The sequence below is a fragment of the Notolabrus celidotus genome, chromosome 10 (assembly GCF_009762535.1).
Source record: "Notolabrus celidotus isolate fNotCel1 chromosome 10, fNotCel1.pri, whole genome shotgun sequence".
Classification (NCBI taxonomy): domain Eukaryota; kingdom Metazoa; phylum Chordata; class Actinopteri; order Labriformes; family Labridae; genus Notolabrus; species Notolabrus celidotus.
In genome coordinates, this window is record NC_048281.1 from 24324644 (window position 1) to 24435779 (window position 111136).

Genomic DNA, 111136 nt, shown 5'->3' on the forward strand with positions numbered 1-111136 from the left:
ATTCCATGGTATAGTTCTTAGAAATTTCAAGTAATGTTTTCTAGATAAACATGATGTAACAGAATGTACTCCTATGTATTCTTGACTGCACTTATGTTTTGTGAAAATACAACGTTTTGAGATTTTTAAAAAAGTACTTTGAATACTTAAGTATTTTTAAAAGCAAGTACTTCAGTACTTTAACTCAAGTAATAATCTGACAGAGCAACCTTCACTTGTATTGGAGTAATATTTGACATGGAGTATCTACACTTTCACTTAAGTAATGAAGGTGTGTACTTTGTCCACCACTGCCTTTATATGACACCGTTGAGGCCTAATGATGCATCAATGTTTAATGAGCATTTACAGCTATAAAGTTGCTTAAAATTAAGCTAGCTTTATCTGACATGGTCAGAAGTTAAAATGGAGGGGTTGTGAAAATATTCATGTACTTTTTTTAAACGAAATAATGGTAGTGCAGCAAATACTTTTTATCTTCCTCTGAAATTGTATGTAATAGTCTGGTTTGGAATAAAAGATACTCTAGAAAAATTAAGCTGTTAAAGTTAAAGAAGTGTAGCCCTGTCTCAATAAACTGGGTGAATCAGAAGCAGGTCAGAGATACTGGCAAGACTGTTTTCCTGAACTCTACTGAGTATAAAGTTCACTTTCACTATGAGTCATATCAGTTGGGTGTTGAGGCTCTTTGTGCAGGGATGTTTACATCTCTTATCCTGGACATGGACCCCAATGATCTTTACTGCTGACACAAAACAAACCCGCCTAAGCTCAGTTTAAGTGCTGCTCTCAGTTCTCTGAAGTGCTCTACTTAATCCTGTGAAAAACACTGCAGGAAGAAAAGCTTCACCATCTCATCTGTGTCTGGCTCCACTCTGAAACTTAAGACATGTAGATTTTTAAATTCCGTCTTTCACAGTATAAAGGGAAAGCACACCTGGCATCTCTCAGTACCTGAAGTTAGTATCCAACATAAAGTCTATGATAAGGCTTTAATTTGGGGGTTGTGTTATAAAACTACCAAATAATCAGCTTTGTCTTTTTAAGACACAAAGATAATACTTAAAGTCCCTACCTGAGAAAAGTCTTAAGACTGCAAATTAGTTCAAAGTATCATAAAATGACCACAAAGAGACACAAAACAACAATGTACTGTAAAAACACCAAAGAGTTATGATACTACTACAAAGAATCTTCTCAAGGCTTGCACAAAAAGTTACAAACATAAAACAAAGGTGATTTCAAAGAGACCCAAATATATCAAAAGATGACACAAAATCTTCAAAGAGATGTAAAACCCCAAAAGAAGCAAATTGACCGAATAGGTTAAAAAAGGTCACAACCTTTTCTTTTCTTTTCTCTTGTTGTCATGTTATAATAAACTAAATATCTTTGGGTCCGGACTGCCTAACACTTAAAGGTACAATGTGTAGAATTTAGCAGTGTTGAGCAGAACAGACAGACATGTAATATCATATTCTTAAGTATATTTCAATGAGTGTATAATCAACTTATTTAAAAAGGATTTTGTATTTTGTCAACTTAGAATGAGTCTTTTATATTTACATAAGGAGAGGGACCCCTTCCATGGAGGCCGCCATCTTGCTCTGCAACATTTCTACAGTAGCACAGAATGAACAAACTTTATACCATGCACATCTTTTTAACAAAGATTACTTTATAAAGGAAGGATCATACTTATCATGCATCACAGGACCTCAGCAATACATATTCCCCTTTCTACAAACTATACCTTTAACCCTCCTGTTATGTTGCGGGTCAAATTGACCCTTTTAAAAGTCTATTTCAGGCAATATATGCCTTCCAAACAAGCTAAATACAGCATAAAAATCAGGGCAGCATGTGACAGAAGCGGAGTCATGTCAATTTATCAACATCACTTCAAAAAAAAAAAAAATGTAAAATGAAATAAACAAAAATCTATGTCATGTAAAACTATTGTACTTATGTTTAGGGCTTTCCTATGTACATTAAAAAAAGTTTTAACATAAATTTTAATGAAAAACAAATAAGTTATCCCCATTGAACCATGATCTGTGAGAATTACAGAACACCAATGGACTAAATATTGATTTAAATGGTTAGTAATGAAGTTAAAAATTAGATTAAAAAAGTGTATTGGGATTTTTTGGGGTTCTGACACTTTTGGATAATTGAATATGTCAAATTGACCCAGGAGCATTATTGCTGTTCCAGAGAAACGAACATAACAGGAGGATTAAAATATCATCTTGGGCTTTTGTTATTCTATGCAGGTCCATATCAATATTTATTTACAGATCGAAAAACAAAAGATTTATTGATTGATTGAAGCCTGGTTCCTTTTTTCTCTATTCTGTGTAGAAAAAACAACCTCTACGTACGACAGTGAAGACTTCATGGAGTTTTTATTATTCAAAAAATATTTAAGCAGTGCAATTGAAACAAAGTCAAGGTACAGTTTGAACATGAAGAATGGTATCAAAAGCACAAAAATACAAAGTAAACCTGAGTTGCAGTAAACTGAGTGAGACATTAAGACTGTATGTCCTGTTAGATGTTACAAAATAAACAGTAAATTATGGCACTGGTTTAAGTAAGTTCAGTCACTCTGAAACTGACTCAGCATACACAACATCAGCAGACTACATATAAATACACAGATAATATGAATCATGCAAATGAGCAAAACATCCTGTACTAGCAGATAAGATTGCACATGCTTTCTGTGCACATTATTTCAGCATATTCAGCTGCAGATCTGTCAGCCAGACGTTTCAGACTTCATGTGGCTGATGGCAGAACAGTTAGCCTCTCCTGTGTAGCAACAGGACGGTGTGTGTGTGAGCAGATTGGCAGTGCTGAATGGGTGGAGGCTGGCAAACCTTGTCACACTATGAGAGTGTCTCTGCTCAGTGCAGTGCTCTGTTAAAGAAATACACCGTTAGAGACTTTGAATTCATGCAGGTGGTTAGGTTAGTCCAGCCGGGTGTTTTAGAGGAAATTATGCAGCTCAAGCACAGTGTTAGTATTCGTGACTGTTAAAGTGATTCCAGAGAGATTAACATATTTAGAGTGAGTAAGCACTTGTGATACTGAGCGCTAGAAGCATATGCAGAGATTATACAGCGTGGGTTGGGGTTATAGAAAATGCAATTTATCACAAATTATACAGAAAATCATTGCAGATTAAGTCGAACTAGCACATAATTATGATGATCCAGTGTTGAGACCACAAATTTTGTACATTACACAAGAAACGGTCAGATTATGTTCAAAATACTGTTAAACATTTTCAACATCAAAGCACAAAGCTGGCATTATTCTATTTTTTATCGCCATCAGATCTCATTAAAAGACCAAAACCAAAAACTTCTCTCAGTACTTACTTGCTTTGAGATTACTCCTTAAGATTTTAATAAGTGAAATGTGTTTTCTGTTTGTGGTTTTTTACAGTAATTTCTAGGGATGTCCCGATACGATCACGTGGTTTCTGACTCAATCGGAAGTTGAGCTTGAGAAGTTTAAGTTGAGCTGCTGTTCGTAATTACATTAGACATTTTTATTTAATATATACTGTTGCACTAAACTACAATGTGAAGAATTTTATTTTTACTATTATATTTGTATTTGTTATTACTTGATTGTTCAAGCTACCGCACAGAAGTGCCCTGTTTATAAGTGTTAAATGATAAAATAAGCTGAAATAAAAAAAAATAAGGGACATCCTGGATCTGTTTCTTCTCTCTTCTTCATTTTTTAATGTATTATAGAACTATCGGATTGGGACTCGGTATCGGCAGATACTCACAATCAAATGACTCGGACTCAGACTTGGGGGCAAAAAACCCTGATCGGGACATCCCTAGTAATTTCACTGTAACATTAGGGGATGATAACAAAACTCTATAGCACAGAGGAATCAGCTATGTCTGGCTTCGGTTACACAAACATCACTCAAGTTTGTTCTTATTTTGGACTTTTCATGGGATTTGTCGACAATAAGCAACATTTAGAAGAAGGACTCATCCTGTTACTATTCACAGAATGAAGAGGCTCTTTCCTGAAGAGCTGCAGAGGGAGGAAGTCTTTTTTCCTGCTACAAGTAACTCACCATGTTTCGACTCCTCTCTCTCTCCTCTCTCACCCCTTGTAGAGTTTGGGACACCCCCTGGGTGGGGCGAGTGTAACAGAACGGCCTCATGGCTGGTTCAACGGTCCTGTATCGCTCTGAGCGTGGAGGTTCTACTGTACGGTACCGGTCTGTGTTCTGTTCGGCCCTTCGGTACCGCTCGGCCTCCCACTCAGAGTACGGAGGCAAACCGTCCTCCTCCTCTGGACGGTTGCTCGGCGAACGGCTGTAGTAACTATCACTGCCTTTTCCTCTGGAGCTGCCTTTAGAGGGAGTGTCACTGTCCTCGTCCGGTCTAGCGCCACCTCTGTCCCCTGCTCGCCCCCTCGCCTTGCTCTCCAGCACGTTGTTGAGGTAGGCGTTGTCATATCCTTTGCTTTGGGGCGGTCGAGAGGGCCGGTCACTGTCCCATGTGTCCCTTCTCTTTTGCGGAGGTGACGGGCTGCGACGGCGCCATCCATTATCTTCCTCTCTGTAGAAGCGCCTGGGAGGGCTGTAATCCCGCTCATAGAGCCGGTCTGGAGGGTCAACCTTACGACCACGTGAGCCGTAAGACTGGGCAAATTCCTCCAGCTCATCTAGAGAGCCGGTGCGCCCCCGTCTGCCCAAAGTCTTTCTCTGAAGGTGCTCTGAACGAGTGTTCCACCTACAGCAAGGAGAAAAAGTTAGAAAGGAAGGTGTTTTGAAGTTGCCATGTCCAGGACTGAAAAATGAAAGCTAGCCGGGGGGAGTACCAAAACCTGCAGTTCCTGAAGTGGCCACTTGGTGGTGACTCCAAAAGTGATCCAACCCCCCATTTGGCCCATGTTAAAATGCCCAACTTTACAGCATAGTTAAACAAAATAAGGTTTTCTGCTGGATTGCTCATTTCCTTGGACATGACAACTGGAAGGGGGATAAAACTTCTGTAACTCTACGTTTAAATCAAATTAATACTTAAAGTTATACCTAGTAGAGGAGCAGTAACCCTGAGTGACAGGTGGGAGCTCCAAGCTGTCTGTCAGGTGTCCTCTCATTTCATTCAGTCACTTAATGGGACATTTTAGCTTGGTCTATGGTGTGTATTTTTTCCTGCATGAAATTCTGTCTGTATCATCTGTCTGTGGCCTTAGTTTGAGGTTGATAAGATTTTCGAGATCACGTTATAGGCACTTGGATTTGCTGCTGAACAACACACTCCATCCTCTCTTGTGGTTGCACTGAATGGGTCAAAGAGTTCCTCATAATCACCACTAACACATACACCCTCTGAATGACACCATGATCACACCTTCTGTCCAGCTCATCGTCTGAGTGGTTGCATCTGTCCCGTCTGGGCCTTCGACTCTGTGCAGGTGGAGCTGCTCTCATCACTGTCTGGTCATCGAGGTCTGCGATGGGTGGGAGCGCCTTCATCTGGACTGTCTGATAGGTGTGCCTGAAGTCAGTTGTCCCTCCATCGTGCAGAGAGCTTAGCTCTGAGAGGCTACTGGCTGTTTGGACAGACACATTAGTAAAGCACATTTGATATTTCCCTCATTGAATGAATTTGGAGTACATTTGGGTAAATCATTTAGAGTGTATCGAAGGACGTTTCGTACTGGAGAACACTGAGATATGGTCTGCTAGAAGTTCTTTATAGGTGTTAAGGATAAGAAGATGATAACAGTAAATCACCTTCTTTCTGGTTGAGGTCGAGTGTGAGTGTGTAACCAAGAGCACTGATTACAGCTGACTAAAAATTACTGAAGGTGTTTTAAAATGTCTCATGTCCTAAAAGGATAAATCTTGAGAATCTTCTTGACATACTGCCCCCAATTTCAAAGAAAGGAGTAAAACCAACGACGTATTGATCCTACAATCAACATCAAAGCCCTTTGACAATCACTTTGTAAGTGTTTTCAAATCCTTAAACACCTAATTTTGTCATGATTTTCTTTCATTTCAATTTGAATCCTTCATGTTTTTGTTTTCCCAGCATAACTCAGTTGTCTTTTCTTGTGTTGTATTGTCTTCTTGTACTCTTGTGTATGTAGTGTTTACTGTTTTATTTTGTAGTATGTTACTTGTGTGTCTGGTTTAGTTGTACTTCCTGCCCTTGTGTGCTTCCCTCATGCTTGATTGCACTGATTAGTTTCACCTGTGTCTTGTGTCACATGTGTTAATTACTCTGTGGCCCAATCTCAATGTCCACCCTCAAGCACTCACTGACTTTGAGGCGCGTTCCCGCTAAGTCCGTGAGGGCTTAGGGCTGTCCCACTGTCAAATCATCAAGTGTGTGAGGGATCCCTCACTGACTTTTTGAACCCTTTATGCCCCCTTTCCGTAAATGGGCATTTGTGCAGACTTAGCGTAAGGGAATTACTCATAGTTCATAGCATTGTGACGTGAAACACGGGAGTCCCAGGAAGCATGGAAAGGTAAACGAACACCATAACAGGAAATACAAAAAAGTGTGACAGTAAAAAAGAAGCATGAAAGTTGCAATGAAATTTACAGGCAAAAAAGTTTGCCTGTAAGTACAAATATAGAAAACAGCCTTAATCTATTGATCTTCACATATCTGTGTATACAGTATAATCTATATATTTATAGTTATATAGCCTATTAATATATTTATGGTTATATTGCCTTTTTATCTATTTTAAATGTTGTGGTTAAGCAGTCTGTGCAGTAAGAGCCTGGATCACACAGCAGTCAGTTGTCCCTTAAGCACCTTGAATTTGAGGAAAGTAAAAATTGTGCAATAAAAAATCCTAATATCGCTTAGGTGAGTTTCATGACGTCATGCAGGTCACGTGAGAAGTCTCAAAGTGCTGTCCCATTCCAGTTCTACAGTTTGAGCCCTTACAGCCTACTGCCCTCAATCACTTTACAGCTGATGTCAATTAAGTCAAGAAGGGCTCAGGGCTTAGGGAAGACATTGAGATTGGGCCCCTTGTTCACCTCTCTTCATCAGTTCATTGAGTCTTACATGAGTTTCATCCCCTGCATTCACCAGTGTTCTTTCTGGTGCTCTCGCCTTGTGGATTTTTTCAGTTGAATTCTGGACTTCGATTAAAAGTTGTTTTTTTGTTTATCAAGCCCTTTTATTTAGGTCTACATTTTGGGTCCTCCATCCATGTTTTTTAACACGATGTGACATGTTTCTCTTATTCCATATAGCTGTTAATCCACTGCTGAAAATCACCCCTAACAAATGTTTTGTTGACTTCACTTTGAGTAATATTTACTTAAACTTCAGTGTCATGTATTGAAAGAAATGTACTTTTTCCATATAAGAACCAAAAGGCAAGAAGCCCCTTATTTCTACCGAGAACTGAGTAACCTTTTACTCTGTGATGTGTTAGTAGTTATGAATGGATGCAGGGGTTAGATGGAAACTAACACTTGTTAATTTACAAAAAAACATGCATGCATATAAAAAAACAAACACATGAACGAACAGACAGCCACACAGATCACAATATCTAACTGCCCTAATCTGCACAGGCTTACGTTGGAGAGCAGCCATCTTGACAGAGGGAAGCTGAGCCAGCTCCTTCTCTATGTAGTACAGAACTTTCATTGAGGGCTGGCTGGGACTGGCTTTGAGACGATAACCACTGCGCACTGTGGATGTGGACACACACACACATAAAAGCACAAATGGACACAAAGACAAACAAGGACATGACCATGCAAGCAGGAAGTGTGTCCAGACTTTCATGAGTGGCCCAACTGGAGCACTGTTTTTTGCAGAGGTGGCATGAAAGTATGTGTGAACACACACAGTGATTAGCATTAATTTACTCTTTCTGCCTACACTCATGTATACTTTAAAGCCCCAGTGAGTAGTTTCTAACTGGTTGTGAAGCAGATTCAAATTGATACTGATGCCTCTTTTTTTTTACTTTCAAAAGTAACCTAAAAGAATGGCAACATTTACATTTGACATGATCAAGTCCTTATAGATCCTTGAAGAAGATGTTTATCAAAAGTCACCATTTAAAGTGGTAACAAAAGAAAATGTGCAACACTGAAATACAACTAAGCTAAAAGCAGCCTGTTGCAACATACCCCGAAAAGCTGAATTCAACATAATTCCTGCTTCCGACATGGCAAAAAGCCAATCATAGTTCAGAATTTTTGGATGGCAACAAAGGTGGCCAATCAAATTTCCAGGGTGGTCCCTGCCAACCCTTGGTCACCTTTGAACCCTGAACCCACCCCTGCATGCAGGACAAACACATAAGAAATCCTTTACAAGGCAAACACTAACAACCAGACCCCAAAACAGTTAAGATTAGTATCAGATGATAAACATGCATGATGCTAATACTCTGAGATGTGAGCATGAGGGATGATAAATGGAATGAGCGTTAGTCAAGTCAGTTTCTGTGATGTTGTACTGATCTTTGGACAAGAAAGTAAGTTTGAGTTTGATTAAAATGTTCTCTCCTGTGTAAGAAAAAAGGTGAAAACACAAGTTTTTGCAACAGAAAAATAGTAAAATTATCATTTTTAACTGTGTTTGGCTGCGAAGAGTGGTTTTTTAATCCATGAAAACAGGTGAAAATAAAAGTCTTCCTCAGGATCATTCTCAAAGTAGTTCTGTTGTAACACTTTGACTAAAGAGTTTGAAACTGGTGGAGAAAAAATGGCATGTGAGATATTTTTTTCAGGGTAGGAGTCATGATACTAACAAGCTGAAGTGTCGCCATACTCCTATTCTAAAGAGGATTAATGACAATACTAAGTAGCAGTGAACATACATTTTTAGGCCTAATTAGGACAAGGGGTAATGTATTAGTGCACTTCAGCTTCTATAGATCAAAGAAAGTGTACACAAGCACTAAAAATATGTGGGAGTGCCAAAAATCTTCTTCTTTCTTTCTGCTTTTAGTCCTTTTCAGTACATGAGGAATCTGTGTACTTCAGCCCCCTGTGGCTGAAATGAGTATTACAACACAAACCTGCCAAAACTTTTTTTCTCCACCTTTTCTCAGGAGGAAAAATATTTTTTTCACCTGTTTCATTTTAGTCACCCTTTTTACAGATAAAAAAAAAACTTTAGCAGCCTGTTTTTTGAATACAAAAACATAAGAGAAAAGGGCTTAGAAAATGTACTGCCATGTTTTTCCTCACTTGTCTCCCAGGGCCTGTACATAGAATAAAATAAGCTGCTAAAAAAATCTTGAGTATCTCTTTAACTGTTACGTGGGATCTCACCTCCAGCCAGGTTATTCTCCACTGAGGGTAAAGAAGCAACTTTTGTCTCCACATGGGACGAGGGAGCAAGAGGAACCACGGACGGGACACCAGGAATGTAGTACGGATACACAGGAACTGGAGCAGGCAGTCCTCTCTTTGCCATCTTCCCTGCCTCATATACTGTGCATAAGAACAAGAAAAACAAAAAAAAATACCTCATACAGTGTGATACTGAGAGACACATGGAGTTTATATTAAACAAACAGATTTGTTCATGTTGTTGTTGTGTTGTATTTCTCACAGTGTCGGGGACAGCAGCAGGTTTCGGGACAGCAGCAGCAGCTGACGTAGCAGCAGCAGGAGTGAGGACAACACTGGCACCAGCAGATCCCTAACAGCAGCAGGAGCAGCACACTGCCGAGGACTACAGATCCAACAAACGCCCACTCTGCATGTACATACGAACACACACACACACACACATATACATTATATTCTCCATTTGTCTTGAGAGCATGGTATTATTCACTTTGAGGCTACAAGTGATTAAGTATTGGAAGATCCATCAGTGATACTTTTATTTCTTGGATGTTACATTAGATTTCTTAATGTCACATGTTTGGTCCTTAAATCTGCTTCATGTATAATGTATCATACATCAAAAGACTACAAGAAAATAACTAATCACATTAACCCCCTTTAGTTAAAATGTGCAGACTACAGTTGACTTTATCTAACAGCTGTATATAAAAAATTGAATGCAACAATTAAAGCTGCTGTTGGTAGGAATGGTGTAAAAAACGTAACTTTTTTTCAGCTGGGTTTGGAGAAAAGGTCATAATACACATCGGTACTCATCTGTAAGTGAGGTAATTTGAGATTATAGTGTGATATCTGTGTTTTCCAATGCCTTTGTATCAAGCAACGTTATTATTCCAATCTTTCCCGTTATCACGGACCAATCAGAGCTACTCCCCGACCCTCTGTCGCCCTGATTGGCTGGGAAGCCACTTCTTCCTAGAAACGTGCACAACAATCTTTTGTGGGTGGGGTTACGGGAGCAGAGAGGGGAGGGAAAGGTGAGTGAGAGGAAATCTGGTGGGGAGGGGTAGTGTTGACATTTAAAATCTCTCTCCAAACTTGTGTTTATATCACAACTACCAACAGCAGCTTTAATCATCAAATATTGTTCAAAATCGGAGGGATGCCACCCCGCCTACCCACAGTCAGTGGCTGAGGGACATCATGTCATGCTTAGACCTTGAAATAATCTGCTATTCAGTCACAGGCTGCAGTAAAAAGTGTATTCAAGTGTGGGGACCTTTTATTGAACACTTTCAGCAACTTCAGTCAGTTTAATAAACAACCTCCTACACTGTTTAACTTAACAGTGTTTCTGTTTATAATTTCAGGCATAACGTTTATTGGTTCTTACTGATCTTTATTGTCACCATGGATACCTCTATCACTATTGTCTTTGTAAATATATATATTTTTTAAATGTTATGGTTTCCCACCTATTTAGTAGTAATGCAAGTTTTTTTTTTTCTAGTACCACTGTGATCCTTGAGAATAAAAGATAACCTGACTTCAAGCACTTGAACGTTGCTTACTGCATGACTAAACTCATGCAGTATGGAGCTCTTATCTGGACATTGGGAATGTTGGGTTCCAAGGAATGGGTTAATGATAGATCCAGCTTATCTTATTGTGCAGTTTTCTGTGTACAAGTTTTATATTTGTGAAAATCAATAAAAATAATTTTGAGGAAAAAAATGTTGTTCAAATCAGAATTATTCTATACGGCTCCAAAAAGAACTGGGGGAAAAACGATGGGAGAAATGGTGTATTTATTTAGCCAGGGAAAATAATTAATTGTAAATATGTTTGACCAAGTATGCTTTTTGTGTTGTATCACATCAAAATGTATGATTTCTAGTACAGACCAAGCCATGACCTCATGTGTTTGTGTTCTTGTGTGTATGTAAGTATATGTGTAAGTGTGTACGTATGTATGTAACCATGTATGTTCTGAAAAAAAAACCCTCAGAAAAAAAAAGTAAAAAATAAATAAAATCAGAATTATTTATCACATAGGGTAACGAGGTTATAATATCACTGTCTGTTTGTTGGCACAATTAGGAAACACTGCCGGCCCTATTTTAATGATCATGTATGAAAGGTGTTGAATGTGCCAAGGAAGAGCCATGAAGCCGTGAAGCTTTCTAAGATCACTATTATTAACAATTATATTGACAAATGTTAAGTGTTTGTAGCATGTGCAGGTGTAGAAATCATAAAAGACTAAACTATTGGTACTTTTTCATCTTACATCTCACATGGCAATGCTCTGTTTCTATGAGAACAAAACAGATAGATATTTAAATTTAGCATGTCGCAGATTTATGAATGATAAATGGAAACCAGAAATATGCACCAAGAAAAACAAACACAAAAAGTAAATAAATAAAAACTCTCTTCTACAACTGTTAAAAAGATTATAAGAAAATTACAAGTTACAGGTAAGCTCAGCAGGTAAGGCTGCACTTACCGCAAACTCTCCAACCATTTATGGGATACTCAAAGGATGAATCAGGGATTTTACTGCCGGAATTCTTTCTAATGTTCATCATCACTCAAACAGTAAAGCTTCTTTGAGATAACGACTGAGGGGTGAAACTCAGAGACATCCAAAAAAGAATGTGATATCATGTCTAAAAAAAGCTTATCTAGATAAGCAGTTTTAGCTGGTCATCTTTTGTATTTCTTGGCTGCTGTGTTCTCATATCCCAGCAGCTACCTTAGTGATCGCAGTGTTGTAATAATTGTTGAAAACGAAGGCTAAATTAAGGAAAGGAAAGACTCATATCATTGTAAAACTATTGGTGTGTTCCTATTTTTCTCTAAATGATGCCTCCAAAGAACAGAGGTCTAAAAAACGGACACTTCAGACAAACTCTTGGGAACCAAAGAGACTCTTATCCCTCATCACATCTCTAAAGCAACCAAACCCTAATGACAAACTTCCTCAGGGTGTGCCAAAGACGAAAATCCACTCAAAACTATTTACTGTAGCAACATACAGTACTTTATATCCCTGGGAGAATTGAAATAGAGCAGAGGGAAGAACTAAAAGTGGGTTTTTTTGTTTTCTTAGAAGCTTCAGTATCTTTATGTTGTTTTATGTTTTTGTCAAACACCAGCTTGTATGCATAGAGGATGATTGTTAGTAGAAGAGAGGTTTGATTGGTTTGTGAGAATAAAATGTGAAGAAGCCAGAAGATGCCAGGCAGTGAGACAGAGTGCAGGTGAGGAGCCATACCTGGCATTATCTCCACATCAAACTCAGGTAGGATATCGTCCGGCTGACCTGTCCGGCCTGCAGAGAGAGGGAGAGCACAGGTGAAGGCCGGCAGAGGAAGCAAGAAGCGAGAGCCCAAAGGTCAAAGGTCAAAGGTCAGGCAAATTAGAGAACCTGGTAGCAGAGTGAATATTTAATAGTCATGCACTGATTGAGCAGCTGAAAGGAAGAACATTTTACTCAGTCATAATTAGAGTTTAAGCTGCATGTTTTTAGATATAGAAATCTATCATCTCACATGATGTCATAATGATAAAGGAGGATCCAAGGATGGATCTGCCATAAATAGTTTAATAATAGCCTTATTTGGTGACATTAATGTTCCTCAGAGGATGAATCTTAATGATTTAAAGACTGTCCACTAACCCCCTTTTTTAGCACTGGCAGCACCTACTTTCTGTTCCAACCCAATGCACTTCAGTGTTTTTGGTGCTCAGGATACTCAGCGCAAACATGCCCTCAGTGTCGGCTGACTTTGGTCACTTCTTTATCACCAACCAGTCAGAATCGAGAAGGGGCGGGACTTCTAATATTAACAAAAACAACAATGCCGGACGGTCCATATGGAGAAAAAACTAACCATAATTTAAGTTGTTCTCATAAGTTTACATACCCTGGTAGGATTTGTGATTTTTTTGGCAATTGGAATGATAAGAGAAAAACTTTTTTTTCACTCATGGTTAGTGGTTGGGTGAAGCCATTTATTGTCAAACAACTGTGTTTACTCTTTATATATCATAATGACAAAAGAAACTGCCCAAGAAATCATAAATTCTGCCAGGGTATGTAAACTAATAAGCACAACTGTAAATGCCATTGAATGAAAGCAAATATGAAGGATACAGAGCATTTTCAAAACAAGCTTTACAGTCACTATTGAGGAGTGGAAGTGCTAACAGTAGCAACAACAAGCACCATTAATTATCAAAAAATGTCAGAACCCCAAAAAATCCCAATAAACATTTTTTCATTATTAACTCCTTTACTAACCGTTTAAATCAATATTTGGTGCAATGGTGTTCATTCATTCTCACAGATCATGGTTCAATAAGGATATCTCACTTGTTTTGAATGAAAATTCACATTAAAACATTTTTAAATGTACATGGGAAAGACTTAAATATAAATACAATAGTTTTACATGACATGGATTTTTTTTTTTTTTGATTTTGATTTTTATAAATTGTGATGTTTATAAATTAACATGAGACACCTCTTCTGTCACATGCTGCCCAGATTTCTATGATGCTTTTAGCTGGTTTGGAAGGCATGTAATGCCTAAAATGTGAAATGAACCATTTTAATTTTATATGTTGATTTCACCTATTAAGCCAAGTAAAGACGTTTCATACCAAAAGAATACTTTTAACATAACATAACATAACAGGAGGGTTAAAGAGCTGCCAGCTTGTGTGTAGACTTTTGTTCACACATGAATCACACTGATACGTTTTGATGTTCAGAGTTCGTGCTGCTTAAAAATGATCTCATCGAGTTTCAAAGAAGTGCAAACAAAAATACTCATTCATGAACATGGACATAAGTCATCTTAGGGGGTCAAAGTTCATAACACTCTTTGCTTTGAATCTAATTTTAGCAGGAGGCCAACTGTACCACATTTCAAGTCTGTTACAACTGACAACTACTGACCCCATGTCCCCAACCAGGCAACATGTATAAGGAAAAGAGGGGGGCTTTTTGGAAACTGGGGCACATAACAATTCTGGGGCAAATATTTACCATGGGAACTCATGATGAAAAGGTCATTCACACTGCATGGTGGTGAAACAGTGAGTCTTTTGTGCTTTATGTACAACAGTTCAAAAAGAGAGAGACTAAATATCCTGGTTGTTTGCAACTTCACTGTAAAATACTGAAGGCCAATATGACTGTGACAGGTGTGATATGACTAAGAAACCACTGCAGGTGGTCATGTTTTCGTCAGACTTTGAGTGAGGTGTAAGGACTATAATTACAGTAAAGAGTCACTGATCTGTCTGCAGGGATAGACTAAACACCCACCGGCTCCACAGACTGCTGAGTAGACTGTTACTGTGGAGGGGGAAAAAACACACACACAGTGTAGCCTCCCCACCTGATAAAAAGTAATCTTGGTTCCCTGACCTGGCACACTCATCTACATACCATGAAGCTCAGTAACACTGAGTAACCTGAGAGAGCCAAGGAGTTATGCAGCCCTGAGAGGGTGGGAGGCAGTGAGAGATGCAGGAAAAGTGCTGGAGGAGTGCATGAGAAGATTTTGCAATACAAAAGGGAGCTGGAAGGGAAGGGAGTGAACGTGCAACAGAAAAATTTACCAAAAAGAAAAATGACATCAGAGATAAGGAGGATGGTGAGAAAAGAAACATTATAGCTTACTGTGTAAGAAACACTCAAAAATTTAAAGGAATGGCATTCTTGTGGGTGTTAGTGAGAAGAGTCCTCTTTTCTGTACAGTCCATATAAAGCTGTAGGCATGATGTGAAGATTGTTTATGAAAGGTTATAAGATTCAAATCATTTTTTTCTCTAGAGGTTATGTGCAGACTATTTAGGGTAGAAAACTGCTATAAAATGTTCAACCGTAGGCTTTAAGCTGCTGTTGGTAGGAATGGTGTAAAAAATGTGACTTTTTTTCTGCTGGGTTTGGAGAAAAGCTCATAATACCCATTGGTACCCATCGGCAAGTGGAGTAATTTGAGATTATTACGAAATCTCTGCGTTTTCCAATGCCTTTGTATCAAGCAATCTTGTTATTCCCCTCGTCCCGTTATGACTGACCAATCAGTTTATCTCCAATCCTCTGTCCTGATTGGTTAAGGGGCGGCCCCTTCTACGTCCCTCCGATTGGTTATGAGTCCGGCACTATCATGACTGCACACGCCGATCTGTGTTGGGGGGCTAAGAGGAAATCTGTTTGAGAGGGATAGTGGTGACATTCGAACTCCCTCTCTCTGAACAGATGTTTACTCTGTGACTACCAACAGCAGCATTAAGAAAAGAAAATCTACCTTTTTTCAGTCCCAATTGCCATGCTAAGCTAAGCTAATCAACTGCTGTCAGTAGCTTGATACTCAACCACAAAATTGGAGAGTTTTAAAAATGTTTTAACCCTTAAAGACCTAGACCATCTTTTGGGGTGCCAGACTCTCCTGAATTTATTTTGAATATGCTGAATTGGACAAATGTGGTATCAATGGGAAGCTGAGAATGTCCGCTTTAAAGCTTGTTGATAGGATGAGCGGTTCAGAAAGTTATCAAACATTTAAGAACAAGTAGCCACCGGTGGCTGTCTTGGTCTTTGAGGGTTAAACTAGTTTTTGGCCAGAAATGAAGGAAGTTAACGATCCAAAATGCAAATTTTTAACAAATTTGTTGAGTGAAACTGGAAGCATATGAAGGCAAGAGACGAATCTGGCACTAAACACATTAAAAACACAAACCTGGCACTAAATACATAAACCAGATCCCAATTTCTTCATTGTAAATAATCTAGCTCTAAAACTCAGCTCAGCCTTGTTTTTCTGATAGGTTTAAGCCCCCCTCCTCTGTCCTGTGAGCTGACTATAATCAGATTAGCGCTCAACAGAGGAGGGCTGAGTGAGCAGACTTTGACACTACAATTAGATCGGGGTTTTATCCAAACTTAAAGGAAGAAACCATTTTGGGTTGACATTCGGATCATGTTGTTGTGCAACTTCAGCCTTGATCTTGTCTTTCTACTTTTTTTTAACTATCCTCTTTTCTTGTCTACACCAGCAGCAACCCTTAACATACCCTGGCCTCCTCTGGGTTGCCATGCTAACGGCTCAAGGAGCTGTAACAAAAGCTTCCACAGCTCCTCGTGCCAAATGAAAATAATGTTTCCTGTACAGGAGATGGAGACACCAAATAAAACAAACAAAACCTGTGCAGCTGAACATGTCATCACTTTTTAATCTACTCCAATCACAGTCCAGCTAAATGAATGTTAATAAAAAGTCAGCTGTTAGTTTTGTAGTCAAAGAGGCAAACACCATATGGCTGTTTCCATGGAAGCTGTCTTAAAAACACCTAAGGGGGCTGAGACAAAGAGCCTCTTTCTGAAACTTTTACATCATATAGAAAGATGCTTCATTGAGCCCCAACAAAGGTTTTTTTTTTACATCATGTTGTGAGAAATATGAAGTGAAGGCATACCGAGTACCAGTAACTCCAGCTGGGCTTCATTCTTCCCCTCCAGATCATCAGCAATGACGACTTTGCAGAAATACACTCCACTGTCGCCCCACTGAAGCTCCCCGATGCGCAGGTCTGCTTCTGCACAGAGAGAGGAAACAAGGCTGTTTGTGCTGCAAGAGGTGAGAGGTCAAATGAAACATGATGCTCACAAAGACGAGTATATGAATTTAGATTGATCGATCCTGACAAAAAAAACTCACTTTAATGATGCTGTTTCTGACTTTATATAGGAGCCCTTGTTTGTGTGGAGTTTTTCATACAGTTATCCCTGAAGTAATAGAGCATGTCCCAGAACCCTTTCCAGTACTTATTTCAATAGGAAACATAATATATGACATGCTGGCTGTTTTCGAAACGACCTGCTACATACTACCTACTAATACTAATGTAGTAGGCAGTAGGTACTGCCTACTACATACTGCGTTTGAATTTAGTATGTAGTGTGACTGTTCTGTTCGATCTGTGTTGCAGTATTCTGGGCCAGACGTCACTGAATTTCCGGTTTCGGAGAGTGGAAGTAAACAACGGCCAAGCTGATAGAGAAACTGCTTCTTTAGCATCCACTAATGATCTAAAAAGTTAAGAAGTGGTTTATATGGAATTTTATAATTTTCACAGCACCTAAAAACTGAGTTCCCCCGTCAAAATAAGAAGGAAAAAGAAAAAGCAGAAGGAGCGCTGTGCATTATGGGAAACAGTACGCGAGGCAGACTGGTCCGATGCATACTGTGAAATTTTCCCGAATCAGTAGATCAGTTTTGGCATACTGCAGATTTTGCCCTTGTTCACATACTACATACTACATACTGAATATTGCCCAAATCAGTACGTACTGCTAGAATAAACAGCCATTGTTTTGATGTGACTGAAGCATTCACTTCAGTAAAATACCGCCACTTGCAAACTTCTCCTCCTATAACATGATTTTTGCAGTAACACAGTTTTATAAATAGTTGAAATCATTCCAAAATGTGTAGAGAAAAAAAATATTGGGCAATGTCAGTTTAAAAACACTGGTTGAATTCACCACGTACTGTCTGGGTTGCAGCTGCTGTGGTAGTATGCAAAAAAAAACCATGATACACCAAATCCAAGGGTGCTTGCAGTAGTTGGCTGCAAGCAAAACCATTCAAATGATCATTTATGGCTGGGTCAAAAAAAAAGACCCTAAAAGATCCCAGAACTCTGTGTTGAAATGCACCCAATGAGACTCATTAAAGTGAGTGAGTGACACTTCTGTGCTAACCAAGCGGCGACCTCCAGCTGTGAGAAATCATGCCAATGCGGAAGTGCTAAAAACTGCAGTTCCTCTAGTGTCCACATGAGGCTGGCTCCAAAAGTACCAGAAACCACATACACACCAATTAAAAAAAGATGATCTTTACAGCCTGGTACAAAGAACAATTTTGTTCTGATTAGCTAATTTCTCTATCGGCACACACTGTACAGAGAGGGATTTTTTTTTATAACTCAGCAGTTTCAAAGATGTTAAGATTATGAGTTTTGTATAATTAGGGTCACAGCTAACTTGATTGAAAGGACAACCTCATTTCTAACTCTTTGCCTCATACTAGGTCAACCAAAGTTAGGTTGAGTCAGCATTTTCAATATGGCAGACGCTGATGCTAGGTTTCAAAACTCCACTTCAGAAACAGAAGGTATGACATCACAGAGACTACGTCCAACTACACTTAAATAAAAAGCAACGATCCCCATAACGTTATTTTTAATTTGCAAACAGAGGCTGCCATGTGTGTCACATATCAAAAGTTTGTTGAAATGTAATGTTGCAATGTTACAATGTCATTTAGCAGACACTTTTATCCAAAGCGACGTACATACGAGAACAAGAACAACACAAGCAAAGATCTAGACAAGAGGAAACAAGATCAGTAAGAGTAACAAAGTGCTTCAAGTCAATTTGGGTGCAGGTACTGCCAAGCAGTGTAAAGGCAATGCACAAAAGTAAGTACGGAATTTTTTTTATTTTTTTTTAACAACTGTTAAAAGAACTACCCATAAAAATCCTTTCATTTTCAAAACTTCAAATCAAAAGTTTTGATTCACAGAGCTAATAAAAACACTGGGAACCACAGAAGTTACAGAAACGTATATAATTCAGCTTTTAACTGTACGTGTATCATCGGCACAGTTTTTATTAAGCCAGAAATACTAAATACTCGGTACTTTTCTGTTATTGATGACGTCAGGGAAACATTGTTGTCTGTGGTGTGTTCGACTGACGCATTTGGAATAGAGGACTGCTGTTTTGTCCTGATAAGACTTGAGGTTTTTACAGGGAGTCATACATGAATAGGAGGGGGAGCAGGGACCTGGATCATGTGTGAGTGTGTGTGTGTGTGTGTTTCTCTCTTCTATTGTAAGATAAAGACAAAGGAGGTGTACTTAGAGAACAGGAAACACAAAGCAGCAGCGGTGCAGTGGTTAAACAGTTGCAGTGACTCTTCCTCCTTCACAGTAAAAAAAACATGACCTTACTGTTTATGATGGCGATGTCTCTGCCTTTGTAGTGCTCAGCCAGCGTCATGGAGGCTCCCTGCGCTGATGCTACAACCCGGACGGTGCGCCCGCTGTCCGAGCACTCCAGGTGGGATGAGGCTCCCAACTCCGAGGCCTGGACGGCGAGACTCTCCGGCAGGGTGAAGGACTCTCGGGTACGGTCTCGACAGTAGGACTTGTACCACCACTGGACCACCGGGGTCTGAGAGGAGGCCGTCTGGTACTGACAGGGGAGGACAACAGACTGGAAGAGCATCCCCATGCGCTGCTTCTCCCGCACTGTGACATGCACGCCATCAGACACACACACTGATGTACAAAATGAACAGAGACAAGAAACAAGAATGAGATTTAGGATTGGAAAAAACATTGACACATTTTTCAGACTCTTAATTGAGACAAATATGTGGGACAAACTTTCAGAGGAGTGTTGCTAATACCTACATTAGTTTCAGCTGACTAAACCAAACACAATGTCTCCTGGATGCAGTTAAAAGCAGTGAAATAACAGGAAAAGGATGCAGATCTTGATCACTGAAGGAACAGCTGTGCCTCCTCTTTGTCTTTACCGAGGAGGACTACACCTGGGAGACATTCAGCATCATATTGGAAAAAGGAACAGAGAAATGTTGTGTGTAGGGGGCTCCTCTGCTACTCTGTGCCAGGGTCAGGGAGGTCAAATTCCTGTGTGTGTAAGTGTAATGCGGTGTGTATGTGGGGGAGGCCTGTGGAGAGGCAGGGGGTTGTCATCACACAGGGAGGGGATGGAGTCTGCAGATATAGTCGTGGGTGCTTTCTGCGAGTCATATTAAGTCGAGGTGGGGCAGGAACTCCCTCTAAACATTTCCCAGAAGACAGGAAATCAAAACAAAAGCCTGCAGCGTGGTTTTCCCGAGCAGCGTTTATAATTTTTATCTAAGATATTTCCTTGTTTCCTTCTGTGAGCACCAGTGTACTTGTTTCTAGGCCACCTTTAGGACTACAGCGTTTATTCATTTATAATAAACATTAAAGTTCCTGTGAAGAACTTTTAGTGTGTGTCAATTCTGGAGCCCAAAAATAGACAAAATAGTACTTCATATGTCTTTGCTGATCTTATTCTGTACATATCTAGGTAGCGTGTTCTGACAAAAAAAGCATCATATGTTTTAAGCTAGTGCCATAGATCATCTGGTCTGACTCCTACCCCCTTGCAGCAGTTTCAGGCATTAAAGTTGACAGTACAGACATTGTCAATTTTATTGTTAATGGTCTTATTTACTTTTGTAGGTCATTAAGACACAGTACTGTTAATTTCGGTCAGTTTCATATCGATGTTAAAACTCCTCACAGGAGCTTTAAGTAGTGGGACTGCACTTTCAGTTCAATTTTATTTTTTGATCAATCTGACAGTCTTATTCCTGATTATTTTGGGGTCTATAAATCATTCAAAAAATACTTTTTTACTTAATACAGAGCTTCAAAATAAAATAAGTTAAATCTGCCATGAAAATGACAACCAAGAAAGCAAAATCTACAAATCGTACAGCCTTAAACCAAGGAATCTTTCATATATGTGCTAGAATTCTTACTAAAATTATCTAATTAATAATTATATGAAGGTACTAGACATTATTTTAAATAATATAACACAAAAAAGCAGTAAATTGTAATATCTGAAATGATGAATCCTGAGAAAAAATTTCATTTTTGCTTTAAAAAACAAATGTTTGTGCTTAATTATGCAACAATTTCAATGACAGGGTTGCTTAAGTCAGATTAGCATCATCAGTTTCTTCCTAATCCTCTGATAAGTTACGCATCTGAAACATTTTAAGTGTAATGATTGTGGTGTTTATATCCACTGACTTTTACAGGACAAACAAAAGAGGAGGGGCGATAGAGCTCCTGAATTCCTCCCACGATGGAGCCCTGGTTATCCCTTTGTTTCCTTTTTTTCATGGACCAGTCCATTGTAGGGCTGTGCCAAAGCCCCCCTCCTCTGTCCAACTTGAGGAGCTGAGCAGGGGGGGAGGAGGTCACAAACCCCCTAACCAATGAGCGCATCTGCCTTCATCCAGCTGGTTGGAAACAGACCAATCGATTTAAACCAAACGGTTCCCCCATGAATGTCCTCAGTTTGGGGTGAGGACAAACAAACAAACTAAAGAAACTATCAGCATGTTGAAAGTGACTGTTACTATTGTTCATATGGAGTCTGCATCAGGTGTGACTCACTGTATTTTAATGAACAAGTTGCACAGAGGACACAGTCACCTCCTCCACCTGCATACAGGCCTCACTGTTAGATTACTCTGTCTTGTATTAAAATAATGTGTGGTCACTGCTGTTGTCCAGGTCAAAGCTCAGCTGCAGGACGCTGCATGTTTCCTGACGCAGCCTCACTTCTTTTCCTCTCCAGAGCTGTCACATTTCCTGCTTTTACTGTGCCCTACATTCCTTCACATTGACTCAACAGTGGCCCAACAAAAATGTAACTCTGATAGGACTGAATATGGTGTCTGTTTCTGATAAAGATTTCAATGCAATTTTAAAAAGCACACACACTTTGAGATAGGAGGGGGGACTTTTCTGTTGGGAGTGCATCGCTCAAAGACCACAGGTATTTTACCAACACCCTGGAGTCCTGATGTGCACTGTTTAGTCACAAAATGTTGTTGTTAATGCATAACTGGTAGTGTTGCTATTATTGAATACTGTGACAGCCATTTACTTTCAGTTTTGATAAATCTCAGAGTTATAATCCTGACTAAATGAACATTTTGACTATAAAGTGCTAGTGAAAATGGCCTTTTGTTATTTCCTTTACCATCAGTGAGATCATGTATTTAAATAGGTTTTATTTCCTGTCTTAATTTGGACATATTAAATGTATCAGGCCTATAACTGCTTCAATCTTAAACCAGAGAATGTACAAGATGTGTTCTTGGAAAATTAAAACTAAAGTCTTGATTGAATATCAAGCCAGTTATTTTTGTTGTTGTCCCTTGATGAAAAGATTAGTCTCGTCAGCTTTATGCTATTGGTTTTATTGTAGCTACCCCTGAAGTACTGCTCTCATGATAATTATTGTTTTGCAAAACGCACAGTTGTACTTTTGTGAACTACACTTGCCGAATGAAAGAAAGATAGGTCTTAGTAAAGCTATTAAGCGACACATGAAGCCTGTTTTGTGAAGAATAAACCCAAAATGGAATACCACGCACCTATAAGTTCATTCTTTTGTAATAAGTGTCTTAAAAATGTGTAGAAACCCTATTTTTGCTCGATGTGAAGGCTCAAACAGAAGTATGTCTCAGCTGCGTTTTCTATACGCTGCCTGTATAATCACTGGGATCAACCTGTTGCGCCATTGTCGTAAATATAACACATTTAAGCAAAACATACACGTTCAAGTGAAGAGAATTAGACTCACCAAATGCTCCCAGCAAAATAGCCAGCAGGTAAAAGTTCATTATACAGTCCGTTTTCACAATAAAGTGCACTTTATCCGCATGTTGCCTCTCTCGTCGTCTGCTCACAGGGCTCCGGACTGCTGCGACTAACGGGACTGTACCACTTCACACAGAGGTGAGCCCGGCCCCAAAACACTGCTCTGACATAATTACTACTTTAAAATAATTATTCCTTTAGAAAAGCTCAAGTTTAGCGCAGGTTATCCTTCAATCTCTCTCCTGAGCACCAGTGGTTGTTGGGTTTTTTTTTCACCGGGTGCAGCAGCAGAGTCTGCCGGGCAGAGAGAGAGGTCCGCCCGGTGGATGTGGAGGGAGAAGGAGGGGGGCAGCTCCATAATGAAACCAGGTCAGAGTTTTTCAGGAATTTTACTGACCACGGCCAACGGTGGGCAAAGTGTTCTGTACTCAGGGGCGTCGCCAGGAATTCTGGGCCTCCTGAAAATATATATCAGTAGGCCCCTTCATGACAACCAACCCTACAAAATATAAAATTGCTGCTATAATATTGGTTTATTTGCATTATACAAAAATATTTGCTTAAAACTATCTTGGTTAACTGACTCAAATCTAAGCTACATATCAATTTTATTATTTTTTTCACAATTTCTCCAAATGTAACTGCACAATATTGACCTTCAGACTGCCCATCTCTTTAAACAAGATTATTTGAAGCCAATTGACTTGTTGAATAACAACAAGGGGGCATTATTTGGTATAAATTAACCTCATGGAGTCAAATACAACTCTAAAAACCAACAGTTTTCTTTTCAATCAGATTCAGCCACTATGACTCTGATTGAGAGAGACTCCCCTTTTTCCAGAAAGGAATTCTGAATGTTTGTTTATTTATTCAAAAAAATTTAGTTATCTTTTTGCATTTATAACAAAAGAAAAGAAAAGCGTAGTAGAAAACACGTTTTATTTTAGGCCCATGAAGGGCCTCCCTCCCCACTTGGGCCCTATAGGTAGTCAGTCCACACTCATTTGTGTAGGGGTGAAATTAAAATTTTTAAGAGCCCTAACCTAGGAGTGATTTCTCACATTAAAAACAATAAACAAAAGGTACAAAGATTTTATTGATGATAAATTCAAGCAGGATTTGTTACAGTTACAAAAATGACTATAACCTCTAAAACTGGTTTTCATATTAAAAAAAATACAATAAGAAATTAGTTAAAGATGATTTGCATAGTTTTTTACGAAAGAATTGTTGAATATTTCTTTTTTTTATTGTCTGAAAATTATTTGAATAATAATGGCAAAACCACAACAGTAGATTAATTGCATTATATGTAAGGTGTAAATGTGTTGTTCTAGAAACAATAGAAGTGCTAAGAGTATTTCGAAACATTATTCTCTGTCCTTTACATAATAAGATTTTCACTGTAGGAATTACTGGAACAGGCTTAGAAGATTTCATTTCGAGTTTCCCACATCCCCTGTAATAATATTTGAATACCTGTGTTAACTCTAAAATCAATGGGATTTTGTACATGCTCCTGTAGATTTTGCTCTGTGTGCCACTAAAAATTCAAGGTAAAAAACTGTATGGAAAAAGAAAAGTTTTGAGAGCATTTAAATGACTTTCAGTAACACAAGCTAATCATAACCATTTCTCTCTCTATCATCAATGTAAGCAATGTGATCACGACTGCCACCGCGTCCATCATCAAGGCGATCACGACTGCCACGGTAATGATCACGTGGTTCGTCAAGGCGTTCGCGACTGCCTCGGTACTGATCACGTGGTTCATCAAGGCGATCACGACTGCCCCGGTACTGATCACGTGGTTCATCAAGGCGATCACGACTGCCTCTGTAATGATCACGTGGTTCATCAAGGCGATCGCGACTGCCTCTGTACTGATCATGTGGTTCATCAAGGCGATCGCGACTGCCTCTGTACTGATCACGTGGTTCATCAAGGCGATCGCGACTGCCTCTGTAATGATCACGTTGATCATCAAGACGATCACGACTGCCACTGTATTGGTTACGTTTTTCATCGAGCCGATCGCGACTGCCTTGATTCTGATCGTGCCGGTCATCCTGATAACGCTGAGAGTCGACATCACCGCCCTTGCCGTCATTTCTTCCTTTACCACTATAACTGCTGTGTTGATCGTCCTCAGGCTTCTGTCCAGCTGCTCCTACGCTGCGATTGCTTTTAGGTACAACATCTTTGTCTTCATCCTTGTACTGCTTGGTGTTGGATTTGTCATCCAAGTACTGCTCAGCGCCAGGAGCATCTTTGTCGAAATGCGCCATTTCTTCGGGGGAACTAAGACAAACAACATTCAAACAAAAAAGGAAGATGTTGAGAATTGGTGGTCAGATGAAAGACCAACTAGAAGTCAAAATTATTGAATCATTCTTGGTGGTGGTTTACACTGACAGAAGCATTCCGGACACATCGTACATACCCTTCAGCAAGCTCATCCTTTTTTCCCTTTTTCCGGCAGAAACAGAAAATGACTATACCCAGTAACACAACGCCTGCTAGGACTCCTCCAATTATAACTGCAGTGGATCCAATCTTCATGCTGGCTAAAGTGGAGAGATAGCATTTTCAACTTCACTTGCCATTTTTGAATGTATTATTTAAGCCACCGTTCTCATTCTTCATTAGAAAAATATGTTATTGGTGAGACAAATTACATTGAATAATATCAGTAGGTCTTCTCAGTAATAAGATAAAGAAAAAAGCCATAACCACACACTGGAGGTCAACAGAACTACAGCAGAAATTGTTTTGTAGGAAACATTTGAATGATTTTTAAAGCCTCCCCCAGTTGTATATGACATTTTCATTTACAGGCAGGTTTAAAAAGTCAAAATTGTTGTTTATTTACTTGATTCAAAGAGAGTTAAAAATAATGTTTTAATCAGGTCCACAACATGAAGTGATAGCTATAACTAGTAGCTACTTTGTTGTTAGCTCCATGAGATCTTGGAAGAACAATGTTAAGTAAAGTAGATTATACATTATGTTTGATATTCTTAAACTATATATTACATGAACTATCGTGAGAATAATCGTTTTATAACTAGGAAAACCAAATGCCTCGTCAAGCATTTGGCTCTCTTTGGTTAGCTAGCTTCTTGGGGCGACAACTCTTCTAAATAGGAACACACCAGCATCTATAACTGTCTTTCACCTAGCGGTTAAGACCTTATTACTGATGTTATATTTCTAAAAGAGGCTTTTTTAAAACCCAATTTGTTACATAAAACTTTATAGTAAGCTAATGTCAGGCTGTTTGGCTTTAGCGGTCACACTGTTAGCCCCACAACTGTAGGTTGTAAGCTAGTTAGCTGGACGCTCAAACTGTAAAAGTCAGCAGTTGATGAAATAAAATCATCTCACACTGAATTCTTTGACATCTGATAATCACACAATGAAAAAAATCTCATGATTGAGTTGCTGATGTGTCCTGTTATAGATCATCTCAGACAGTACTTGCTCATGAGAGTTTAACAAGCTCATGTTTGACTTATAACAAGCAAGCAGACAGAAAGCCATTTAAGAAGTGTGTTCTGACCACCTTATGAAAACAAATCCAACCCCACATGCATTTTAGCTCTGTTTGGATTAACTAAGAATTTGAAAACTGAATTTGAAAAGCAGAAATTATAATTCACTGAGGGTTTTTCACAAACACCTGAGCAAGTAAATTATCTGAAACACTCACCTGGCACCACACTTAAGGTAAGGTTGCAGCTGGCAGAGCCCACTCGATTTGTTGATGAGCAAATGTAGAACCCAGACATTTCTCTTGAAACGTTAAAGAGGGATAAAGTTCCATCCTCTGTGACACAATGACAGACATTAGAGGAAACACAGCCAATGTAATGAGCCACTTTAGGATTTTTACATCAGCGCTGATGATGCAAAACAACATATCTGGAGGCATGCTTTAAAGTTAAACATGAATGATTGAGATGCGTACTTTCAGTTGTCTTTGGAGGAAATTGTCTGGGAATGTTTTCAACACTGTGGCTCTTCCATTTATAGGAAGGTTGTGGGGATCCCTCCTCCGACAGGCAGGTAAGGCTGATGTTATGCCCATACTCTGCTGTTCCCTGAATCCTACAGATTGGTGGAGAAGGACGTACTGAAAGAAAACAAGAATTTCATATTAAAAAATCTACTTTGTCGCAGCAGCACTGTTAAACCATTTGGAAATGATTTCACACACATTCATTTGTGTGTTTAAGTCTCACCAAGGACCAAAAGGAAAGTTATGGCGGCAGTTATTCCCTCATCGTCATTGGGGATCTTGACGCTGCACTGGAATTGGCGGCTGTCCTGCATGGTCACCTTTGTTAAGCGCAGAGTGCTCACTCTGCGGTCAATGTCGACTTCCATAAAGGCTCTGCCTTCATAAGCAGGTGCAATGTCAACTGGATGGTTTGGAAAGAAGGTTGCCACAGATTTCTAAAGAGTAAAGACAAATATATTTTATTAAATAAATATGTGGTCAATACAACTAAATCATAAAACTTCCAACACATTATTCTAAAGACGAATTATAACAATTAATACAATAACACAGTTCTCCATTACCATGACATCACTTATTTTAGGAACAGCAACTTTGTTGTAATAAGCTAACACCTGCCATTAACACTTTCTCTTCACTTGGGTGCTGAAAAATACAACAAACTCATGACCGTAGCTATAGATTACAGGATAGGCAGGTAGCATGTGGTGACTATTTTTCTCTTTGACTTTGAGCTGGGTGTTCTCAAAAAACTGACAATGGGTGTAGGTTTAACTCATTAGAGCTAAAAATGTCTTGCTTTGTTTTGTCATTTAGCAAAAGAAAAATGTCTCTGCCTTAATCTTCTCATTTTGAAGGAGTTTAACTAATCCGATGTGATAGTAAACTGGATATCTTAGAGACAAAACAAACCAAAAGGTTGCTACTTTAGACTTGTATTAGCTTATCACAGTCATTATCTCTAGGCTCTTTCCTTACTATGTGGACTAGAAGATAAATGAGAAAATAATTTAAAGATGAATTGTGAAAATTATCTGTTGCAGCCCTATGACTTTATTTTAGATTATAAAACCCATTCTTTGGTTTCAGTTTCTTTTGATATGTGCAACGGTTGGTTATTTGCAGAAGGCACTATTCATTCAAATTACTATCAATTGGACAAAGGTCACTGAGCACAGCGTACAGCAGGAAGGAGCTCTATGTCTGAAGCTTCAGTGCCACATTCAGTCAAAGCACAGGACCCCCTCCTTATGGATACTTCATTCATGACAGGGAATCCTTCTTTCTAAGTTGAAAAATGCCCACATTTAGACTGGGTATGCGTACCTAAAACTACGAACCTAATACAAAAAGCAACTGGTTTAAAACTACAATCCCTGTGGGTCGATAAAAAGCACACACTAGTTGGTTAACTTCATGTTACTATGGTTCATGGTTCAAAGAAATCCTGTTACTCAGTGAGTTTAGTGTTATAATGTCTAAGACTAATGTGACCGAATGTTAAGACATTGAAAGGTACATAACATGATTATAGAATTGGTTTGTAACAGATTAAATATTTTGACTGACAGAATATTTCAGCAGTTAGTATCCAGGTGTTGGGGGACTTCCAACAGACAGTTAAAACAAATAACAGCATCAGAAAACTCCCGAAAATTCTGTTTCCTACACTTCCCATAATGCAGTTCTCAAATTTGACACTCAGCAGCTACATTTTAGTTATAATTTTTCAAAAAATACAGACATTTTTCAGTGAGTACAGAAATCACAGACGACATGAAACAGCTGCTTCTTGCAGGTTTGGTAGCCCCCCTTATGATAAGTATACCAACTTATATACGTAGATTCAGTAGAAGTTATTTTATGTAGTTTGTTCCACTTTTTTTGTATCAAATTAATTTAACTTCAGATTTGTGCGCATGCGATTTAACTTCTCACCATTGGATCACCAGCTTCATCGGGGAAACCTCCCCACGTGAGGACGAGTGCATTGAATGGTCTGGCTGGGACGAATGAACATGTGAAGGTAATATCACCATCTTTTGCAACCTCATATTCTTCCTTTTCAATTGTAACCTGGAGGCCACTGCAGCAGGAAAGCGCTGAAAGAAAAAGAGAAATAAAAAAATCCTTTTTGGGTCAAAGTTGCATATATCCTGTAAAAAATAGCATTGTATTTAAACTTTACTATGCTTTTGCTAATGCAATCTTTTGTGCAACTAAAAAAAATTTAACCTGTTTGAAATCCTGCTTCCAGTTAGGCAGCAAGAACTTGGATTGATGATTAACCCAGGTGATAATGCCATAAAGGTGTGGTAGCTGAAAAAGAAAGAATAAAAGCGTAACTCCTACCTGTAAGGATCAGAAATAACTCCCTCCATCCGAGCTGCATCTTCGTCGATGTTACTTGAAGACGAGTAAAAACTCCAGGAATTAGAATATCTGAAATTGATGCTCCACAAAGTCTAAGAGCGAGAGCCCGCCTTAACCATCAGGGTGAACTCCCAGGTATGGAGAAGTTGACACTTCCAGGTAATAAGTCAACAGTTTGAGGTCACATGTCAGCAGAGGGCCAATCATTGACCTGTTTCACTTTGATTTAACATGAGCATTTAAGATGCATGTGAGAAGGCGGTCCATGACAGAAAGGTCTAAATATTATTATTTAAAAAAAAGAAGTAGACAGAAGAAAAAAGAAGAATTGGACAGTCAATGATCCTACTGTATCATAAGGACATTAGTTCAAGGATAAATATATAGATAGATAAATACCTAATTCATAAGACAGTTCAATGGATTTGTAACTGCCTTCAAAGCTTTATTGTGCAGCCATCTCTGGTGTTGTACTCAGCTTGACCTGCAGGCTGCAGTATTGCACTGACATTGATGCTGTATGTGTTTGATGCAAATTTGTAAATCTACAAACTAACTATGCGACAGACATTATTTACCTAAACCTTTGCCCCTGTGAATCTGAAAGGAAAAATGTATGAGCTGCAACCACACCACTAGTTGTTCAAGCGACTTCACAGAGAGTGTTCTCTTTCATTGGCTTTGGTGGCATGAGGTTGCAGAAACATGCTTGACTCTGGTTAATGATGCATCCCTACGTGGCCCAACAAGTCAGTTGTGGGGAAGTGTTTAGCCTGTTATGAGCTCTATGTTGAGCCATATGATGGACATGCTGCAGTTTAACCGTTTGTTGTCTCTTCATGAGATATGGGACACATCAGCAACTGAAACGTAGAGGCTGAGTGATATATTTCTCCGTGACACACTCACACACTTATTCCTAACAGTTATGAAAGAAAGTATTTGTATTGCAGACAAAGATGTTCTTCTGTGACTCTCATCTTGATATTTGATGTGATCTCATTGTGGATTCTAAGGCCACAATCTATATTACATCAATCAAGAGTTTGATGTTTGGTAGTAATATGCTGTTGTTGTAAAGGGTTGGGGGCCCCTTCCTTATAGTACGTCAGATTTGAGGGGCCATGAGATGATGAATGATGTTGAACAGAAATCTGAAACATTTTAAAACTTAGCTCTTCTCCTGGAATAGTCATACTTTTAACTCAGAGTCTTATTTCAATTAAACCTTTCGCTATTTTTCCAGAGCAATAAAAGGGAGGGGACCACTGCTTGAAAATCTCTATGCAAACACTATACTTTATGTAAACTCTAACAGTTTAATAATTAAATAACAAGCTGGTGTAGTATTGCCGTCCCATGATACATTCATATTTTTTTTACAAACTGTTTAAAGGCAGGCTCAAAATGTTAATTTGAAGTGCTCAACTTGACTTTTGTTGTCAGATTTACACACCTCTATGTGCTTTTTTTTTCTATAGCTTGGAATGGCAGTAGTGGAAAAAGTTCATGGCTTAATTATTTGGGTCAAAGTATCCTCCTTGTACTCCAATACAAGTGAAAGTTGTCCAGTCAAATTATTACTTGAGTTAAGTAACTGGAGTACTTGCTTTTAAGTATTCAAAGAACTTTTAAAAAGATCCTAAAAAGCTGTATTTTCACAAAGCATGACTGCAGTCAAGAATACACAAATGTACATTCTGCTCTGTTATGTTTATTTAGAAAATATTATTAAATATATATAGATATAAAATAAAGCATCTTGATTGAATTTTAAACACCACATTATACCACTGGTCTGTTTTTAGTTCTTTACTTTCCTTGTTGTTTTTCCACTTTTTGTGGTGATCTTTATGGACTTCATAGCCTTTTGTCTGGCTCCTCCCTGTCTCATCCTTCTTCTGTCCCTTCCACAATGCTGCATCATTTTCAGGCACCAAAGGCTTATAATACCTTTATTATTCCTGTCTTAGGTGTATGAGTCATATGATGGGAATATGACTGCATTATTTCCACTATATGAATGTTGTTCATATGTTGTTGTTGTTGTTCATGTTCTCTGTCCTACAGAGTGCAGATATTTGTACTTTTTGTTTCATGAACAGCCTACATTCTAACTTGACCATAGGCAGCGAGAAGTTATTCGGTCACATGTTAAGTATGTTTATTTTTTTTATTATTACTACATTGTTGTTGTTTTTGGGCCACATTTTAAGTATGAGAAAAGCTTGAAGATAATTGTCATAAGTTATTAAAAACAACAATCTGCATACACTCATTACTCTGCACCCAGTGTGTATTAGCGCAGGGGTTCACAAACTTGGGAACCCCTGCCAAAGGTGCCAAAGACTTGCCACCCCCCTCTGTCCCTCAAAGTGATTTAATGTGGCTTCATTTAGCTGGTCTGCAGAAAAGTAGCCTACCTATATGAGCATGTGGCTGTGTTTCCTGTGCTGTTATGAATTAACCTACTGCTACTGATGCTTTTGCTATTTAACTGTTAATTTATCCAAAACTTAGGAGTCATCTGACAAAAAGAAAGGCATTACATTTTCTATTTTCAAGGTTTTATTTCAAGTTTAGCTACTACTTCTGTCAATATTTTTTTTTTACTATAAATGGATAAAATGTATTACTTTTAGATAACTTTTGTCATTCAACTTTTTTATTGCATTTTTTTCAGTATTCCTTTGTTCACCACAAGTTAACGAATTATATAAGTAATACAAAACCAACAAAGAGAAAAAATACAATAAAAATGAATACAAAATAAATAAATAAATAATGATAATTATAAACAAATAATAATAATTAACAGTACAAACAAAAAAGGAAGATAAACATACGAAAACAAGGTAAATAAACAAAAATAAAACATAATAAAAATAATACATATTTTTTAGACAACTTTTTAAAAAAACATTCTGGAAGACCTCTCACGACCCCCCCAGGGTGTCCCGACTCACCCTTTGGGAACCCCTGTATTAACGTACCTGCCTGTGCATGCATGCATGTGTGGGTGTGTGTTTGTAGGTGTGTGTTTGTAGGTGTGTGTGTGTGTGTGAGTAGCACTGGTAGGCTCAGGGCTGGGATTTCGGGTTAAATATTCAAAATGGCGGACGGAGGAGCAGCGAGTCAAGATGAGAGTTCAGGACCAGGTAATGATTACAGCATTTTACATATTCATACTCATATTCAAACTGTGTTGCTCACAATTTATGATAAACGGAAAACAGAGGAAACGCAGACTGACTCGCAGATGAGAATGGAAATGGATGCTGCTTTAGTTTTACACACAGAAAGCCAACTGTAATTTGACAGAGGAGGAAACGAGCTATTGCAGTGCGACGGCAAATTACATGGAAACATGCCTCCCCCCTTTGTGTGATTAGACGGCTGTACGCCGCTACATATTCATACCTCTGTCGACAAATACAGTTTAGCATATTTTATTAGTAATCGCCGACGTGACTCCAATTCTTAGATGACATATTTAGATATTTCGCTAACGCAGTTTGATTGAAATGATGATGCTACCAAGCTAGTTAGCTCAACTGCTAACGCTTGGCTTTGTGTTGATGCACACAGTGAAGGCGTGAAGCAGCCTTTGGAAGAGGTTTGCATATTCATTTATATGGAAGCAGGGAAGTGGCTGTGCTCATTTCTTTTGAGAAAACACATATAAATGTAGCAAATGTGGATTTAGTAAAATAACATATCTGTTTCTGTGGGCTCGATGTGGTTTTTATAGCCCTCGGTCTTTTGTGCTCGGCGCAGTGGAGCCACAGCAGCAGCAGCCTGTTGTGTTATTCATGCGGGCCTGCTTCAACCAGAGTGCGGAGTTCAGCATATTCCAGCAACCGAAGCTGGAGCTCATCCTACGAGGCACAATAACTGTAAACACAACTGTTTGTGACCGAAGAGCGTTCACTACATCTCGTGTTTTCACATTTCAGACGTGTGTTTTTCGAGCGGCTAACTAGCTAACGTCACCTTTCTCCAACTTGTCGTGGAGCTAATGTTTATTTACTGAAACTGAACCCAGCTGGAACAAATACAGCTGCAGATAACCTTTAAAGATGTTGTTTTCTGTGGTGGACAAAGTACACAGCGTCATTACTTAAGTCAAAGTATAGATACTCCTGGTCAAATAGTACTCTAATACAAGTGAAAGTTGATCCATCAGATTATTACTTGAGTTAAAGTACTGGAGTACTTACTTTTAAAAATACTTAAGTATTCAATTTACTTTTTAAAAATATCTCAAAACCTATTTTCACAAAGCATGAGTGCAGTCAAGAATGCATGGGTGTACATTCTGCTCCGTTATGTTTATCTAGAAAAGTTCTAGTGAAGTTACTACAAGCACAGATAAGTTTAAAATGTTCATCTGGAATAAAACAAGTGTGTTAGCTACAGACCTCCACACGCTTTCTCAGGTTAGATGTCAATGTTTGTAGGCTGGGATGAAGTTTAAGTGGTAAACAGATCAGAGATTTGCAACAATACAAATCTTTCTTTATTTCAAAAACATCAAACGTGGGCTTAAAATATGGTCGTGGTGCTCAGGTAGAGAATCATTATCCTTCTCAGTCATAGCCATCATTACCAAGACCGAATGAACGGACTGATCTGAATAATGTTTGATCTGCATTGCTCTACGCTCAACCAACGTACGGCTACACCAAATGGACAAACTACATGGAAGTACCTGAACAGTTTACTGTCTTAGGGATCCGATTTCAGAAAAGAAAAGGAAATTCATGAGCTGACTACAAACCAAACGTATTGAGTAACTAGAGCACTGATAGAAATGTAGTGGAGTCAAAAGTACAATAATTGTCTTCTAAATGTAGTGGAGTAAAAGTAATAAGTTCCCCCAAAAAATAATACTCAAGTAAAGTACTGATACTCAAAAACTGTACTTAAGTACAGTACTCAAGTAAATCTACTCTGTTACTGTCCGCCACTGCCAGTGGTTGCACTCAAACTACAGTTTCATTGAAGTTGGGCCGAGCACTTTCCTGCTCTTTAAGTGGGAGAATCTGTGAAAGGCGAGCTGTAAATCCACCTTATTGGAATATATTTTTATAAACACAACTTTTTATTGCTCCTGAATGAGCAGGTATTGCATCTTGTTTTCCATCCGCTGTCCCTTCGTTGTTGTAGGAGTTTTGACTGAGTGCGTCTGTGCTGAATACAAAGATTGTACCTGTGTATCCCCCCGGGCACAGGGAGGGGTGGTGAGGCCCACTTCCTGAAGGCCACAATAATAACAGGCAGGACATTCTTACTATTCACTCCACCGGTTTCATGGCCGGGCAAGACACAGCATGATGGCACTTTTTTTCCCCCCTCAGAGTAGATCTGTTTAGTTGGTGTAAAGGAATGCAAAGTGTGTAGTGTTACTGTATCACTGTACTGTACTGTCATGTATATACCATTACAGATGATAGGGCTGTATTATATGGATGCTTTACTTCAGAAGTTGTCTTGAGTCCCAGAGTCACTAACTTTAAACAATGAATGAAAAAAAGAACTAAGAGTTCATTGATATGTTTACAACTTGTGATTGATTTTAAATTATTTTGCTAATAAATTCACCATACAGTGCTATAGTATGAGAAGAAAAGGTAACAAATCTGTTATTCCCACTTCTTAAATGAGAACATTTTGTGCGGCCTTCATTCCTCTATGTCAGTTAACTTATAAATCTTAAACTTGTGAGCAAAACAGACACTTGACGACCCCTCGGGCTTTTGAAAACAAAGAGTTCATTTGCAAAAACAGTTAACCCACTTTTGAAAAATTTAAAAAATGTTTCCAAAAACACATTTTTTCTAACACTAGCTTTTGGTATGAACAATCAACTGAGGTTGGGTGGCTTTGACTAAGTCAAAATGACTTTACTAATCAGAGATATCTTGAAAATGCAACTTTATTAGCAATCTATATAAAAAAATATGTTTTTTGAAAATGTATAAAAACGGAGTTATCTGTTTTTGCAAATGAACTCCTCAAACACACATCAACATTTTTTTACTCTTTTCTGACATCATATTGATTAAGTAATTGATAGATTATGAAACAATCAACAGGTCAATCACCAGTGAAAACATCTGCTTCAGCCCTGTGAGACAATGCATCACGCTGCGACCATGTTGTCATGTATTGAAGTCTTTGGAGTGATAACACAGTTGTGATAGACATACCTACCGATATCAATCAATCAGTCAATCTTTATTTGTATAGCGCCAAATCACAACAAACGTTATCTCAAGACGCTTTTACAAACATAGGAGGTCTAGACCGCTCTATGTCAATATATATCTAATCTATCAGAATATATATCTAAAAAAAAAAAAAGAAATGTTCATCAAAGACGACAGATTGGCCATAATCCTCCTGTCAGCCACCACCTCCACAGGGTCCAGGACTGAGCTGGCCTTCTTCACCATACAGTGTGTTCAGTCTTGCTCTCCTGTATCCTGTCCGCCCACAGCAGGTTTAATCCTTCCAATGTGGCGTTTGTGTCCGGTGTTAGCTCTGTTAGCATGATGCTACTCTGCCAGTATTCCCTCTGGTGCTGGGTTAGCTCGTCCACCTTATCGTAGATAGATCTTACATTCCCCATAACGGTGGGTGGAAGGACGGGTCGATGTCGTCTTTTCTTAGCTTGCACCTCAATACCAGCATGTTGTCCTGGCCTCCTTCTCCTCAGCTCGCAGTGAACATCGGGTCTAGTATCGTTTAGCATCAACATGCTACGGGCAGCTCACAGCTGATCTCGTATGTAAACAACGTTACCATGGATACACGCAGGATCACTGGACACAGACAGGAACAAAAATAACAAAAACACCACTGCAAACGTAGCCAGTTTGGTGTCTATGGCTAACAAAATACAACATGCTCGAAATACAAAGATAAGTAAACAGATATGAAAAAAGGTCAAAAGAAGAACAACGAAGAGAGAGCTGCTGCAACAAGCAGCCACTCGAGTGGCACATGTGCATCATCTTTCATTCAATATATTCAGACTTATACAAGTTATAAGGATAAAAGTGATACCTTGATGAAAACGGCAGGGTGGTGTTTCTTTGCTAGTTTTTCTATTTTATAGAATGAATTTCAGCCTCTTCATGTGATTTAGATATTGTTCTTTGTTAACACATCATAGAAAATGTATAGCATACCTGCAATCACACCTGGGGGTTACTTAGCCCGTGATAAAGATATCATATTAGAGGCTTGGACTTTTTGCTAGGGCGGGGCAATAATTCAATAACCATAATTATCGTGATATAATTTTTTGTCAATATAAATATAACAAATGTTCGATTTAAAAATCAATATATTTAAACACACGTAATCCATAGTAACCTTAAACTGGAGTGCACTACTCACAACAATACTCTATAAATTGATACACAGCACACAATGTGATGTGTCTTTGTTGTAAATAACCTCAATCTGAGAAAAATAAGAATCTACAAACTAAAACTTCACAAAAATCTCATCTTTCACAAAAGACCTGCTCCCTGTCAGCACCATCAGAAATGATGGAAGCTTTTCAGAGAACTAAATCCAGATACAAGCTAACAAAGCATCTGATGTCTAAAACTTTCAAAAATCTGCCTTTAAATGTAAAAGAAATAATAATTTGATATTTATCGTGATAATGATCGATTTCGACTGATATGAAAAACTTTATCGTGATAACTTCTTTTACAATCTCGCCCAGCTCTACTTCTTGCTTGTGGTTTCTTTCACAAAGAAGTCATCAAAAAGGTGTCTGTGTGTAAAAACTTGTGGTACTATTGTTGCTGTGGGACAAGCTGTCCCATGATTATCCTCGTAAAAGTGCAGGCATATAAGGCATGCATTTGCATCCGAAAAATGACAATGTGATACACAACGAGACATACCAAGCTTAGAGAGTAGACTGTTTGTTAAGTTGCATTTTGTAAAAATTAAAGCCCTGTCTGAATTCTGGAAATAGCCGTGCATACTTAAAAATATATAATTAAGGTATTAAACAGGGCAACTTAAATGACAGATGAGAAGTACTTCTGTCATCCTCATACTTAGGCTACTTTTCTGGTTTAATTAGTTTTAGAGTTCCACCCTCATTCCAGCCTTGTAGTTCCATCATGAATATTCATTGGTGTAAACACAGTTGTTATGAATAATGCATCATTTGCAGTAATAAATTCAGGACATGCCATCTCAAAGCACTGAGCGGGCCTCCATGAAGGCTGCAGTCAGACAAGCTTTTTTCTTTTTTTATGACTGTGGAGGAGGAAAATCATAACTAACTAAGAGCTGTATGCTGTGCTCCAAACAGATAAATACTTGTTTCAGTTGATCTGTAGCATGACTAAACAATGCAAAGCAGAACATGTCTGAGTATGATTAAAGCAACAGAGAGCAAGCATTCTGCTGAAGTTTTACTTCACAGTGTTCAACAAGGTTTCTTACAACAAATTGAGACCAGGTTGACAGACAGATATGGAAAATCTGTTTTTGACCATACAGACAGGATCAAAGATTAAGTAGCACAGGTGTACAGTTAGTACAGGAGACGGCAACTCGAAGGCAAGGTAGCGTATGATTGGTGGTTGATCCACAAGTTGTTACATTTACAAAGCAACAATTGGCTTGTTTTTGCGGGAGAACGCTCAATCGCATGCCGATTTTATGATCTGTAAAAATTTGCCTGAATGTCATTCAAGATTTAAATTTCAGAGACAGTTTATTCAACATTAAACTGTAGAAAAGAAGTCAGTCTAATCAAATCATGTGCCTTCTCTCTGCTCAGCTCTGCATGGGAGCTGAGAGATGTGCCTAAAAACTCCACACAAAATCACACAGCTAAATTAATCACTCTTGGTTTGTTAACATGAGTTTAAACAGTGTTTTGACAATAACAGAGGCTTAAAGAAGCAGAACTTTATCAACATTCCTTTAAGTTGTCTGTCCCAGAATTTAAACATGCTACCTTTTTTGGGCTCCAAAGTCAGTTAAATAGTTGCAGATATTAAGCAATATCTGGCAGTTAGATTCTAGATTACAATGCTCCATTGCTCAATCCTCTCATTGGTGAAGTTCAACAAGTGACGGTGGCCTTCAAGGACAAGAAGCTCCTGTTGTGCAGTCTAGTTTTTACAATCAAAAACTTCTATCAGTACGAAAAAAATGTACGCTCAACTACAACCACTAAAAGAAACATGAACATGACTGTTAGTAGTTTGCCTGTTATGTGCTACTGTAGAAACATTGTGGTGCAAGATGGCAGCCATTGTGAAAGGGTACCCTTTTCTTATGTGCACATGTGTTCAGTCTAAGCTAACAACAGATGTTTATATGCAGGTGATTATACACTCATTTAAACATATGTGTCAATACAATTTCTGCCAAGTTTGTTCAGCTAAATGCTGCTAAACATTACATACTGTGCCATTAGAACAAGTTAAAAAAAACCTGGGTGAAGCACTTTGATGGTGAAAAATTGTTTGGTGGATGCAGCGAAATTACACATTTACATAACTGCATCTTATCTGACTTTCTGCTGCTGCTGAACAGGTTTTTTGATCTGTTTTGAAATGTGTCCAAATTTAAATCCCAGGGTTTTCCCCTATTCTTTTTAAAATTACTTTATTAAGATGGAAACAATTTCATCTTTTACAGACCACTGTTCTTTCAAGTACATTGCATTTTCCCCCATATTTTTTGAGTACATTAAATGAAAAAAGACATAGTTACAGTAAAATGATTCAAACTCAAACCAACCAAAACAAAATAAAACCATACAAAACAGAAGAAGGATCATTCAAATATTTATATATATGACAAAAAGTAGTGTTGTCCACCATTCAAGATACAAGGGTGCCTGATTTTAAGGGCTTTATAAGTTAGAAGAAGGATTTTAAATTCTATTCTACATTTTATTGGGAGCCAGTGTAGAGAAGCTAACACTGGAGAAATGTGCTCTCTCTTCCTAGTTCTAGTCAATACTCGAGCTGCGGCGTTTTGAACTAGCTGAAGAGTCTTTAGAGACTTATTGGGGCAGCCTGATAAGAGGGAGTTACAGTAATCTAACCTGAAGGTAACAAATGCATGGACTAGATAAAGTTCTACTTACAAATAAATCTGTTTAATTGTATTATTTTGGACGGATGTCTGCTTATAACAAAACATATTTATGCTTGGATATACCTTTCCATTAAATTACCCTCAATTCCCAGTTAATTCTCATAAATTCCCATGGCAAGTTTCCAATTTGAAATATTTCCAAAATTCCCCAGCTTAACTTTTCCACCGCTTTGCAACCCTAGATAGAAACAATTTTATCTTTACAGACCACTGTACCATGGGAATTAATGGGATTACACCAGGAATTTACTAAAAGCTCTTAATAGGGAACTTAAATATAGTTGGGAAAAATCTATTTAAGTATAATTAAATGTAGTTGGGGAAAGTATATTTATATATTCAGGTACGTTGCATTTTTCCCAATTTTTTTTTTTTTTTACATACGTTTAATGAAAAATGACATAACAATAAAATAACCCAAACTCAAAACAACCCAGTCAAAATAAAACCATACAAAAGGGAGAAGGAATTTTAAAAAGTATTGTTGTCCCCTATTGAGATGATTTCATTCCCCAGCCCTCCTTTGCACAGCACATCCAGGAGCCATGGTAATATCTGCAGTATGCTTCCTTCATTATGAGAGTGAAGACACACCTCATAGATAACCTACAGTTATGGCTTAGTGCAGCTTTCTAGCCAGTGGATTCACACTCCCACTCTTCATCCGGCAGCCCTCCTTGCCACCCTCTGGAAACTTCACTTTAATTTCCCTGGATTGAGTTTCCCCACTTAGCCTATAGACAGCTTGCTAATGACCACCCAAGAGATACCGACCACAGCAGCTCAGAGTGGTGTTAGCCTCATTACCGCTCATCAAGTTACACTGCCTCATGGATTTAGTTTGTTTGGTGGTTTGAGTTTGTACTATATGTTGTCAGGTTGTGACGGTTTTTATTCAAGAATTAATAGCTGTTTGGACATTCACGTTGAACTCACTTTAAAGCTTTCGCTTGTTGGCTAATTATTTCCCCTTTTAAATAGAAAGATTATCCGTCGTGACCATACATCCAATCCGTTCTAAAAATCGTCTTTGTGCTCCGGCTAGTCCAGAGGAGGAAAAGTGGTCCTGATGTATTCTGTGTTTATGACGGAGGATATAGATAGCAGGGCAGAATGTGGATGTGCTAATTAAGTTTAGCTCTGTCTCATGTTGAATCTCTCCGCTCACATTAACGACTCTGCTGTATTCAGCCAGCCTTCCCATAATACAGTGCTAATGAGACACCTATTTAAAATTCTCTATGCAGGGTATTTGTATAATGCAATGTTCCGCAGCAGAGTTTTGCAAACCGTTCATCCAAGTAACCATACATGTGTCGAAGTGCACGGCTGATAACCACCCTTTGTGCTCACTTCTGTCTTGTTTTCTCACTCGGCTGCATGATTTGTTTGCAGATAGAGGTCGAGAACACAGACTGGTGCCAGATTTCTTACAGTAGAGTGACATCTGTAGATCTCACGGTGGGCCCTCTCAGTAAACAGAAGGCTAGAGTGGGATCAAACACGGCTTTATTTGAGGAGATCAGCTGGGGAGTTGGCATGAAATGTAATACAGTGTCTTTATATCATGTAGGGCAGAGTACCTCTTCAGTTTACTCACAGCTTCTTAAATAGCAAGAGAAAGCTGCTTCGGTTATTTTTAACATTTTTGAATATTACATGTCAATGGACAAAAATAGGATTACAGATTGTTTTGAAGCTAATATATGCTAGTGATGCAACTTTTTCAACCCCTTTACAGATACTAGGCCAATACCAAACACCAATCTAATAATGGTGTTTTATTCATTAACTCTGTGACAAACTTACAAACGCTGCTGATGCTGCAAGTTAGTTCAAACTTTATTTGCATGGCGAGAAAAACCTCAAACAGCCCAAACTTTCTGTAGACAGGGGAGCACTCCTCTATTTGCTATAAGCACATTTTCTGTCTGATGCTTCAGAGTCATGACTTGGTATTGAATATCCACATGTAGACAGAAGCATTCAACTGAATAAGTCAAGTGTCTGCTCCATTTTCACTGAATCTAGCTGTTTGTATATCTTTGAGTCTGATATCGGTGAAGCTTCACCCCCCCATGTTTTTATATGTTTATCATTAAAATAATCAAAATGGAGTGCCGTTGGCCTAGTGGTATAAGCGGGCGTCATATATACAGAGGCTATAGTCCTTCTCACAGAGGTCCCAGGTTTGATTCCAACCTCAACCATGTACTGCATGTCCTCCCCCACTCTCTACTCCCCACATTTACTCTCTCTCATCAGCTATCCTATCCATTAAAGGCAAAAATGCCACAAAATATAACTTTAAAATAATCAAAATACGTAGCTATGAAAGGCCCTGTGCATAGGTTGTACCCATAGACTGTATAAATGATAGATGTAGTATCCGTGACGTCACCCATCTGTTTCTGAAGCGCTGTTTTGAAGCCAGTTGCGGGCAGGAGCCATATTAGAAATGCTGAACTCAACCTAACTACTCTGGAGCTAGTGTGAGGTAAAGAGGCGAGCTTTGAACCTCCTCGCCAACAGCTACAGTGATCTCGCCTGTCAATCAAGTCAGCTGTGCCTCTCATAATGGAAAGTCGTTATGTCAATATCTTCAAAATTGTCACATTAATAAAGAATGTACTCCCCATACAGTGTGTGCCAATTGAGAAATGAGCAATCCAGACTACACTTGTCTTTTGTACCAGGCTGTAAACATGTTTATTTCTGCTGTAAAGATCGGCTTTTATGAATTGGTGTGTATGTGGTTTTTGCGGTACTTCCGGAGCCTCAAGTGGACACTTGAAAAACTGCAGTTTTTACCACTTGTGCAATGGCTTCAATTCTCGCGGCCGAAGGTTGCTGCTTGGTTGCACCTCACTCCATAAAAGTGGCCTTCTGATGAGACGTTAAATAAAATGAGGCATTGAAGAAAAGTTGAAGCAGACATCCAAAAGTAAAGAAAAGCTGTCTTCTTCACTCCAAATGGTTTGTTATGATTTTTATTTTTAACAGTCAAACACATGAATTGGTGACTGATGTTCCCTTGCTGGTTTTCCATTTCATACTACAGTTACAGCATTGTGCTCCCTCTTGTTTTTTGGTCGGCATCAATGTAAATACTCCCATCAGGCACCAGCCGAGATGAAGCCGTTGATTGGAGCTTTATCCTGCTTTGCAGTTGTTTTTTTCTCACTCTAAGCCCATTCCCCTTAAGATCCACATTAAAGCCACACATTCCAGTCCAGTCTGTCAGACTCAGCGGACACCTGTGCAGAAACGTAGCAGGACTTTTTCCCTCCCCTGCGGTATAAAAATCTGTCACCCTGCTGGAAATGAATTTAAAAAAAGCTCCGGAATGAAATACTAATGGAATGTAAAGCTAATCTAAATATGCTAATCCCTAAACACTTCATAAACATAGACAGCAACAGCCCGCCCGCCACCCACTCTCTGTGCTCGCTCGCTGTGGAATGCTGTAGCCACAGGGGGTCCCGCTGTAATGACGGCTTGTGGTGGATTAATGTGGAGTTATTTATTTCCGATTGAGCGAGTCCCCCCCCCCTTTCCATTCCCTCTCACACCCAAGACCCCCCCCCCCCTCTTTCTCCTCGCCTCTCCTCCCTTCTCCTTTTTAGCAGTAAGGCCAGGTCCCCATGACTCCTGGAGAAACTCAGAATGAGCAGTCTTAGACGTCCTATTAATGCAGTCCGCCTTGCTTACAAGCCCAGACCACCGCCGACAGGCCTCACATTGCATTCTGGGATATCTTCAGCCCTTTACCTGCTCTTAGCTAATTACTTTTTTAGCCGTGCACTGGCACAATAATTGGTCTTGTGCTGCTGCCTCCCCTCCCTCTGCTGCACCAAGTGCTAGTTTGAGCCCCCCCCCCCCCCCCTGTTCTCTGTGTCGTCCTTATTCCCCTGTTTTTTATCGTCCTCCAAAAGCCATCCAATTAATATGCTAATGAGCTGATAAATATTTATAGGGGTTTAAATTATGCAGAAAGCTTTCAGAGCCCGGTGTGAAATGCGTCGCTCGCAGGACTTCAAAGCCTTGCATTGCTAACGAGGCAGGGGCAGATTTGCATACGGCTTTAATCAGCTGAATACTGATTACGCTTCATTATAGAGTTGCAGGGAGGGGAGCCGAGTTAGAGGAGGCCGCCAGCTGCACTTGTCGTTTGTTTCATTCCAGCAAGAGAGGGAGAGGTCGAACTTTTTCAGAAGTACAGACAATCTTGGCACACGGAAAAGAGAGAGAGAGAGTGAGCGAGAGAGAGAGGGTGCAAAGTAGGCACCGTAAGAGAGAGAGAGAGAGAGAGAGAGAGAGAGAGAGAGAGAGAGTGCAGCGCTATAAGAAAAGAAAAGAGTGCAGGGAGAAAGAGAAGGAGAGCTGTTTGTCTAAACCCTGTTGGCTTTCCCAGTGTGCGTTTCACAGCGTTGCTCAGCGAACCGTGCGCCGGACAGTGCCGCTGTGTCTGCGTGTGTGTGTGTGTGTGTGTAGCTCGGCTTGTATTGAACTCTGCCTTCGCTGCTGACCAGTGGAGAGTGAAGAGAGGGAGGAGCAGGCAGGGAAGAGGAAAGGGGGGGGGGGAGTGCCGGACACCCTGTCGGAGGGGTTTGCCCCGGCAGAGGCAGGTTTCCCTATGATAGGCTCTGCAGCCATGCTGGAAAACACAGGTGGAGCAGGAGCGGGTGAGTTTTTGAACGATGGAGCTGATGTTGACGCTGCTTGGGGGGGGGGGGGGCGCTTGTTTTGTGGATGAAGCGCGCTCAGAAGAGTTTGAACGTGTCAACAGTTGTGTGTCTCCTTGTGTTGTAGCATGTTTCTGTAAAGGCAGTTTGTGTCAGTGATTCATTCAGCCCAGTTCTGCTGCTTTGAATGGTGAATGTGACCGAATGTTGTTGCAGAGCATCTTTTTAACTATGCAAAACACTCAGTGACAAAAGTGTGCCGTCCACTCTTCCTCCTCCTCCTCCTCCTCATTGTCATCATTGTGACAGGGTTGTTGTCTGCAAAGACAGTGGGTGTGAGTTTGTCTCACTTTCTCTCTCTGTCTGGCTCTTCCAGATGCTAAAGTGAATAATCAGTCAGAAACTACTAAATGTGCAATGGAAAGTGGTGACGAGAACACCGGTGAGTGACCTCCAGCTCCTTTTTTTTAATTCCTTCTTTTTTGTTTTTAAACTGGAATAAACTGATGATGTGCTGAGTTTCACCTCCTCACTCAACAGGTTTCAAACTCACAGCCAGAGATAGAGCTTACACTCCAGTCCTGTGACTGTGACTGTCCACCTTTTTGGAGTATTGATTAAAAAAAAAAAAAGCATGGCACTTTTCCAAATCCTTGTGAGCGCTCCTCTTTGTCAAATGAAGTGTTTACCTTGAAGAGCCGCTCTTCTGATTGAATCTCACAGTAATTCGCTCCGTGTCGGCGCTCCAGTGATTCTGTGATACCAATTATCAAACGTGGAGCGAACATTGTAGATTGGATGCTCAGCTTTATCTTCCTGTTGTGTAATGATGAACTGAGTAAATATTAATGTCTGCTTCCAATTTTTTTGTGCATAGTCCATATTGTTAATAATTAATTCTGTGATGATTCACCGGCCTGCACTCAAACACATTCATGCAGCAGTGTTGAAACCAGCACAGTATATACTGTTATCTATATGAACATGTTGTCCTTGCAGCTTATGAGAGTTATATCTCATAAGTGTCCTTCTGCAGGTTAATTTAACCCACTAATATCATTTTTTTCTAGGGCTGCATGATATTGTTTTTTTTGTCGATATGCCGATATTTTACAACTCATGTAGCTGATACCGATATTTTTTTCCCGCACACCTAATTGCAGAGATCATCAATTCTCTTCTGTATTGGAATTAGCTTCCTAATTAGTATCCTACTTAAAACTTGGATGACGCTGACCTGAGACAAACATAACAATACCCACAACCAGGGCAAATTTGGCCAATTTCACAGTTGACATAGTAAGTAAACCTAACCTCTGTTCCCAGGGAACATGTGAAAAGTGCAACTGTACAGCAATGAAACCCACATTAAATAAAATGGTTTACTCTTTGTCAGTAAATGTGCCTGAATTAGTCAGCTACATGTCCCTTGCAGACTGCTGCTTAAATTCAAATTTAATTTAAAACATGAGCCCAACATGTGTGCAGCAGCCCATGATTTTATTGGTTAATTATATCGGCGGATATCAGCATAATAATGTGCCGATAATATTGTGCATCTCTAATATGAACATGTTGTCCTTGCAGCTTATGACAGTTATATCTCCTAAGTGTCCTTCTGCAGGTTAATTTAAACCACTATTATATTTTTTTTTTATCTTTAACTTTAAAAAAAGTGTACACTTATTGACAATAAGTCTCTGAACTTCTCTAACAACATGTTTCTTGATCTGTCCTTCTCTCTTCAGGGATCCAAATCAATGGATTGGACTTTCAGAGGCATACGGTGCCAACCACAAGTGCAATCACTAATGCACACGCACAAGCCCTCCTCCAACAGGTAACACATGCTGCACGCCCCTCCTCACACCTCTTTCATCCTCCTGTCGTTTTGCATTTTTTCACTGTATATTGATTTAGCTTTAAGTGTGCCGTAACAAAAGAAAAAAGGTGAAGCTCGCACCGAGGTATGCTCTCTCCTGCACTCACACACGCGTGCTCCTAGCAGAAAGAGTTCATTTAAATGAGCCAGGCTCTCCTTGTGTCGCCTGGCAACAAGGCAGATTAATCAACCCTGTATGCTAATTAGCTGCTCTGCGGTTGCTCGGAAACAGATGGCCGAGAATATGCAAATCTATGCAGAATTTACATGCACTGCATAACAGTTATTTTAATTAGCATCTCAACTCTCCCCTCCCTTTCCATTCACTCTCCTCGTCTCTGAAGGCTGCAGAACATTTTTAAAAACCCCACTTTCTCACTTCCCTTTGAATTCAAACTCCTCTCCCTGTTTAAAGACCCCAGGCTCATTTTTCAGATGGCAGCTGAAGTAGCGCAGAGATTTTTTATCTTCAATGTATTTTTAGTTTTGGGCTCATTTTTTGGCTGTTTTTCAAAGTTAATACATTTTGAATATTCATCCAGCTTGAAAGGATTTGACCAGTTTTATCTCACACTGTCAACTTGCCTGGTATTATTTAGGGGTGTAACGATTCATCCACTACATCCATGTATCGATTTATATTCCGGTGATCCGACTACATCGATCTGTGCTCGGCCAGTTGGCCTTCTGGACGACATATACCGATCTAACATCGTTTTAAAAGGTAATAAATTGTATCGATACTAGGAAATAACGCATTGGATTTAAGCACGGCAGACTTTATATGGATGTGTTTTTTTGCACTTTTAATGATAAAGACATTAAACGTTACTCAATTCAGGCTGCCTGTGTGTGACGTCATCGCCACGCGCCAGGCGACAACAAAACATAGCATGGCGGATGGCAGAGGAGAAGCCGGCGAGCGAGAAATTATCCTGCCACCATTGCGGTCCAGCAACACTTTGGCTTTTGCAAAGACGGAGATGTTCTAAATAAGGGTCCCTGTTTGTAGGATATGTTAAGGTCAATTAAAGTACCACAGCAACACGACAAATCTATCCAACCACCTACTAAGGCGCCATGGGATTTCACACAACATTTATATCCATAAATAATTTACACCTGATTCCCTTACAAGAAACAAGAGGAGTCTAGGACTGTCCAGTATCAAGGTATTTATTTCACAGTCACACTGGTTGAATTTTTTGGCTAAAAAGTTACTGAATCGTTTCAGACCGTATCGTTCTAAATGAACCAACATTGTCCTTTAATCGTATCGGCAACCATGAATTGTGATACCAATTGAATCGTTATTAAAAAGAATCGTTACACCCCTAGTATTAATTATAGTAAGATCTCCTCTAAGCCCCCCTTCCCTCCTCCTTTTTTGCTTCACCTCCACTAGTCTAAGGCGGAAGACTCGAGTGCACTTCCCACCTCCGTCCAGCAGAGCGTTTTGCCTCAAACCCAGCTAATGTTGGCGGGAGGACAGATTGCTGGAGTAAGTGTCCTGTTGCCTCATTGCTATGAATCAAATCCTAATCACACAGCCATGCATCTGGGGTTCCCCCATCAGCACGATGAATCCAGGCTGACAGTGTGGGTGATGACATGACAGCTTTGCTTTGATCCTGTGGCTCAGGCTTGGTGTCTCTTCTTCCTGTTTGCCTGCTCATCATCATCATCATCATCATGGTTGTCCAGCTGTGTCCACATTCCTCCATGGGCAGAAAATGGAGGGATGTGTTTGGACAGACACGTTTGGGTCCAACCGCACAACGCATTTCATATATCCATCCATGCTTTCCCTGAGAACAGTTTTCGAAACCAGACTGCGGCTGCGGTTGTCGTGCTATGTGGGGTTTTAATGTGTACCATGCATGTGGACTTGAGTTTGAACATGACATCAACATGTTCATCTGCACTTGTGCCTGGCTCAGCTGCATGAGTCTTCTTTTCATTTGACTGTCAGGGCTCATTTTAGTGTTGATACTGTAAAGTGTGAATACTTGATACCAAAATGAAAAGATAGATTTAAGAACAAGATGTTGACAAAAAGTCACACTCTGGTTTAATAATCTGCTCTTAAAGATGATTGATCTCATGACTGTACACTGAAAAGGCCATTAAAACAACAACATATGACACAGCCATTGTACTCAGTGAGTCTAAGCCGACACGTCAAGACTACTGTGTAGAATTGTTGGTTATATTTTGTCAAAACTTTCTTTTTGGTATCAAAGCCTTTCAACTTAGATATCGTGACAACACTAACACATCTAATCTCAATGATGTAACTAGAGCCGGGCGATAAATACATCTTTTATTCATTACATTTTTTATTTCAAGGCAACTTCTTAAAATAAAATTCAACGGCACAGAGCTGCCACTGACCACCTCCTCTGCTGTGTTTCAAAAACATGGACACTCTAGACTCCGTAAGTCCGAGCAACACAAGAGCTTGTGCTTGTACATAGGTATAATGCCAATGTGGCAGCGTGTGCGAGCACTAACTAAAGAGGAGTGTAGTGATAAAAATGGCCTCCTCAGTCATCTGGGAGTGATTCAGTTTTTGTTTGAGCAACTTCAAACACCTATGGTCCTCTGAAATAAGTCCATGACATTTTAGAGCGACAGTAGACTGTTAATTTAAGAAGAACACAGTCCATAGAGAGATGCGTGTGATGCTGTGAGCTGCACAGAACAGCAGAATTAACACCAGCAAAAGCATTACACATCATTTGTAGTGAAAAAATAAAGGTCATAAAGTTTTGTCTTCATCACCCAGCTCTAGAGTTAGAAGGAAACTAGTGTGTCAAAGTGAGTGTTTCTGTCTGTTCACCCCTCACTCTCATCCTGACTTTGTTCACCGTCTCTCTTTCTTTCTTCTTTTCTGTCTGTCTTCCTTGGCTCTCCAGTTGACCCTGACCCCAGCGCATCAGCAGTTGTTGATTCAGCAGGCTCAGGCTCAGCTCCTGGCCGCCGCCGTGCATTCAGCCAGCCAGCAGAACAACGGGGCCAGCATCTCAGCCTCTGCAGCCACCCCCATTACCCAGCTGCCCCTGTCGCAGCCCATCCAGCTCGCTCCGGTAGGTCACATCACCTCACATACCTAACAGGTGTTGACTGAAACTGAGACTACATCCTCGTTTATACAGATTTAAAAACTGATTGTTTTTCTCTGTTTTCAAAAATAATTCTGTCCACACCAGAGTAGTTTTTGAATATTTCTCTGTCCACATGACAAAGCTGAAACACTTGAAATGCCTACAAAAGCATGTTAGGCCAGTAGGTGGCAATGATGTGTAATCAATCCGTCATGTCCAACACCGTAGATGAACATTGTGCATCATTGAGCATCTTCTTGTAAACAGTGTTATTTAATAAAGTGTCTACAGAGTTAGAGTTTATATTGAGAAAGAACAGCGAGGTATCCTTGTTAACATGCAATGACATCTAACAGCATTGAGCAGGCGTAAACAGGTAGCCTGCTATCTTGCTGTATGAGATAATGACATCAGTGAGTTTTTAAAAATCTCCACCCTGGATTGTGTTTTTTTAAGACTTCTGCTTTCAGTGACCTAAAGCTCTGATACAAGGACAAAGCCCAGAGAAAAAAATCTGCATTTTTACAAATATTCACAAACATGTGGGCGGGGCCTAAATGTTAAATTCATCACTCAAATCCAGATTATGATGTTTTACTCAAATTCTGTAAGTAGAATGATTTCCACATTGAGTTCACAAAGCAATAAAGGTGTATATTAGATCAACTTTACTGAAAAGAAAGTGAGGAAAAAAAATTGCTGTCCGTAAAAAAACAGCTTTATTTTTCAGTTCAGTAAATGTCATAAACAACCAATAAAGCTTAGTTATGGCAAATTCTATTCTGTGCTCAGAAGACAGCTAACATCATCATATGTATGTCACATGAAGGATTCAAGTTTGTACTTGGAACTTTTATTTATTATATACTTTTTGGGGCTTTTGCAGCTTTTTTCAAAGAGGGGAGGACAGTGGATAGAGCAGGAAACTTGGGAAGAGTGGGGGAATGACATGCGGGACAGGGACTCTGAGCTGGAATCAAACTTGGCTCCCAGGGCACGCATTTTAACCATAAGGCTAAATCAGCGGCCAAAAATTGTACATTTTTAGTTATGCAAAAATGATTGTGCTGAAACACACATCCAAGGTGTTCTTAAAAACGCACTACAATTCAGACTCTGAAGATATGCCAACATCGATATGTTAGTCCCTAACTTTATCTGCACCTTAATAATAATGTTCACACTGTCCGTGTGCTGCAATGAGTTTTTTCCCTTTAATTCTTAATATATTTTAATCAGGATTAAAGTAAAACTGCATTCATAAACACACACACTGTATCAGAGTAGATGAACAAACAGAGACCACATACAGTATGCTACATATGAGGAGCAGCTGCAATGGCACCACAACAACACATGGTGTGTGTGTTAGGTCGCAGTCAAAATGTGGTGATGTTGTGATTTTGTCTGATGAATGTTATACATGCCTTTTTATTCTGTTGGTTATTTTGGAAAATCATACATCATACATTTCTCGCAGCAGCTACAGCAGCAGAATCTCAGTATGCCACAGTTCCTTCTGCTGCAGCCTGGCCACCCGATCGCTACGCCGCTGCAGTCCACTCAGTTCATCATCTCACAGACGCCGCAGACCCAACAGAGTGAGCCATACACCTGCACCTCTTTTATTTGTTATTTCCCATTGTGTGATTCTGGTTTTATCTGAACTCTAATCTGTCTGTCTCTCTGTAGGCATATTGCAAGCCCAGAGTCTTCTAACTCAACTACCTCAAAGCCAAGCTAACCTCCTGCCGACTCAACCAAGCATCACCCTTGCACCTCAGGTTGGTAACACCTCTTTTATCTGAAGAGTTATCTTCGCAGTTTTCAAAACTGTTTTCGTAGTGGTCGTTCTCACGCTGTTCTGTATCTTGCCGTTCTCTGTAGCCTGCAACTCCAACCCGCACAACAGCTGCCACACCTATTCAGACCCTGCCCCACAGTCAATCACCACCCAAACGGTTGGACACCCCTACTCTGGAGGAGCCAAGCGATCTGGAGGAACTGGAACAGTTTGCAAAGACCTTCAAACAGAGGCGTATCAAACTGGGCTTCACACAGGTGTGTTTTAAGACTGATTTATTAACGTGTGACTACGCTTAGATTCATGGTGCATGTGGCATTCAAAAGTTTACAGGTGAGTCTTTGGTTTCATATCTTTTGCATTTCTGTGTTCTCGTCTGTGATCAGGGGGACGTTGGCCTGGCCATGGGGAAACTGTACGGAAACGACTTCAGCCAAACGACCATCTCTCGCTTTGAGGCCTTGAACCTGAGCTTTAAGAACATGTGCAAACTGAAGCCACTGCTGGAGAAGTGGCTCAACGATGCAGGTTTGTCCCTGAACCCACCTGAATGAGCAACACTGACACTTTTAACATACATACTGTTCTGGATTGATCTTTTGTGATGTGCAGAAGGAAGCCTGAGTTGTGTAGTATTTTTTCAGGACCTTGTCTTTACCTCTCCTCCCCTCTTTGTGTCGGTGCTGTTTGTGCAGAGAACCTGACATCTGACCAGGCCCTGTCCAGTCCCAGCGCTCTGGGCTCCCCCATGGGCATCGAGGGCATCAACCGCAGACGGAAGAAGAGGACCAGTATCGAGACCAACATCCGAGTGGCCTTAGAAAAGAGCTTTCTGGAGGTTAGAAATTCAAATTCCAAAGTTAGACATATCGATCCAATTGGGACAATAGAACTTTTTACTTGTGGGCATAAAGTACCTTAGGTATCATGCTTAAATGTTGATCAAGGTTACATAACTAATTTAAGATGGTATTTATTTAAAAACGACAAAAGATGGTAGTTCCTTGAGTGCTCACAGGGAATCCCTGGCTCTTTTGCCCGCTTAAAGCAGAACCAAAAACCTACCTCTGAAGAGATCACCATGATCGCCGACCAGCTCAACATGGAGAAGGAGGTGATCCGGGTCTGGTTCTGCAACCGCCGGCAGAAAGAAAAGAGGATTAACCCCCCGAGCAGCGGCAACAGCGGAGGAGGCAACCCCATCAAAACCATCTTTACTCCCAGTAGCCCTTTGGTAAGGACGAACATGCTCGCACCTCTTGGTTTTTAAAAGATCTCTCTCAGATGGGGGTACATTCTTCAGTCTTGCCAAGGTTTCAGTGGGACTTAATGTTTTTTTGAAGCTCATTCAATTCCCCCTCTTCCTTCCCTGCCCAGGTGGCCAGCACAGCAAGCCTTGTGAACAGTCCAACTATTAACACACCCACCACTCTGACTGTAAGCACAGTGATGCCTCTCACCAGCAACAGCGTCTCCAATCTGTCTTTCACAGGTGTGTTTGTGTGTGCGTACCCTAATGAAACTGTCCATCCAGTCACCCAAAATCAGACTTTTAAGGTTAACTTGTGTTTTCTCTTCTCAAAGGCACAAACACGGCGTCCGTTATCTCCACAGCACCCGTGGTCACCACCACAACCAGCTCCCCATCTTTAAGCCCGTCGCCAACGACAATTCAGTCCACACACACCACAGAGAGCAAGCTCGGCACCCAATCACACACCATCCTCAACCACGTCCCAACATCACTAGCCACCACCTTAGGGACGAGCCAGGTGATGGTGGCGTCTCCGGGGCTGTCTGCGGCGCTGCAGGGTGCTGCCCAGTTACAAACCAGTGCTAGCTTTGCCGCTATGGCCGCTGCTGCTGCAGGGCTCAACCCGGGACTGATGGCCTCCTCCCAGTTCGCTCCAGGGTCAGTCACATGATACTCAAACAAGACTGATTATTAATATCTCAATGGTGTCCTTTCTGAATAATCTGAATGCATTTGAACAATAATTAATAATGTCTGTGTTTTGTTTGTGTGTGCAGGGGGGCCCTGCTTAATCTGACTCCTGGTGGCCTCATGAGTAACAGCACCCTGGCTACCATTCAAGGTATGTGAAGCAGCTCTGTTTGTATTAGGTTAGGTTATCCAGTAATGCTACGTTTGTGTGAGTGTGTGCGACTTTTGTTGCTAACTCGTAAATTAACAGAGACTTCTCAATAGACCGCCTCCCCCCACACAAATTCACCTTATATCACCTGCAGAGCATGTGTCAGACACTTGTCCGAACTTGTACATGAGTGGGAAGATGCAAACAAGCAAACAAAACAACAACCCTGAAATGGTTGGCAGCCTGTCCATGTATTATTATTAATAATAATAATAATATTAATAGCTCGTGATGTCTGTGAGGCAATTGAGTAAACAGGGCGTTGCTGCCTCTGTTTGGGAAAAACTACCATATATTTAAAATAATCCAGCATATTAAATGTCTCCCTGTCTAAGTACACTAACTCAAATCTCCTCTGCAGCTCTGGCATCAGGCGGCGCAATTCCCATCACCTCTCTGGATGGAAGTAACCTGCTCTTCGCCAACACTTCTGCCGGTAACACGCCCAACCTGGTGACCACGCCGCTCTTCCTGAACCCCCAGAACCTGTCGCTGCTCACCAGCAACCCCGTCAGCCTGGTGCAGGCCGGGGCAGGGGGGCTGCACGTCACCACCGACGCTCATCATCAAGCCACCACGGCCGCCGTGCCTGTGCAAGCCTCGACCATAACCACTGCCTCCAAGGCTCAGTGAAGCCGGCCGGGGGCGGTCCGGCGTCCTGAATGAACGCCCTGTTCCTTGCGTCGTGCACTACTCTTATCACACCACGTAGGGAGCAGGGGAATCTGTAGGCTTCACTAACCACCCCACGTTCTTTCCATTGTATCTATCATTATTTAATCCTTTCTGCTGCCACCAAAAAGAAAGCAGCCTCAGATGAGGTTGTGTTTTTTTTTTTTTTTTTGGTTTGTTTCTTGTCTTTTATTTTATGATCGATGGATGTTTTTTTTTGTTTTTGTTATTTTCCACAAACAGTAGCCAGATGGACTCTGTTGTTGGCCTGTTTTGCTCACGAACCTTGACAAGTGTCCAGGAAGGAAAAAAATCTCCTCGGCACCATCAAGCTTTTCACATTTTGTACATATATATCCTCCTCTTTCCAGGTCAGAGTTTTCTCTGAAATACTTCTAACCAAAAACTTTAGGATTTTTCTCTTTTAACATTCAAACTAAACTGATTTTACTACGAATTTTACAATACTCATCATCACTAATGGGGGTTTGTGTGTCGCCCCATCTTTACTTATCTCTTTTTAGTTTGTTTGTTTTGACAGGCCTTGACGTAAATCATATCAAATTTGTATTGTAGAGACCTTTTTTCTTCAACTTTTGCTGTCTATATTTTTGACATTCAGAACTTTGTAAGTCTAATATTAAGTTAAGAGTTAAATATCAATTTTTAATCGTGGTTATAAGGCTTTAAAAACAAGTAATAAGTGGCCGATATAAAGGTTATCATTGCTTTAAGAGCCGGAGGGACCATTGGGTCTCTCTGAGTCTCTCTTTCTGGAAACACTGACTTTTACACTTTGCTGCAGTGGCTAAGTATCCGAGCAGCTTTTGTAAAACGGCGGTCTGGGTGCGGATCATTGACACTGATGGAAACTTACTGAAAACGTTGCAGTGAGAGCTTTAAAAAGAGCTGCAGGCATGCAGTCCTGTGTCTGATTGAGGGTGATTTGTTTTGGATGGTGGTCCAATGGATAACTGTATATTATGTTTGGGTTCAGAGGTAGAAACTTAAAGTCTGCATGTGTTGTCTTCAGCTCAGGCAGATACTGAAGAGTTCAGTACCTGCGTGATCCACGAGGCTCTGTGGCTGACCGGTCTGTTAATGTGAGGACTCGTCAGTCGTCATGGCCTTCATACCAAATGTTTGGTGGCTTTTGGCTCGGTGGGGTTGTCGTGTTGTGTTGTTTTCTTTTTTAATAGTAGTACCGTCGTATCTACTTGTGCACAGTATCTGTACCAAAAAACTGGATTGATGAGCTGCAGTCTGCCTGTTTTGAATGAACTTCTGTCTTTTCTTTTTCCTGTCTGCAGTCATCTGACTGGCTTACGTACTTTAAGATATACCAAAAATATTTGTTAAAATAATTGCTGTGTAGTCGGTGTAGCTTAGTCTAGTCAACATATTTATGAGTACAGAATCTCACTTCATCGTCAACAGTATATAGAAATGCAATATTTTGATGATAATTTCCAAAGATGACCTTTTTTGTTGTTTTTTTGAATTTGACAAAGTGTCTCATGGCTCAGCTTTTCGATTGGCAGCACAACTGACCAAAAAAAAAAAAAAGGGGGTTGTGGGGTTGGGCATGAGACAGAAGTTTCTTTTTACTCTTTATGAATTGGTTTTTAATACTGGGGCCTCGCCCCTAATGCCTGATCCTGGTTTTCTTTGGGCCATTTGATGGCTCCTTTTCCTTTCGACAGTTTCAGTAGCAGTTTTTGGCTTTTCTGAAGCATAGTGGAAAGCTTCTGTTTTTTGGTTTTGTACTAAGATTCAGCCATAAAACAACAGCTTGAACCAAAGTGGATTTCCTCAGTAGTTGCTGTGCCTGTTCCAGCACGGAATATGTGTACAAATGACTCCACACTGCTGATAAATGATTTTTATTTTCTCCCACTTTCACGGTCAACACCTGATATTCCTGATTTGGTGCTGCTGGATGAGGATTACACAAACTTAGCTTTAACAACCTGCTGCTGGTGCTCCTGGTGGAGCTGAGCTGTTGAGAGGCCTGCATGCTTTCTTATAGCTTTATGACTACATCCTGTGAAAATCAGGGTTTGTAGTTCTTTTAGACCCTTCTGTGTGGAGGGCTCATTTATGTAAATGCATAGTTGATCATCAGATAACATGCTCCCGCTTCCTCTCTGCGCCACCATTTTGAACCAGCATGCTACGAAACAATATGCTGCTCCCCTAAATCTGTCCGTGGACTCTGAAACCTGCCAAATTATCTCAGCCGACGCAGAGTCGGGCTAAGTGCTGTTAATGTGCTTCACATTCAGCTAAACCCCACATAAAAGCAGCAGCGTTCTGCCGCTTGAAGATAAAAATGAATTACAACACTGAGACTGTAAGCAGCAGAATTTGTCCACGTCCTCCTCTTGTCTACTTCTTTTCTGTTGTTGAATAATTTTGACTGAATATACCTCAGCAGCACTTAAACATAAGGTTCACTTTTAGACATTTCTGTGTATAGAACAGTGTAGAATGTATAAGTACTGTCTGGCTCGCCATTCAAAGTTTATACTGAAGAACCATACATAGGAAACATACAGAAAAGGACAACCTACTACTGCTATTTTCTAGTACTACTATTTATGGGGTATTTCCAGGTTTAGATATTATTTTGAGATCCTTCTTGCCAAAGTAAAAGCCTTTCTCTTTGCAGCTAGGCGGGTGTCGGGCTGCTCATGTTGCTGGTTTCCCTGTCTGTAAGGCCACGGCGGGCCTGTTCCTGTGCTGTCCGTACGCAGTCACTAAAGAGTCAAACGCGTGCTAGCAAGATGAACCAGTAGCCCTCGGCACCATAGGATGTTACTGAAATATTTATCTGAGGAAAGACTTAAGAATTAGAGAACTGATCTTTTCTTAATTCTATACATATAAATATATATATAAACACTTGTAAGATATTCATATTTTATATTTGAACCAGTATGTTATCAAGACTGAATGTAGTGTTTATCATGCTTACTCAAAACCCCCCTAAATCTTCCTTTTTTTATGATTGCAAAAGAGCAATTTTTGTTTAAAAATGTCAAGACCAAAAATATGAGAGCAAACGTGAGACCACGCTTCGAAGGTGCGTGAGTCGCTGACACCTGTGAGGGTTTTCCTTTATTTTTTTTAAACAGGAGAATCTTGTTCTCCTGAAATATCTGATCTTAACCTTTTCATAGTTTTTTTTGTTGTGCTTTTTGGGTTGAGTCGTTGTGGACTTGATTTGTTGTGCTGTCTTTAACAATCAGTTGTTTTTTTTTAAATATTACTTTATGCCTTTAACTGTTTTGTATAGTGTGAGAGGGCAAGATCACTGGCTTTCTTAGTTTTGACAAAAAAAGATTAACATTATCATTTATGCCTTATTGTTACGTAGAAGACATGAGCATTGTAGCATTACTGTGTGTGTGTGTGCGTGTGTGTGAGAGAGGGCTTGAGCATTGAGCTCACCTGGTACATTGTTTCCACTGAAACATTACAATGTACTTTGGGCATTTCAAGCGTGATTATGTTGCTACCTTTGTTTTTTTAGGTGTGACTCTGACAGGTGGAGGATACCTGTGAAAAAAAGCTTTACTAATAATTCCAGCAGGTGTGTGTGTGAGTGAGTGTCTTAAAACGAAAGACTAGGGAGGGCAGTCTGCAAACCATTATGGTTTCCCCCATCTTCCAGCCGATATTTAAAAGCGATTTTAAAAAAAAGAAGAAAGATGACTTAGATTTCTCTTTGTCCAATCAGGGGTCTGTATTCGTATACTCAAGTTTTAAAGCGAGCCAGTGATGTTAAACACAGGATAACTCTCTGTTCTAACTGATGATCTCTTTTGACACTGGCTTTGCTTTAAAGCTCAAGTATCATGAGATTACACTGACATTTTGTAAGAATCTGCTTGTGGATCAGCCATCAAGTTGATAGTAAGTTGACCCACCACACTGGTTTGCTGGTTTTGAAACGATGACAAAGATAGTGTGGAGTAACAGAAAGGCAAAATGGAGCTGTTGTATACCTCATTTATAACTCAAGATTGAGTGAAACCTGCTTTAATCTACTTAAGAAATAAAAACATTTAAAAAAAAAATCTCAAAAAAGGTGAAAATACACAAACTTGTGTCAGTGGAGAAGCCCGTTCATACCTGTGCTTTGTGAAGGGTTGTGCAAAAAAGCTACCACAAGGGGGAGACATGCTACATACCAATACTTATGAATGTCTGCTGTTTTTCTTTCACAGTTTGAGGTTTTAATGCTGCACACTGATTGGATGGCAATTCAATGATGTAACTTGAGTTATTGTATTTTTTCTCTCACTGTCATTTAAAAGTTACTTTTTGTTTTGAGAATAGGGCATCCCTCAATGTTTGAACACTTTAAGTTTGACAATCCTTTTTTATTGTTTTTGTTTTTTATGACCAGGTCCTGGTATGTTCATGTCTTCCCCTCTTTGTCGCGTTGTCACAACCCGTTCTTGCTTTCCTGTGGTACCAACATTAACCAAAGACTTATAACTTGATTGTATACGAACGAAACCATCTTCCCCTCGCCCGTCCCCGCCTCTGCCGCCCTCTGCTCAGCATCAAATCCCGGCTCGCACGCTCTCTCCCTCAACTTGTCTCTCAAAGCTTTTTATTGCATGTGAATGTGTATCCTGGAAAAAACAAAAAACAAAGAAAGACAAAAAAATATAAACATGCTCCGGCAACCTGTCGGTGCTGCGGTTTCAGTGCCTGTGGGCGGGGACCAGAGAGGAGAGGGGGAGGGGTTTGAAACGAGGCTGAGCGGGCTTCTCTGACACACATGAACCGATCCGGTGGTAGCTGGGTGATGTTTGTTAATACACACTGTGGGTTAATCCTGTGCACACTGTACCTGCTCAGGACTTGTGTATGTTTGTCCATTTTTGAGCGCTGTTGCTAGGATGCCCAACCCTCCCTTTCCCTCTTTCTCCCTCTTTTCCTCTCTCAAAGACTGTGGTGAAAATGCTCTTCCTGCCTCTCATAACGAGTCTGTCTTCTCCTCTCAATCTCTAGAGTCCTAAAACATTACCCTGTTGTCTCCAGGAATACACATCCTGCAGTTGCTCAAACTCACTGCTGTCGTCCCCCCCCCCCACCCCCCCCCCCCCCCTCCCTCCTTCATTCTCCTCTTTCCTTCATCTCTTCACTACAGACTCTGATCAGCTGTGACACTATGCATCATGGTCCGTCTCTCTGCACGGACCGTGTCCCTCTGGCTCAGACCTCTGGCCAACGGGCTTCAGTGACACTTTGTTTAAATGCTTTACTCCAAGTGTAGGTTGTAGGACCTCACAAGCGCTATCCCAAAGCAAAAATCCAAATATTTAACTTTTGACAAATGCAGATACCAAAGATATCTCTCTGTCCTGTGTCTCTCTCTTTGTTCCTCTCTTCCTCTCACCCTGCAGCATGTGTATTAAGAGACAAACCCAGCACTGGCTTTAGTCCTAGCCTCAGTAATTCCAAAGCTTAGATGTATATTTTGGTATATTTCTGAGAAAAACTTGCGTGAAAAAGCGTCTGTTTCTCGTTTGTTTGTTGTAATCTCTTTTTTCTGTCACAGCATGGAACTAATTGCAGAACTGTCTTACTCTTGGTAGGTTAAAGATATAGTATTTTTGTATGTTTTTGGGTGTGTTGTGTGTGATTATCAGTTCACAGCCCAAGTGACCATGGCTTTCAACAAGAGAAATAAACAAAGGAAAAAAAACAAAACAAAAAACAAAAAAAAACAAGAAAAAGAAAATGCCAACCATGTACATACTTTGTCTGTGTATTTCAAGAAATGCATTCTGTAAACATCTACTACTCATGTTGTGGAAGCTTGGGCTCATCTAAAGGAATGTGTCCTTGTTTTTTTATTTCCCTGTTATCTTATTCTGCAGTCTGATAAAGAAAATGTCTTTTCAGGACTCTAATGTATAGAGTCCTGGTAACCATCATGGACAGAAACACTGAGGGACACTGATCCGACTACAAGTAAAAAAAAAAAAAACCAAACAAAAACAATGCCACCATCTATGGCGGCATAGAACTGAAAGATTGTGTAGGAGTTTTAAGTATGTGAATCAGGATACATAGTAGATTTTGATGCATTTGTCTGCTGTATTTTTGTTTGTTTTGTTTTTATACACATATAAAGATAATCTTTTACTGTTAATGTACAGTTTTCTTTTGTTGTAAACATCATTAAACCATTTTCCAAGTGTTTCGATATGTGCGTTGTCTTTAATGGGATCCAGTAACACGACAGAAATTATTTATAACATTCACCATGCTGACATCACAGAAACTACATATTGTACTCAATCGGCAACCTCCGGTCTAAAAATATGAGTCCAATGCGGAAGTGCTAAAAACTGCAGTTCATCGAGGATCCGCTTGAGGCTGGCTCTGGAAGTACCAGAAACCACATACACACCAATTCAAAAAAGCTGATCTTTAAAACAGAAATAAACATGTTAACAGCCTGGTACAAAAGACGAGTATAGTCTGGATAGCCCATTTCTGGATCGGCACACACTGTAGGGGGGTGAGTTTTTTTCTAAGGCGGCAATTTTGAAGATGTTGAGATTCCGAGTCTTCCAATGAGAGGCACAGCTGACATGATTGACAGGCGGGAACACTGTAGCTGTTGGCTAGGAGGCTCAAAGCCCGCCTCTTTACGTCACAATCTTTCGACAGCAGCAACATGGCTGCCGCCGCCAATTGGCTTCAAAACAGCGCTTCAGAAACAGATGGGTGACGTAACAGATACTACGTCCATATTTTATACAGTCTATGTGTACAGCTAATATAATAATATAATTTAAATTTGAAACCAAGTACTTTTAAAAAAAGCTTCTCCAGTCACTTTTCATTAGTGCTGAATAATAAGTAAAATATCAACTTACACACGTCCGAGAAAGGCAAAAATAAATCATAGGCCTATTGTTACAACCCAAAAGATCGCATGCTTAAAAATGATTCCTGTTAGCATTAAAACGTTAGCGACGAACATGTAGCTAGCATGTCAAGGCCACAAAAGAGAGAGAGTGGGACTAAACGGACATGAAGTGTTAAAGCTGCTGTTGGTAGGAATGGTGTAAAAAAACGTTACTTTTTTCTGCTGGGTTTGGAGAAAAGGTCATAATACCCATCGGTACTCATCGGTAAGTGGAGTAATTTGAGACTGTCGCGAAATCTCTGCGTTTTCTAATGCCTTTGTATCAAGCAATGTTATTATTACCCTCGTTCCCGTTATGACAGACCAATCAGAGCTGATCTTCAATCCTCTGTTCTGATTGGTTAAGGGGCGTCCCCTACTACGTCGTCAGATTGGTTATGAGTCCAGCACCATCATGACTGCAAACACCGATCTGTGTTGGGGGGCTAAGAGGAAACCTGGTTGGGAGGGATAGTATTGACATTCGAAGTCCCTCTCTCTGAACAGATTTTTACTCAGTGACTACCAACAGCAGCTTTAAGTTCATTCATTTCTGTCTAATTAAATATTTGGTTTATAAAATGCAAAAAACAAAGTGAAAGTGGCTCAACACAGTAGATTGGAAACCAAGGGATGGGATTTTTGTCAGTTCAATATCCATTTAGTTTACAACGACAAACAAAACAGAGTTTAACTTCTGAAAAGCTGAAGCCAGTCAAACATTAATAACACCAGTAGCAGTTCTGTCTCTGGTCGCAGGAGGGACCATGGAGGACTTTATAGTGGAGGGAGAGGTCGAGCTGAGTCATGGGACTGAGACTCATTAGGGTCTCTATCCCTCTCCTCTTCTGAGGTTGGCTGTAAAGGAGAGAGACAAAGTTCAATCTGTGCTCTGATTAGAACAGCTTTGATCTATCCAGTGTGTGAGTCTGCTAGTTTTAACTCCAAATGATCAGTCACTGATCAGTTTACCAGAAGAAACCCAGTGAAAAGTGTTAAATGTGATCTCTTAAATCAATAAATCACATCTTGAAAAAACGCTGCAGAGCATTCTGTTAGTTTGTTTTGTTGTTTCATTTGTGGAAAAAACAGACAATATTACCCAAATCAAAATAATTCTACTAATATTCAAAGAAGCTACAAAGGTAGGATGACACTTTTTTTTACTTTAATGTTAAGTTTGCCAATTTTAAATTTTAAATTTTAATTTTCTTTCACATTTCAATTATAAGACAACATGTTCGTTTGTAAATTTTCTTACCTTAGGTTTCCTTTTCTTTGCTGCTTTTTTCTACAGATAAAAACAAACACATGATAAACAGTTTATGTGCCATATTGTCCTGAAGGTGACTCTGTCACTTTGTCAAAAGCCCTCAGAGGCTTACCTTTCTCTTTGTTGGTTCAAGCACCTGGTACGGATCAGCATCCCTCGGCCTCTCAAGCTCCTAGAGACGGAAAACAAAAATTATCAACAATTTTCATTCAGCATATCAGGAGTAATAAACATATGTGGTGTAAGGGTTTCCTTACCTGGTAAATGCGGGCACTTTCCTCCTGTTTAGTAGTGCGTAAGACAAACACAAAAAGGAGAGATAAGCTTTGAATGCATATTTTTTAACAGATCTACATCAGCCAATCAATTAACAGAAAGAAATGATCATACTCAGGATTCAATGTTCACTTACAGGCACTGCAACAACTGCAGGTGGGATGTAGGAAAACTACAGAGACAACAAAAAAGAAAAAGAAAAAAATAGATGATTTAAATGTAAAATAAAAGCTATGCAACTGAATCTCATAACATGTGGCACTCTGAATGGCCCTTTATGGAAAGGCAATCTGTCTGGTGTTTCATGAAGTTTACTTTACTAGATGTGATTATCCAGAGGGAACGTCACCATGTGTTCTCTACGAGAAGAGGCACTTGGCATCTCAGCTAGTTTTCTCCACTTGAAGAGGCACCTCAGTGGACACTAGGGTTGCAAAGGGGTGGAAAATTTCCAGTAAATTTCAATGGGAAGTTAAGGTGGGGAATTTTGGAAAATTTCCAGACAGTAGACTATCTATGAGAATTTAGGGGATTTAATGGGAATTTAATGGGAGTTAACTGGGAATTGAGGGTAATTTAATGGAAAGGTATCATAACGAAGCATAAATATTTGTTTTTTTATAAGCAGACATCCATCCAAAAGAAAACAATTAAAACAGATTTATTTGTAAGTTGAATTTGATCAAATGTTAAATATTTTATTGAACAATCAATTCTTTCATTGAAGAACAAAAACATGAATGTTGAGTTAAATATTACTCATCCCCATCCCATTCAAAAATTAACAAAAATACAATCACAACAAAGTCCCATTCAACATGCAAATAAAAAAGCATCTTCTTGCATGAAATCTGGTTGTTTTAGTCAGGATTTTGCTAAAATGTATTTTCCCCAACTATATTTAAGTTCCCTATTAAGAGCCAACTTTCAATTTAGTAAATTCCTGGTTTATTCCCATTAGTTCCCATGGAAAGTTTCCAACTTTGAAAATTCCTGGAATTTTGCAACCCTAGTGGACACTTGGAATTTATACCTTAGTGGGCTCTTAAACAAGTTATTTCTAATAGAGGGGCACCTTTATTATGTTTCATGTATTGTAAGGGCAACTTGGAGAACACTTTACTTTGATTTCTCTGTTGCAAAGGCACTCTAAAGGGCAGGTTGTTTTCTCCACTAGAAAAGCAATATCAACATCACTTTAAAAAGTTTTCCCAACTGGGTGGGCACTTTATTATGTCTTTACCTTTAATGTTCCTATAAAAGCGTAACCTGAGGGGCTCATAACCTTTCCCCCCCCATAGAAAAGCACTGTACCACATCTTAACTAGTAGGGCATTTTGACATTTTCTCTACTGGATGGTTAAGACATTATCTTTATTAGAAGTTTACTACAGAGGTAACATTATCAACTCCTTCTTCCTATAATGCCATCATTAGCTAAAAACTAATGTTTTCCACTTAATAAGACCTTATTACTAAAAGCCATATTCAAGTAAAAAAAAAAAAATCTAAGTCTGACATGTTTGACCCGAGGTTTGTTGCCTTTGTCTACTTCTAATTGCAATGAATCAAATAAATTCAAGGTTTGGACGGTTAGTTGATAGAAGAGCAATAAGAAGCTGGCACACTGCACTCACTAGGAAGAATAATGTTCATTTCCTCACTAACCCATACATTTTTATACACTAAGAAAGAATTGAGTAATACAATTTGAACTGAAAAATGTCTATAATTTTTTATTCTTCAAGTTCTTCACTAAATGATCTACATATGAAACTTTACTCAGGTTATTTTGTCAGTCAGAAATAAACAGTTCTGTGTCTGGTATCTCTGAGGCCTGCGCTTCCTTTGCTGTGGCTCACCTTTTCTCTGAAGTATAATGCCGTGGCGATGATACAGTAAACTATCAGGATCACATCCAGAACATAGCAAACGACCGGCTCTCTGAAGAAACTATCTGCAGAACAAACAGAGGAAGGAAATATTGAACTGCAGGCAGATGTTTCAGGCAAATAAGCAATATTGCACATTTAAGGACGTATTTTCAGAAAAAAGTTACTTTTCTTTATCACCTCTACGATCAGATAGAAATGAATACCACTTACGTGTGAAGACTACTCCTGTAGAAATAATTCCTATTACTGAACTTGCAACAATTTTTGTAAAGTTGTTAAAAAATAAAAAGTCTGCAAAGAAATGTATTCCACAAAACTGGAAAGACACTAACAGACCCAGTACAACCCATTGGTTAAATCAGATGTTGTCAACCGTCCTATTAGAAAAAATAACATACATCCAGAGAGCCAAAGAACATGTTTTTGAAAAAATGTGGAAACCCTTCATTGATTATGTTAAAAAACTATCCAACACTGCAGTCCCAAAATCCATGTAGAAATGCAGATTCTGTCATTTGTCTTAATATATGACAACTGACCTTGATTTTATTTCTTTCAAATTGAATAGCCTTGTTTGATTTAGAGAAGCTTTGTTCATTCTATTTATTATTATTATTATTATTATTATTATTATTATTATTATTATTATTATTATTATTATTATTATTATTATTATTATTATTATTATCATTATCATTATTATCATTATTTTCTTTCTTTTTTGTTTATTGTTATTGTCTTGTTTGTCCATTTGTTAAGCCTTGAGATACAGCTACACAGGTGAAAGTTGAAAACGATGATAAAGCTGTATTTTTGTGGTTATAAAAACACTATGGCGGAAAAAAAAAGTGCAAATTAGAATTATTAATACATTTTGTCATAAAAACAAAAAGTTATCCAATGAGTCTGATTCAAATAACCAATCAAATCTTTACATTGTGACAGTAAGAAGGAGCATGATAGTGGAAACCTAAAGCCAAAGCCATTGTGGAACTCTGCTGTTTGTTTTTTAAAAACCTTTTTTTTAAGTCCTTAAATGTGAAAATGAGAAAAGGGTCTCATGTTGTAGAAACAGCTCTCTATATGTAACCTATAGGCAAGATAAAATGTTCAAAGGAGCTTTGTGCACATTGGTACTCTGCTTGAATTAAAAATTAACTTCCTTATATTCCACGTCATCTGATTACAAAATATTACACTTTTTCGTCCACTACATTTTCTTCAGTCATAATTAAATATGAGAGTTCATTCTTCTTGAAAAACAGTATCCACTTAAAAGACAGTCATTGTCTTCTTTATGACATAAATTGTTTATTGAATTTATTAAAGGAAACAACAGGATTACATCTCACTGCAGTTTTACCTTTTATGGTTGCATGTGACTAATACAAATTCTCATTATAATGCTTGATCATTTCAAAATATGTGCAGGACTTTTCTGTTTTTTTTAAAGTTACAATGTCTTTCTTTTAAAATAAGCTGTTTTCAAATTAAATCAAGAGTGTAAAATTCTTAAGATAGAAAATGATTTAAATTTGTAATCTGAAGGAAATAACTTTTTTTTAGGACTCAATTCTTTTAAACCAAATTGAATAAAATTGTGATGATTATTCTGTAACATAAATTATATTTCAGAAGGTTTTAAAGATAAAAAAATGTATTGATGCAAACTCACAAGCTCTAACAGCTTCATTATGTTGATTTCTTTCCCTTTTTAAAAATGAGACGGTTCTTAGATAAATTGAATTAATGCCCATACCTAACTTTTACAATAAGAAAGTTTACTTTGTAGTTTTTCCTGATATTTTTGAAATTTTGTCAGATGAAAATATGAAGCATATTTATCATATATTTATCAAATCAACATATTTATCTTAGTGTGACTCAAAAGTCATACATTAAAGCCTTATATTGTGTGGATGTATCTTCATACATTTCCATGTTTAAACAGTCTCTCACGATGAGGTTGATGCAGATAAGACTGACTTATACAGCATTTAATAAAGGTACAAGAAGAGATTATTGCATGCTGAATTTAAAAACACACAATAAAGTTTTTTCATGACATACTTTAGCCTACTTTAAGTAAACATGTAAAATAACATCCTAACTGAGTGTAGAAATGATAAAAGTAGGTCAAAGCCTCTGTGAGCGTTTGTGTGTGTGTGAATCTGTTTCATGCCATGATACAGGATGTCCATTCAGTAACAAGGGATGGAAAAAGCAGCCGATAGTGAGGCACAGAATAGCTCTGAATAACACTACAAACAGGAAATAAGTGAGTTCATATTTGCATCTCAGCAAACAGAGTGTGTTCCTGTCAGTGTGAGGGGCTCTGAGGTTGTGGTGAGGCTCGTTTATCTCGCCATGCGGTTGGAACAGAAGTCTTGAGTATTGAGATACAGCCAGTGGCGGAGCTTCATTGAACCTTAAACGTCTTGATCAAATCTTTATCATGTCAGGTCGCAGAGGGAATGGAAAATGTACTGATCTTAAGTTATTTTTACACTCCAAAAAGGAAAATTGTGAAATAACTGAAAGTGGATGAGCAGGTAAAGCTAAGGTAGTTTTCCACTGCACTGCTCTACAGTTAACTCTTCAGTTATTACAACATCAGTATGTATGGTTATTATATATATATAAGGATCAGTATACTACCTGGTGCTAACACAACATATCACAGGCTAGTGAGCTAAACATGCAAATTTGTGTTCAGACACAGAGCTTGATAATCAAATTGGAACGACGCTCATGTCTGTATGTTAACAGCTACAACCAGGAACCACACCTGCTCAGCTGTGCTGATGTACCAACCTTAGGCCCGTTTTTTTTAAATGACTGCATTATTATGATTCTTTGCTCAAACTTAAACCAGAAATTCTGTTTTCTGACGCCTCAAGAATCTCCAATAAATCCAAACAACATCTTCAAGATTGAACAATATCTAACTCCACTGTTTGCATTTATTAGCTACATTCATGTGTTTCTTTTAACAAGTCAGATAGATAAGGAAATTTGCTTACACTCTCAAATCCATGATGCATGAAGCTTATCAGCAGAGGTTCAGTTTGACTTGCATAAAAGCAACGTTTGCCAGAACAGCTCTAGGAAACAAATTTGGGTTAAACTGAATGAGATATGACGTGTTTGAGTTAGAGTTTGTTACCTTTGCACAGAACTTAGCTCTATGTGTCCCTTGTTTTGGGTAATATTACAAAGCTAACTTTGAAATTATTGTGTTTGAATCCAGTGCTGCATGTAAGGCCCCGATATTTGACCTGGGCTCCCTCCAATCTTACTTGAAACCCACAGTGACCAATCTTGGTGTTATAATGGATAGTGAATTTAAATAGATAAACAGATCAATTCTGTAGTCCAATCTTGTTTTTACCATTTGAGGCTTATATCTGAGATTAAATCGGTTTTATCCTCGAACGATTTTGAGAAAGTTATACATGCTTTTATTTCGACTCGTCTGGACTACTGTAACGCACGTTATGTAGTTAACCAGGCATCCCAGTCACGGCTACAGTTAGTCCAAAAAACTGCTGCTCGAATTTTAACTGGCACTCGTAAACAAGAGCAAATTACCCCCATCCTTGCCTCCCTCCACTGGCTCCCTCTTCATTTAAGGATTCATTTTAAGATTTGATTGTTTGTTTTTACATCTTTAAATGGAGTAGCTCCACAGTATATTTTCAACCTCCTGCAAAGCTACACTCCTGCAAGGTCATTGAGGTATACTGGTCAGCAACTTCTCGTGGTCCCTAAGAACAGGCTGATACCAGGGGTGGCCGTGCCTTCTCTGTAGTGGCCCCCAAACTGTGGAACGAGCTACACCCCCCCATGTTAGATTGTTCCCAACATAACCGACTTTTAAATCCCGCCTCAAAACATATTTTTACTCCTTTGTTTTTAACCCAGCATGAGAGTAGTGTGGTCTCTGTCTCTGTCTGTTCTTTTATTGGATTGCTTTTGCTCTTACAGTGTTATTTTATTTATTATTTATTTGTGTTTTTTAAAACTTTTCTAAAAAGTGTTTTATGTGTTTTATTATGATTTTTTTAAATTCTATTTTATTTTCTGGCAATGTTTTATGGTCTGTGTGTTTTAACTTATTTGACCTCACTGTGCAGCACTTTGCTAAACATGGTTGTTTTTTTGAATGTGCTATATATATAAAGTGGATTAGATTGGATAACTTGCTCCTGGTCGCTTTTTTTTAATGACAAATACGCAAAAGTTTTCATCTCTTCATCCAACTTAAGAAAAAGTGAATGAGCGAGTTTCCTTTAACTTCAGACAGTTTCCTCTTTGTACAGAAATAGCCTCCTTGGTCTGTTATCATTACAAATGTTTGATGTGGAGGATAATATTACTCAAACACTCAAAGGTCAACCATGAAACATTCAAAAAAGCCAGGGGAATTAACAGAAATGTAAAAAAAAAAATTGAAATTGAAATTTCTTCGTTTGAGTCTTTGGTTGGTTGATATCATACAGTATTCATAAAGACGAAGTTTCAAAGTTGTACTCTCAGACTATGTGAAATAAAATGATGCAGTCAAAGTTACTGAACACTGAGATTTTCAACATGTGTTTTGAAATTTTAAAACAAAATTTCTGATCGATTTGAACTGATTGTTGCCAACTGAGCCGAGTAAATGTTAATCCTGATGTTTAAAATGTCAGAGAGTAAGACGCCTCAAGCTGAAAAGTAAAGAAGATTTAGTAATAAGTCAAATGCAGCAGAACCCTTTATCAGTGTTGTGCATTTTTCCTGCACCAGAAGTTTTAATATTTTATTTTCTGACATTGCAATTTGCCGAATAACACAAACAGCAGGGATTCACCTTCTCTGTTGTCTCAGCGAGCGTAATGTCTGGAGGGAGATTATTTATTCATGTGTGCTTTTATGTCGTCCCCTCGTCTCAATGAGTCTGACTGAAAACAATGACATGACTTTGAAGAACATTTTGGATTTTTTCTCTCCAACATTTCTCCTTAAAAATGACCCAGAGGAACATTTATGGAAAGCATGAGATGCAGACAAACTTCTGAGTATTTGAACTTCTCGAGTGAAACCCGAATGATTTAAAGAGAGAGTGAAGTTTTGTAGTTGTATGTTGAACTAAAGAGAGATACACATGATGTTTATCAGATTATCCATCATGCATCCTTACTGCAAAGTCAGCTTGTTTGTATTCATTTTCGTTTCCAGTGCTCTGAATCAAACATCTATTTTTGCTCATTTGAAAGGAAAGTGTGTCTCAGGTCTGAATTTCCCTTATTTGCACAAACCCACAAATCACTCTGCTTTTTCCAAAGATTATGCTGCTCGTAGAAATTATTTCCTCTGTCTGAACCATCACACTTGTTCTTTACTTCAGTGCAGAAAAGCCAACAGGTGAACCCAAAATGACCCAGTAGAATTAAATCCTCCAAAAATTGAGTTAGCAAACGGCTCAGATTTAATAAGTGCTGTATGTTTCATCATGCAGAGGAACCTGTGTTACTGACAACAATAAAAAATCTCCACATCACGATATAAAAACAGAGCCTTTTTCAATTTAGTTAAAAAAATACAACATCGGTCTCTCCGGTTTTGTCATTTTTATCAAACTCAGTCAGAAAATAGTTTCTCTTTTTGCATCACTCACCCACATCCATGCCCTCATCGAAGATTCTCCCCCTTCTCTGTTTATCTGAAGACTCTCTTTTACTTCTTTTTTAGCTGTTTCCTTCTTGTCTTCTGCCTCTCTGTTTCTGTTTGCCTCACTCTTTACATCTCCTTCTCTCTCTGATCAGAGGAAGTGGCTGAACTGACTACAGGCAAATGGACTCAGACATTGGCTGTTCACACTTGAAAGTATCGTACAAGCTTCGACACCCACAGTCTCCCTCATCCCCACCTCTAAACCTGACGACATCTGCTCCCTCAGGTTAATCTAAGCATCACTGATGATGCTCCTTTTCCTCTGATGTTCTTCTGAATTATATAACCAGCAGAATGACTCACCTTAACTTAGAATTACTCATCTATATTAAGCATTGTTTTATATCTTAGCCCCCTATTTACCCTTTACATTATGATTAATTATATAATGCAGTACATAGAAAATGATGATAAAATTATCAAAAAACAGTGTACAATAATAATTAAAGTCCACTGAAATGTGTTATGTTTCCTCCTATATTCTTTTTATAACTGTCTACACATTTAAGTATAGTCATTCACCATGCAGATGAAAATTGGATCCAGCAGAAAGGCTGAAAAACATCATTACAGATACATCCTAACATGTCATTCATAAGTGCTGTATGTGCTAATCCTTTGTATCACAGATTGGCTCTGGGAAAGATGAGTATCACCTCACTGGCAGGGAAGCACCCTGAGCTGAAGCAGGGGTGAAATGGTGCCAACTTGACAGGTTAAAATTCAGGCCTGTCACTGATTTTGGAACCAAACTCCTGTAGTGTGGCTGTACAACTGGGATGTGGGCAGGGGGGTATCTACCGGGGTGGCATAGGGTGGCATGTGCCACCCTAAAACACAGCCTTGCCACCCCTGTTTCCAACCGCCTTTGGAAGGTTTAATTTAAAAAGAAAAGTTATGCCTCATCGGACACATCTGTGAATTACCTACTGCTGTGAATGCAACACGAGATGACGCAACATGTTTTGGCATTTCTTAAAACTGGATTGTCTGTTAACTAGATTTTTAGGGAGGGGGAGGTTGTCCTGTTCAGGGGGTGGGGCGCCCCCTTATCAAAGCAGGAATACAACCTAATTTTATATGTGGTCAAATCAACTCAAAAAGACATCCAGAAAAGAGAACAATCATTGTAAAAAAAATATCAAGCTTTGACCAAAGTATAAATTAAATTAGTTCAGCACATAGACGCCTGCCATGTTGCCACCACTCGGAAATGTACTGCCCCCCTCTTGTCATCCCATAAATATTTTTCTATATCCGCCCCTGGATGTGGGAATACCTAAGAGCCTCAAAAATTCCTCCTGGGGAACTCGCCGCTATGGGACATAGGCTCTAATCTGGCCAGGAAGCCGTCTTGAGGAAAGGCTCTGACTCTTATTTGTGCTCATTCGTCAACCAGTAGTTTGGATACACTGCCTTCTTTAAGTTCTTCTTGGAGTTGTTCTTGAAATTCTGAAAAAGGTGCAGCATAGGAACTTTCAGGGGTGGAGCCAGGGGGTGGCCCTGAAAACAGATTGGTCACCCTTAAATCCTAAACCATGATAGGGCTTGTCAGAGGAAGCTCTTATATTGAAATCAATGATTTAAGGTTGTGGTTTTCTTTTATTGATGCTTTAAAAGGTCACTTTGTACAAACATCTTCCTTCTGAGTCCTTAAAGAATTAAGTCCAGTAGATGTTGCCACTCTGTTGAGTTAAGGTCAAAAATCAAATACAAAATGTGCGGTCAACCCAAAGATTGAGATTGCAGATAAAAGCAGCCAAACTGAGCTTCCTCTACAGACTGGGCTCAGAGATTGAGATCGAGTATGAAGATCATGAAGGGCTGCTGCAACAGTGCATTGAAGCTCACATGTATCCTTCCTCTTGCATTTATGACGTGTAAACTGAGCTACTGATTACCTTCTTTGTAACTGTGTTGTGGCCTGCCTTTTGAATGTATGGCTTATACCAGTGATTCCCATAGTGTGGGCTGTCCCCCTGGTGGTCTGTAATGGTACTGCAGTTGTATTGACATTAACACATTTTCTTTTTCCCTTTTAAAAGTTGCAGTCATTGTATTTCTTTAAAAATTATCAACTGAAAGTGGACAAATTATTTCTTTGTACCACCCTTTGTAGAGTTTTCAATGTATGGAATAAAAAATGTCTTTATCTTAATATCAGGAGTGATCAGAGTTATACTTTGATTTCTGGTGCAATGCCTCATAACCATGTGCAATATTGGAATTTATCCCATAACATATTACATTTGTATATTAATCTACTAAATATGCACTGTGGCTTAGGCTAAGTTAACTTATTTTTTCTTCTTGTTGTTCTTCTCTGTCTTGTGTCCTTCCTGTCTTGTTGTTCCCTTACTGTCTCTTTGTGTCCTTACTGTCTTGTTGTGTCCTTACTGTCTCTTTGTGTCCTTACTGTCTCTTTCTGTCCTTACTGTCTTGTTGTGTCCTTACTGTCTTGTTGTGTCCTTACTGTTCTGTTGTGTCCTTACTGTTCTGTTGTGTCCTTACTGTCTTGTTGTGTCCTTCCTGTCTTGTTGTGTCCTTCCTGTCTTGTTGTGTCCTTACTGTCTTGTTGTGTCCTTACTGTCTTGTTGTGTCCTTACAGTACTGTCTTGTTGTGTCCTTACTGTCTTGTTGTTAAATACCAGTGTTCCTTTCACCACGTCAAATTCCTTGTCTGTAGGAGCTCACTTGGCAATAAAGCTTTCTTGAATCTTGAATCTTGAATCTTGAGTTGTGTGATAAGAAGTATAAGTAGGCCCTAGGATGTTTTAACATTACAAAGTTACCTCTGTGTCTTCAAGCTTTGGAAAGTCGGCCTTACACAATTTTTTTATTTTAAATTTTGCGCCTTGTTGGGCAATGTTTTGGTGAAGGAATATCGAAGTCATTTAGGTGATATATGTTCCTGCACCTTTTAAGAAACATGGCAGAAATCAGTTTAACATCCTTTTCCAGGTACTTGCTGAATAATAAAAGCTTTGAAATTAAATCCTTTGTTCCCACATCTTCTAATGCTGCAAAAAGCCTGAACCGTGTGTTAACAAACAGTGAGTTACAATCTGATAACCAAGAAAATGTGTGTGTCTGCTGGTTATCTTGTCTGCAGAGGGATTGATCTGACAGTTGTAGCTGGTTCCGACCTGTTTAAATGACTGTTTGTTCAAAAGGTCATACAACATGTTGCCCCCTGTGATACTTGAATGTTAGTGTTTTCCTGTGTGAAGGAAAGGGTTACAGACATGAGACCTCTGCAGCTTTTCAAAGAATGTCTCTGCCCCAAGTTGCATAATCACAGTGATCTGTGACACTGGCGGAAGCTATTGAACCACCAGGCAGATAAGTGAGGCCAGGTTGGGCTGCAAAGAGGGGACTTAATTTTGTCACAGGGGTGTAAAATGTTTAGAGACCTCTAGCTGAGCTCTGACCTTCAGGACCTTTAATTAGACGAAGACATCCAAACTTCTGGACCTTGCTGTTGAACCAAATTTAGTGGTTATCGTCACCCTGCGAGGGCCAGGTCCTTTACGTAAGTGCACATACCTAGGGGTGTAGCCATTATTTTAGAAGTGAGGGGGACAAATTGTTAGGGTTGTTAAGATTTTAGCGCAAAGTGGTATTTTTATCTTGTTTTTTCAATTATCTTTGTTCTTTTTAAAAATGTTTTTCGGCATTTTTGGTCTTAATTGTTAGGACAGCTGAAGAGATACAGGAAACATGGGGGGTAGAGGGCAGAGAAAGACATGCAGCAAAGCCCCATGGACAGAATTGAACCAGCGACTGTTGCGTCAAGGATTATAGCCTCTGTGCATGGGGCGCACTTAAACAGCTAGGCCTAGGGCACCTCCTGTTTTTGACTTTGAACATCCAATACTTAATCCCCCGCATCATGATTATTTTTGTAATATGTCTGTGAAGGTTCTCAGTCATCCAGGTCAACATAATTCAAAGCTTGATCCGTTTGCCAGAAACTAGGATAACGACCCTACTTAGGACCTTTTGTGACAAACTGAACACACCCATGACTGTTAGAGGTTTATATCTTCTAGCTCTTTCCAAGTCTGGTCAGAAATGAAGGTGAAACGTCTTCAAGAATTTCTACCAAGTCCAGTTAGCAAAATTAATAAATAATCTTACTGTATTGATTTGACTTGATTTTTAAGTATTTTATTTATAATCATGCCTTTAATAATTTTACCATTGCTGTTGTTTTCTGTCTCTGTTATTCTGTGAAGCACTTTGGGCTGCATGTTTTTATGTATGAAAGGTGCTATATAAATAAAGTTAAGTTGAGTTGAGTTGAGAATGCTGGTGTACAAATGCCATGGCAGCATTTCACTGAAGTAATCCAGCTCCTAAAACGTACATCAAAACTACTGCTGTAAATGAATGTAATGAAATAAAAAAGTCGGTTACAGAAAGTTTTTAGATTAAAAAATGGCTTTAAAACCCTCAATTGACATACAACATATATGAATACCAGCATTGTGATGAAATAGGCTAACGAAAAGGAGACTTCATGTCTTTGTTGTTTGACTCCAAGCTGCTTGCAAGGGCGTCGTAGTGGGGGGAAAAGTGGGACTGACTACCTCGGGCCCAAGTGGGGAGGGGGGCCCCTAATGGACCTGAAAGTTTTCTACTACGCTTTTCTTTTTTTTCGTTATAACTACAATAAGATGACTAAAGTTTTCTGAATAAATAAACATACATTCAGACTTCCTTTCTGGAAAAAGGGGAATCTCAGCTCCGTGAGATGCACGTCTCAAGGAGTAAACTGTAGAATTGTCTTATTTTCACAGCATCAAGTGTGGCTGAATCTGATTGAAAGTAGAATTCCTGGTGACGCCCCTGGTCAGAACTACTGCTGCAAATAAATGTAATGAAATAAAAAAGTAGGTTACAGAAAGTTGCTAGATTGAAAACATCTTTAACACCCTCAATGGACGTACAACATATATGAACACCAGCATTGTGATGAAACAGGATAAGGAAAAGGAGACTTCATGTCTTTGTTGTTTGACTCCATGCTGCTTGCAAGGGCGTCGTAGTGGAGGGAAAAAGTGGGAGGGACTACCTAGGGCCCAAGTGGGGAGGAAGACCCTTAATGGGCCTGAAATAAAATGTGTTTTCTACTACGCTGTTCTTTTGTTTCGTTATAACTAAAATTGTCTGAATAAATAAACATACAGTCAGAATTCCTTTCTGGAAAAAAGGGGAGTCTTGGCTCAGTGAGATGAGCGTCTCGCAGAGTAAAGTGGGGAATTGCCATGTTTTCATAGCATCAAATGTGGCTGAATCTGATTGAAAGTAGGCTTTTAGAGTTTCATTTTACTTCATGAGGTTGGATTATTCAAAATAATGCCCCCTTGCTGTTATTCAACAAATCACTTGGCTTCAAATAATCTTGTTTAAAGAGGTGGACAGTCTGAAGGACAATATTGTGCAGTTACATTTGGAGAAATTGTAATATATATATATATATATATATATATATATATATATATATATATATATATATATATATACAGTTGTGCTCAAAAGTTTACATTCCCTGGCAGAATTTGTGATTTCTTTCAGAGAATATGAATGTTAGGAGAAAAACTTTCTTTTCACTCATGGTTAGTGGTTGGGTGAAGCAAAATTTTTATCAAACAACTGTGATTACTCTTTTTATATCATAATTACAACAGAAACTATCCAAGAAACCATAAATTATGCCAGGGTATGTAAACTTATGAGCACAACTGTATATATTGATATGTAGCTGTAGATTTGAGTCAGTTGGTTTTAAGCACATGTTTTTGTTTACAGCAATAAACCAGTATTATAGCAGCAATGTTATATTTTGTAGGGTTGGCTGTGGTGATGGGGCCCACTGAGTTATCTTTTCAGGGGGCAGTATTCCTGGTGACGTCTCTGGTCAAAACGACTGCTGCAAATAAATGTAATGAAATAAAAAAGTAGGTTACAGAAAGTTGCTAGATTAAAAACATCTTTAACACCCTCAATGGACGTACAACATATATGAACACCAGCATTGTGATGAAACAGGATAAGGAAAATGAGCCTTCATGTCTTTGTTGTTTGACTCCATGCTGCTCGTCTCTCTGCGTCATCACGTGACCTTCTGGGTGTTTCTTAGTCACATGATCCTGATGTCAGTCCGAGCAGCAGCGATAAAGTGTTACAAGACGAGCAAAATCCACCTCGCAGCAAGCTTCCACAAGATCTAACAGAGCTAAACTAGTACCAGGAGCATCTTTCGGTTTCGTTAACACAGAGGACGCTTTATCATCTCAACAAATCAGTGCTCTCGACTTGTTTCCTCTTTCTATTTGTTGTGACGCTAAGGTTCGCCTAGCTAGCACAACAGACCCTTAGCTAGCTAGCTGTTGCAGAGATTTCGCCTTGACGAGCTGAAAAACACAGCCGGAGAGAAACCCTGAAACATGACGCAGATCTGCGGAGTCCAGTCCTGGTGCCTGGGAGTCACATTCTGGTTGATTTTAGGTGAGTACGAGGTTTGTTTACCCGACATTTAATGTGCTTTACCTGGCGAATAGGAAGGTCACACTCCAAACTGCGCCAAACTAACACTTAGTTTCCCCATTAAACATCTGATACAATGTCCTCACGTAATGACCACACGTATTAGTATTAGTTTTCAGGCTTACATGTAAGTTACCCTAACATGCTGTAATCTTTGTTTCAACCTAGGTTAGCTTTGATCATGTTTACTTAATGTCTCTCACAAGTTTGCGCCATTCTCAGTTAGAAATCGATCAGGAGCAAAAGGTCGATTTGAAAGTCTTGCTGGCAATTTATTTCTTCGCCATCTTTTCTTCACAAAGGAGACTAGACAGAAGTGACATATAACACTAAAGGGTGTTTTATAATCAGCATTTTGAATCAAAGTCACAATGTAGGTGTACTAATAATAGGTTTGTAAAGAATCAGCCTACATGCACCAAAACAGCCTTTTGTTCTGATACAGTTACAACCTATTTCTGCTTTATCTTAATGCACACATGTCTCTAAAAGTTAAGCTTCATAAGGCAAGTTGATGCATGTAAACACAACAAGGAATTTGACACTGGTATTAACTTGCCCTCATACTGTACTGAGTTACAGGAGAGAGAGAGAGGATCAGATACACAGTGAGGTACAAATAGAAAATGAACACTGGAGTATTATTTCAAAGAGGTTTATAAATGTTAATATGTCAAAAGCACCAATAGACACTGTCTCTGTAGAAGTCAAGTGTTTCTATGAGGTGTAAAGGTACATTTCTTGTAATATAAAATGTGTATCTATCTTCTGAAAGATGTGGATTTAAAAGCTTAGCCTCACATAGCTGCCCGGCAGTGACTCAGGTTCTGTTTGATATTTCTGCCTCTCCAAAGGATTTTTTCCTCCAGTCACTGATGCTAAATGCTTGCTCTTTTACTGGCGGATGGAAGTTGTGTCTCAGCGAATAACATTACAAGGAATGTAGTAATGACTCATGAGATAACTTCTACTTTATTAGGCTCCATATAAACTGAAACAAAGATGAAAAGACTGAGCAGAAGATGTCTCTTCACTGGAATGTCAGATTCCAGTGAGTGTGATCTGGAGTTCTAGGTCATATTAGCACATTTGGAAATGACTGGCTTCCAATAAACAGCCTGCAATCCCAAAGGAAGCAAGGGGAATATTCAGGGGTATAAAAGAGAGAACACGTATAGTTTTGTCCTGGGTGGCCACCTTATTATTGACTAGAAATAAAGGCTTTGAATATCCTCCAATGAGCATCCCTGTGCACAAAGACGTACCTATTATATCTGCTGCTTGTGTTCTGTACGTAGAAGATGTTTTCCTCTCACTGTGAGTCTTTGCCATGAAATATTAAAAGAAGGCTGTTTCGGCTCGGTTTGCAAATTTCTGGGAATTTTCAAAGTTGGAAACTTTCCATGGGAATTAACAGGAATAAACCAATAATTTACTAAATTGAAGGTTGGCTCTTAATAGGGAACTTAAATAAAGTTGGGGAAAATATATTTCAGCATAATCCTGACTAAAACAACCAGATTTCATGCAAGTACAGTTGGATATCTATGCTATTCCTCAATCACATGCACATAGCACACTGCTTACTACGGGGCTATTGAGACCACGCCCCCTTCATGCACTTTTTATTTGCATGTTGAATGGGACTTATTTTTTGGAGGGAGAGGGGCTCTTTTCATTTAACATTTTTGTTAATCTTTGAATGGGTTGGGTCGGGGGGGATGAGTAATATTTAACTCAACATTCATGTTTTTGTTCTTCAATGGAATAAGTGATTGTTCAATAAAATATTTAACACTTGCTAAAGTTATACTTACATAAATCTGTTTTAGTTGTATTATTTTGGATGGATGTCTGCTTATAACAAAACAAATATTTATGCTTGGATATGATACCTTTCCATTAAAATTACCCTCAATTGCCAGTTAATTCCCATAATTTCCAATTTTGAATATTTCCAAAATTCCCCAGCCTAACCTTCCATGGACATTTACCAGAAATTTTCCACCCCTTTGCAACCCTAGTTTTGGCATCAGACACCAAAAATGACAACTTATAAAATCATCAATCCTCTCTTCTATGGTCTCTTTTCTGCAGTAGATGATATAGAAACATCAGTGTTTCAGCCTCTTTCATTTAAACCAGCTAAAAGCTCCTCAAACTGAGTTAAAAATCATAAGTAAAACTAATGAAAGTAAAAGAATGTCATTTGAAATCACAAATCTTTTCATCTGTAATTCATACGTCCATTTTCTATGACTGATCCAGGCCCAGTTAGTGTTGATTTACCAACATTAACAAAAGGAGCTGAAGTAGGAACAGCTGGAAAGTTGTTAAACAACTCAAGCTGTCTTCCATCCAGGACGTTATTCCACTGTACTTTAAAGCTTTTGATGCCCACTCTGTGTTTCAGCATCGGACCACTCACATCCCTGTAATTAAACACCCATTCATGATTTCTGTTGCAGCTGCTGTCCTGCACCAGGGATTTGCTACTGTTGCCCCGCCAACCACTGCTGCCCCGCACAAAGACCTCGGCAGACCTGAAAGAGGAAACTACCTGGTGGCTGGCAGCAATGGAACTGCCTGTTTATTGGCCTCCATGGGTCTCCAGCTAAACATCTCCTTCAGCTCCGCCTCCCTGAATAAGGTGCTTAAAACACAAACACATGAATGCTGCTGGAAGTAAAAAAAATAAATATAGTCACAGGGGACAGGATTGAAAAGCAGAATGTTACGTCATTTGTTTGCAGACTCAGCAGGAGGTCATGAATCTTCAGCCCAATGTGACCAAGAGCTCCGGATCATGTGAGGCAGACAGCGCCTCCCTGAGGCTCACAACTGATGCCGATAAGACCAACCTCACTTTCTACTTCACCCTGGCAAGTTATTTTTATTTTATCCCCAGGTGCAGGAAAACCTCTGTGACGTTTATCTTCTTGCTTGCTTTTATTTTCACATGCTCTCCCTAAAGTAGCCACTAGATGGCGACTGTTTCTCAAAGGTAAACATGCTGTGTTACTGACCTAATATGATGCTGCTGTTAATCTCCAGAACACTACATCCAATAAGTACCACCTGAGTGAAGTGTCTCTGTCTGCTGCCTGGCCTGACATGAAAGGTGAGTGCACTTTAACCCCCTGTGTGTGTGTGTGTGATAACTACCTTTTGATCCTCTTAAGTTCTTGAAGTGTAATCAGGGAGTTTGTCTTCACAGTGGGGCTGTCAGGATATCAGCTTTTCATCTAATGATTAGCAAGGCCAAAAAATATACAGAGAGAGATTCAGAACCTGTAAAAAACTTCAGAAACTTCTGCAGCCATCAGAGTTCTCCTTCCAAAGCATATACACAATAGAGATCAAGGGGCGCTGCTGGCCTAGCAGTCTAAGCGCACGCCCCATATACAGAGGCTATAGTCCTCATCGCAGCGGTTGCAGTTTCGACCCCTGTCCTCGACCATTTGCTGCATGTCTTCCCTCACTACTCCCCACATTTCCTGTCTTTCTCCAGCTGTCCCATCTAATAAAGGCAAAAATGCCCCAAAAATATAACTTAGGAAAAAAAATTGAGATTACGTCTTTGCCAGGTAGAACTAGCATCAGTCTACAGAGTAAGGCACCCAGAGTCGAGTATAGAGTTGTAATTTATCTTAAAGTGCTCATCCCTTCATTTAACTGCATCACCATGTTGTCAGAAAATCCGAAACAGTCTGAGACGATCAGTGTCAGATATAAAAACTTTAAGTGGGGCATACATTTCTTTCATCTGTAATCACTCCCTGTGCTCTCCTCTCCAACAGAGCCCTTCTCAACCCACAACAACAGCCTGGACTACCTGCAGGGCACCATGGGCTTCTCCTACATGTGCCATGAGGAGCAAACCCTGGATGTCACCCAGGATTTGTCCATCAACACCTTCCAGCTGCAGGTGCAGCCATTTGGCCTCAACGGGGGTCAGTTTGGAGCAGGTAAGGCTTTTAGCTGTCAAAATAAAATAAAGGAATCAACCCCTTTCTTGTTCTAACGAGTCTGCTGTCTCTTTTTTTTTAGCTGAGGAGTGCCAGTTAGACGAGGATGACATGTTGATCCCCATCATCGTCGGAGCCGCTTTAGCAGGCCTCGTCCTCATCGTGCTCTTGGCGTACCTCATTGGCAGGAAGAGGAGCCACGCCGGCTACCAAACCATCTGAGGTCGCTTCAATGTTCGCAGAGGCCAGAGCGCTACTCCCCCTCCCTCCCCTACCAGATTAACCCCTGTCCTCTGAGACTTAACACTCCACCCTGTCCCCCTTTCCTCTATCTTTCCATCCTCCACCCCCCCTGCCTCTGTGTGTGCTGTTCTTCGTCCTCATCAGTAACACTAGTCACTATCACTCTGTGCAGGTTGATATGCTCTTTCTGAACTGACCCACTCCTTCAGTTAAAAACATGAGGGACTTTGTTTGGAGATTGCAGTGAAATAAGGAAAAGTCTTCAATGATACCAAGTGAAGCAGGGATTGAATGTTGATCAGAGGGTCTGTGCGAGTCCTCGTTGTACTATTTATGATTTCTGTGAAAGGAATTTCGAGGGATTACGGGATTTGAGGGAATTACTTGTGTAGCTTTTCTTATTGTTTTCTTCTTTGTGGGCGACCCTTTTTAAGTGGTGTCGCTCTGATTAAGGTTTGTTACATAAAGGGAATATTCCAGACTGTTAAAGGTAATCCCCTTTAGAGTTTTTATAGGGGTCCGGATAACTCAGAATTTAGCACAAAGTACAAGGATTTTAGGGAACACACTAAAAATACAGTAACCTAATCCCAACAGGGATTCAAGAGTCTTCTAAGTAGTTAAGATGAATTAACAGGTTTGTTTTATGAAATGGGTTTGATGATGATTATTTCCTCTTTTTGCTTAAGTATGCAGGTACGCACACATTTTGACATTTTGTATGGAGGGTGAAAATGCAGTTTTTTGACTTTTTCACGTCGTTAAGGAAGTGCGTGATTGCTTTCTCGCCTAGAGTTAAAGAAGAGGATCAATACCACTCTACTGTTGGATAGAATGAGTCTGCAGCCAGCTGGAGGTTAGCAAAGTTTGCACAAAGACTTAAATCAAGCGGGAACAACTTAGCCTGCCTTGCCTGTGCACAATGACACAATGATGCAAAAATCCACATACCTGCACCACAAAAAAATGAAGTGTGCAAACAACACAGTTATATTTTACACTATATCAGTGTGTTGTTTCTACACTTTAATGATTGCACAGAATAAAAAGAAGTCAGTGAGTCTGAGAGGTGTTGGTCGGTGGATTTGATTAATCTTGCACAGAGCCATGCTAGCTACTTCCCTGTTTCCTGTCTTAATGCTAAGCTAATCCTACCCTGGCTGATGTTTCATACTCAAACAGTAGAGTTCAGCCAATCTTATTAAGCGTTTTGAGATTTTGCCACTCTTTTGGATTCTGCTGTTACAGTGTGCACACATGACAGGAACTGCTTAATAAATACGAGGAGTACCAGAACTGATTAGGTGCTTGAAAAGCTCAGGACATTGTTTAAAGAGTGAAATAATGTTGAAGTGTTACAATCCACTGGGTGGTTTTCTTTGTGTTATTTTTTCTTTTTTTTTGTTTGCTCTCTGAATATGTACCCACTTGGGTTTTTTTTTTTGATCGCTTGAAGTGAAAGAAGTTGCACTAAAGTTTAAGAAGCAGCCCCAAGTAATGATTGAAGTGGCCAAAAAAACGCTCTGGTCAGTGTTCATCAGTGCCTTCCCAGCTGTTACAGAGATGGGATTCAAGTAAAGCCAATTACCACAAAGGTACTCACTCGCTCACTCACACTGTGTGCTGTCATGTCCGGGACATTTTCTCTGTCTCACATAGCCTTCATGTACTGTTACTGTTACTACCATGAATATGCGTTGATTGATATAGCAGGAGAAAATGCAGACCTTTGTTTTTTATGCCCCCCCTCCCCCTCTCATCTAAATATCCATGTAGTGATTTAATAAGGTTTTAATGTGTTTGTTTGAACTGTTTTCTAAAGGAGAGGTCAATAAAAGTGAATGAACGCTGTTTGACTTTGTTTTGCCTCCATACAGTACAGCTCATCAGCAGTCCAACCTGTTCCTGGTTGGCTTTGTTTGCTTGGACTAAAAGGTATTAAGGTCCTTTGTCTCATATTAACTGTGTCAATGGAGCTGCATTGTATCATTTTAAATGCAATTTTTAAAGAACAAAATATAGGATTATTGTATAAAAGAATCACACAAAATGTACTGTTTTAACTAGTTTTTAGGTTCTGATACTCCTTCAGTTTTTAAAGTATGCATGTATTGTTTTTGAGTTGTTAACAGTCTTAGGCCCTGACTGCAGAGGCGACCAGGCCTTTGCTTTTACTTCTTAACTCATCACTGACTTTCAATTGAATTTCTGCATTTTTTTTATTATTGTTTTTACTTAACTAATTCTAGCTCTCCTTACCTTTGTCATGTGCTTTAGTGTTTTCACTCGCTATGTCTTGCACTCTGTAAAGCACTTTATAAACATGTTTTTAAAAGGTGCTATATATAAATAATATTATTATTATTATTATATTATTATTATTATTAGATGGCCCAAGGGAATGTCAAAAAGACTTAAAAACAGTGTTCCAACACTAAAGGTTGAAAAAATACTGGGTTCGTTATCCGCTTTGGTTGCTGCTACAGTTTTCCTTTTGAATTGAGGGCGTGGGAAAGTTGTTCAAACCTGTTTCAACCATCCGTGTCGAGTCACTGATATAATCAGCAAGATGCAAATGACTTTAATAAAAGGAAACAAATATCAGTAAATACAAAAAGACTGAAATTAGGAACAAAACAAAGAGAATGAGACTCAAAATGATTAAAAACATGCAAATCCAAGACAGCTTTATCTCTGTCATTGTAGGTGTCATAATATCAAAGTATTAAGGGCAGTGGCGGTTCTAGACCAATTTTACACGGGGGGCCAGGCTGGGGCCAAGGGTGTTGTCAGAGGGACGCATTCAACACTGACAAAAGAGACTGAGAAGGGCGAGGACCGGCTGAGAACAAACTGGCAAACATCAGTGCATCCCTATATACTAGACATATATACTAATGTGTACTACATCAAAATGCAGACTGCAGCTGTTTGGCTGTTCACACTCAACATGAGTCCCATAGCGCTCTAAGGGACTGGAACCAAGTGCCACACGCATGTGTTCCAACTGTAACATTGGCGATACCGAAGCTTTTTTTATTGTATACTATTATTTTGGTGTGGAGGGGGGGCCACAGGGGGGTCCAGGTTCAATTTTACAGGGGCACTGGCCCTTGTTGGCCCCTCCCCAGAACCGCCACTGATTAAGGGACCAGTGTTTCCAAAACCTGTCCCCGGCTGTACACCAGACCTTTATTTTATTCATTTACATTAAAGAAAAACTTGAAAGTTGTTTAATCTTTTAGTTTATATTCATTAAACATTAATTATGTATTTTCAGTGCACACCCACAACCCTTTTCTCAGGGTCCAGTTTGTTTTCTCCTAATCAGCACTGGAAGGATTTTAAACGTATAAACCTCATGTTCAGCTCCCTGAATGAACTGCTGTATCAGGAGATAATCTTACTATCTTACTCTTAGTTCTAATTATCTTCACCTTTATCCTGAAAAAAACACAAGCCCACTTATTGGGCCTACCTCAACAATAACAAGTGAAACACAAGCTTCTGTAAGTTAGGACAGCAGTAAGCACTCCAGAAGTGTCATTTTTATTTTTACTTCATCAAAAGAAACAGTCCGTTCAACAGAGTCTCAGTGTAAACAACATGAATTCCCTTATTCTCCCCAGCAACAAAACACATGTCCCCTCTCCCACACCACTTCTGCAGATATTACTACTAAAGTGCAAGTAATAAAAACACGACAGATTCAATGGTTTTCACAAAGTATCAGTTTTAGCAGCAGAAAAAAGTTCATCAGCTCAGAAGCTTCACCACACCCTTTATATGTCCCTGTCCGCTGAGTTGGAGTGTATTATAGAAAATACAAAGAAGCAAAGAAAAGGCGATGGTGTGACTTTGGTTGGTGGTAGGTAAATCTCCCTGATAGTACAGAGTCTTACTCTCACTCTGTAAGGAAAGCTGTTGGAGCCAAGAACACTACGGCTGTCTAGATTCCTCCTCCAGTATTCGCTGTCTGCATTTCTCTCTCAGTTTCTCGACTGTCGCCATCGACAGGCTTCCTGGTTCAGTGAAGACTTTCTGGAAAAAAGAAAGAAAGTGTGGATCAAGCTTCTATATAAGTCTCTTATTAAACACACATTAAAGGGGGAAACCCTCTACTTGAATCCTCTTATCCAGTATCTGTTACTGAGGTCATTTTTTTTAATATTCAGTCCGTGTTCTCAAGTGTTGTTCATAACTCCATGACCAGGGGCATGTCTAGAACTTTTTGACCGGGGTGGCCCAACTGAGGCTCTCACATGTGGTGGCCCGTGCATTTACAAATAAATAACATTTACCCTTTCTGTCTTCACAACATGCTTTCATTATAGTATTAAACAGTTCTTATATTCCCTTTGACTTTAAAAAAACATGACAAAGTGGGATACATCTTCTAAGCTTAATTCTTTAAGGTCCTACAAAAGATGTTTTTTCAAAGTCACATTTGAGGGCACTAATAAAAAAATCTACTGTCAGCCTTTTAACTCATCCCAAATTATAGATTTTAACAGAAACCCCACCTCTGACAAGGCAAACAGCCAATCATAGTTTAGGAGTTTGGGGTGGCCAATTGGATTTCAAGGGGTGCCAGTGCCACCCTTGGCCACCCCTCTGGCCATGGTCCATGACTAAAGTCCTTCAGTCGTGAGTCATTCTTTCCATAGAGTATACTTACTCAACAATATCAAACCACTGTGCTTGGTTAGGGGTGGTAACTTTTTAACAAGGCCTAGGTATACAATCCAAGGGTCCCTGGGGATCTTGTAGCCTATAATGCCCTCTAACCAACCTTGTCCCAAAACATCTATATTTTTATCCATAACCAGAAAATGTGAGAGTGATTGGTATTGACATGACAACTTTGTCTCCTACATTTCTGCTGTGTTCCTAGTAGTACATATATGACTCATTTCAATGATGCTATATTGCAAAGTTTTAGGATTAAGACCACACCTCAACCACGCCTCTTCCAACTCTCTTATAAATTCAAATCTCTCTGATTTCGTACCCTGCCCTCCCTCCCTCCCTCCCTCCCTCCCCTTTTCTTCCTATTGCTTTCTTCCTACAATACATAGGGCTCTTAAGGGGGGATTTGATGTGCAGGGAGCTACAGCGGATCCCCTAATAAGCTTCCCCAAACCAGTAACAGCAAGAAGTTCAACGTCAAATTCAGAATCATTATTCAAATTGAATAATAATATTAATATATATATAATAAATCATTGTCAAATTACATCCTGTTGATGGTGCGGTCCTTGCTAGTAGAAGACAAAAACACAAGTCTGCGTTTTCCAATGAAATCCATGCTTTCCTTTAGAACAGCAGCTCAGAAAGAAACATCCCATACATCCCCACCCAAGTCAAAATGGCCCCCACCCTGGATACTTTTAAATCCCGTCTTAAAACTCATTTTTACTCCTAGGCTTTTAATACAGCATGACAGTTTATGTTGGTCTCTGTTTTTATTTTAATTTACTGTATTTTAAATGTCACTATTATTAATTCGTACTCTTTTTATTTGTTGTTCAGCAGTTTGGTAACCTTGTTGTTTTTAAAATGTGCTATATGAATAAAATTGATTGTATTGTATTGTATTGGGGATTGGATACATAATAAACTGGCTTCAGCCGCACTGGCGTTTCTTTTCTGGTCAGTCACTTTGGACCGTTTTCTACTCTGTAAATCTAGCCATCATTGAGCTAATCCTTCTCTGAGAAGAACTACTTTCTCCCTCTGATGCTGTCAGAAGAGATAACAGCAGAAGTGCACTTCAGTTCAGATGGATTGTAGGTGTGAATCTGGTTTGGCCAATCACAACCTTTTATCAACTCCAGGATGATTTTCGTGAAGTTTTAGGGAGTTTGTTTCCATTATTGTGTCTTGGTATGTTGTTTCTGCTTTATTTGTAAAACTGCTGCTGATGTGGAACGTTCTAAATCTGGTTTTGTGTCAGTGTAAAAAAAAACAACAGTAAAGTTATTCAACTAAGTAAACACTGATTTGCATCCAAAAGCACGTCCGGGGCTGTCACGCTAAGTGTATTAGTCACAGCTTGATTAATCAACTTTGGATTCAGACTTTGGACTGCTACTTCAACTCGGTTGAGGCAGTTGGCCTTCTAACATGAGTCTGGTTCTGCTCCAGGTTTCTGCCTGTTAAAAGGACATTTTTAGTTGTTGCTGTAACTTGCTAAATGCTGCAAAGTGTTCTACTCATGGTGGATTAAGATGATATAAGACTGAGTCTTACCCTGTCTTGATGTTGGGTCTTTGTTAATAATATAACAGAGTATGATCTAGACCTGCTCTGTTTGTAAAAGCGTCTTGAGATAACTTTGTTGGGATTTGAAGCTAGGCTAATAAAGATTGATTAATTGATTATTTTCCAAACTTCTCAACAGAATATTTTTACCTCACCTGCATGAAGGTGTGACAGTCCAGAGTGAAAGTTCCACCGGTGATTTGTTTGAAACACTCACACACATCGATCAAAGAGCGAGCTCTCAAGATCTCCGGCTGGTGATGAATGATGAGAGTCAGAGCAACACGGAAAAGAACCTTGGAGCCTTCGTAGAAAAGACAATCCCAGACCCGCAGAACTGTCTGCAAGTGCAAGAAACCAGAAATATTACAGTAAAATGATTTGCATAAATGCTACCTGAATCACTCATTCACTTCTGTTACTAAACCCAAACATTTGCCTCACCTCAATTGGGAGTACATCAATGTAAAGGCAGATGAACCAGCGTGACACCACCAGCGTCCATATGCCAGGGAACTGGGCCATGAGCTGCCCTATTGCAGGAGCTTTAGCCTTCACCAGCTCCCCAAGAACCTCCTGATCAGTCTTCAGGCCCATCATGGCAGGGCTGTAGTAATCTGAAATATACCAAAGATTGATGAGTTTGTCTTTGTCTATCTTTGTGATGTAGCCTTGCTGCTTTTTGCATTACAAGCACAGTGCACAACTGTTCTGTCAAGGTAAGATCTACTTGTTTGAGATTGTGGTGATGGTTTCCTGAAAGAAAAATTATCAATGTGGAGTATCACGAGGCTCCAACCCTGGTCCTCTACTCTTCTGTAAAACATTAAAAGCATTTGAAACATCCAGACAGGCATAAAAAAGAACACAACTAAAATGACAAATATGATAAAACAGAAAAGAAAAGGAAAATTAGAATAAAAAAATACATTAAAATTTGCATTTAAAGCGAGTTAAAATAAGCTAATATAGGAAGGCAGTGGCAAATAAAAAGGTCTTAGTCTTTGATTTGAAAGAGGTGAGAGTTGGAGCGGACCTGCAGCTTTCAGGGAGTTTGTTCCAGGTATGTGGTGCATAATGACTAAACGCTGTTTCGTTCTGACTCTCGGGACTGAAAGCAGACCAGTACCTGATGACCTCAGAGGTCCAGATGGTTCATAAAGTAGCAGCAGATCAGCAATGTATTTTGGGCCTACACCATTCAGTGCTTTATAAACCATCAGCAAGATTTTAAAGTCTATTCTCTGACAGACAGGAAGCCAGTGTAGAGATCTAAGAACTGGAGTGATGTGGTCTACTTTTTTGGTCCTTGTTAGGACTCGAGCAGCAGCGTTCTGTATGAGCTGCAGACGTCTGATGGACTTTTTAGGGAGTCCTGTAAAGACACCGTTACAGTAGTCTAGTCTGCTAAAGATAAATACATGGACAAGTTTTTCTGCATCCCTCATGCTTTAAGCATCATAAACACCAGTAAGCTTGGCAAAGTTGGCATAAAATAGCGTTATAACCTGATCCACATTCCTATTATTTTAGCTGCCTTAATGACCTTTGAAATACATTCTTGATATTAGTTAAAACTTTGCAAGTGGTGAATTTGTTCAGGATTAAAAGAATGCTCTACAAGTCTTTTACAAATACACCTAATTTTTCAGCAATAAAACCCCACCAAAGAACATTATGTCTCCCTTATAAAGGCAACATCTTTTTTCACCTTATAAACAGATAAACACACTCATCCTTTAGCATGTAGTCTTAGATATTATAATGCAACACTCTCATGTTTGCTTACAGTCAACTTATCACCCACTTTGTACATATGGTCCTTTTATTGGACTGATGCACAGAGCTCAAACTTCTTGCTACTCTTCTATAACCCAGCACCACCTCACTAATTGACTGATATTTTCAGTATTTTGTAATGTTCTCAATAATCATGTCTGTGTTTCAACATTTCATTTCAGCCTTATGTCCCGTTTCTTCAGCACACAGTCAACAAATGTAAACGTAACAGTTGTTTATGTTGCAGCTGTGTGTGCAGGACAACTTGAACTCTAACCGTTTTTATTGCTTATTGACTCATGACATCTCACATGATCCTGGCACTGTACCTGGGAGCATTCTGCCCAGCAATGCATCCATTAGCCAAAATGAGTTCTCTTCATCTTTGGTGATGATGATGAGGTAGCCAGCTATGAAGTTCATACCCTGGAATAAACAGATAAACAGTGATTACTTATGTGTTTGTGATTCCCACTTGAGACAGACACACAAGCAGAAGCTCAGTGCTAATGGATGTGATTATGCCACCATACCATTATTAGCCTATTCTTGTCTTCTTCTCTACCAAGGTTTAAAAACTCAATGAAATTCAACAAGTAGCATGCTAATGTGAAAAGTGTCTCATCTCTGCAAGTCTCACTCCGAAGTCCCTGTGCTTTCAGAAACACTCCCGCCTAGCTTGAACATTTTAGAGTCAAATAATGTCCATGGAACTTTATGTGGTGCCTGTACTGAAAAAACAGCAAGAACCATTTAGAGTTCTTGATGTTCTAGAAATCTAGAGAACCTTCTAAGGACTTATGAAAAGTTGCAGCAGTGTGAATGCAACTATAATAAACTTTTTTTTTATAACTAAAAGCCATGTGACCTCATAATACAGCTTTTAAAATAAGCTAACAGGTATACATGACCTTGCACTTTAAAGTCATGGAGGCATGATTTGGTTTAAAATCCTATCCATGTAAATCCATGTATTCAAATTGTTGAGGGACTTGCCCGTCCTGTTCTTAAGATAAACAGAGGTTATGTTAAGTGAGAGGAGATGTAATGTTTACTTCACCTGACAGTAACCCACTGCCTTGTTATGGTGTCCATAGGCCAGCAGCACGTTGAACAGGGCTTTCTGCAGGCTCGGCTCTGCTTTGCTCTTAAAGAGGACATTGTCAGGAAAGGTCCTATGCATGTCTGTCAGAAAACATTCAAAGATTAGTAATATGATACAGACCTGTATGTTGGTACAATGATGATAGGAATGAGTTGGGTAATGTGTTCTTACTACACATATGTATGTGTACAGGTTGTAGGAGGAAGACAGATGTTGTTAACCCAATGCTAATGGCTTAGATGTTAGATGTTACCATACTATAAAGGACAAAACAGTCCTGACGGTGTGTAAGCACAGACTGTATGAAATATGGGATGGCATAACAGCTTCCTAAAAGTAAAGCCACAACATTTAGTTTCTCTCTCGACTAGCTTCAGTTTGGCAATGACGTCCGCCACTCCAAAGGTAACAGATGTGTGTTTTGGTTGTCAGGGGGATATTCTTTGTTTTATTTTTTTCTAACAAGATAATTTGGAGCCAGATCCTCCATCTTTGTTTAGATAGATAGATAGATAGATAGATAGATAGATAGATAGATAGATAGATAGATAGATAGATAGATAGATAGATAGATATGCCATACACAACCAAGCACTCTCAAAGTCAGGCAGTACAGTAAAAAACATCAACAAGGTAAAGTGAATAAAATAAGTTAAAAGCTACTATCAGAAGTATTAATAAAGTGCACACTAGCAAGATCCCTTGTAAAGTCTTATCGCAGCCGGGATGAACGACCTCCTGAACCTCTCAGTCCTGAAGTGCATGGAGAGGAATCGGTCACTGCGGCTGCTTTGCTGAGCGACCAAAGTGTCATGTAGGGGGAGACTACTGTTACTGAGGATGGACTTACATTCAGTGTGTTCAAGTACATACATAAATACATAAATACATAAATACATACATACATACATACATACATACATAAATACACGCACGCACGCACGCACGCACGCACGCACGCACGCACGCACGCAGGCTCGCTCGCTCGCTCGCACGCACACACACACACACGCACAACTGCCTGCCTGCCAGCCTGCCTGCCTGCCAGCCTGCCTGCCGGGCAGGCCTGCCTGCCTGCCTGCCTGCCTACCTGCCTGCCTGCCAGCCTGCCTGCCTGCCTGCCCGCCAGCCTAATGGAATATGAAAATGGCTTTTTACAGGAGACTCAAATTTAAGTTCAAAGTAAAACTTAGTGTTGATTTCTATTTCAGCCTTAACCATGATCTTTTAGCTCTGGTAAAATCCCTAACCAAACTGTAAACTCTTAAAAATCTTTTTTCAAGTTTAAGCTGTAAAACAGTTGCTGTTGATAAGTTTTAGGCAGCTTGGTTAGGTTTTTGAAAAGACCATGGTTTGATTTAAAGTATATGTCTTCATTGACCTGGAACACCAACACCTGCTTCTGTGTAAAAGACAAAGAGCAAGAGCTCAGGTGCCAGAGTTTTTCAAATCTATAGCTACCATCTAGACATGACACAACGGCCATCATTAATTGAAATGTAATTTTTATCATTAGATTAAAAAAAGGCCTGTTGTTGCACCTGTGCGGATGGTTTCCTTCAGAGTAGTGTCATGCTCCATGGCCAGCATAGACTGGTAATAACCCGGGTTGCTCTCCAGTTGTTTCTGTGCACCACTGGCTGCCATCCAAATCCTGGCCCGGTGCTCGTTTGGCACACCTTTCCGCACGTACCTTTTCACTTTAGATTTTAGAATTACATCACATGAACAAAGAGAACCAGAGCACACCAAAATAGAACAGTGGTTATTTCACAGTGTTGGCTGCTTGTACCTGTCACGTTCTTCTCCACATGAGGTTTCTCTTGAAGGAGCTTTGACCATCTCATTGATCTTCTGTTGAGGACAGCTACATACTCGTTCATCATCTCTTTGTAGGACTCAAAATCATGCCGTCTCTCAAAGCCATAGGGGTCGACCCTGCAAGGGGGGTAATTTCATCCACAAAAAACACACATGTTGTGAAGAGAGAACTGAGAAGCAGCTACTCTCCTCCCTCCCTTTTGTTCTTCCCCCTGTTTCCTGATGAAAGATACTACAACAACCAGCGGATAGGATGTCTGTAGGCCGGATCAAATACCCCTGCTGGATGATGAGTCAGTTTTACGTTACTTCAAGAGCAAGAAGCTAAATGACTGACAAAAAACAACTTTTAAAATGCTCCCAGAAATGTCATTTCAACAAAAATCTCTGAATGAATATCAGTTTATGCTGAGTTTGGTATTTAGCTTTTAATAGCATACATAGATCATACATTGCAAATACAGTGAGGAAGCACACTGATAGAAGTAACACATAGCTAGGAAAGAAAAAGCAATTCACAAGTAACAACTTTGAACAAAGTAAAAAGAAAACACACATTAAAATACAGCTCACCTTTCACTGTCATTACTACATGTAAGAGGCTGTGCAGCTTGTCCTGTTATTTCCATCGCCTGTCAGCCGCTGCAGGTCACGTAGTCCACCAAGACTATAAAGAACCTGCACCGAGAGGGTTATTTCATTTGTTAAAGTAGTAAAGGAGCTGACTGCTGTCAAAGTAAATAACAAAGCGGACTGAGTTTCAACTGTCTCACCTTACAGCGCTCACTGAGAGGAGGGGCTCGTTTGAGTAACACCCAGGAAACATCCACGGACAGGTGAGTGCTTTATTTGCATACCAAACAAACAGAGGAAGAGAAATAGCAAAGTTTGCTTGTATATCCCCTTTGCAAATTCCTGTTCATGACAATGAACAGAGGTAGTTCTGGTATCAGTAGCAGTCCAGGCGGTAATAGTAGTGACAGCAGCTGCCCTCGTCCTCCTTTTAAAAAAAAAAACAATATAAAGTTCTGAACCTTTAGCAGATAGTAAATTTAATGCCCTGGCCAGACTAAGAGCGCTGATTAAAGAGTCCAAAGTCCTCCTGTAACACAGTGTGCAGTGGGCACATTATGACAGGTTCACACTGCAGGGGTTTCAGGATTACGTGAGTACTAAATCCATTTAGGTGTAGGGTTTAGTGGCATCTAGCTGTGAGGTCAAAGATTGCAGCCAACTGATAACCCCTATACTCTTTTGTTTTCTCAGGCATGATGTTAGACCTATGGTGGCCATCATAGGCATTTCTAGCCCATTTTTGGGGGCACTGAAGCACCTCTAAAATCTGAGAGATTTTTACTTTTCTTTTTTTTTACTGTAGGTCCTTTTTAACAAGCCAGAAAAGTTTCAAAACCACACAGTACTTGGTTGAAAGGTAATATTTTAACAACAAAAATACAGCACCACCGCGTTTTACATGTTGTGCGTTGCATTACAAATGAAAGTCCAAAAAATAACTCCAATGTCAATTTTTGGTATTTTTGGTACTCACTATAGGGGGCTGGTTTACTCCAGAAACATACGTACTGGTTATGTATATGTTGAGGAGCTGCTGTATCAAAATGAGTTTACTTATTTTTAGGGTTACCATATGTTTCTTTTATGATTCCAATCTATTTCTCCTTTGCCACGGCTCAGCGTTTAAATAACCTTTATCAGATCTGATGGTTTAGTCACACACTTTCCCAAAAAGTGTTATACTTTTCTTTCACAAATGTAGGAATTAAATTGCATTAAAATGTTCAAAACAGTGAAATTTATCGTGACTCCTAAACATCAGATCCTAGAATCGCCCCTGGTGGCCATGAAACTTTTTTCAAAAACAGGGAAAGATTTCAGAAACATGTCAGACTGTGGAAGAGGACCCAGTCTCTCTGAAGATATGTAGGGCTTCTCAGATAACACAAACAGAACATTTCTTCGGTGACTTTACATTCATGATTGCATTCTCAAAAATATTATATCACAGTCCTTTTTTAAAATCTTCATGCTGATACTTTTATTTCATTAAAAGTAACTAGAATCAATATGTTTTTATTCAGATCAGATCACATTAAACTTAAACCTGTAAAGTGATGATCTCCCAAATCTACAGACCTGTTATTCTTTGCAGAACATCCTTTGGTTTTGCAGTTCACAACTTTATTTTTTGGATCCTTTCCACCAGAAGAAACTGATGAACTCTCTTCACTCTCTCTGCTCAGGTCACTAACTGCTGATGAACACTTGAAGCTTTTAACCAGTCAACAATCAGACCGTTCTGAAGCTTATGAAATCTATAGATAAAAGATGTGTACATGGATAAATGTTTGCAAACAGGTTTGTCAAATCAGATTTTTAAGGGTTCATGTGCCCACATGTCAAATGTCTGTCTGAGTTTGTTCCAGCTGCCCCCAAGTGGCCAAAAAAAATGCAGATTAATTTTTCCTTTACACCAGAGAAAACCAGCACTGAGCAAATTTCTCCCTCAGTAAATTACACCAAGTATGATCTGTGAAATTATAGAATGATAACACATTCAAGATTGTAACAGCGCCTTCCTTTGTGTCCGTGTTTCTTTGAACTTTCCCTCAAGAACAAGATTAAGGTGCCCATGTGTGCTTTCAGAAACCCTTTACTTGTGATTTAAAGGTGCAGTGTAAAAGACAGGCAGACGATTCGTCATTAAAGGAATTGAACGTGTTCTGAAAAGATAACAGAATGCTATACTCCTGGATTCTCCCTCATTGTTGTCAAAGACCATCACATTTAATGTGTTAATCTCCTTACACTTCTGTTTCCTCACTTCCTTTTCTGAGTTGTTTAGCTTCTGCTTTGATTGTCTTTGTTAATTTAGCGCATCTGTTTTTTGTCTTCCATCCACATTTGTGTGTTTTATTTTTTCTTTTTTTTTCATCTTCAACAGCACAATAAAAAAGGTCAACTCTTTTGCTCCACGAGTGGCTCCTTAAATTATTTTTTGCCATTGAAAAACAAATACAACAAAAAAGTTTCAGTTATGTGATTTCACTCATTAGCACCGTCTTGAGTTCTTGTGTTCTGGGGTATGATGTGTAAATAAACTGAACCTCTGATGTGGTATTTTGTTAAGTCACAATCAGGGAAATATTAAAGACATGATGAATTATGCATGACTGTCTCATAGTTTGTTTTGACATACTCCACATAATAATCTAACTAAGGGGTTCACAAACTTTTTTCCCATGACCCCTAAAATCACAGTGCCGGGGACTGTTGACCCCCACTGTCTCTCGAGGTGGTTTAACATTGCTTACAACCATGCGCTAGCAACAACAGGCTGATCATAAAAAGCAGACATTAAACAATAACATAAAAATCCAAAACACATCAGCCAAACAACCATAATATTACTTTAAACTAACTTTTAAAAGGCCAGATGCAGAAGAAAGCATTCTTCATGTTATGGCGAAAGCAGTATTTAATAAGTAATAATACAATTTAACAATTTTTGTATATTTATACAACAAATTTTTGGTAACTTAAGGTTGTTGTTTTTTGGGGGGGAAGGCATCCAGCGACCCTCCAAGGGGTCTTGAGCCCCACCTTGAGAACCACTAAACAAAGGCGTTTTTCGACCGCAGGAACTTTACCCTGGAACTAGGGACTTTACCCCTGATCTATGTGTTTCGACCGGAGGAACCAGGGTCTAAATTTAGTTCAGGGGTAGATAATCCCACTCCTGAAAAGCCCCTGCTTGAGGGGTAGTACTTTTCATAGGTCCTGGGACTTTCAGTTGAACGTAACGGTGTTTGTGGAGTTTACACAGTTGTTGAAACACAGAGGGAGTTCCTGGGAATACATACTAGATTATTTTTTTTTTATTAAGATTTCAAAATATTATTTAACATAGTTATATTATTTTATCGAAACGCAGACAACAATGGGGGCACAGGAACCTTTTAGTTTCGGGTAAAGTAGTTCTGGGGGCTAAAAAGACCCTGGAACTCTTGGTCGAAATGCACCTCAAGTGAACACTGGGATGTAATTCTAAAGTTACTTTTGAGCATACACAATATCGGTTGAGGCAGATGTCTGTCTAACATGAGTCTGGTTCTGCTCGAGGTTTCTGCCTGTTCAAAAGAAGATTGTCCTTGCTGCTGTAACTTGCTAAATACTGCAAAGTGCTCTGCTCATAGTGGATTGAGATGAGAAAAGACTGAGTCCTGTCTGTTAGAGGAGACTGGATCTTACCCTGTGTTGATGTTGTGTCTTTGTAAAAGATTTAATATAGAGTACGGTCTAGACCTGCTATGTTTGTAAAGCGTCTTGAGATAATGTTTGTTGTGATTTGGCGCTATACGAATGAAGATTGATTGATTGAACATGGCAGGAATAAAAAACTTCAGACACACTGGATTCACAGTGAGAGCAATCACAAGGTGCTGCACTGCTGTTCTATGTGATGTTCAATGTCTCTTAAAAGCAACAAAAGAGCTGTTTACATGACCGATTATGAAAAAACTCATGCTTTATTCATCTTTCTGAAATGAACAATATACTTAGGCTACTTACATGATGTATCAACAATATATTCAAATGTTCACTACCGTCAGTAACACTGGACAGATGGGCTTGAACAGAAACATAAATATTGAACAGAGATATTTATTCTTAAGGCTTACTTTGTCGTCCTGTTGTCGCTGTCTTTAGTGTCCTGGTTTCTGAGCTAAGGGCGCTGCACCGCTGTGACGTACAGATATGTGCCATGCAATCCTAAGGGTCTGTTGTTTCTTAACTCAAATGTTGTTGAAGCATCACTTTGTCATTACTCATCCCTCAGAAGGATGACCTATTGAAAGTTAAACCCTCCTTCACAGTGGGAAAGAAAGCAAAACGGTGGTGTTATTGACAGGACTGAACGTGTGTTGACTTTAAGATTTAAGACCCTCTCTCAAACCAAGACTGACTGGACGTATGAATTCCATGAACCAATATCACACATCGGAGTTCAGTACTGCCTTTACTGTAGTGAAAATGTGAAACCAGCCTGAGGTGATGCAAAATGTGTTAAACATGCTTTCAATAAGAAGCTCACAACTCCATGACTCGACACGTCCACCTAATAATTAAACCAACAGCATATCATCCACAATATTGAGGCATCCCGATAGAGATCGTAGCATTTACTGTACATAAAAGAATCCTCTTTTGCATTTATAAATTGAACATATTTATATTATTCTTCATATAGCTGTCTTTGTAAACTGTCCCAATAGATACAGTATGTACAGTAAAAACTGCAACAGTTGTGTTGGTGCTGGTGTAGAGAGCACTCTGTCCCAAAGTGAGAGTAAGACATGGGATCTTTGCACAGTCACTCAGAGCGTCATAAACAAAACAAAGCCGACTAGGAAGAATCCTATAACACACAGCTTCCTCCTCTCCGGCCCCTTCAGAGTACACGCAGCCAGTGAACCTCCTCGCAGTGCCGTGTCCATCCCTGCTCACAGGGCCTGACAGGTAGAGCTCCACCTGGAGCAGAGCAGAGGAGGCGTCCAGGACACTGAGAGTCCAGCAGCAGGGACAGAGGTGAATCTGGCCCGAGTCCACGTGGTGCCTCAGTCGCATGAGGACAAAAACCTGTAGCCAGATGCTCTAATAGTTTTTACTCAGCTCAGGTGGTGTCCTGACAGTTTCAAGTGCTTCTGTTTGCTCTACAATTTTCACTTTTTTTTGTACAAGTCTTAAAAAAACTATGAAGTCACTGTAAAAGAAACAACGTTCTGGATTTCCAGAGGCCGGTTTGGATTTAGAGAGTTTTACGTTTCGATCCTGTTACAATCGGTCGAGCAAATTCCACAAAATCATCTATAAGGACTGGCCACGCTCCTGAGTGAGAAACAAGAGGATGTCGTTAGTGCCATGGAGTTTAAAATAGGGAGCTTCTTATTGACAGTTTTATGCTGCATTCATATGAATTCAGACTGAATGTATTAAAAATAGAAATTATTCGAATTTTTTGACTTACTACAATTTTTAGTACTCACTTAAAGGGATATTTCAGTTTCTTTGAAGTGGGGTCGTTTGAGTTACAGTACACTATTGCTCCTGTTAGCCACAATGCTCGCCGGTGAGCTCTTCCCCTTTAATGAGAAAATTCCAAGAGGACCGGCAGGCAAGCTAGGCTATTTTCTTGGCACATAGCATTTTTAGCAGACACTTTAAAAAAAAACTACAAATTGCAAAAATTTGTGATTCTGACAGCGACGTTGACATGCCGTTTACTGTGGACACGAGAATTTCTCTATGAACCAGAGCTTACAGAGGAAGTGGGACTTTTAGTGACAACAAAACTTCAGGACCTGTAGATTCAGAGGATACCAGCGGCTTACATACGGCTCCAGTCTGCATCACTCATCATCCAGAGTTCCATGCCTTACAGGAGGTTTGCTTGTTTGAACAGCCGGGATAAAGACAGGTATGTTGCATCTTTTAAATCTGCAGAAAAGCGAGTTTAATTCACTGTAAAGACCGATACCACTACTTGATCCTGCTACGTGCTTGTTGTGCTTGTTGATCCAAACAGCTGATCGGCGTGTATTCGTGCTCATGCAGCGGAAGAACACAGGTCTGCGAGGTGTGTCCAAAAATAGTGCCAAAAGAACGGGGGCTTCTGGCGGCAATAGCTCTGAATAGCTCCAATTTTTTCTACTGGTTCATGCATTTGCAACGTGATGAGTGCCTGGACCATATTTCCTTAACTTTGGCGAAATTAAGCGAAATAGGAGGCCCCGTCCGCAGAGAATTGTAGCCTAGCTTACCTGCCAGTCCTTTGGGAATTTTCTCATTAAAACTGAAATATCCCTTTTTTTTTCACCAGCTGAAAATGTGAGTCCTGTAATTCCTGTAGCTTTAAACCCTGGTTTTATCTTCGGGTATTATCACAATCTTAAGAGTGTGAGACCAAAATTATTTGCTTCTTGTTCTCCACAATGCTTCTTCTATTTGTCAAGTTTCTCAATATTTGTCGTCAGTTCTGCTGCAAGAGAAAGCTTCAAAGTTTTTCATATTTTAAAAAAGTACAAGGTTATAGCCTGCTTGATTTTTTTTTTGTCCTGTATCGAACAGAAGATATCTGTCTTACTGTCTGTTATTGTCGGCCTGAATCCATGTGAATCCACTATGTGAAGACATTTCATCAACCAAGACTCACCTTCCTCATCATAGTTTGACATGTCGTCTGCGATCATGTTACCAAAGTCCAACAATAGGTTCCATGTGTCCTTTGGGATGGATCGTTTATGGTGTTCCTATAATGGATAGAACATATTGTTATGTGGACACTTCACAGTCTGTTTTCCATTTATGGATACAGGACGGTGTTATTTGCTCCTTTTTTAAACATTTTTTTAAACTTATATTTTGGGCATTTTTGCCTTTATTTGATAGGAAAGCTGAAGAGAGAAGGAAAATGTGGGGAGTAGAGAGAGGAGGAAGACATGCAGCAAATGGTTGAGGCTGGGAGTCGAGGCCGGGATTCGAGGCCGGGAGTCGAGCCTGCGACCGCTGCGACACGGATAATAGCCTCTGTTTATGGGGCACGCGCTTAAACCGCTAGGCCAACAGCACCACAATTTGAGCCATTTTAACAACTTAATGTAAACTGATGATCTGCCAGCAGGCCAGTTTATGGACTGGTGGTCAGTCCATGAGGAGAAACAACAGCTCGAAAGTACAAATCCAACTTGATAGCAACTCAGTACTGATGTGACTTCAACTCTCTCATTTTCCCCAGATGTAAACATCATCTAGGGCAGTGATTCTCAAATGGGGGGTATGTGAGAGTACTGCAAGGGGTACGTGACAAATGTAAAAGCATCACAATAAATTACAAAAAAATCTGATTAAGGACAACTTTATCAACAGCATTTAATTTCTATTTCAATGCAACATCAAATAGGGCCCTGTTTCTGAAATTGAGCATATTCATTCATAAAATATATTATTTGCAAAGCTGCTTGGACCAGGGATTTTCATCTGTTACCACGGCTCTACCTGCTTCAAACCGTGTTATAACTCGGTTTTCTAAAGTTCAAGATGAGTAGGATCAATGACTGTAGCTGTGACTTGAGGCCAGATGAACAATTATAAATATCATAACTCCTGACGGCCGCTGCTAATCGTAGTTAAGCTACTTTGAAAGGGCTATAACAGGAAGCAGCATGTTGTCAGCTGTAATGACTTGACAGATTTCAAAGAGTAAAATAAAGCACCTGTAGATGTCTAAATTATATGAACAGGGGAGGAGGAGAGGAAAGGAAACTCAGATAATACAGATTTAGCAAGAAGTTACAAAGTCCTGAGTTCTGAACAAAAAGGATTGTGGTCTCAGGATCACCCATGAGTTGAGTGTTGGCCATACAAGGGGGGTACTTGGCTGTAATTGTTTTTGAAAAGGGTACACAAGCAAAAAAAGTTTGAGAATCCCTGATCTAGGGATGGTGTTTGATAAATCTATAGGCGTTTTTCGACCGCATGAACCTTACCCCGGAACGAGGGACTTTACCCCTGAACTACGTGCGTTTCGACCAGAGGAACCAGGGTCTAAATTTAGTTCAGGGGTAGATAATCTCCCCCCTGAAAAGCCCCTGCTTGGGGGGTAGTACTTTTCAAAGGTCCTGGGACATTCACTTGAACGTAACGGTGTTTGTGGAGTTTACACAGTTATTGAAACACAGAGGGAGTTCCTGGGAATGCATACTAGTTTAGTTTTTTTATTAACATTTCAAAATATTATTTAATATAATTTTTTTTCTCCATTCGTCACTGGCCTGATTTGCACAATCTACCCGGGACTTCAGCTCGCAGTCGAAACACAGACAACAATGGGGGCGAAAGTAGTTCTGGGGGCTGAAAGACCACGTAACTCTTGGTCGAAATGCACCTTATCTTGAAAACCATTCACTTGATTGACTATAAATTTGCTGTGTGTATTGCAGAGGAAGCAAAGAGGAAAAGTCCTGAATATTGGAATAATCAGTAACAGGATTCTCAAGAGCACTTCGAGCAACCAAACAGCATTTCTTGTCAATTTTGCAATCAATATTCAGAAAGTAACTAAACCCCCACACCAGCTGAACACTTCTTATACGGGTTATTTTTAGTAGTGCTGTTTATCAGTTTAGGTCTCTGTCCCGACCAATGAGTGTAAAGTATTCCTCACATTGTGTTAAAAAATTTAACCATTGAACTTTTCTAATGTCTGATGTATTTGGTGCAAGCTTTCATCACCTCACCCTTTAAAACACACTTCACCCAGCTCAGTAGACAGTGAGGAGTGAAGTGGACTATGACAATTACACGGCCTGATATTGACCGTGACTTTAGTGATCTAGTAGTTGGATTATATAAACTGCAATTCATCGAGAATCCGCTTGAGGCTGGCTGCAGAAACACTGGAAACCACATAGACACCAATTCAAAAAAGACGATCTTTGCAGCATTAATAAACATGTTTACAGCCTGGTGCAAAAAAACGGCTTGGCTCTACTTAGCTAATCTCTCTATCGGCACACGCTGTACGAGGGTGAATTTTTTTCTAACGTGACGGTTCAGAAGATATTAAGATTACAAGTTTTTGCCCAAATAAGGACACGACTGACTTGACTCCCGGACGGAAACACATAGCAGTTGTGCTCATAAGTTTACATACCCTGGCAGAATTTATAGTTTCTTGGGTAGCTTCTGTTTTCATTATGATATAAAAAGAGATATACATTTTTTTGCTTCCCCCAACCACTAACCAGGAGTGAAAAAAAGTTTTTCTCTTATCATTCATATTCTCTGAAAAATGGCCAAAAAAAATCACAAATTCTGCCAGGGTATGTAAACTTATGAGCACAACTGCAGCTGTTGGCTAGGAGGCTCAAACGTCACACTCTGCCCGGTTTAGTTCAGCATTTCCAATATGGCTGCCGCCGTCGATTGGCTTCAAAACAGCGTTCAGGAACAGATGGGTGACGTCACGGATACTACGTCCATATAAGGACTCAGCTATTTTACATGGCTTGAGTCATGAGGCGCCTCATAAATATAGTTCTTCAACTCACCAAAAGAAATCTATTCCAGAGATCGAGGAACTTAAATCGTCCTGACAGAACCAGGTTCCAGTAGGCTACGGCCATCTCCAGATCTAAACACAAAGAGAAATCAGAACACTTTACTCCGATTGTTCGTCAGTTTGTATTCAGGAGTGTCTTGTTGTTATTCATTCTTCTTACCGAGACCCTTCTGTCCAGGATTTTTGGCAAAGTTAAAGGTGAACTGGTAGAAGTCCTTGAACTTCCCACTATCTTTGAGTTCCTGCTCTAATCGTGGCAACAGAGCCTTCAGTTTTTCTGGACTGTCACACCTACAACACATAAAAACATTAGGACAGAAGTGAGCAAATGAGCAGTAATCGAATACACACATACTTAAACTAGTCGTAACACAACAGTCTAGATGCTGATGACTGAACAGCTAAAGTTAACTTTGACACATGAAACTCAAAATTCAAAAACACTGCCGCTCTTCCATCGGGTCATTCCACGAAGACACCGAATACTCAAGCTGTGGTTGAGTGAGTCTAAATATAGAAAGCCTTCCCTCTCTGGAGCTACACGAATAGAACCGCCATGCAAAGATACCTCAGGCTCAGTGTTTGTGTCCCACTTTAGGAGCATGTCACACCCTGTTGATGTCAACACTCACCCGAGCTCAGTCATTCCCTCAAGAAACTCCTTCTTGGTAAACTCGCACTGAGTGGCAGCCCGGAACTTCCACGCTACGACCAGCACCGTGATGCTGGCCGGGTCCAGCGAGAGGTCGTCACAAAACTGCTGGATCCCATCGATACCGATTTTATTCTCATCCTGAGGATCTATCAGAGGAATGAAACAGTTGAGGTGACAATTTTAGCAAACAAGTAGCATCTTTTCTAAAGAATACAGACAACAAAATGAGTACTTTTAGGTTACAACATAAAGCACTTACCTTTGTAGCGATTGTAGAGCTGCTCCAGCCGTTTCCGGTCGACTGACGTTTTCATGGATTCCTTACAGTAGAGATCTGGATTCTGAAAGTAGTTGTCGGTCGCAACTTCTAGTTTCCAGTCATTCTGCGTGAGGCAGTACACAGCTGTCTTTTCCCCAGCCTGTGTGAAGGACATGAACTGCCGTACCTTGTCCCTCTGCGAAGACTTCAGCTTATGCTGCGTGAGTACAGGACAGGGGCTGTCAGACACGGGCCCGATCAGAGCCGGGAGCACAGACAACAACACACAAACACAGAACGAGACACAAACAAAAACACAGAGCGACACACACACATCTACAGGCATTCAGGCAACAGAGAGGGGGACAGGAACGACTGGGAGACACTCAGAAACACTCTGACACACATTTCAAAAGGTTAGTCTGTCACACTTACAAACACACACATTAGAGGAGGTGAGCCAAGACGCAGCGGTGCCGGTAATTAGGTCCTGTCCAAAAGCAACATAGGCTTTTCTGAAGGGGGATGTTATGGATTTCTCGGAGCACACGCTGTACCCGAGTGGGGCCCCTCAGATAACTACAGTCATAGATGTAACATGAGCAGGGAAATGGGATGCCATCACCAGGACATTGAGGTGCAACAAGTCTGGAGTGTAACACAAGCACCCCTGCCCAGAAATACTTGCCAACATCAAAAATAAAGAAAAACAAAAATCTTGAATTATACTTTTTTTCCAAGATGCATTGTGTCATTCCGTTTCTCATTCTTATATCTCTTACAAAAGAAAGTAAGTAGGAGCATGTCAAACTTTGAACTACATCAAAGAAAAGTAAAACCTTTCATGTTTATTTATTGACTTAATATTGATTGTAAGATTTTAACACTCACTTTTAAAGCAATAAATGGACTGGCCCCTGAGTACCTAAGCGAATGCCTTAAAATGTATTATTATTATTATTATTATTAATATTAATGGTTTGTGATGTAACAGATCTACTGAAACTCATTAAAAAAAGATTCTGACATGCAATTTCTAATGCATAAATTATAATAAAACACACGTTGGATGTTGCTTATTTTCTCAATCTATATTTGAACAAACTCCTTTAGATTCTTGTTTTTTCAATCAACAAAATAGTCAGTTTGATGAAGCCTCAGATTTCCCCCCCTTTGTTGTTTACTGACACTTAACCGATTAAATAAAAATTCTATAACTTGGAACAGGAAGCAACCTTGTAGTCCTTTACAACTGGGGTTCCCAAAGTGTGGGTTGCGAGACACAACTCGGGGGACGTGAGATGGCTTCAAAAATGTTTTTTTTTTTTTTATGTTTTCTAAAAATATTTAGTACGATTATTTATTTGTGCTTATTTACCTTTTCTCATGTTTATCTTCATTTTTTATTGTACTGCTAATTATTAGTATTTCTTTATTATTATTATTATTATTATTATTATTATTATTTATTTATTTATTTTTTATATTATGTATATTTGTATTTTATATATTATTATTTGTATTTATGTATTTTTTCTTCTCTTTGTTGGTTTAGTGTTACTTATATATAATTTTTTAACTCTTGGTGAACAAAGAAATACTGAAAAATGCAATAAAAAAAGTTGAATGACAAAAAAATTCTAAAAATACTACATTTTATCCATTTATAGTAAAAAAAATTATCAACAAAAATAGTAGCTAAACTTGAAGATAGAAAATGTAATGAGTTTTCTGCCTTTCTTTTTGCCAGATGACTCCTAAGTTTAGGGTTAGGGAACAGTTAATTATCAAAAGCATCAGTAGCAGCCATAGGTAGCAGCAGGTTAATTCATAAAAGCACAGGAAACAGCCACATGCTCATATAGGTAGGCTACATTTCTGCAGACCAGTTATATGAAGCCACATTAAATCACTTTGAGGGACAGTGGGTGTCGCGAGTCTTTGACACCTATATTCTAGGGGGGCTGAAAAGTTTGTGAACCCCTGCTTTGCTGAAGTGTCCTGAGATATCACCAAGCTGTATCAAACACAAGAAAACACTGCCATCTCCTCAGCAGCTGCAGCGTCACAGCACAGACACTTGACAGAAGAGCAGCATTTCCTGAAACCGGAGACTAAAGCTCTTTGAGTTCACACTGACTGCACTGATAATCCTCATGATCACTGCCAATAAGGCTCACTTGAAATCAAAAGTCTATCCCTGCTGCTGTCTGCACTGTGTGGGTAACGTTGGGTTAGCATTGTCAACACACCACCAGCCAGATACTTATACTAGCTAACGTAAGCTAAGTTAGCCAGAATGTATCGCTGACATTTACCAGAGGGTAATATCAATGGAATATATTGTCCTTCTGGTTATGAACGTGCAATAACTCAACCTAAACGACCCCGTGTGTGTCTGTCTTTGAAATCGAACTGCTGACCTGCTCACCGCCGAAGTTACAGACTACCAAAAAGGGACGTGTAGCTAGCTAGCTGCTCTCAAAATATCAACTGACCTTCCCTGGAATAGCAGCGAACACAAGTAACTGACCACTGTAGGCTTTACACAAACGCGACAAATCATGTGCTTTAATAATACAACAAGAGTCTGAAATACAAGCATGAATGGCACCAAAGGCAATGCATGGGTTTGTGTTTATTTTGGTTACCTACCATTTTCACACCCGCTGTTTGACCAGTTTGGTAGCCCGACTGTCTCTCATTGTGCGCATGCGCGGAAGTAGTCGCACAGTTATAGAAGGTTTCAATGAAAATGTGAGGTTTGCAGGAAAAGACAAGTTTTTATTTCACCTAGGTTTTTTTGTTGTTGTTGTTGAAATTGTGTCTGTGTATTTATACGGAAGAGGATGAGGGCCAATGGAAAAAAATTCAAATAATTGAGGGTAATTTTTTTTAAATATTATTATTATTCTGGGAAAAAAGTTAGAATTCTGACCTTTTTCTCAGAATTCTGATTTTTTTCTATGAATTCTGATTTTTTTTCTATGAATTCTGACTTTAATCTCAGCATTCGGATTTTCTCAGAATATTGACCTTTATCTCAGAATTCTGTTTTTTTTCCTCAGAATTCTGACTTTAATCTCAAAATACTGACTTTTGTCTCAGAATAATAATAATAATAAAAAATGTTGACCTTAATTTTTTTTATTTCTCTGGTGGCCCTAATCCTCTTCCGTAGTATTTATATGTAAGATTGGCCATGAAAATATTTTTCCCCCACTAAACTGCCAAGAATAACACAGGAAAACTCTCTTAAAACTGCAAACAATATACTCTCAACAGTAAAATCAAACCCTAGTTTTTCCACCTCTTTTCCTTTTCACATAAACTCTACCTAATTACAACGCTTTCACATAAACACCATTTCAAACTGTAACACACTGCATCTGACTATAATGGTGTCCCTCCTGTACTTTTCACACCATACACTGGCCTAATTACAGTACAAGCATACGCACGGTTCAGATAGCATGGGATCCATTCACCCAAAACTGAAAATGAATCTCTCCTCGACAAAAAAACTGCACATCAAAGCGAAATGTGTATTCAATGGGTCCCTCAACACTCAAAGGTTTATCCTACCTGGATCAATAACTCATCAGTGAAACATTGCTTTTTTCCTTGAGTTTGGTTCTGGTTCTGGTTCTGTTTGCTTAAGTTGGTTCTGGTTCTGTTTGCTTGACTTGGTTCTGGTTCTGTTTGCTTGAGTTTAGTTCTGGTTCTGTTTGCTTAAGTTGGTTCTGGTTCTGTTTGCTTGTGTTTGGTTCTGGTTCTGGTTCTGGTTCTGTTTGCTTGAGTTTGGTTCCGGTTCCGTTTGCTTGAGTTTGGTTCCGGTTCTGTTTCTGTTTCTGTTTGCTTGACTTGGTTCTGGTTCTGTTTGCTTGAGTTTGGTTCTGTTTGCTTAGGTGGTTCTGGTTCTGTTTGCTTGAGTTTGGCTCTGGTTCTGTTTGCTTGAGTTTGGTTCTGGTTGTGGTTCTGTTTGCTTGAGTTTGGTTCTGTTTGCTTAGGTGGTTCTGGTTCTGTTTGCTTGAGTTTGGTTCTGGTTCTGATTCTGTTTGCTTGAGTTTAGTTCTGGTTCCTTTTCCTTGAGTTTGGCTCTGGTTCTGGTTCTGGTTCTGTTTGCTTGACTTCGTTCTGGTTCTGTTTGCTTGAGTTTGGTTCTGGTTCTGTTTGGTTCTGGTTCGGTTCTGTGGATATGTTTGCATTTTTTTGTTAATTTTTACAATAAAAAAGATTGATTAAAATACTAAACAAAAGTAAGAATGGTTTTGTAACAGAATAAATGCACAAAATTGTGCAATTCTAAGGCTTCTCATAAACACTGTACGTAAAATGGTTTTCAACACACAAACCATTATTTTTAGCAAAGTTAAGGTAAAATATACGGCTTCAAAAGATCCTAAATTAAGAGCCGTTCAGGAGTCGAAAGAGCCGGCTCTTCTTTGGGAGCCAAGTCAAAAGAGCCGGCTCTCTGAAAAGAGCCAAACTTCCCATCACTACAGCAGGGGAGGTGAAAAACATATACATATTATCTGTAAGGGAGTCCTACCAACATTATACTCTGCATCTACACATGACACACTCTCTGTCAGAGCTTTACAAAATGAGCAGCAGAAGTAAACAGGTGATAACCCTGGCACTCCTCTTTGATCATGACAGTGAAAGAGAGGAGGGTTTGTCTGAAGCTGAAGACCATCTTGTGGTCAATTCTGAGTCTGATGATTCTGATTATGAACCAAATGAGGAAACCTATTCATATTCCTCCAAGCAGACATTCACATCAAAAATGGGGAAATACAGCAATCTTCATCCCAAATATACGTCAGGCAAAACTGTCTGCAGAAAACATTATAAAGACAGAGCCATTAGGATAGCAGTGACTCGTGTGACAGACATCAAGTCAGCTTTTGAGCAGGTCATGCTGAATAGTAAATGGTGAATGGACTTGTACTCATATATCTCTTTTCCAGTCTTCTGACCACTCAAAGCTCTTTTATATTACTCGCTCACCCAATGATTGTAGAGGCTGCTACAGTAAGGGACCATCAGTGTTAGCTAATCTTATTGTTGACATTCACACACCGCTGAACAACTGAGGGAGCAGTTTGGGGTTCAGTGTCTTACCCAAGGACACTTCGGCATTTGACTGCAAGAGCTGAGATCGATAGAAACAAGCTGTCAGCCATTAGAACAGTGAGGGACAAGTGGGTAGCGCAACTTCCACTACTCTATAACTCAGGCTCTAATGTCACAGTGGATGAAAGGCTAAAGGCATTCAGAGGTTCTTTCCATTTTAGGCAATATATGCCTTCCAAGCCAGCTAAATACAGCATCAAAATCCGGCCAGCATGTGACAGAAGAGGTGTCTCCTGTTAGTTTATCAACATCACTTCATAAAAAAAGAAAATCAAAATAAAGTAAACAAAAATCGGTGTCATGCAAAACTATTATATTTATATTTAGGTCTTTCAAATGTACATTAAAAAAGCTTTAACATTAATTTTCATAAAAAACGAGTGAGTTATCCTCATTGAACCATGATCTTTGAGGATTAAAGAACACCATTGCACTAAATATTGCTTTAAATGGTTAGTAAATGGAGTTAATAGTGAGTTGAAAAAATGTTTATTGGGATTTTTTTTAAATTCTGACACTTCTGGATAATTAAACATGCCCCAGGTCAAGTTGCCCCATGAAAATTATAGCTGTCCCTAAGAAACGAACATAACAGGAGGGTTAAGTTTGCATATATTTTTTCATCACACAACAACATTTTTCAGAGTCAACAATTGATAAGTTTCCTTTTGATTATTTTTAATTGAATATAGGTTTTAAATGATTTGCAAAACATCACCATCTGTTTTATTAACATTTTACACAGTGTCCAATTATTTTGGAAATGGGATTCATCATATCGCTTGTGCTTTTGAATATCAATTTTTCAGATATAAACTCACATTAAAAAAAGGCTTAAAAATTGGTCCTTGAAGTGGGTTGTATCTTAGTGTTGAGGCCTATATCTTTCTGTTTCATGCTTCCATGATGCATATGTTTAATTTGACATGTTTCATCAGTTAATACTGGGCAGCATTCAGGCGCAGAGTAATTGCACGCTTTACACTGAAGTATGTGGGTCATTGGGTTTATAGGGCCCTGCCCCCTGAAAGGTTAATCCAGCCAGAGGGCAAAAGGATGTTCAAGTATGATCTGTGCCGCAGTGGATGACGTGTCAAATGTATATTGGAAACAGAACAGTATATATGTAGAGTGGGAAACTATCTGTTTATCTGGTTTATTTATTTGTTTGTGTTTAAACAGGACTGTTAGTCAGGTGAAAAGTAAAGATATCAAAGATTATGAAAAGTCACTAAACGCAAAGAAGATTTATTTTCTTTCTTTCTTTCTTTTAAATTCTTTTACATTTCATACCTTAAACAACATTTCAGCACTTTGGTAAACAGCATTGTTAGTTAAATGTGCTGTACTATTAAAGTGGAGTAGATTAAATTGCATGTGCTTTATGTTCTCACTGTTGTTTGATATTTGGTCCCCATGATGAGTTGAACTCCTTGTATAAAATTAGAAAAAAGTGCTCTTTAAAGACAGTTTTTTGGGTTGACTCAGGCTCAGCTGAGCTTTATCTCATGTGAAAAGAATGAATACACCCTTCAACAAGTGTGAAACACACACAGCACTGCTGCTGATAGAGTATCTGTCGATGTCAGCCTTCCTCCTTTTTTGTTATGCACTGAAAAGGCTTGAGTTGAATACACCCATTTCAGACTATAGCAGACCTTCAGGATGAAGCATGTGAGTGAGGGAAACCTCTTCATTCATACCACTTGTGAAACACATGTGTTTGATCCCTTGTTTTGAGATCCATGACAGTGTGGGAGTTAAGAGGTCTATGAACCCAAATGTGAATGAAAAAGTAGGACAATATTTTTTTAGGGAGACAAATAGATAGACAAATTATCTGCATTTTTACAAACACGCTAGGTTACACACCAAACTCATTATGATACTGAACTTTGACTGTGAGCTAGTATCAGTTTCATTATGCGGTCTTCTTCCATATCAGGTGTCTGATAACATTTGCTAAAACATTCCCAATCAGATCAGCTCTCCCGTGTTTTATAGTGATTAAGTGAAATACATAATTACAGAAATACAGAGCCAAAAAATGCTTATAAAGTGGTTGATTATGGTTGACATGTAGACATGCTGTATGTGTGGAGGAACATTTCAATAGTTACCAAAAGTAAATGAAAAAAAGAAAACCAACATGATTCAGTATAAAAACATGCTCCTTATTTTTATATGTATTCAGTTGCTAGACCAGTTTGTACAGATATAAATTGTTGTTCCAGTGAAAAACAAAAAAAAGTAAAGTAAAGTTTGTAAGATCTTGGGAAACAAAGTATCCGGGCAGTTTTAAAACATTCATTAAACACTTATGCCCATTGAAAATGAAAACATTTTCGTACAATGCAGATACATTAAAGAACCATATATGTGTCCTACTGAGCATTAACGTGTTTCATGGAGCGGACTAGTTGATGACTTGTTGCCTATAAGTATTGTAATTGTGCAAAAAGTCAAACTTCACAGTCATGCTATCAACAGCCTTTATTGGAATGTCAATGTACATCCAAGCATCAAGCACCCACACACATTCAAGACCCCGAACAGCTGGTGTTGACCTATGATGTTGACCAAAAGGGTCGTACTATAGGTCAATAGGAGTAACAAGGCTATTTTTAAAATGTAAGGAATAGAAAGTAAAGCTAATTGCGTGAAAATGTAAGGAGTAGAAGTAAAAAGTCGGCTGAAAAATAATTACTCCAGTAAAGTATAGATACACAAAATTTCTACTTACTTTACTGGAGTAATTATTTTTCAGCCGACTTTTTACTTCTACTCCTTACATTTCCACTCAATTAGCTTTACTTTCTTTTCCTTACATTTTAGAAATAACCCTGTTACTCTTATTGACCTACAGTAAGACCCTATTGGTCAACACCAGCTGTTCCGGGTCTTGAATGTGTGTGGGTGCTTGATGCTTGGATGTACATTGAAATTCCAATAAATGCTATTGATAACATGACTGTGAAATTTGACTTTTTGCACAATTACAATACTTATAGGCAACAAGTCATCAACTAGTCCGCTCCATGAAACACGTTAATGCTCAGTAGGACACATATATGGTTCTTAAATGTGTTTGCATTGTACGGAAATGCTTTCATTTTCAATGGGCAAGAACGCAGCTGAAACAGGTGCAACCCAAATATTTCAGCATTAACATATTAATATAACATTATAGTGATTATGGCCTTTACAAAATGTATTTTTTTGGGAGGTGGGGTAGTGCACTATAGGCCCCTGTGGTGCAGCCTAAGCTTTTGTCCTTAATTACATTTTTCCCCCCTTACATTACTTTTATACTTAGCAGTAGTTTTGAAACCAGAACTTTTACACTTTTACTTGAGTAAAAAGCTTGAGTTGACACTCCAACTCAACTTCAACTTCAAGTCTTTTTAAACCCTAGT

General features: G+C 39.4%; 7 protein-coding genes across 17 annotated transcripts; 2 read left to right on the forward strand and 5 right to left on the reverse strand.

Annotated features, from left to right (window-relative positions):
• Positions 1-2384: 2384 nt before the first annotated feature.
• On the reverse strand, positions 2385-23176 carry LOC117820682 (immunoglobulin-like domain-containing receptor 2). Of its 4 annotated transcripts, XM_034694555.1 has the most exons (10): positions 22821-23176; positions 19385-19714; positions 16844-16963; positions 12627-12683; positions 9606-9752; positions 9323-9484; positions 7610-7723; positions 5403-5604; positions 4115-4778; positions 2385-2925 (listed from the first exon to the last, which is right to left on the reverse strand). In XM_034694555.1, exons 1-10 carry the CDS (start codon positions 22858-22860, stop codon positions 2890-2892), a joined length of 1872 nt encoding a protein of 623 aa, XP_034550446.1. In that variant the 5' UTR covers positions 22861-23176; the 3' UTR covers positions 2385-2889. The 4 variants fall into 4 exon arrangements, with proteins under 4 accessions (XP_034550446.1, XP_034550447.1, XP_034550448.1 ...); XM_034694556.1 differs by lacking the exon at positions 12627-12683; XM_034694557.1 differs by lacking the exon at positions 7610-7723.
• Positions 23177-24050: 874 nt separating this feature from the next.
• gpa33b (glycoprotein A33 (transmembrane), paralog b) lies at positions 24051-29358 on the reverse strand. Its single transcript, XM_034694210.1, has 7 exons — positions 29217-29358; positions 28803-28966; positions 27085-27298; positions 26811-26975; positions 26553-26669; positions 25284-25407; positions 24051-25141 (listed from the first exon to the last, which is right to left on the reverse strand). Exons 1-7 carry the CDS (start codon positions 29254-29256, stop codon positions 24460-24462), a joined length of 1506 nt encoding a protein of 501 aa, XP_034550101.1. The 5' UTR covers positions 29257-29358; the 3' UTR covers positions 24051-24459.
• A 2878-nt stretch (positions 29359-32236) lies between these two features.
• On the forward strand, positions 32237-59923 carry pou2f1b (POU class 2 homeobox 1b). Of its 6 annotated transcripts, none has more exons than XM_034694131.1 (14): positions 32237-32395; positions 44454-44519; positions 45826-45917; positions 48878-49048; positions 50547-50667; positions 50759-50850; positions 50954-51127; positions 51257-51398; positions 51566-51708; positions 51922-52104; positions 52248-52362; positions 52455-52782; positions 52902-52966; positions 53388-59923. In XM_034694131.1, the coding sequence occupies exons 1-14, from the start codon at positions 32350-32352 to the stop codon at positions 53657-53659; spliced, it is 2010 nt and encodes a 669-aa protein (XP_034550022.1). In that variant the 5' UTR covers positions 32237-32349; the 3' UTR covers positions 53660-59923. The 6 variants fall into 6 exon arrangements, with proteins under 6 accessions (XP_034550022.1, XP_034550020.1, XP_034550021.1 ...); XM_034694129.1 differs by having other exon boundaries at positions 32238-32395; positions 51557-51708; XM_034694130.1 differs by having other exon boundaries at positions 32239-32395; positions 51919-52104.
• Positions 59924-61166: 1243 nt separating this feature from the next.
• LOC117820570 (high affinity immunoglobulin epsilon receptor subunit gamma-like) lies at positions 61167-69945 on the reverse strand. Its single transcript, XM_034694388.1, has 7 exons — positions 69742-69945; positions 64050-64144; positions 62324-62359; positions 62169-62192; positions 62024-62083; positions 61900-61929; positions 61167-61496 (listed from the first exon to the last, which is right to left on the reverse strand). Exons 1-7 carry the CDS (start codon positions 69749-69751, stop codon positions 61416-61418), a joined length of 336 nt encoding a protein of 111 aa, XP_034550279.1. The 5' UTR covers positions 69752-69945; the 3' UTR covers positions 61167-61415.
• Positions 69946-75909: 5964 nt separating this feature from the next.
• lamp1b (lysosomal associated membrane protein 1b) lies at positions 75910-82411 on the forward strand. The gene is made up of 6 exons (XM_034693766.1): positions 75910-76310; positions 78818-78999; positions 79103-79231; positions 79404-79470; positions 80150-80317; positions 80400-82411. Exons 1-6 carry the CDS (start codon positions 76250-76252, stop codon positions 80537-80539), a joined length of 747 nt encoding a protein of 248 aa, XP_034549657.1. The 5' UTR covers positions 75910-76249; the 3' UTR covers positions 80540-82411.
• A 1682-nt stretch (positions 82412-84093) lies between these two features.
• Positions 84094-93952, reverse strand: LOC117820099 (growth hormone-regulated TBC protein 1-A-like). Of its 2 annotated transcripts, XM_034693764.1 has the most exons (10): positions 93684-93952; positions 92303-92529; positions 92103-92207; positions 91501-91646; positions 91250-91408; positions 89664-89788; positions 88933-89029; positions 87269-87441; positions 86980-87165; positions 84094-84601 (listed from the first exon to the last, which is right to left on the reverse strand). In XM_034693764.1, exons 3-10 carry the CDS (start codon positions 92156-92158, stop codon positions 84500-84502), a joined length of 1044 nt encoding a protein of 347 aa, XP_034549655.1. In that variant the 5' UTR covers positions 92159-92207; positions 92303-92529; positions 93684-93952; the 3' UTR covers positions 84094-84499. The 2 variants fall into 2 exon arrangements, with proteins under 2 accessions (XP_034549655.1, XP_034549656.1); XM_034693765.1 differs by lacking the exons at positions 92303-92529; positions 93684-93952 and having other exon boundaries at positions 92103-92239.
• Positions 93953-96057: 2105 nt separating this feature from the next.
• dcun1d2a (DCN1, defective in cullin neddylation 1, domain containing 2a) lies at positions 96058-105097 on the reverse strand. 2 transcript variants are annotated; one of them, XM_034694540.1, is made up of 7 exons: positions 105005-105097; positions 102582-102798; positions 102300-102468; positions 101828-101958; positions 101657-101739; positions 98761-98857; positions 96058-97436 (listed from the first exon to the last, which is right to left on the reverse strand). In XM_034694540.1, exons 2-7 carry the CDS (start codon positions 102754-102756, stop codon positions 97357-97359), a joined length of 735 nt encoding a protein of 244 aa, XP_034550431.1. In that variant the 5' UTR covers positions 102757-102798; positions 105005-105097; the 3' UTR covers positions 96058-97356. The 2 variants fall into 2 exon arrangements, with proteins under 2 accessions (XP_034550431.1, XP_034550430.1); XM_034694539.1 differs by lacking the exon at positions 105005-105097 and adding an exon at positions 103017-103178.
• Positions 105098-111136: the final 6039 nt, after the last annotated feature.

Bases quoted from the DNA above. Each gene is read 5' to 3' on its own strand.
- LOC117820682 (XM_034694555.1), bottom strand. From the start codon at position 22,860: ATGAACTTTTACCTGCTGGCTATTTTGCTGGGAGCATTTG. The intron at 16,964-19,384 runs GTAAGGTCATGT...CTCTCTGTGCAG, and splicing joins AGACATCGCCATCATAAACA to AAGCAGACCTGCGCATCGGG. The intron at 12,684-16,843 runs GTATGCCTTCAC...CTCTCTCTGCAG, and splicing joins GCTGGAGTTACTGGTACTCG to GCCGGACAGGTCAGCCGGAC.
- gpa33b (XM_034694210.1), bottom strand. From the start codon at position 29,256: ATGCAGCTCGGATGGAGGGAGTTATTTCTGATCCTTACAG. The intron at 27,299-28,802 runs GTGAGAAGTTAA...TTTACTCTTTAG, and splicing joins ATGAAGCTGGTGATCCAATG to AAATCTGTGGCAACCTTCTT. The intron at 26,670-26,810 runs GTACGCATCTCA...ATTGTGTCACAG, and splicing joins TCCTCCAAAGACAACTGAAA to AGGATGGAACTTTATCCCTC.
- pou2f1b (XM_034694126.1), top strand. From the start codon at position 32,350: ATGGCGGACGGAGGAGCAGCGAGTCAAGATGAGAGTTCAGGACCAG. The intron at 32,396-44,453 runs GTAATGATTACA...TGGCTCTTCCAG, and splicing joins AGATGAGAGTTCAGGACCAG to ATGCTAAAGTGAATAATCAG. The intron at 44,520-45,825 runs GTGAGTGACCTC...TTCTCTCTTCAG, and splicing joins AAGTGGTGACGAGAACACCG to GGATCCAAATCAATGGATTG.
- LOC117820570 (XM_034694388.1), bottom strand. The intron at 62,193-62,323 runs GTAAGTGAACAT...ACTACTAAACAG, and splicing joins CTGCAGTTGTTGCAGTGCCT to GAGGAAAGTGCCCGCATTTA. The intron at 61,497-61,899 runs GTAAGAAAATTT...TCTCCTTTACAG, and splicing joins CAAAGAAAAGGAAACCTAAG to CCAACCTCAGAAGAGGAGAG.
- lamp1b (XM_034693766.1), top strand. From the start codon at position 76,250: ATGACGCAGATCTGCGGAGTCCAGTCCTGGTGCCTGGGAGTCACATTC. The intron at 79,232-79,403 runs GCAAGTTATTTT...GTTAATCTCCAG, and splicing joins TCACTTTCTACTTCACCCTG to AACACTACATCCAATAAGTA. The intron at 79,471-80,149 runs GTGAGTGCACTT...CCTCTCCAACAG, and splicing joins TGCCTGGCCTGACATGAAAG to AGCCCTTCTCAACCCACAAC.
- LOC117820099 (XM_034693764.1), bottom strand. From the start codon at position 92,158: ATGGAAATAACAGGACAAGCTGCACAGCCTCTTACATGTAGTAATGAC. The intron at 89,789-91,249 runs GTGCAACAACAG...GTTTTCTGACAG, and splicing joins GAAGGAAACCATCCGCACAG to ACATGCATAGGACCTTTCCT. The intron at 87,442-88,932 runs GTACAGTGCCAG...GGTATATTTCAG, and splicing joins GCTGGGCAGAATGCTCCCAG to ATTACTACAGCCCTGCCATG.
- dcun1d2a (XM_034694539.1), bottom strand. The intron at 101,959-102,299 runs GTGAGTGTTGAC...TATGTGTTGTAG, and splicing joins GAGGGAATGACTGAGCTCGG to GTGTGACAGTCCAGAAAAAC. The intron at 97,437-98,760 runs GTGAGTCTTGGT...TTTCTCACTCAG, and splicing joins GTCAAACTATGATGAGGAAG to GAGCGTGGCCAGTCCTTATA.